The sequence below is a fragment of the Coregonus lavaretus genome, assembly GCF_964263955.1.
Source record: "Coregonus lavaretus genome assembly, chromosome: 4".
In the NCBI taxonomy this organism is placed as follows: domain Eukaryota; kingdom Metazoa; phylum Chordata; class Actinopteri; order Salmoniformes; family Salmonidae; genus Coregonus; species Coregonus lavaretus.
This window is the reverse complement of record NC_139991.1, coordinates 53,588,712-53,732,890: the sequence shown is the minus strand read 5'-3', so window position 1 is coordinate 53,732,890 and position 144,179 is coordinate 53,588,712. Positions and strand designations below refer to the sequence as shown.

The 144,179-nt window shown below is 43.2% G+C and overlaps 5 protein-coding genes and 1 pseudogene across 9 annotated transcripts; 3 read left to right on the top strand and 3 right to left on the bottom strand.

The window, feature by feature from the left end:
• Positions 1-27,187: 27,187 nt before the first annotated feature.
• LOC311127859 (sphingomyelin phosphodiesterase 4-like) lies at positions 27,188-42,561 on the top strand. 4 transcript variants are annotated; one of them, XM_084159752.1, is made up of 20 exons: positions 27,188-27,371; positions 29,318-29,403; positions 29,654-29,740; positions 30,383-30,519; positions 30,651-30,726; positions 30,826-30,934; positions 31,069-31,121; positions 31,232-31,383; positions 31,584-31,716; positions 31,819-31,890; positions 33,355-33,444; positions 34,194-34,342; positions 34,466-34,556; positions 34,718-34,815; positions 34,974-35,137; positions 35,267-35,472; positions 40,686-40,916; positions 41,068-41,199; positions 41,314-41,442; positions 41,674-42,561. In XM_084159752.1, the coding sequence occupies exons 2-20, from the start codon at positions 29,365-29,367 to the stop codon at positions 41,989-41,991; spliced, it is 2,466 nt and encodes an 821-aa protein (XP_084015878.1). In that variant the 5' UTR covers positions 27,188-27,371; positions 29,318-29,364; the 3' UTR covers positions 41,992-42,561. The 4 variants fall into 4 exon arrangements, with proteins under 4 accessions (XP_084015878.1, XP_084015881.1, XP_084015879.1 ...); XM_084159753.1 differs by lacking the exon at positions 27,188-27,371 and adding an exon at positions 28,979-29,062; XM_084159755.1 differs by lacking the exon at positions 33,355-33,444.
• Positions 42,562-47,263: 4,702 nt separating this feature from the next.
• On the top strand, positions 47,264-49,571 carry ccdc74b (coiled-coil domain containing 74B; the record flags this gene model as incomplete). Its single annotated transcript, XM_084159308.1, has 7 exons — positions 47,264-47,393; positions 48,091-48,138; positions 48,345-48,462; positions 48,546-48,762; positions 49,079-49,179; positions 49,291-49,347; positions 49,436-49,571. Exons 1-7 carry the CDS (start codon positions 47,279-47,281, stop codon positions 49,569-49,571), a joined length of 792 nt encoding a protein of 263 aa, XP_084015434.1. The 5' UTR covers positions 47,264-47,278.
• A 274-nt stretch (positions 49,572-49,845) lies between these two features.
• Positions 49,846-91,145, bottom strand: LOC311128712 (mediator of RNA polymerase II transcription subunit 15-like). The gene is made up of 18 exons (XM_084160951.1): positions 91,061-91,145; positions 89,101-89,188; positions 88,902-88,953; positions 88,764-88,790; positions 88,484-88,639; positions 62,086-62,402; positions 61,580-61,891; positions 61,207-61,326; positions 54,851-54,961; positions 53,092-53,216; positions 52,828-52,958; positions 52,413-52,547; positions 52,253-52,316; positions 52,087-52,153; positions 51,387-51,547; positions 50,973-51,139; positions 50,542-50,640; positions 49,846-50,286 (listed from the first exon to the last, which is right to left on the bottom strand). Exons 1-18 carry the CDS (start codon positions 91,126-91,128, stop codon positions 50,150-50,152), a joined length of 2,337 nt encoding a protein of 778 aa, XP_084017077.1. The 5' UTR covers positions 91,129-91,145; the 3' UTR covers positions 49,846-50,149.
• Positions 91,146-103,505: 12,360 nt separating this feature from the next.
• LOC311128510 (crk-like protein) lies at positions 103,506-115,658 on the top strand. The gene is made up of 3 exons (XM_084160703.1): positions 103,506-104,630; positions 106,910-107,378; positions 113,581-115,658. Exons 1-3 carry the CDS (start codon positions 104,320-104,322, stop codon positions 113,713-113,715), a joined length of 915 nt encoding a protein of 304 aa, XP_084016829.1. The 5' UTR covers positions 103,506-104,319; the 3' UTR covers positions 113,716-115,658.
• A 5,817-nt stretch (positions 115,659-121,475) lies between these two features.
• LOC311127713 (T-box-containing protein TBX6L-like) lies at positions 121,476-124,729 on the bottom strand (annotated as a pseudogene). Its single transcript has 8 exons — positions 124,599-124,729; positions 124,187-124,289; positions 123,354-123,518; positions 123,077-123,223; positions 122,887-122,963; positions 122,692-122,771; positions 122,349-122,571; positions 121,476-121,943 (listed from the first exon to the last, which is right to left on the bottom strand). The product of its transcript is annotated as a T-box-containing protein TBX6L-like (transcript).
• Positions 124,730-136,999: 12,270 nt separating this feature from the next.
• Positions 137,000-140,341, bottom strand: LOC311127787 (phosphoglycerate mutase 2-like; the record flags this gene model as incomplete). Its single annotated transcript, XM_084159667.1, has 3 exons — positions 137,000-137,534; positions 139,158-139,338; positions 139,925-140,341. The coding sequence occupies 3 exons, from the start codon at positions 140,339-140,341 to the stop codon at positions 137,365-137,367; spliced, it is 768 nt and encodes a 255-aa protein (XP_084015793.1). The 3' UTR covers positions 137,000-137,364.
• Between the last annotated feature and the right edge of the window lie 3,838 nt (positions 140,342-144,179).

The following is a 144,179-nucleotide window of genomic DNA, read 5'->3' as shown; positions in this document are numbered from 1 at the left end:
ATTTTTGGTTCCAAATGCCGTGTCTTTGTGAGATGCAGAGTAGGTGAACGGATGATCTCCACATGTGTGGTTCCCACCGTGAAGCATGGAAGAGGAGGTGTGATGGTGTGGGGGTGCTTTGCTGTTGACACTGTCAGTGATCTTTTTAGAATTCAAGGCACACTTAACCAGCATGGCTAACACAGCATTCAGCAGCGATACGCCATCCCATCTGGTTTGCACTTAGTAGGACTATAATTTGTTTTTCAACAGGACAATGACCCAACACACGTCCAGGCTGTGTAAGGGCTATTTGACCAAGAAGGAGAGTAATGAAATGCTGCATCAGATGACCTGGCCTCCACAATCACCCGACCTCAACCCAATTGAGATGGTTTGGGATGAGCAGATTGAAGGAAAAGCAGCCAACAAGTGCTCAGCATATGTGGGAACTCCTTCAAGACTGTTGGAAAAGTATTCCTCATGAAGCTGGTTCAAAGAATGCCAAGAGTGTGCAAAGCAGTCATCAAGTTAAAGGGTGGCTACTTAAAATAATCTAAATGATGCTTTAGCAGTATGATTAGGGTCATTGTCCTGCTGGAAGGTGAACCTCAGGCCTAGTCTCAAATCTCTGGAAGACTGAAACAGGTTTCCCTCAAGAATTTCCCTGTATTTAGCGCCATCCATCATTCCTTCAATTCTGACCAGTTTCCCAGTCCCTGCCGATGAAAAACATGGTTGGTGTTCTCTGGGTGATGAGAGGTGTTGGGTTTGCGCCAGACATAGCGTTTTCCTTGATGGCCAAAAAGCTCAATTTTAGTCTCATCTGACCAGAGTACCTTCTTCCATATGTTTGGGGAGTCTCCCACATGCCTTTTGGTGGACGGCCCTCTCTTGGCAGGTTTGTAGTGGTGCCATATTCTTTCTATTTTTTAATTATGGATTTAATGGTGCTTCGTGGAATGTTCAAAGTTTCTGATATTTTTTTTATAACCCAACCCTGATCTGTACTTCTCCACAACTTTGTCCCTGACCTGTTTGGAGAGCTCCTTGGTCTTCATGGTGCCGCTTGCTTGGTTGTGCCCCTGCTTAGTGGTGTTGCAGACTCTGGGGCCTTTCAGAACAGGTGTATATATACTGAGATCATGTTACACTTAGATTGCACACAGGTGGACTTTATTTAACTAATTATGTGACTTCTGAATGTAATTGGTTGCACCATATCTTATTTAGGGGCTTCATAGCAAAGGGGGTGAATACATACAGTTGAAGTCGGAAGTTTACACTTTGGAGTCATTTTCAACTCATTTTTCAACCACTCCACAAATTTCTTGTTAACAAACTATAGTTTTGGCAAGTCGGTTAGGACATCTACTTTGTGCATGACACAAGTCATTTTTCCAACAATTGTTTACAGACAGATTATTTCATTTATAATTCACTGTATCACAATTCCAGTGGGTCAGAACACCTTGGAAAATTCCAGAAAATGATGTCATGGCTTTAGAAACTTCTGATAGGCTAATTGACATCATTTGAGTCAATTGGAGGTGTACCTGTGGATGTATTTCAAGGCCTACCTTCAAACTCAGTGCCTCTTTGCTTGACAACATGGGAAAATCAAAAGAAATCAGCCAAGACCTCAGAAAAATTTTTGTAGACCTCCACAAGTCTGGTTCATCCTTGGGAGCAATTTCCAAACGCCTGAAGGTACCACGTTCATCTGTACAAACAATAGTACGCAAGTATAAACACCATGGGACCACGCAGCCGTCATACCGCTCAGGAAGGAGACGCGTTCTGTCTCCTAGAGATGAACGTACTTTGGAGCGAAAAGCACAGGGGTGGCAGCATCATGCTGTGGGGGTGCTTTGCTGCAGAAGGGACTGGTGCACTTCACACAATAGATGGCATCATGAGGAAGGAAAATTATGTGAATATATTGAAACAACATCTCAAGACATCAGTCAGGAAGTTAAAGCTTGGTCGCAAATGGGTCTTCTAAATGGACAATGACCCCAAGCCTACTTCCAAAGTTGTGGCAAAATGGCTTAAGGACAACAAAGTCAAGGTATTGGAGTGGCCATCACAAAGCCCTGACCTCAATCCTACAGAAAATGTGTGGGCAGAACTGAAAAAGCGTGTGCGAGCAAGGAGGCCTACAAACCTGACTCAGTTACACCAGCTCTGTCAGGAGGAATGGGCCAAAATTCACCCAACGTATTGTGGGAAGCTTGTGGAAGGGTACCCGAAACGTTTGACCCAAGTGAAACAATTTAAAGGCAATGCTACCAAATACTAATTGAGTGTATGTAAACTTCTGACCCACCGGGAAAATAAATCATTTTCTCTACTATTATTCTGACATTTCACATTCTTAAAATAAAGTGGTGAGCCTAACTGACCTAAAATAGCGAATTTGAACTAGGATTAAATGTCAGGAATTGTGAAAAACTGAGTTTAAATGTATTTGGCTAAGGTGTATGTAAATTTTCGACCTCAACTGTATGCATGCACCACTTTTCCGTTACTTATTTTTTCATAATTTTTTGAAAAAAGTTATTTTTTTCATTTCACTTCACAAATTTGGACTATTTTGTGTATGTCCGTTACATGAAATCCAAATAAAAATCCATTTAAATTACAGGTTGTAATGCAACAAAATAGGAAAGGCAAGGCACTGTATGTTATTTCATAGTTTTGATGTCTTCACTATTATTATACAATGTAGAAAATAGTAAAAGTAAAGAAAACCCCTTGAATGAGTTGGTGTGTCCAAACTTTTGACTGGTACTGTACTTAAGTATCAAAAGTAAATGTAAATGCTAAAATATACTTTAACATCAAAAGTAAAAGTAAAAGTATGAATCATTTCACATTCCTTATATTAAGCAAACCTGACGGCACAAATTATGATATATACATATTTTTTTTACAGATAGCCATGGGCACACTCTAACACTCAGACATCATTTACAAATGAAGCTTCACAAGTGCTGTAATAATTACATTTACATTTACATTTTAGTCATTTAGCAGACGCTCTTATCCAGAGCGACCTACAGTTAGTGAGTGCATACATTTTTTTTTTTCATACCCTCCCGTGGGAATCTGCGCAGAATCACGAACAGCATTGAAAATACATTAATCTGTTGTCTAAATAAACAATATTTCTGACATTGTATTCCCATTTTAACTTTATTGTGCTTTTAAATGGTTGAAAGTGCAGTGACAGACACTTGGGTGACAATTAAACCAAAAATCAGACATAGTTTTTCCATTGGAATTTGGTTGTGCTTTTAGATGTTTGAAAGTGATAACACATTGGAAATTCAACTAACTGGCAGTTTCTTTGAGTGGATGAATATAGGTTGTACTCACTGATCAACGTCTCAACCAAATATTAACCAATTATCCACGTTGAAATTAAGTGGTGTGCCGAGTGGGATATGCCATAGCATTGCATTACCATGTCATTAAAACATTTCCATTGTAGTCTATAATACCAGCCTATCCCTGAGGAGCTTATTGTAATGTTAATCTGAAATCCAGCCTGGCCTATACCACTTGAGTCTGGCTGTAGTGTTTACAGAGACCACTTCCCTCACACTATGAGCTCATCCTTTACATGTTTACATGCACCCACAACCTTATCACCATGACAAATACGAGGCGCAATCCACCGCTTTGTTCAACCGCCCTGTCGGTAACACCTAATGACACCAGTGTGTGTGGATGAGTGTATCTTACGATTAATTTAGCTCTAGAGGATTCTGGTCATTAAGAGTCTAATTCATTATGAGGTGCATCCCTCTTAATGACAAGTGGAGGCCCTTAGGGAGCAGAACAAAATGGAGTCCTTAAAAATGGAGCGAACATGGCCATTATCAGGTATTTTAATCTCTGCTCCAATCCTGTTGGACGTTATAGTAAATGTCATTTTTGTTTATCCTTTGATGCATGTAAAATTGGGGGAGGACGGATTCAATAAATGAATAAATACATAAAATCCCAGCCTATAGACCATCTGCTCAAAAACAGTCCACAAATAGCTCTACCCATAGTCATTCAATATCAATACCACTGACTTTGGTCTCTCAAACCATTTCTCATGATAGGTACAGTTGAAGTCGGAAGTTTACATACACTTAGGTTGGAGTCATACAACTTGTTTTTCAACCACTCCACACATTTCTTGTTAACAAACTATAGTTTTGGCAAGTCGGTTAGGACATCTACCTTGTGCATGACACAAGTATTTTTTCCAACAATTGTTTACAGACAGATTATTTCACTTACAATTCACTGTATCACAATTGCAGTGGGTCAGAAGTTTACATACACTAAGTTGAGTGTGCCTTTAAACAGCTTGGAAAATTCCAGAAAATGATGTCATGGCTTTAGAAGCTTCTGATAGGCTAATTGACATCATTTGAGTCAATTGGAGGTGTACCTGTGGATGTATTTCAAGGCCTACCTTCAAACTCAGTGCCTCTTTGCTTGACATCATGGGAAAATCAAAAGAAATCAGCCAAGATCTCAGAAAAACTATTGTAGACCTCCACAAGTCTGGTTCATCCTTGGGAGTAATTTCCAAATGCCTGAAGGTACCATGTTAATCTGTACAAACAATAGTATGCAAGTATAAACATCATGGGACCACTCAGCTGTCATACCGCTTCATCTCCTAGAGATGAACGTACTTTGGTGCGAAAAGTGCAAATCAATCCCAGAACAACAGCAAAAGATCTTGTGAAGATGCTGGAGGAAATAGGTACAAAAGTATCTATATCCACAGTAAAACGAGTCCTATATCGACATAACCTGAAAGGCCGCTCAGCAAGGAAGAAGCCACTGCTCCAAAACCACCATAAAAAAGCCAGACTACGGTTTGCAACTGCATATGGGGACAAATATGGTACTTTTTGGAGAAATGTCCTCTGGTCTGATGAAACAAAAATAGAACGGTTTGGCCATAATGATCATCGTTATGTTTGGAGGGAAAAGGGGAACGCTTGCAAGCCGAAGAACACCATCCCAACCGTGAAGCACGGGGGTGGCAGCATCATGCTGTGGGGGTGCTTTGCTGCAGGAGGGACTGGTGCACTTCACAAAATAGATGGCATCATGAGGAAGGAAAATTATGTGGATATATTGAAGCAACATCTCAAGACATAAGTCAGGAAGTTAAAGCTTGGTCGCAAATGGGTCTTCCAAATGGACAATGGCTCCAAGCATACTTCCAAAGTTGTGGCAAAATGGCTTAAGGACAACAAAGTCAAGGTATTGGAGTGGCCATTACAAAGCCCTGACATCAATCCTATAGAACATTTGTGGGCAGAACTGAAAAAGCGTGTGCGAGCAAGGAGGCCTACAAAACCTGACTCAGTTACACCAGCTCTGTCAGGAGGAATGGGCCAAAATTCACCCCATTTATTGTGGGAAGCTTGTGGAAGGCTACCCGAAACGTTTGACCCAAGTTAAACAATTTAAAGGCAATGCTACCAAATACTAATTGAGTGTATGTAAACTTCTGATTCACTGGGAATGTGTTGAAAGAAAGAAAAGCTGAAATAAATAATTCTCTCTACAATTATTCTGACATTTCACATTCTTAAAATAAAGTGGTGATCCTAACTGACCTAAGACAGGGAATATTTACTAGGATTAAATGTCAGGAATTGTGAAAAACAGAGTTTAAATGTATTTGGCTAAGGTGTATGTAACTTCAGACTTCAACTGTATATCTCAAAATGCAAGGACGTACTGTGTGCATCCTGCATATGAACATATGGCAGTAATGTACAGTGGGGAAAAAAAGTATTTAGTCAGCCACCAATTGTGCAAGTTCTCCCACTTAAAAAGATGAGAGAGGCTTGTAATTTTCATCATAGGTACACGTCAACTATGATAGACAAATTGAGAAATGAAAATCCAGAACATCACATTGTAGGATTTTTAATGAATTTATTTGCAAATTATGGTGGAAAATAAGTATTTGGTCACCTACAAACAAGCAAGATTTCTGGCTCTCACAGACCTGTAACTTCTTCTATAAGAGGCTCCTCTGTCCTCCACTCGTTACCTGTATTAATGGCACCTGTTTGAACTTGTTATCAGTATAAAAGACACCTGTCCACAACCTCAAACAGTCACACTCCAAACTCCACTATGGCCAAGACCAAAGAGCTGTCAAAGGACACCAGAAACAAAATTCTAGACCTGCACCAGGCTGGGTATACTGAATCTGCAATAGGTAAGCAGCTTGGTTTGAAGAAATCAACTGTTGGAGCAATTATTAGGAAATGGAAGACATACAAGACCACTGATAATCTCCCTCGATCTGGGGCTCCACGCAAGATCTCACCCCGTGGGGTCAAAATGATCACAAGAACGGTGAGCAAAAATCCCAGAACCACACGGGGGGACCTAGTGAATGACCTGCAGAGAGCTGGGACCAAAGTAACAAAGCCTACCATCAGTAACACACTACACCGCCAGGGACTAAAATCCTGCAGTGCCAGACGTGTCCCCCTGCTTAAGCCAGTACATGTCCAGGCCCGTCTGAAGTTTGCTAGAGTGCATTTGGATGATCCAGAAGAGGATTGGGAGAATGTCATATGGTCAGATGAAACCAAAATATAACTTTTTGGGAAAAACTCAACTCGTCGTGTTTGGAGGACAAAGAATGCTGAGTTGCATCCAAAGAACACCATACCTACTGTGAAGCATGGGGGTGGAAACATCATGCTTTGGGGCTGTTTTTCTGCAAAGGGACCAGGACGACTGATCCATGTAAAGGAAAGAATGAATGGGGCCATGTATCGTGAGATTTTGAGTGAAAACCTCCTTCCATCAGCAAGGGCATTGAAGATGAAACGTGGCTGGGTCTTTCAGCATGACAATGATCCCAAACACACCGCCCGGGCAACGAAGGAGTGGCTTCGTAAGAAGAATTTCAAGGTCCTGGAGTGGCCTAGCCAGTCTCCAGATCTCAACCCCATAGAAAATCTTCGGAGGGAGTTGAAAGTCCGTGTTGCCCAGCGACAGCCCCAAAACATCACTGCTCTAGAGGAGATCTGCATGGAGGAATGGGCCAAAATACCAGCAACAGTGTGTGAAAACCTTGCGAAGACTTACAGAAAACGTTTGACCTGTGTCATTGCAAACAAAGGGTATATAACAAAGTATTGAGAAACTTTTGTTATTGACCAAATACTTATTTTCCACCATAATTTGCAAATAAATTCATAAAAAATCCTACAATGTGATTTTCTGGATTTTATTTTCTAATTTTGTCTGTCATAGTTGACGTGTACCTATGATGAAAATTACAGGCCTCTCTCATCTTTTTAAGTGGGAGAACTTGCACAATTGGTGGCTGACTAAATACTTTTTTCCCCCACTGTATATAGCCAAATAATATTCAAGAAAGACACTCTCAAGTGTTAATGTAAGTGCTGTTTGATCAAAGGGTTTGTGTTTCTATATCAGACAGAGGGTTTCCTGGCGTTTCCTGGTGACTCCTCGCTGAGAGGGGTCCTGGAAGACAGACTGTTCCGCTCTGCCGTACCGCTGACAGTATTTTTACTGAAATTAATTCCTGTCATCTCCTATGATTTTCTATGGAGTGCCAAGCGTCTCCAGTCATGAATGTTTAATGGACAAGACCCCACTTCCCCCATCCCCACCTGCTGAGTGGAATTCTGGGTAATCAACAGAGTAAGTATTATGTATGATTCATTGTCTATGTAACTCTCCAATGAGCTGAATAGGGGTTCTGGGATAAACATTTTTTTTTTTTTTTTTACAGATTGGTAGAAAGCTCTGAGTTCATGAAGAGCTCAGGAGTTGAAAAGTTGACAGCTGAAGTTGATCAGAGTTGAAAACATAGTGTTAAATTTGACTTTGATCGGAATCAATAAAACTGATGTGCCATTAAGAGCATTTTGCAGTGTATACATTTCAGCTTTTGGTTTTCTAATTCTCATGAAAAACTGCTACTGATATAAATCAATAATGTTTGTCTACGACATGCGATTGACAAAAACTTTAAACATACAGAATTTAAAATAAATAAAATGATACTGTTTTCTCCCAAGGTACTGAGACGGACCCTGACAAACACCACCAAATGTAAAAGGGAAAAATAGGCCTGTGAGTAAAATGAACCCAATTCATCAGGCTGGACAAAAAACAACAACGTTGTATCCCTTGACAACACTGTATGTCTGAGCTTCATTATGTTTTGAAGTTGAGCTTGAATAACCCTCTCTGTGAGAATAAAAATATCTTACTGTATGTCGCTGCTCACGACACTGTTGTTGACGAAGAATCTGAAAATAAATTGAACAGAATGAATGAAAGCACCTGAATGCATGTTGCTAACCATGGACGGCTCTTCTTTAATGAAATACAATTGGCTCTGCAGTCTGCTTTGAGCACTCCCTCCATTGTCAGAGCTGTGTGTCTGAAATGGCACCCTATACCCTATTTCGTGCATTACTTTTCACAGAGCCCTATAGGAATAGGGTGCCTTTTGGGACACAGTATCTGTTCGTTTCTACTGGAGAGAGTTTGAGGGTGACATTAAGGAGACTCTGGGAGTGAGACAGGATTGGAGTGATAGGAGAAGTCAGTGATGCTGATAACAGACAGCCATCCCAGCAAGCCTTAATTCCATTTGTCCATCCTGTCTTTCAAAGAGCTGTGAGGGGGAAAGTCTTAAGAACTGGGATTGGGCATAAAAAGAGTCTGGATCAGCGTAAACTGGCTGATAGTCACTGTTGGAGTGGAGTTATCCGCACATCCTATCCTCAGACTGAGAGAAAGGAAAAGCTAGCAGGGGTCAAAAAGTGACTAGGCCAAGCCACAGCTTATATCAGACTTAATGGATAATCTCTCTGTTTTTCAGAAGCCCCAACCTTGGAGTAGACCCACCACAACAGCCGTTCCTCCTACAACAGCAAACACCAACAATAATATTGCCAAGCCATCTCCCACAGCTGTTGGATGCCTTCTCTACCATCTCTGGACCATCATCACCCACCCCACCTCTCTCCCCATTCCCTCCTCCACAACCCCCTGCCTTGGCCTGGACAGCCAGGGGCGTCATGCACCCCAAAATTCTGAGGGGGCACAAAGTACTTGAGGATGGCTGGGGGGGGGTGAAGATGAACAATTTTGCATTTTTCAAACACCTGAAACAGCTTTTTCCTGCAATCTAGAGGCATAATCATTATGACAAAATGTGTTTATTTTTCTGTATATCTAAGCATACCTCTTGAGCTGTCTGTATCCTCCTGACTGGTGGTTCTTTTTTTTAAAGAAACTAAATATACTTCTCTGCATCTCTGCTAAAATCTGGGTAAAAGATTGAAAGGCATGTGAGTCTTATTCAGTACATTTAGTTATTGCTTGCTTTTCTACAGCAGGCATGCCAGCTAAGATAGTTAGACAAGCTAGCTACTCTAACTTGATTGATAGCCTGAAATGGCTTCTTGGTAGCTAGTTATGAGGTAGCTAGTTATTAATTTCATAAAATTGCTATGTGGCTAGCAGTATCACAAAGAAACAACAACAAAATGTTCTACCATTTATTATTATTGACATTTTTTTAAACAGGACAAATCTGAGGGGGCAAGTGCCCGTGAGCCCCCTATGGGCATGACGCCTCAGTTTACAGCTGCCATGGCTGGGCTGGAGCCATGAGATCCATCATCCCACTCCATCCCCGCCACTCCGGCTGTCTGATCAATGATAGCGCTAATAATAACCTCCACACTGTCACCTCCATCTCGCCGGCCCAACCGACACAGCCAGAGGCAGCTCTCTGCAGATTGCTTCCTCCGATTATGACCCCATTAGAGAGGGTTTTTCCCACACTCTCCCCTAGGGGCTGTCACGCTTTGTTTGCCCATCAAAAGACCCCGTGGAGACCAAGGTGACCTTTTGGTCAAGTTGGAAATTAATGTTATTTATGTATTGGTTAAATTGTCTGACAATTTAACCAATACAATTTTCATTGGCTGAGGCGATGCATTTTTGAATAGCACCTTGGGTGATGTTATATCACACAAGTTTTGAACTGTTTCTCTGTGCAGCCAACTTTTTACTATTTATGAATGCTTAAGCATCATGCATGTGTATACCCCTCCATAGTTCCACATTCTGAAAGGTTAAGCAAGGATACAGGCCACTCATCCCCTGTTCCCTCCATCACTATTGTATTCTAGGCCACATTTCACTGAGCTGTGGTGGACACTGTTTAAAGTTGTATTAGTCGTATGTACAGGATATGGTATACACCGTCCAACAAAAAGCTTACTTCCAGGTTCCTTCTTGACAATGTAACAACAATAAGAAATAATAAAAGATAAGAATACAAACATAAATGGTTCAGTAGAATAAACATTTTAGCATGGCATATAGAAGCAAACCGGATGGACATCATGAAAATGATCGGAGAGGTTGAGAGTAGAAGAAGTTCAGGAGCAAAAACAAATAAAATAGAATTATTGTAAAATTGACTGTGTCCATAAAATGTAGATAGTAAGTATAAGCTGGAAGTAGAGGCCTAAGCATTGTTGTTCACTAACTTACCCCAAGTAGGGAAAGGATGGCGGGGTTGAAAAGTAATAAAAGGGGAGTATATATATAAAAAACATGGGGGATTGGAAGTGATGCAGACAATTACATTGATGGAAGTTACAATCTATCTGCAATATTAAGCTGATCTACCCCCCCCCCCCCCCCCCCCCAAAAAAAAAATAACATTTTAGCATAAGTTATAATATAGGAAGGCACAATTTATAGTCCAATACTTAACATGTGTTTTTGGGAAGGGGGATTGGGGGTCAAGTATTTCAATTGTGCAGTACTTAGCAATCAAAATAAAAGTCTGGTAGCAGCAGTTGTGATGCGTGTGTAGCATAAATGTGTGTGTGTGTGTGTGCGCACACTAAGGTGCAGAGAATCAGCGCAGGTGGACAGTCCAGTTCAAGTGTTCAGCATTCTGATGGCTTGTGGATAGAAACTGTCTCTGAGCCTGTTGGTATCAGACCTCATGCACCGATACCGTCTGCCCGATGGTAAGGGAGTGAACAGCTCGTGGCTGGGGTGTGTGGGGTCCTTGATGATGCTGCCTGCCTTCCTCAGGCACCATTTTGAGTAGATGTCCTAGATGGCTGGGAGCACCACCCGCTGGAGGGCCTTGCGGTCATGGACCGAGCATTTCCCGTACTGGACAATAATACTTCCTGTACTGGACAGTAATACTCAGTTTGTGGGTGATTGGAGCAGAGGGACGCCCAGCCTTTGTGCTCCTCTGTAGCCTTTAGCCTGTCTCTATGCCCTGGTGATGGGCAAAGGCCCCGTAAATCATTGGCCCTAGCACCCAACTCCATTACAGCACTCAGTTAAAACAATCATTAGAGAAAGAAGACATACAGTCTTGTCTATCCCTGCCCCAAGCCCTGCCATTAGAGCTCTGGGTATCAATCACTCGCTTCGCAAGAGGAAGAACAGAAAAGAACAAAGATCTTATTTTCCTTCAAAATAAGAGGAGGTGATTCACTGAGTTTCCCCAAGGGTAACAAATTATAATCCAACCTTTATGGAACATGTTTAACCAAGGACTTATAACACATGCAGAACATCATGGATGTCAGGCATTGTTGCCAAATATAGAGTTTACTGAAAGGGGACACTAGGGGCAAGGCAAGCACTACTAATGTAATTTCATAACAGAGATGGGAAAAAGCGTATTATACGATAAATACTAATGCTCTACCGTGATAATGTAACCTCCACTGCCATACATAACCAACTTGGCACCCTAAAGTGTTTCTCATTTTCAATGCCACTCTGCCCTTCCTGTGCAGCGAGAGAGAAACTACTGGAGTGAATCTCAGTCCATTATCAGGCAGGACTCTCTCCAGGTAATTTTTCTGGCAACCAAGTAATCCCGATAGACAGAATGGAAAAGAAAAATGTAATATTTCCTCTTCACTTCTTAATTCATGGGTCTTCTCCCTTATCAGCTCACTGGAGTCCTGACCTGTTTAACTTCCTGCAGGCGTTCATTGTGCGTGGGAGTGTCACACATACAGAGATACAGTATCAGGATAGGGGACATGGCTTCCCAAATTGCTTTCTTAAATTTGATTAGCATTTCACCGCCTCCACTCATCTCTGAGCATTAAGGGGGCAGGCCACAGCCTCGTTGTTCTCTGCTGTGTTCTACGTACAGTATGTCTGGGTTGTTTTATGCTGGGGTGGGATAAGGTGGGGACTTGAATTTGCACCGATACAGGTTAAATGCCAACACACGTGCAATCTATACTTTGAGTGTGATCACTGCATCTAGATAAATTTGTAATGTACATTCTCATTTCCATCACTCTGTTATGGAATGTAAAATCAAATAAGACACAGTATCTGATTAGATGTGACTGGACTAATCAAATAGCAGTGGGTTAATTGCACTGTTATTGAATGTAATGCAATCAAAGCAGAGTAGTTAAAACATAATTAAGATGAGGATTGGATTGTGGATGGGCTTTTGGTCGGGACCATAACTCAGGGAATTGATCAGTGGAGATGTGAGGAAGGAAGCTGCCAGGCAACGATGCCAATGAATGATAGATAATTAATCAGAGGGATCAGGTTGAATCAATGTCATACTGTACATGTATGCATTTCTGTGATCAAGACTTGTCAAAAAATATATAAAAATATCATATCCCCATAGAGTCTATTGACATGCCGGTGTGTCAATCTAATTGGTATAATAAAAAAATCCCCATCAAAATCTGTCTGTTTAAGCTAGAGATACAGTGAGCTCCAAAAGTCTTGGGACAGTGACACAGTTTTTGTTGTTTTGGCTCTGTACTCCAGCACAGGATTTGAAATAATACATTGACTATGAGGTTAAAGTGCAAACTGTCAGCTTTAATTTGAGGGTATTTTCATCCATATTGGGTGAACCATTTAGATATTACAGCACTTTTTGTCCATTGTTCCACCATTTTATTGGACCAAAAGTATTGGGACAAATTCACTTATATCTGTATTAACAAAGTCAAAAGTTTAGTATTTGGTCCCATATTCCTAGCACGCAACAATTACATCAAGCCTGTGACTCGACAAACTTGTTGGATGCATTTGCTGTTTGTTTTGGTTGTGTTTCAGATGATTTTGTGCCCAATAGAAATACATTTTGGAGTCACTTTTATTGTAAACAAGAATATAATATGTTTCTAAACACTTTTACATTAATGTGGATGCTACCATGATTACTTGTAGTCCTGAATGAATCATGGATAATGATGAGTGAAAAAGTTGCAAAGGCATAAATACAGTGCATTCGGAAAATATTCAGACCCCTTGACTTTTTCCACATTTTGTTACGTTACAGCCTTATTCTAAAATTGATTAAATAGTGTTTTCCCCTCATCAATCTACGCACTAATGACAAAGGAAAAACAGGTTTTTAGAAATTTTTGCAAATGTTTAAAAAATAAAATACTGAATTCAGACCCTTTACTCAATACTTTGTTGAAGTACCTTTGGCAGAGATTACAGCCTCGAGTCTTCTTGGGTATGACGCTACAAGCTTGGCACATCTGTATTTGGAGAGTTTCTCCCATTCTTCTCTGCAGATCCACTCAAGCTCTGTCAGGTTGGATGGGGAGCGTTGCTGCACAGCTATTTTCAGGTCTCTCCAAGTCCAGGCTCTGGCTGGGCCACTCAACGACATTCAGAGAGTTGGCCCGAAGCCACTCCTGCGTTGTCTTGACTGTGTGCTTAGGGTCGTTGTCCTGTTGGAAGGTGAACCTTTGTCCGAGTCTGAGGTCCTGAGCTCTCTCGAGCAGGTTTTCATCAAGGATCTCTCTGTACTTTGCTCGGTTCAACTTTGCCTCGATCCTGACTAGTCTCCCAGTCCCTGCAGCTGAAAAACATCCCCACATCATGATGCTGCCACCACCATGCTCCACCGTAGGGATGGTGCCAGGTTTCCTCCAGATGTGACGCTTGGCATTAAGCCAAAAGAGTTCAATCTTGATTTCATCAGACCAGAGAATCTTGTTTCTCATTGTCTAAGAGTCTTTAGGTGCCTTTTGGCAAACTCCAAGCGGGCTGTCATGTGCCTTTTACTGAGGAGTGGCTTCCGTCTGGCCACTCTACAATAAAGGCCTTTTGGTGGAGTGCTGCAGAGATGGTTGTCCTTCTGGAAGGTTCTCCCATCTCCACAGAGGAACTCTAGAGCTCTGTCAGAGTGACCATCAGGTTATTGGTCACCTCCCTGACCAAGGCCCTTCTCCCCCGATTGCTCAGTTTGGCCGGGCGGCCAGCTCAAGGAAGAGTCTTGGTGCTTCCAAACTCCTTCCATTTAAGAATGATGGAGGCCATTGTGTTCTTGGGGACCTTCAATGCTGCAGAAATGTTTTGGTACCCTTCCCCAGATCTGTGCCTCGACACAATCCTGTCTCGGAACTCTACGGACAATTCCTTCGACCTCATGGCTTGGTTTTTGCTCTGACATGCACTGTCAACTGTGGGACCTTGTATAGACAGGTGTGTGCCTTTCCAAATCATGTCCAATCAAAATAATTTACCACAGGTGGACTCCAATCAAGTTGTAGAAACATCTGAAGTTAACCCAGTACAGGTTTAAAAAATGAATGGAAGCATGGAAGTAGTTTTGTGCCAAAAAAGGGGTTAATTATGGGTACTATCTTATATCTCTCAGATATAGGACAATCACTTCAAAACATACTTCCTTTTGATTAATTTTTTGACTATCTGTTTTGCCATGTATGAATTTGTTATTCAATGCATTTCTATGGACTAATAACAGTAAGGCCAAATTCAATGTTTCATCAACTAATTGTGATACCTACAGGGGTCATAAAATTCAAAGTCAAACAGCAAAATGATCCTTGGTATGACCATCTTAAAACAATTCCATATGTTAGCTTAGTAGAAACCCAGCCCCGGGCCCTTCGACTTTTCCGTTTCTGTTTATGAGTATTTTATTAAAGAATGTGAAACAGTGTTGTGTCTATTTGCTGCTTTTCATTTAATAATGTAGCTGTTCTTTAGGCTATGGCCTAAAATAAAATCATTCATACGGTCAGAATATTATACTTTGTAGCATAGGCTACTGGATTTATGAAAATAAACAGTTCTAAAATATTTTGATCTGGTAAAAGGCCAACATTTGGTTGTTTCAATAAAAACATGACAATAGAAATGGAAACATTGTGATTTCAGAGACACAAGTTAACAATAGCCTCTATGATTAAAGGGAGCGGAGTCCATCTATTACCATCATCATTATCAAGCCCACTAGGCTACTAACTTGTTGTCATTAAATGTCCTGAATAATAGAAAGAAAAATACCTTTTGGGGGATCGTACAATAGCCTAGGCTATCCTACACAAGTGCGCATAGTAGCCTTCCTCAGTGTCCAATCCGATGCACAGAAACATATGAAAACATTACCTCATTGCCTTGATGCTTTCTCTGTTAAATCTTTTAGACACTACTGTACATTTGTAGACAATAGCAGATAATCAACATAAATGTAGGGATATTGGAGTGGATCTAACGTGGATCAAAACTGTCTTCACTGGCGCAACAAAAAATACATTAACATATTCTGGACATTCTTTCTGGACACTGTTTTCCAGACTGGATGCTTTTGCATCAAGTGCTATATCACAACAGCTGTTTGTTACTTGACTGTAATTCAGAAAGATATTTCCTGGATCAGCTGATAATGGTTGACAATATCACTAGGCCTAACTAACAGCTGGATATGTCCATCCAACAAGTAGGTCTATTAGCCTACACATAGCCTATTGAAGACCAACGCAAGTTAGGAGACTTTCGGTTAGCTAGCAGCATTAGATTTTGCAAGCGCATACATCATTTTGGATTTGTGTTCCCATGAAATCTGTTTTCACAGCGTAGCCTAAAATATCAATATGAACATTTGATAAATCGGTGCTGCCGGTAATAGCACTCCATCTCATAGACACAGCAAGACTTGTTCCGCAGATGGGCCAAAAGGGGTTGATGGGTTTCGTATTCAGATGATTAAGCTTTCAGAACATTCACACCTACCTAGCCTACTGGTCAATCAGCTCACAGTCGTCTGGACAGTTTCCTATGTGCAGTGCAGGTCAGTAATATTTCCGACTCCTTTTCACAGTGGTGTAAAGTCCTTCAGTAAAAATACTTTAAGTACTACTTAAGTAGTTTTTGGGGGTATCTGTACTTGACTTTATTATTTATATTTTTGACAACTTTAACATTTACTTCACTACATTCCTAAAGAAAATAATTTACTTTTTACTCCATTCATTTTTCCTGACACCCAAAAGTACTCCTTACATTTTGAATGCTTAGCAGGACAGGAAAAGGGTCCAATTTACAAAATGATCAAGAGAACTGCCTCTGATCTGGCGGACTCACTAAACACACATGCTTCAATTGTAAATGTTTGTCTAAATGTCTGAGTGTTGTAGTGTGCCCCTGGCTTTCCGTAAATTAAAAAAACAAGAAATTGGCGCCATCTGGTTTGCTTAATATGAGGAATTTGAAATGATTTGTACTTTTACTTTTACTTTTGATACTTAAGTATATTTTAGAAATTATATTTACTTTTGATACTTAAGTATATTTAAAACCAAATACATTTAGACTTTTACTCAAGTAGTATTTTACTGGGTGACTTTCACTTTTACTTGAGTCCTTTTCTATTAAGGTTATCTTTACTTTTACTCAAGTCTGACAACTGGGTACATTTTCCACCACTGCCTTTTCATATCGAAAAAATGCAACTGGTAGCATACTGATATGACTTTACTGTCACGATCGTCTTCAAAAGGAGTAGTAGACCAAGGCGCAGCGTGTGAAAGAAACATGACTTTATTTAATTAAAGTATCTAAATACAAACAAAACACGATACGTAAAGTCCAACGGTACACTGACCGACTAAGGAACAAAAACCCACAAACACAAGGTGAAGACACACAGTTTAAATATGGCTCCCAATCAGAGATAACGAGCCGACAGCTGACACTCGTTACCTCCGATTGGGAGTCACTCAATACAAACATAGACATCGACAACCTAGACACCCAACATAGAACATGAACACATAGAATGCACACACCCTGGCTCAACATAATGAGTCCCAGAGCCAGGGTGTGACAGTACCCCCCCCCCCTAAAGGCGCGGACTGCGACCGCGCCTCAACTAAACAAAACAGGGGAGGGCTGGGCGGGCATACCTCCTCGGCGGCGGTTCTGGCTCCGGCCTTGACCACCACCCTCCGATACACCCCCCAAAGTACCCCTGGTCCTGTCTAGCCCCGCTGGCCGGAGCCGGACTGACGACACGCGCCCCTGGCTTGGTGCGTGGAACAGGAATGGACCGGAATGGGCTGGCGACGCGCACCACAGACCTGGTGCGGAGAGCAGGAACGAGCCGGACAGGGCTGACGACGCACCCCGTAGGCCTGGTGCGTGGAGGAGGAACGGGCCTTACCAGGCTGACGACTCGCACCCCTGGCTTTGTGCGTGGAGGAGGAACAGGCCTTACCAGGCTGACTTCTCGCACCCCTGGCTTAGTGCGAGTGGCAGGAACAGGCCGGACCGGGCTGGCGACGCGCACCGTAGGTTTGGTGCGAGTGGCAGGAACAGGCCGGGTCGGGCTGGCGACACGCACCGTAGACTTGGTGTGGGTGGCAGGAACAGGCCGGACCGGGCTGGCGACGCGCACCGTAGGTTTGGTGCGAGTGGCAGGAACAGGCCGGGTCGGGCTGGCGACGCGCACCGTAGACTTGGTGCGGGTGGCAGGAACAGGCCGGACCGGGCTGGCGACGCGCACCGTAGACTTGGTGCGGGTGGCAGGAACAGGCCGGGTCGGGCTGGCGACGCGCACCGTAGACTTGGTGCGGGTGGCAGGAACAGGCCGGACCGGGCTGGCGACGCGCACCGTAGACTTGGTGCGGGTGGCAGGAACAGGCCGGACCGGGCTGGCGACGCGCACCGTAGGCTTGGTGCGGGTGGCAGGAACAGGCCGGGTCGGGCTGGCGACGCGCACCATAGACTTGGTGCGGGTGGCAGGAACAGGCCGGACCGGGTTGGCGACGCGCACCGTAGACTTGGTGCGGGTGGCAGGAACAGGCCGGACCGGGCTGGCGACGCGCACCGTAGGCTTCGTGCGGGTGGCAGGAACAGGCCGGACCGGGCTGTGGAGACGGATAGGAGGCCTGGAGTGAACAGCGGCCACCACCCGTCCTGGCTGAATGCCTACCCTCACACACTCTGTGTGAGGCATCCGCACAGGACGTACAGGGCGGTGTACCCCTGGCCTGGTGGCCTCCTGGATACTCCCCCTTTTCTCCTCCGTCAGCCCCGTCGTCCATGCCGTGTGCCCCCCCCTAAAAATTTTCTGGGGTTGACTCACGACCGTCCGACGACGACCCTGATCACGCCGTAGCTCCTCTCTACGGCGCGCCTCCACCGTCTCACTCCATGGCCGGCGATCCATCCCGGCCAGGATTTCCTCCCAGGTCCAGGACCCCTGCCCGTCCAAGATCTGCTCCCACGTCCAGGCTGCCTGCTCCTGGACACGCTGCTTGGTCTTGGTATGGTGGGTTTTTCTGTCACGATCGTCTTCAAAAGGAGTAGTAGACCAAGGCGCAGCGTGTGAAAGAAACATGACTTTATTTAATTAAAGTATCTAAATACAAACAAAACACGATACGTAAAGTCCAACGGTACACTGACCGACTAAGGAACAAAAACCCACAAACACAAGGTGAAGACACACAGTTTAAATATGGCTCCCAATCAGAGATAACGAGCCGACAGCTGACACTCGTTACCTCCGATTGGGAGTCACTCAATACAAACATAGACATCGACAACCTAGACACCCAACATAGAACATGAACACATAGAATGCACACACCCTGGCTCAACATAATGAGTCCCAGAGCCAGGGTGTGACATTTACATAGGCTGTTGGTGCCGATCACTATAGCCTAATACTCCAATCGATGGAAAGATTTAGTGTGCTGCTGACAAACAGCGGTGCAGAATCTCTAATAATTAACCTATCCTAAAAACACTCATCATAATGTGCTGAAAATGAATGAATCGGCACTCCTTGCTAAAGACAATTATGATGTTTGAGTAGGCTATAGGCCTATTCAAGTATATCATAGGCCTAGTTTTATTATATTGATAATTAGATTCTATAGAGCAAATTGAAAGAACATGTATTATAACAGGGTTGAAATGTGAATACTGTTTTTCAAGATATTCGCCCAAGCCTGTTTTATTTATTCTGTCCAAAAGGAAGGCAACGAATGTTCGGCCCATTTTAACAAATGTATATACAATATTCTGCCCATATAAACAATCTTATTTTAGGGCATAAGTGAACCAATATATGAGAGCCTTCAGACAGGTTTCCCCACCAAGCCACCATCCAGCCGTCTTTCCCCAGCCAACCACGCACACACAGGCGCGTGTGCGGACAAGAGTCGCAGACAAAGGAGTTCGCTTCTGCTGCAGCCTTCACTGTAAAATGTAACGCATTGCGGCGGTGCTTCGCTTTTGACCTATGGGCAAATCGATCATCACGTCAATTGAGATCATACTGGAGACCATCATTTCCACATCTACAGTTATTGGACATGCTCTAATTTTATGAAGGAAAAACATTTAAGCACAAATATATTGCTAAAGATAGCTAAGAACATATAGCAGAGTACAATTCAGGTCAAGCATTAGAGGACCTTCATTAATAAACAGACAGTTAATTAAGGACTAGGGTGGTATTGTTGATGATACAGAGTTCATTTATGGTCTTCCTTTTTTCATTGATTGACAAAAGAAAATAAATGTAGAGAGAGAGAGACTAACCAATGGTTTGGCCCCTCTCCAGGTTATCTAGTCTGGTGTGGGACAAAAGCAGCTCTAGCAGGAAAGCATCACCATTTTGTAGGAAAGATATCACGTGTGACTAACACATTTCAGTGAATTACTATAGCTCCCGCCTTGGGCCATTCAGTGTGATTTTGTAAATGCTGGATTTCTATGGCAAAGAAGCATAATTCATTTCGTCAAAATCGGGCCAGTGCTGTCTGAGATATCGCGTGTGACTAAGGTATGTACGAACGGACAGAAACAGATCCACAGTCCCCTCCCTGATTTCATCTTGGGGTACAATATGGAGCTAGAGAGAAAAATAGAGGAAGGGGGAGAGGGGAGGGGGCGTAATCCACACTAACCGATGGTTTGGCTCCTCTCCAGGTGATCCTGGTCACAGAGGGGTCAAGGAGGTGACATCCATCAATGGGAACAGAAAAAAACACCCCTAACCGCTTTACTACTCCCCTCGCAGCAGCAGCAGCAGCAGAGTGATGACAGCCTTGTCTCAAATAAGGGCCGATCCATTGGTCTGATTTGTGGCCGGCGGAGCAATTTCAATACCCGTCTTTGCACTGATAGATGAGGCCCCGTTAGATAAAGGGTCGATTTGCCACAGGGGCAATAGGGATGGAATTGCAGCGGTCACCTTTATTTTGTCCGCCCCTCAATCCCAAGTAAAACAGGTTTGAAAAAAACAATGCGTAGACCCAAGCAGGTAGAGTAAGAGGAGGTTTTAATTGCAATATAGCTCTCTTATTATCTGTGCCAGAGATAAAGCCCCCCCCCCCATCCATTTACATTTTACATTTTAGTCATTTAGCAGACGCTCTTATCCAGAGCGACTTACAGACCAAACCCCAGGTTACAAACCCCAGGTTTGTTGTCTCTTCTTATGACTTTAAAGTAACTGTCCAGTGTTTCCAGATTTCTATGAAATATGACCTATGATTATTTTCAATATGAGTGAAAACGTTTCCTTACAAAAAAATTGTATTTAAGTATATGTTAAAAATCTGCTTTTCTGTGTTGAAATGGTGTGGGTGTAACCCAACAACAGAATTGTGTGGGCGTATAATGGTCATTAAATATATTAATGCGAGTAGACCGATAATTGGCCAACTCATCCTCATCAGGATGATGACATCATCCTCTATGAGGAAATAGCAAGCATTTTTGAAACAGTCTGTTTGGGCAGCTGGGAGAGCAGTGTGAGGAGGGAGTAAGATGGCGGAAGTGGATGCTGAGTTTGAATCAAGCAGCGCGTCGAGCAAAGTTGGTGAAGATGAATGTCCTGAATGGACAACAGTAGTGTCGAAAACTGGAACAAAAAGGAAATTGTCTAAAATTGGAGTGGAGGATACAAGTGTATGAGTCATAATGAATAGCTTCTTGTTGGGATGCATTTGTTGAGTAAGGATGCATATGTGGGAGACCCGTTTGAGGTGTCAAAAATGGTGAAGTGTGCGCTGGGAAAAGTGGAGTCTGTCGAAGTGACCAGGAGTGGCCTTATTTTGATTAACTGTATTTCTGAAGAACAGAGGAAGATTGCATTGGGCCTCAAAAGAATCCGGACAACAGAGGTTTCTGCTTTGAACTTCGGCGTAGAGCACCCGTCAAAGGAGTCATCTCAGGGGTGATGATGGATATTCAGGTTGAATATCTGAAGATATTTCTGGTGTGGTTGGTGCCTGGCATCTGATCCGCTTGGTGAATGTAGAAAAATAACAAAATGTTAGTCCTGTTGTTTTTTGATAAAGAGCACCTAGCTACGCATGTGAAGCTTGGTTATGTAAGATAGGCTGTAAGAGCTTTCATCCCCAAACCACTGCAGTGTACAGACGGACGGAGTATACTGAAGAACGGTGTGTAGAAGGACAATGGTGTTGCAATTGTGGTGGGGATCATGATCCCGAATTCCTGGAGTGACCTGTAAGGGTGAAGGAGATTGAGGTGACAAAAGTTAGATCTATCAATCAAATCTCCTATGCGAAGGCGATTAAAATAATTGAGAAAACATGTGATGCTAGTGAAGATATGGTAGTGGATGCACCACAGCCTGTAGTAAATGTTTGCTGCCAGTCAAAAGATACCCTGTGTGTTAAAAAGGTGGATTTTGTGGCGTTCATTGCCACAGTTATAAACTGTACGGCTCAAGTCTCAAAGAAGTCTAAGAAACTGAACATTTTTGGGGATGCGGCAGAAAAGTTTTTGGGACATAAGGATTTTACATATGAAGACTTGCTAAGGGGTACTGGCGCCAGAAGACGGCCCGCCCCCTTGAGCCTGTGTAGGGATCAGATCTGTAAAAAACATTTAACAGAAAAGTTGTTTGATTCAGTTGATTTTTTTCCATCCCGCACAGTAGGTGGCGGGATGCACATTAAATTGTGTGATCACCAATACACCATAGAAGAAGAAGAACAGTCTTTAAGATTCAAGTTTGAGGTGAGGGTTTTTCTCAAATTTAGGATGAGTCAACAACATTATTTGGGTATGAGTTAACAAAATATGGATAAGATTTTCACTTGACAGTTACTTTAACAAAAGAAGAGGGGGAAAACTGGACGATTTTGTTATTGGATTATAATTTGACAGGTGAGTTAATTTCACAGTCAACACAAACGTATGTTCTTCTATCAATCCTAATGAGGTTACTGTAAGATGCGGTCTAGGCATAGTCTGGGTACCAGACAGTTTAACTATCATTCCACTCCTTGCCCCTCCTGTCATGCTAAACATCTTTGTCATATGACAGAGAGTACAAGGAGTGGAATGTTAGCTAAACAGACTGGTACTTAGGCTAGCCTAGATGCTAGATTTTTCACATGACACTGGAATAACTTTTTTTGCAGGGCTAGTAGAAGGCTAGGCCTATTTGTTATCGTGTGCTGTTGCATCCCACTGGGCACACACTGGTTGAATCAAGGTTGTTTCCACGTTATTTTAATGAAATGACGTTGACCCAGCCTGGAATAGATGTTGAATCAACGTCTATGCCCAGTGGGGTGTAATTGCCTATTTATTCATGTTTAGATTAGAGCTCAGCATGTGTTAGAAATGGTGTTTTTTTACATTCATGCTTAGACCATGTCATTACGTTGCTTATTTTGCTAAAAATTACCTGTTTCTTTGTAACATTTCTACCGCTACTCACTATCTTGAGAGTCTTATATTGGGTGTTCTTCTGGGGAGCGCACTAGCACACCTGTCTCATCCACTACTTTCCTGTGTAGTGCGCACATAGTTTGGGATAATCCATTCTGAAATGTCAGTGACACAATATTACGTTTTGTGCTAATCAAAATGCATTACACTATTTCCACATTATATTTGTTGATGTAAAATACATTTTTATTGTGTCTTGTTTTGGGATATATTTTTGTTTCATGTGTGGATCCACCTGTCGTTCGTATAGGCCTATCCTATATAAGAAAGACCATTTCCTTTTTCAGCCATTTGCTTTTTCTTGTTAGTCATCATTTGCACTGTGGGCCTACAAAACTGGAAATTATTATTATTATTATTACAAATATATTTCTGATAACACTGCTCCGTCTTTCACCTGCTGTCCAACTGTGTGCTACAAAACCCAACTAACTAGGCTGCTGGGTCTTCTATCTTAACAATTACATACACAACATGAACTGCAGTGTGGTGTGTGTCTAAAAACAACATTGAAATAAGCAGGTTAGTATTCATATGCAGAATAGAATTATGCCATATTTGCAATGTCTCAGTGAAAATCACTGTCTTTGTGTCTCCTCCTTGATTCTCATTACAAAAAACATTTTTCAAACCTATCAAATTTGATTTGTCACATACACATGTTTAGCAGATGCTTGTGTTTCTAGCTCCAACAGTGCTGTATATCTAACAATTCACAACAATATACACAACCTAAAAGTAAAAGAATGGAATTAAGGAATATAGAAGTATTAGAAATATTAGAAATAGTAGGATGAGCAATGTCGGAGTGGCATAGACTAAAATACAGTAGAATATAATACAGTATATACATGCAACCAAACCTATGCAATCAAAGTGCACAGACGTGGTTCAGCATATTCATGAATACCATGCATACATACACCTTTATTCATCTGCTTTCATTTCACATTCAAGTGGTGCCTGGCATGAGGCTAATTAGCATTTCTGTCATAGAGGAAGCAGAGAGGGACCAGGGCAAGTTATTTGTTTCTCAACACTGTTGCTAAGAAACCTGTTTAAAAACATGTATTGAAAAGGTGACAAGGTATTGCTCACAATTCCAGACAGGGTCTTTGTAGCCTAAAATTGTTCTCTCCGGGTTGCCATAGGTTAATGGGGACTTGGTCCCACATTAGTGGTCATTGCTAGAAGGGATACAGCTTTTGTCAAATTAACATAAAAAGTTAAATTTATTTTGCATTTTAGCTAACCCTAATCCTTTTCCTAACATTAACCTAATTATCCTAACATGCTACGTTAATTCTCCTAACCTGCTGCGTAAATTCCAACTGCTACAAAAAGTCAAATCTGACAAAAGCTGTATGCCATCCAGTAAAAACCCACATAAATGGTATTATGTAATGGGGTGGAGGGGGGTTTGGATCTGAGGGAAATTAATCTGATTATTATTATATTTATGTGCTTGCCCTCCACTGCCATATGTATTATCACTGATCATGGGCCTTTTCTTTTCCTAATCGGGTTTTACAGTAATAGATTATTAAAATATGCTCCAAAAGGACACGTCTTGGTTTACAGAGAGTCATTGGACCATGAGATGCATACAGTACCTCATTCAACTTTTTGTGAGCATAAATACATAAATAAGATCTATTTTTAGGGTATATTTGGTGCTTAAATGTTGTATTATCCTGAGAAATCTGGTTATTGTCCTGTAATCCTGTTTGTTTTTGCATTATCCTTATGAACAAATATAGTCATTAAATGTAAAGAGTCCCTTTAATCAGAGGTATTATCAGATCAGATAAGCCCATATCGGCCTCCACAGAGAAAGACAGGAGTTTATTGAACACTTGGACGGGGATGCGCATGCAATAACGCTCTGCAGTTTAAAGTGATGAAATTAAAATTATGAATCAGCCATTGATTAATCATTTTGACACATTGCCTAATTTCCCGGCAGAACAGGAGACTCCAGACGGTATTTGTGAGGGATGCATGCACTTAAATCAAAACAGGATGTAATACGTTTTATAAGGCTGTTCCGCTGGGATTTAATACTCCATTAACACAGGGGCATGTCATTGTTAAAACACACATACACTCAAAGATATACACAAACCAATAGTTATCCCACTGTGATGAAGGAGTCAGGTGCAGGAGGGTAAATCACAGAATAACAGGCTTTAATCCGCAAAATACAGGTTTACGCAGAAATGCTTCAAACACACTCCGGGGCACAAAACAGGCGCACTGGAAAATACAAGGCATATGGGAAAAATACTCCCGTCGATACACGATACACGATACACGATACACGATACACGATACACGATACACGATACACGATACACGATACACGATACACGATACACGATACACGATACACGATACACGATACACGATACACGATACACGATACACGAGCTCCACGGAGCTTCACTAACCTCCACAAATAAACAATCACCCACAAGGACAAGGGGGCAGAGGGAACACTTATACACAGACTAATTAGGGGAATAGAACCAGGTGTGTGTGATTGACAAGACAATTGTGATGATGATTGGGGCGGCAGTGGTTAGTACTCCGGTGACGACGAACGCCGAAGCCTGCCCGAACAAGGAGGGGAGGCAGCCTCGGCGGAAGTCGTGACATCCACATACTAGGCTACACTAAGCACACAACTTTGCACTTGCAAAAAGCATACTTTGCACCTATCTTGATTTAAATTAGTTTATTTCCGTCAAGGGGTTTGAAAGCATCATGATAATTGATTCACCTGATAAATAAATAAAATAATTGGTCATTTAGCAGACGCTCTTATCCAGAGCGACTTACAGGAGCAATTAAGGTTAAGTGCCTTGCTCAAGGGCACAGACAGATTTTTCACCTAGTCGGCTCGGGGATTAGAACCAGCGACCTTTCGGTTACTGGCACAACGCTCTTAACCACTAAGATACCTGCCGCCCATAGATAGATTGATTGAATGTTGATATACTTAGAAAGTTTATGTAAATGTAACAATATTTAACAGTAAGTCAGGGCTGGACTACAGCATTTGGGGCCCAGGGGCATCAACCTTTTTTAGCTAACTTCCTGCATTTCAACACATTTTGTGTAGAAAAAATGTGCCGTTTTATAAGGCTATTCTACACATTTTGTCATGAGGGTATGAGATAATGTTGCAATTTTAAAGCTAATTTCCTGCCATTCTACACTTTTTGCCATGGGTCATAGAGAAAATGTTGCTGTTTTATAGCTCATCTCATGCTACTGTTCACATTTTGCCATGAGGCTGAGAGAATTTGTTTTAGTTTTAAAGCAAATTTCCTGCCATTCTACACATTTTGCCATGAGGCTGAGATAGAATTTTGCAGTTTTAAAGCTCATTTCCTGCAATTCTACACATTTTGCTATCATATGCTATCTGGGGGGCCCCCAACCTCCAAGGGGCTCACAACCATTCGGTAAACCCACCCTGCATTAAGTAATATTGCTTTATCACAATTCCATGTAGCCTATGAGCCAGCTATCATCCTAGACCTAGGCCATAGTGCAGGGGTAGGCAACCCTGTTCCTGGAGTGCCGCAGGTACTGCAGGATTTTGTCCCAACTAGACACCACACCAGACCAACTGAGCTAATTGATCAGTTCAGTGATTGCATAAATTCAACACACCTGGTCTTCCAGGTTGGTTAAATCCAAAACATGAAGTGACAGCAGCACTCCAGGACCAGGGTTGCCTACCCCTGACATAGAGAAGGATAGAGGCCTCCAGTGGCCAAAAGGCTGTATTAGCATGGGCCGCACCATTGAGGGCTTCTAATGTAGTCAACTGGGTGGGACTTCCAACTTCATTGGCTGATCCCTCTGGATCAGCCTATTGTGAAGAAGAAAATGTACTACTTTAAAATGGAGATAGCCTCAATGGCGCTGCCCTATGTTGTCACAGACGCTATAATGCCACAGATACAAAGATGAGTCCTCTCTCTATCTCTATGGCCTAGCTCTACAAAAACTTTTTTGGGGTGGCACACTGCCATCCACCTACAAAATTGTACCTGGATCTTCCTTCATCTACGATCCACACGGGAGCGCTGTGTTCACAAGAAGTGTGGCGTTTGCCTGCCACATCATTTTCGCTTCACGTTGCTGTTTCTGATGGAAACGCGGTAGATTGGAAGTGGAACTCACAGATAGAACAAGGAAGGAGCTATAACTATATTTGATGACCTGGCAAGTCTGACCATTTTTAGTCGAGGGAGGTAAGGCACATTTTAAATTATCCCAGTGCATGTTGCAGTTGAGATTAGGCTATTTTGAAAACAAATTGCTTTGTCAGCCCGTAGCATTGTTAGTTGCTGCCTGCCACACTGTCAACTGGGAGGCATGGTGGTCCGGACTTAAATTGAGGGTCGAAATATGGCGGAAGCGGACGAGAAAGTGTATTCTGAATGTAATGGTGGTAGAATAAAGGAGAATTTGAGGTAAAGTTCAAGAAGGGAAAACAGAGTTAAGTAGAATGAGCTCCCGAGTGGCGCAGCGGTCTAAGGTGCTTGAGGCGTGATTGGGAGTCCCATAGGGCGGCGCACAATTGGCCCAGCGTCGTGCGGGTTTGGCCGGTGTAGGCCTTCATTGTAAATAAGAATTTGTTCTTAACTGACTTGCCTAGTTAAATAAATAAAAAAATAGAATGTATCTTGTAGGAGTATCGTTTGTTAATGAGGAGCAGCTGATCGATGTACCAATCTGGAGGAATCCATTTGAGATATCAACTGGTGAAGAGAGTGCTTGGTAGAGTGAAGGCTGTGAGGGTCACGAGAGACGGGCTTTTTTTTGTGCTTCTGCGGATCAGAAGGATCGTGTGTTGCGTATCACCCGATTTGATATGTTTGAAATGTTGTGTGTCTCTTCGCAACAGTGCACCCCTCAAGGGGGTAATATCTGGCGTCTCGTGGGAAGTCTGTGTTGAAGAGATTAAAAATATTCCTGTTGTGATTAATGCACGTAGGATGAATCGTGTGGTGAATGAAGAGAAAGTGAGGAGTCTATCTGTTCTTTTGTTTTTTGATATGGAGTCTCTCCCTACTCAAGTGCAGTTTGGGTTATCAACTATAGAGTCAGAGCATTTATCCCAAGACCAATGATCATTGTAAAGTGTGATCATTGTAAAGCTTTTGGTCACGTTTCAAGAAGGGATAAGCCGAGATGTCCAAGTTGTGGAAAATATAATGTCATATGTTATAAGAGTGATCAAAATGTGTCATGTTGCAATTGTGATGGGAACCATGAAGCCAAGTCTTTTGAATGCCCCACGAGGGCGAAAGAGAATGAGGTGGCCAAAGTAAGAGCTGTCCAGAGCATTTAATATGTAGCAGCCGTTAAAAGGGTTGAGGGTTTCAGTGGTACACATGAAGAGTCCATGGTGGTGGATAGGCCTTCACTACAGGCTGCAGGGGTTGCCTTTCACCAAGAGGACCCTGATATTTTAAAGGTTAAAAGGGTGGCCTTTATTACGATTGTGATTAATTGCACTGCCAAGGTGGGGGAAAAAAAGATCTAGGAAGATATAAATGATTGTGGTTGCAGCAGAGCGGTTCCTGGGGCTGAACGATTTCTCGGCGAAAGAATGGAATATTGTCAAAAGCCGTTCCACCAACTCAGGCCCTAGTGCCTGAGACGGGAGATATGGAGACTTAAAAGAAGGAAGAAGTGGGAGTTGTGTTTTGTCAATGCACAATTTTATTTGGGTGGATAAAGTTAGTTTCCCTATTATGTATGGATTTTCTTTGTACCTGGTTTTGGTTTGAACCCGTCCAGTTGGTGGCGACAATACATATTTTTTTGGGTTGTAGTCCGCCATAAAACCCACAGAAGAAGAAGAACTGTCAACTGGGTTAGCCACTTAGCTAGCAAGCTGATGGCGGTACAGAAAGCTAGCTAGCAAACGTCTTAGGTAACGTTAGTTAGTTATCCAACGCCAAGCTATGTAATTACTGGTGGTTAAAGTTTCAGCCACGTTGAAATTTGATTGGATTATTGGCTATCTTGCTTCTGGTGTTTAAACGTTTTGTTGCCACATATGTACCCCTCGCTAACTAGGTAGCTAGCCAGCTAACTGTAATTAGTTATGCTTCTAATTTGTTTGGTAGAGATAATCACAATGTCAACAAAGCCCCTCTGAACCATTTCTGCTTTGTTGTCTATCCAGGTGTCAATTGGATTCTGAATCGTGACCTCGTCTAACTGGAATTTTCTATGGCTGCCCCTGTCTTGCAACAGCCCAGTTTCCTTCTGGTTAGTTGTAACTGCTATATTGTGTTGCTGTTCATCATGAGCAACGTGGGAACTTCTTGTTGCCTACTTGAACTTGTCATGAGCCAAGTCAATGTCACATAATAGCTAGCCTAGTACTTTGGCAGCATTAACTGTTGTCAGCAGTAATGATGTTGTCTGAGAAAGGCACTTAACCCTAATTGCTCCTGTAAGTCGCTCTGGAGAAGAGTCTGCTAAATGACAAAAAATGTAAAATGTCTTCTCTTTACAGGCCAACCTGAAAGTTGACTCGACCACCAAGCCTTTTCTCCAGCGTTGCCAGGAAATGGTCAAGGTCATTGATGACTACCCTGTGAAGGTACAATTTGTCTGTATAAACCAGTGTTGTCAGTGGTCTATCTAGCATGTGTTGGATTGTTGTGAGTTGTTAGATATACTGCACTGTTGGAGCTAGAAACACAAGCATTTTGCTTCACCTGCAATACCATCTGCTAAACATGTGTATGTGACAAATACAATTTGATTTGATTGAATTGTGCATGCTTAGGATCAAAACTATTTAGAATTTGAAGTATGTTGTCATGTGTGGATAAGACTGTCATTCTCAGTTGCTTGGAGGTGCATGATTTGCATAGAACACTTACTAGTGTTTATGTTATGTTTTGGAATGGTTGGGGCAGACTCATAAGTTTGATGCTTCATGTCTATGAGGGATGTGTTCAGGCAGCTGTTACTGTGGGGTATGGTGGGATCAGAGGGAATGTCAGGCCAGGGTGACACATCGTCTGGAAAACAGGGTCTCAGGAACAACTGCTACACTGCAGACCCCTCTCGCTGGGGTGCAGGCAGGCAGAGGAAGAGCACTTTTCTGTCAATAGGTCAGCTCATCAATATCCAACTATGTCAATGTTTAGTCAGTCAGCTTTGTGCCTGAACTCAGTTCAACTCAACCATGTTAACCAATCACATTAATCCTCTCAGTTAATATCTCTATCTGCAGGAGCTGCACCTGATCTTCCCATGGCTGGTAGAGAGTGTTTTTGGCAGTCTGGATGGTGTCATCGTGGGCTGGAACCTGCGATTTCTGCAGGCATGCAGCAATGAGTACAACATCGTCATGGACTTTCTCAATCCTAGGTAGTCTGTCATCCTATGTCTGTCTTTGTGTTCCTGTGTCTTTGTCTGTCCTTCACTGTCTGCCTTTATGATGCTGAATTTTAGAAAAGCAGTAATGTACTGACTTAATTATGATCTCATGTGATTTTCAGTGGTCCAATGATGAAGCTTGTGTACAAGCTTCAAGCAGAGGAGTACAAATATGAAATACCAGTCAGCTTTCTCCCTGTAAGTCGCATCTCTTTTTAAGCGTGACTTTTTCTCTCTCAATTTGACACACAGCAAGGACAGTGGTTGGTGTAAAGCTTGGTTGTTTTTCTCTTGCAGGGTCCTGTAAAGGTGTCCATACAGGAAGGCGTCCTCCCAGATTGCCCACTTTTTCACAACAAGCTGCATTTTCCTCTGCCTGGTCTGCAGACACTCAGCCTGGCGCTCAGTATCCTTGATGCTCAAACTCACACTCGGACCTCGCTTTCTCAAAAACATACACACAATGTTAACAATGACAATGTTTGCTTACATGATTTAGACTATTTTATAGTCTGGTGGTATGTCCTTAACCCTCTTCAGATCCCTTTGAATATTACATGTTCATGTTTGCCTCCAGTCTCATCACACCAAAGGTAACAATGCTCAACTGTCATTATAACAATATATTTTTTGATAGTTTGTGATAATTTAACCAGACTATATATTATTTGACATCACACGTGTTTTGATGCGTTCTTCTCAGAACTACCCTCTAGGCCAGCATGTGAGCAGCTTGGACAGTGCATACTTTGTGCTGGTGGACACCTACCTCAAGTATTTCCTCCCTACAGAGGGCAGTGTTCCCCCCTCTCCATTCACAGTTAACAGAGGCTCTGTGTCTCCACCTGCTCCCAGGTACTCTACAGTGGGGATAGAACTCCATAGTCCGGTGTGAATGTGAGAGCGCTAACAGGGTTGTGAGAACATTTGAAAGATGCTACCTGAACTTGTCCAATAAGAGCACATACTTTCTTATTTCTTTGCCTCCTTTTAGTTTCTCTTTCCTTCCTAATGCTAGGAAACTCAGTGCTCACTGTCATGTCTTTGGTGTCCAGGGCTCCCAGCGTGCCTTTTGCAGGTTATGGTATCCACAGCACCAGCCTCCTCAAGCGCCACATATCCCATCAGCCCTCAGTCACTGCTGACCCTGCAGCCCAGGAGATCTGGAGGTCAGAGGCATTACTACAGGTGAGTCTCCTTCATCCTTTGTCAGTCATGAATGGATTTGGTGTGACTGATGTCAGTCAGGTGTTTAGGGAATCTGGAATAAGACGTGTGTGTTACCTCCAGGTGTTTGTGGAGATGTGGCTGCATCACTACTCCCTGGAGATGTACCAGAAGCTGCAGTCCCCCCAGGTGAAGGTAAGAGCATGTCACACGTGGCCCCTTCCACCACCAGGCTCACCCCCTTCCACCACCAGGCTCACCCCCTTCCACCACCAGGCTCACCCCCTTCCCCTCACTCCTGCACTGCAGCACCGAACGGCTGACTGGCTGATCACTACCGCCCCTCGCCCACCCCTTAGGAGCTTTCACTTGAACCACAGCGGGGCTCACCCTACCGAGTACCATGATTAGCCTTACCCCCGCACACACACGCAGACATTGGCCCCACATGGTGATCTGCGTCAAATCAACCTGTCCCCAGGCTTTCACAACTGGGACACAAAACGTGTCACATTGTCCTCTTTTTAACTAGAGGGGAATATTTATATCTGAATAAAATGTGCACTCTCACACCTGGGCTATAGAAATGTCATTTGTATCTATCTCATTTTCACTGCATAGGTATACTGTATATGAGTTTTAGTTTTTTTTATTCAATTTCTTATACATCTTTGAGGGTAACTGGAAAATAAGGCTGAAGGAGGTCTGGCTTTAGTTTGTCTTGAGACTCTCCTTATTTTCATAGATTATGCAACATGAATACTATCAAAAGTTCAATGTCAAACCAATCAAAAAAGGGCACGGAATCAGGCAATGTCTAATTTTATCTGAAAGGATGGCTTATTTTTTGGAGGATTTTCTTTATTTTGTTGATGAATTATTGGCATATGGGCAACTGCAGAGCAAATTAACTGCACTGATTTGGCATGTGTATCTGGTAGTAGTGCTTTTTCTTCTCTCAGACCTGTGCATGCTGTCTGTGGCTCCATTCACTGTTTCAGTACCCTTCTGTTTATTAAGCTCTTTGTTGTTGGGCTGCTCGGCGGGTTGCCATCTCTACATCAGTTCAATATAATCTAGCCAACATGATGTTTCATTATCCATGCATCCCTCAAATCCCCAAAGGAGTACAAGCCATATTCTTCCCATCCCTGCTATCCCCTAGTAGCCTAGTACATACACCATCTTCTGTTAGATTGTATAATTAAAGTATGTGGTTCTCCATAGAGTAAGAGATGCACTTCCCCCCTAAAAAAAACTACCTGTCATGGCCATTGGACTGAAACAATCCTTTTACCTGTGGACCGTTCTTCCCAAAAATCTCAAACAAATCTGTTATTAACCATGTGTTGTGTTTTCTGTGTCCCTCGTTGATGAAGATATTAACAGTTGAATCCCTCCTGTCTTGGGTGTGGAAAGGGCTACTGCATCACCCTAGCTGTCATAGCATTGTGTTCATGTGGTCAATATATTTCTGTTTTTATCCTTTTTTGTTTCTACTTGTTTTCTCTTTTGGTCTTCATTCCTTTTTCCTTTGTGGACTCTATCCTTTTCTTCTCCTTTCTATTCCCATGTTCACCTCCCTCTCTCTCCTCTTTCCCCGACTGTGTTGTTGTCGTTTCCCTCCTCTTCCTCCCCTGGTTGTGACGGGTCGTACAGCTGGCGCTGCTGCAGTATCGCCTCAGTATGTCCAGCATGCCGTGCCAACCCCTGACCCCTTCTGGCTCTGGGACCTTCGACACGTACCAAGTACTTTCCCTTTTTCATTCAATCCCACTGGGCTTGCTGGAGGTAAAACTAGGCCCTGAGGACAGAGTAGCGTTAAGGTTAGGACAGGATGTTCAAGGGTACTTCTCTTCAAGAAAGCATTTTAATGCTGTTACAGTGCATTCTATAAAACCAACTGCCTGGACGCAACAAGTCAAAGACCTATCCTTGGATGGAGCCCATTTTGACAGCACAACATTTTGACATAATGTCAGACAAACCTCTTACAGTAGAATCTGGACTAGAGAAGTATCCTTGAAAGGAGACTGTGCATTTTTAGAATTAGAAGAGATTGACGTTTTAATTTGTGTTTGTGCACGCACCCTTTTTTATTTTGGTCTTGCTGATGTTGTGGCTCACTTATGTGGTTAATGTGTGTACCATTTTTGTCTTTCTCATTTCACATTTTTCCATTATGTGCAAACAATACTACAGTATACAAAACATGAATAACCAAATTGCCCTAAATCAATGAATTCTTCATCAAATTGTCTAACTCATCATTCTAAGAATAATGGACCTGAATATCAATTTAAAGTGTGCCTGTTTCTGAGCTAGACACATTGAATGCCTTTTCCAGTAGGCATTTTCAACAGCAGGGTCATTTGAAACAGTACTAGGAATAGGGGAATGTTCCAAGCCCACTGTGTGATTGGTTATTGTTGTCCGAGGAGCTTCATGTGATTGACTGCTGTCCCAGTGGATCTGTGTATGACTGGCTGCTGTTTCAGGAGCCCTTCACCCCGACAGAGGAGCATGTTCTGGTGGTTCGTCTCCTGGTGAAGCACCTCCATGCCTTCTCCTGCAGCCTGAAGCCTGAGCAGGTCTCCTCCTCGCCCTCTGCTCACTCCCACCCCAGCCCCCTGGAGGAGTTGAAGAGGTGAGCTGAGCAGTGAGCACCACCAGGGTCCACATTCTATCTAAAACTTTACTGTAACTTTAAACCGTCTAGATCTAGTTTGGCTTCTAATTCATTATGGCCCCGTCATTGGTCTGTCTCTAGGGTGGTTGTCCAGCGTTTTGTCCAGCAGAAGCTATATGTGTTCCTCCAGCACTGCTTTGGTCACTGGCCTTTAGATGCCTCCTTCAGAGTGGTAGGTATCACACCTCATTCCTCAACCTTCTCGGGTTGGGTGTTGGTGTCAATCCCAACTTTCTCTCATTGGGTCCAACCAATACAACTTGCCACATCTATAATGGAGATCAATTTTTGTGTGCTCTTCTCTCTAAAGCACCACTGTCTCTCTGTGTTTAGGTGTTAGAGATGTGGCTTAGCTACATCCAGCCATGGAGGTACACAGGGGAGAAGACCAATCCTCAGACACACCAGAACAAAGGTGTACCTGAGAAATGGTGAGTTGTCTGTTGGATCACCAGATAGGTCAGGCTAAATAAATGTTAGCAGTGCTTCCTTCAAGTCTTTAATTCTGAGATACTGACTAGTATTTGTCTTATTGCTTCCTCCAATTTTTATATCCATCTTCCTGACAGTTTTTCTCAACAAATTTCAGGAGCTCGTTTGTTCAGGAGAACCTACTCATGTACACCAAGCTCTTTCAGGGCTTCCTAAACAGGGTGGTACGCACAGACCTGGTCAATGTAAAAAATGCACTAATGGTCTTCAGGGTGGCTAAAGTCTTCGCTCAGCCAAACCTATCAGAGATGATTCAGAAAGGTAAGGACAAACAGTCACCCAGCCTTATGATACTTGTGTGACGCATATGCACTAATAGTAATGTAATGGTCCAGCTACAGCAGTCTGAGCTGTCACTGCCCTGTCCCTCCCCTTCCTGTCCCTCCCCAGGAGAGCAGCTGTTTCTGGAGCCGGAGCACGTCCTCCACCACCGGCAGCACCGGGGCTTCCTCACGCCGGGCCACGGTGGCAGCTTTCTATCTGCACGGCAGCCTGTGGTGACAGACTGGGTGTTCAAGGTGAAGAGCCACGTGTACGGCCTGGAGGGACCGGACTGTCAGTACAAACAGATGTTTGGCACGGAGCTGAGGGGCGCGGTGAGTGGAGCTGAGGGGACCATAGTAGCGATCGAGTTCATTTCAATTCCAGATAGTTTGTAATTCCCTGTTCTGAAATTGAACATAACTTTGGGAGAAAATATCTGAGATTTCTAAGCGTGCCACTGAGGGCTAATAGTGAGCTAGTATTAGCCACCAGCTATCAGCACAATCTGTGTGGATTTGATTGAATTAGCTTGGCTTACTGTTAGTGCTGAGCGGAGAGAAGAAGAAAAAAAATTTAGAAAAAAAAAAGTTTTGTTTTTAAACAGCTAATTGACCAATGTCGGTTCAATTATTAGAATTCCTTTTCTTTTTTTGTGAGCTCAATGCGCACATTGCACAGTTTCTCTAGAGCTCAATCAGATCTGAGCTGTGCAATGTAGTAGGGAGTTGTACTTTCCAACAGGCCAATTTTCTACATAGTTTAGCGCATAAAACGTGGTAATTAACTACAATGACAATAATCCATTGCGCATCTACTTCTCCAGTCTGTTTCTTTTACGCCTGCTACGGAAGAGACAGAAGAATGCGCGATCATGAGGGGATATAGAGTGCAGCTGTTGCTTCGTGAGGTATCTACCTGAAAATACATGATCTAAGTGATTGATAGTTGATATTCAGCAGTCATCAAAATAGTGATTTTGTCAGACAGCATAGGCAGCAGCTCTATAGAGATGAGATTACTTGGAATTAAATATAAAGTCATCAAATAAAACAAATGTAATATACTCAACTGAAATATTTTAGTAAAGTAATGTGAGTAAATTATGGTTAATAAGTGATAAGCAATAATGGGCAGTCACTACCATCATGGGACTTTTATTAATTGTTGTGTTCTGTGTTACAGCGTTCAACTCAAATAATCGAAAAACTTGATTTTTATATTTTTATAATGTAACTGAAACCGAACCTCCTCAAAAAGCACTAATCACTCAGCACTACTTACTGTTCACTAATTGTATCACTCATTAGTTAACTGTAGTCTCAGTTGGGTAAAATGTAAAAATGGGGGGGGGACAATAAAATACAGTATCAAAATATTATTTTTGACTAAAGGTATCGATTGTCATAAAAATTTGAATTTGTAGTTAACATTGGCTAGCGCTAGTTGGCTGTACCTGCACCAAAACTTCGGTATATCAAATTGTATTTCTCGCATTCAACATGTGGAGACCTTACTGTGAAATGCTTACTTACAAGCCCTTAACCAACAATGCAGTTTTAAGAAAAATAAGAGTTTAAAATATTTACTAAATAAATTTAAGAGTAACAATAACGAGGCTATATACAGGGGTTACCGGTACCGAGTCAATCTGCGGGGGTACAGGTTAGTCGAGGTCATTGAGGTAATATGTACAGTTGAAGTCGGAAGTTTACATACACTTAGGTTGGAGTCTTTTTTTAAACTTGTTTTTCAACCATCGGTACCCCCTTTATATAGCCTCGCTACTGCTCTTTAATTATTTGTTTTAATTTTTTACTCAATTTATTACTTAACACTTTTTTCTTAACTGCATTGTTGGTTAAGGGCTTGTAAGTATTTCACTGTAAGGTCTACTCCTGTTGTATTCGGCACATGTGACAAATACAATTTGATTGGAGTCAACATGGGCCAGCATCCCTGTGGAACGGTTTTGACACCTTGTAGAGTCCATGCCTCAACGAATTGACAAAAGTAGGTGCAACACAATATTAGGAAGGTGTTCCTAATGTTTTGTATACTCAGTATAGTGAGCAATATATTTGCCGTATCGAATCGCAATACATATAGAATCATGATAACTCGTGATACATAGTGGCTTGCGAAAGTGTTCACCCCCCGGCATTTTTCCTATTTTGTTGCCTTACAACCTGGAATCATTTGATTTACACAACACGGATACCACTTTGAAGATGAAAAATCAACAAGAATTAAGACAAAAAAACTGAACTTGAGCTTGCATAACTATTCACCCCCCCCTAAAGTCAATACTTTGTAGAGCCACCTTTTGCAGCAATTACAGCTGCAAGTTTCTTGGTATGTCTCTATAAGCTTGGCACATCTATCCACTGGGATTTTTGCCCATTCTTCAAGGAAAAACTGCTCCAGCTCCTTCAAGTTGGATGGGTTCTGCTGATGTACAGCAATCTTTAAGTCATACCACAGATTCTCAAATGATTAAGGTCTTGGCTTTGACTAGGCCATTCCAAGACATCTAAATGTTTCCCCTTAAACCTTTACAGTGAGGGGGAAAAAGTATTTGATCCCCTCTCAATCAGAAAGATTTCTGGCTCCCAGGTGTCTTTTTTTTATACAGGTAAAGAGCTGAGATTAGGAGCACAGTCTTAAAGGGAGTGCTCCTAATCTCAGCATGTTAACTGTATAAAAGACACCTGTCCACAGAAGCAATCAATCAATCAGATTCCAAACTCTCCACCATGGCCAAGACCAAAGAGCTCGCCAAGGATGTCAGGGACAAGATTGTAGACCTACACAAGGCTTGAATTGGCTACAAGACCATCGCCAAGCAGCTTGGTGAGAAGGTGACAACAGTTGGTGCGATTATTCGCAAATGGAAGAAACCCAAAAGACCTGTCAATCTCCCTCGGCCTGGGGCTCCATGCAAGATCTCACCTCGTGGAGTTGCAATGATCATGAGAATGGTGAGGAATCATCCCAGAACTACACGGGAGGATCTTGTCAATGATCTCAAGGCAGCTGGGACCATAGTCACCAAGAAAACAATTGGTAACACACTATGCCGTGAAGGACTGAAATCCTGCAGCGCCCGCAAGGTCCCCCAGCTCAAGAAAGCACATATACAGGCCCGTCTGAAGTTTGCCAATGAACATCTGAATGATTCAGAGGAGAACTGGGTGAAAGTGTTGTGGTCAGATGAGACCAAAATCGAGCTCTTTTGGCATCAACTCAACTCGCTGTGTTTGGAGGAGGAGGAATGCTGCCTATGACCCCAAGAACACCATCCCCACCGTCAAACATGGAGGTGGAAACATTATGCTTTGGGGGTGTTTTTCTGCTAAGGGGACAGGACAACTTCACCGCATCAAAGGGACGATGGACGGGGCCATGTACCGTCAAATCTTGGGTGAGAACCTCCTTCCCTCAGCCAGGGCATTGAAAATGGGTCGTGGATGGGTATTCCAGCATGACAATGACCCAAAACACAAGGCCAAGGCAACAAAGGAGTGGCTCAAGAAGAAGCACATTAAGGTCCTGGAGTGGCCTAGCCAGTCTCCAGACCGTAATCCCATAGAAAATCTGTGGAGGGAGTTGAAGTTTCGAGTTGCCAAACGTCAGCCTCAACCTTAATGACTTGGAGAAGATCTGCAAAGAGGAGTGGGACAAAATCTCTCCTGAGATGTGTGCAAACCTGGTGGCCAACTACAAGAAATGTCTGACCTCTGATTGCCAACAATGGTTTTGCCACTAAGTTATGTTTTACAAAGGGGTCAAATACTTATTTCCCTCATTTAAAATGCAAATCAATTTATAACATTTTTGACATGCGTTTTCCTGGATTTTGTTGTTCTGTCTCTCACTGTTCAAATAAACCTACCATTAAAATTATAGACTGATCATTTCTTTGTCAGTGGGCAAATGTACAAAATCAGCAGGGGATCAAATACTTTTTTCCCTCACTGTAGCAGTATGCTTAGGGTCACTGTCCTGCTGGAAGGTGAACCTCCATCCCAGTCTCAAATCTCTGGAAGACTGAAACAGGTTTCCCTCAATTTTCCTGTATTTAGCACCATCCATCATTCCTTCAATTCTGACCAGTTTCCCAGTCCCTGCCGATGGAAAAACATCCCCACAGCATGATTCTGCCACCACCATACTTCACTGTGGGGATGGTGTTCTCGGGGTGATGAGAGGTGTTGGGTTTGCGCCAGACATAGCGTTTTCCTTGATGGCCAAAAAGCTCAATTTTAGTCTCATCTGACCAGAGTACCTTCTTCCATATGTTTGGGGAGTCTCCCACATGCATTTTGGCAAACACCAAACGGTTTATTATTTGTTCTTTAAGCAATGGCATTTTTCTGGCCACTCTTCTGTAAAGCCCAGCTCTGTGGAGTGTACAGCTTAAAGTGGTCCTGTGGACAGATACTCCAATCTCTGCTGTGGAGCTTTGCAGCTCCTTCAGGGTTATCTTTGGTGTCTTTGTCTCTCTGATTAATGCCCTCCTTGCCTGGTCTGAGAGTTTTGGTGGGCGGCCCTCTCTTGCCAGGTTTGTTGTGGTGCCATATTCTTTCCATTTTTTAAATAATGGATTTAATGGTGCTCCGTGGGATGTTCAATTTATTTTTATTTTTTAATAACCCAACCCTGATCTGTACTTCTCCACAACTTTGTCCCTGACCTGTTTGGAGAGCTCCTTGGTCTTCATTGTGCCGCTTGCTTGGTGGTGCCCCTTGCTTAGTGGTGTTGCAGACTCTGGGGCCTTTCAGAACGTATGTATGTATACTGAGATCATGTGACACTTAGATTGCACACAGGTGGACTTTATTTAACTAATTATGTGACTTCTGAAGGTAATTGGTTGCACCAGATCTTATTTAGGGGCTTCATCCCAAAGGAGGTGAATACATATGCAGGCACCACTTTTCCGTTATTGATTTTGTATAATTCTTTTTTGAAACAAGTTATTTCTTTCACTTCACCAATTTGGTCTATTTTGTGTATGTCCATTACATGAAATCCAAATAAAAACCCATTTAGATTACAGGTTGTAATGCAACAAAATAGGAAAAACGCCAAGGGGGGTGAATACTTTTGCAAGGCACTGTATAGAATCAGGTCCCCTGTAGCTCAGTTGGTAGAGCATGGCGCTTGCAACGCCAGGGTTGTTTCTCCCACGGGGGGCCAGTATGAAAATGTATGCACTCACTAAGTGCGTTTGCTAAATGACTAAAATGTAATATCGTATCGGCACCTAAGTATCGTGATAATATCGAATCGTGAGGTCCCTGGCAATTCCCAGTGTTAGTAAAATGAGCTAGCTACATTCTGCAAGATTAGATCTCTCTGAACTGTCTTCTGTGTTGCTTGCTGACTGTCTTGGGAAGACTACATTCTTCTTGCTTCTCACAACAGACCCAACTGCCCAGGCCTGCCCTTCGTCTTAGATGGACCAATCAGCAACTACTCCTTTTGTCTGTTTTTTTTTATGCTGCATATAAACGTGGTCAGTTGTCATCCTCCTTTGGTCTAGGTCTTAAAGCTTATTCAGATCATCGCCCAGGCAAGGCAGACCGCTGAGAGGATATCAGATCAGTCAGCTGAGGTGGCGGCCAGCAACTCCTTCATGTCCTGGTTTGGAATGGGCTCCCCCGACCTCAACTATACCTTCAATGGAGGAGAGGTAGATGACACCGGGGAGTGTGTCAAGAAGACCCACGAGTTTCTGGAGAGGTCACTGGACTACCTCTGTCAGATATTTCGGGTAGGTTTACACATCACTTTTCCTGAACATTTAGCATGAGCTAATGCTTAAAGTTGAGCACTGCTGCAATTGATATTTACTCAAACTTAATTCCTCAACTCATCTAATCAGTTTTGGTGAAAAATGTCATGCTATGCTTTGTCGTCTACAGCTGAATGCAGGACAGCTGTCTCAGCTGATGGCTACCCTGGGCTCTGGTCAGGACGATGGGAACTCCAAGCAGCTACCAGACTCTGTTCAAGGGGAGAATGGACTCATCCTCACAGACCTGGGCCGGATGCAGGTCAGACTACTTATTCAACTCTAGTAACCTAACCCCAACAACACCTATATCATAAGGGATGGATCTATCGCTACATATCTCACACACACTGTTAAATATGTTATGTTTTTGCAGGTCATCAATGGACTGCGTAGATTTGAGATAGAGTACCAAGGGGACCCGGAGCTTCAGCCCATCAGGAGCTATGAGAACGCCATCCTGGTCAGACTGTTCTTCAAGATCTCATCTCTGGTGAATGAGAGGGTATGTGACATGGCAATTCTTTGTGATTTGCAAAACTGATACCCTAAACCTGTCAATCATCTCTTTGCCTGTGAGACCTCAGCAGTGCTGTTAACTATCATTATCTATTATGAAATATGTACATCAGTTGTATACACCCAAAAGATGGTGAACTGAGAGAATATGGGTTTTCATAGTCAGAGTTCTGTCTGTATTGGCCTGTCATAATGGTTGCCCCTCTCCCATCCACAGTTCGGAGGTCACATGGATGCTCTGTGCTCGCAGCCGGACTTCCTGGGCCAATTGGGACGTTACTACCTGGCCAGCTCCGAGGCCATGGCGGATGGCAGGAGCCCGGAGACGCGACGAACAGCGGCGAGGAACCGACGGCCGCGGCTAAGCCTGCGCACGCTGGCGAGCTACAGAACTCTGCTGATGCTTCTACTGCTCTACCTGTTTGGGGCACTGTTCTCATTCGGCCCAATGTCCAGCACACTGCTCATCCTTACAGGAGGCTTTCTCTACGGACTCTTCATTGCCTTGTTTGGAGATAAACTCAAGTCCCAGTAGCAGGGGAATTAAATGGCTTTTTTTGCCACTTGCCTTCATGCTTGGCCACCTATTGTGATAAATGTTCCTTTTTTAATCTTGTAAATAAATGCAAGTGCCTTGCTGTTCGGATGACGTTATGCTAAATATATATTTTTTTATCAGTTTTACTGATTGACAGATGTAAAGGATTGTTTGATAAATTCTAACAAGATATTGACTGTTTTTCATTTAACAATGAAAGGATGGTGGTGATTATCCTTTAAACTACAAGATTTGCAGTGTAATACCCAAATGTATTTATTCATGAGATGGCCATAAACAATTAATTACTGGTAATGTTGCATAGTTTTAGAAAGGTCTGGAACTTACCTTTCTGGTAAAGAATTTTTTTTGTTATAAATTGCTGAGGTGTACTCACTTGAGGACACAAGCTCAAGGACAAATAATTTAATTGTTTTTCCTGTTGGGCAAATGGGGCTTGAAATAACTAAAATGCTTTATACGCTGAACAAAAATATAAACGCAACATGTGAAGTGTTGGTGTCATGATCTGAAATAAAAGATCCCAGAAATGTTCCATATGCACAATAACTTATTTCTCTCTCATGTTGTGTCCAAATTTGTTTATATCCCTGTTAGTGTGCATTTCTCCTTTGCCAAGATAATCCATCCACGTGACGTGTAGCATATCAAGAAGCTGATTAAACAGCATGATCATTACACAGGTGCACCTTGTGCTGGGGACAAAAGGCCACTAAAATGTTCAGTTTTGTCACAACGCAATGTCACAGATGTCTCAAGTTTTGAGGGAGAGTGCAATTGGCATGCTGACTACAGGAATGTCCACCAGAACTGTTGCCAGAGAATTTACTGTTAATTTCTCTACCATAAGCTGCCTCAAACATCATTTTAGAGAATTTGGCAGTACGTCCAACCGGCCTCACAACCGCAGACCATGTGTATGGCGTCGTATGGGCGAGCGGTTTGCTGATGTCAACGTTGTGAACCGAGTGCCCCATGGTGGCGATGGGGTTATGGTATGGGCAGACATAAGCTACGGACAACGAACACAATTGCATTTTATCGATGGCAATTTGAATGTACAGAGATAATGTGACGAGATCATGAGGCCCATTGTCGTGCCATTTATCCGCCGACATCACCTCATGTTTCAGCATGATAATGCACAGCCCCATGTCGCAAGGATCTGTACACAATTCCTGGAAGCTGAAAATATCCCAGTTCTTCCATGGCCTGCATACTCACCAGACATGTCACCCATTGAGCAAGTTTGGGATGCTCTGGATCTAAGTGTACGATAGCGTGTTCTAGTTCCTGCCAATATCCAGAAACGTCGCACAGCCATTGAAGAGGAGTGGGATAACATTCCACAGGCCACAGCCTGATCAACTCTTTGCGAAGGAGATGTGGCGTGCTGCATGAGGCAAATGGTGGTCACACCAGATACTGACAGTTTGTTTTATCCACGACCCTACCTTTTTTTAAGGTATCTATGACCAACAGATGCATATCTGTATTCCCAGTCATGTGAAATCCAAAGATTAGGGCCTAATGAATTTATTTCAATGTACTGATTTTCTTATATGAATTGTAACTCAGTCAAATATTTTAAATTGTTGCATGTTGCATTTATATTATTGTTCAGTGTAGTAGAAAACGTGAAGGAGGCCTGTGAAAAATGTTCACTGGGCCAGCTCGTCTTTGTCTGATATTATTGTATTGCCTACACAGCACCTGGGTGCTCATTCTATACTAAAAAAACAACCCTACATCCACACTATAGCTAAATAACATAGCAATATTTTATTATGTTTTTCCAGCAAGATTGATCTGTTAGAATATTACATTTTACATTTACATTTTAGTCATTTAGCAGACGCTCTTATCCAGAGCGACTTACAGGAGCAATTAGGGTTAAGTGCCTTGCTCAAGGGCACATTAACGTCATCTAGCGGACGCTCTTAGCCAGAGCGACTCACAAATTGGTGCGTTCACCCTATAGCCAGTGGGATAACCACTTTACAATTTTGGGGGGGGGGGGGGTAGAAGGATTACCTTATCCTATCCCAGGTATTCCTTAAAGAGGTGGGGTTTCAAATGTCTCCGGAAGGTGGTGAGTGACTCCGCTGTCCTGGCGTCGTGAGGGAGCTTGTTCCACCATTGGGGTGCCAGAGCAGCGAACAGTTTTGACTGGGCTGAGCGGGAACTATGCTTCCGCAGAGGAAGGGGAGCCAGCAGGCCAGAGGTGGATGAACGCAATGCCCTCGTTTGGGTGTAGGGACTGATCAGAGCCCGAAGGTACAGAGGTGCCGTTCCCCTCACTGCTCCATAGGCAAGCACCATGGTCTTGTAGCGGATGCGAGCTTCAACTGGAAGCCAGTGGAGTGTGCGGAGGAGGGGTGTGACGTAAGAGAACTTGGGAAGGTTGAACACCAGACGGGCTGCGGCATTCTGGATGAGTTGTAGGGGTTTAATGGCACAGGCAGGGAGGCCAGCCAACAGCGAGTTGCAGTAGTCCAGACGGGAGATGACAAGTGCCTGGATTAGGACCTGTGCCGCTTCCTGTGTAAGGCAGGGTCGTACTCTCCGAATGTTGTAGAGCATGAATCTGCAGGAGCGGGTCACCGCCTTGATGTTGGCGGAGAACGACAGGGTGTTGTCCAGGGTCACGCCTAGGCTCTTCGCACTCTGGGAGGAGGACACAGCGGAGTTGTCAACCGTGATGGCGAGATCATGGAACGGGCAGTCCTTCCCCGGGAGGAAGAGCAGCTCCGTCTTGCCAGGGTTCAGCTTGAGGTGGTGATCCGTCATCCATACTGATATGTCTGCCAGACATGCAGAGATGCGATTCGCCACCTGGTTATCAGAAGGGGGAAAGGAGAAGATTAGTTGTGTATCGTCAGCGTAGCAATGGTAGGAGAGGCCATGTGAGGATATGACAGAGCCAAGTGACTTGGTGTATAGGGAGAAAAGGAGAGGGCCTAGAACTGAGCCCTGGGGGACACCAGTGGTGAGAGCACGTGGTGCGGAGACAGCTTCTCGCCACGCCACTTGGTAGGAGCGACCGGTCAGGTAGGACGCAATCCAGGAGTGAGCCGCGCCGGAGATGCCCAGCTCGGAGAGGGTGGAGAGGAGGATCTGATGGTTCACAGTATCAAAGGCAGCAGACAGGTCTAGAAGGACAAGAGCAGAGGAGAGAGAGTTAGCTTTGGCAGTGCGGAGAGCCTCCGTGACACAGAGAAGAGCAGTCTCAGTTGAATGACCAGTCCTGAAACCTGACTGGTTTGGATCAAGAAGGTCATTCTGAGAGAGATAGCAAGAGAGTTGGCTAAAGACGGCACGCTCAATAGTTTTGGAAAGAAAAGAAAGAAGGGATACTGGTCTGTAGTTGTTGACATCAGTGGGATCGAGTGTTGGTTTTTTGAGAAGGGGAGCAACTCTCGCTCTCTTGAAGACGGAAGGGACATGGCCAGCGGTCAAGGATGAGTTGATCAGCGAGGTGAGGTAGGGGAGAAGGTCACCGGAGATGGTCTGGAGAAGAGAGGAGGGGATGGGGTCAAGCGGGCAGGTTGTTGGGCGGCCTGCAGTCACAAGTCGCAGGATTTTATCTGGAGAGAGAGGGGAGAAAGAAGTCAAAGCATAGGGTAGGGCAGTGTGAGTAGGACCAGCAGTGTCATTAGACTTAACAAACGAGGATCGAATATCGTCAACCTTCTTTTCAAAGTGGTTGACGAAGTCATCCACAGAGAGAGAGGGGGGGGGGGGATTCAGCAGGGAGGAAAATGTGGCAAAGAGCTTCCTAGTGTTAGAGGCAGATGCTTGGAATTTAGAGTGGTAGTAAGTGGCCTTAGCAGCAGAAACAGATGAAGAAAATGTAGAGAGGAGGGAGTGAAAAGATGCCAGGTCGGCAGGGAGTTTAGTTTTCTTCCATTTCCGCTCCGCTGCCCGGAGCTCTGTTCTGTGAGCTCGCAATGAGTCATCAAGCCACGGAGCTGGAGGGGAGGACCGAGCCGGCCGGGAGGATAGGGGACACAGAGAGTCAAAGGATGCAGAAAGGCACTTATCAAGAGAACATCCCCGGTCTACTGCCTGTGATGTGGCGCTCACTAAACACAAATGCTTTGTTTGTAAATTGTGTCTGAGTGTCTGGTGTACCCCTGGCTATCCGCAAAAAAAAAAAAAAAATATGCCATCTGGTTTGCCTAATATAAGGAATTTGATAAGATGTATACTTTTACTTTTGATACTTAAGTATATTTAAAACCAAATACTTTAAAACTTTTACTCAAATAGTATTTTACTGGGTGACTGTCACTTTTACTTGAGTCACTTTCTATTAGGGTATCTTTACTTACACCAAAGTATGACAATTGGGTACTGTTTCCACCACCGTGTAAATGCAACAAGTCCTGATACTGTATCATGTAATAGCACTCAGCTTTCCGAGAAACGTGGCCGGAAGTCTCGCGATGTTGATCCTCTTGGGTTTAGAAACTCTGCTACACACAGGTCAATTCGGCATTCACAGAGTGCTTTGTACACCATGTCAGTTGGAACCGGGCCAGAACCGCTCAAAGTCCCCCATATGGGTCACTTAACATCTAAGAAATAAAGTCCTGAAAATTGAATTGAAGATGACATTATTTGCCTTAATCTTTTCTGTATGCTTGTCTATATGTGATCTTGCAAAGACGAGACAGACATTTACAGTGATACATTCGAATGGTAGAATGTTCAGATATGTTTTTATTTCCAGCCACCAGAACCAGACAGTCTGGTTGTCATGGCAACGTTGTATGCGTGTAGTGCATGTCCACCAAGACCAAGCACAAGGACAGTGAAAAGGGAAATAAATCGTTGTCAGTAGTGGCTGTGGGTAATCGCTGTATTTACCTTTTCTAGCTATCTCGTTAAATTGTTTCGAAACTTTGCATATTGTGGAGGTGAACAATCCATGCACCCGGGAACGTTTACGGTAAGGGGTTCTGGCTGCACGATTATTCATGCGGATAGGATGACCTGTTGTTGCTTGCTAGTCTAGCTAGCTACTGTAGCTAAGTTAGTTAGCCAGTTAAAACACTGTCGTGTTGCTAGCTAACCATATAGCTTAGATATGTCAGGCAACAGTCTTCCGCCTCTGCGAAATCTACCCCACTGGTCCCGCGTTGGATGTCTTGACAAGGCTTGCTTTCCACAACCACGGCCTTGCCCGGTCAACCACCTTGAACCGCTGTCCGATTCACCCCGTGGGGACAGAGGGGGAGAGGTCTCATCTCACCGCGATATGGATACTCGCGTTGCATCGCTTCAGAGGAATATTCAGTTCCTGCAACTACAGCACAAGGACACTCTTCAGAAGCTACACGGTGAAATAGAAGACCTCAGACGGGAAAATAAAGGTGAGTCAAACCTGTCCTCGTGTCTTTGCTGATGTTTTTGATTTCCAAAAGCGTCATCATAGGCAGCAGATTTGATTCTTGTCATCTTTGTACAGTAACGTTACTGAGTTAGAATAGCATATACAATGTATAGCCTTTCCCCCTTAACTATACCAATGCCACCATTTAAGCTACTGCCTTTCTTTCCCTACAGACTAACAGGCCTACACATTGGGTAGCCACTAGCCAGCAATAATTTGTATATGATCAAGTTTTCTTTAGTGGAAATCTGTATCTGTAATACATGTCTAATGTTTGCACGCTTTTTAGCATGATAATCACACAGATATCTGAGGATGAGGCACTGCTGACAGAGGTGACACACTATATCCTAGCACTAGTGTTTGAATGAGGAAAATGAAAGGATGGTTAGTATCTCACCGTGGGAGGCGGTGGAGTGCAGTATCACTTTACAGAACAGACAAGCTTCTCTATATCGCCTCTGCATCCTACCCCCCACAGAGATTTTTCAATCCATTTAAAAATAATCACATGGGTCCTCTGTCTTCACTCTGTCAGAGCAGCGAGACACATTGTGCCAAGGTTGCTCAAAGGACTTGTTACAAGAGCTTATAAACAGCATGGCAGTTGAGGTATGCTGTTGCTGCCACCTGTCATATGTCTTCTACATGACCTCCCTTTGACTTTGATGTTACAGAGCTGCAGTATAAGCTGATCATGGAACCTTCAAAGTCTTGCAGAAAAGGTAGGCTTCAATCATCTTTGACAACCTCTACGCTGAAAGGCTAGCTAAGTAGGCAAGGTCTATAATCCTCTTGGGACCAAGAAAGCATTGGATCTTGGACTTTCAGATCAGTGGTTGTGTTGTGGTTAGATATTACTTTTCGCAACATCACTTTAAGTTTCCTGTGTGGCGCATATGCCTACCTATTGGGGAAGGTATTTCTTTAGGATCAAGCCGCAGGAGCACAAGGCCACCAACACAGGGGAGTGAGGCCCAGATACAGAGAGGGATCTACCTGGAGCAACCTTTACAAGACACACGCCCATCTCAAGACCTAGGGCTCAGGTAAGCATCCATACCTCTACCCCCTAGTCCATCTCCTCCAATTGTCTTGTCTAAAAACACTTGTTTGACCCCCACGGAAGCAGTATAGCGGGGGACGGTTGTGTGGCTCACACCTACACTGAGACCGCTGGAGTGGCAAGGCAAGAACACGAGTCAGAGCTGAGGGGAGGCCTCATCACCTCTCTGCAGCCCCTCCGGATCCACAGCAGCCCATCCCATCCCCCCCGACCCCCCACCCTGCAGGAATGTGAGGTCATCATACGGCAGCTCTACAACGCCAACAGCCTGCAGTCTCAGGAGGTCAGATATCCTCAGACACATTGGTGCTATTGCACAGTCCCTTAGTATTGGCCAGCATAGCTACGGTTTAGAACAATTCTACTAAAACCGGTCATTTCGTGCAGCAGACAAATTAGATTCTCACATTGTAAAACCATAAACTACATAAACATTTCTTACATTTACAAGGGCATGCATGATTTCAGTCATTTGCCCAATAGCTAGTTGTTTTCTGGCCATGTTCTCCATAACTCAATGTAAAGTTTACATGGAGGACTGACTGTGTCAGTGTTTTTTCAGTGAGGTATCGCTGTCCCTGATGGTTTGTTTCATATAGATTATACGTGTGAAGGCTGTCCTCCGAGACATCGTGTTCAACAAGAAAATCACTCCTGAGAACTACATCATGACAAAGGCCTACCTTGCTGATGGCACCAGGTAAACAGCAGTTTAGTAGGCATCTTTTTTTACCTGATTCAGTCATTTAAAAATATATATATAAATAAAAAATACAGGTAAATTGAACAATACATTTGACTTCCCTCTCAGCAAGGCAGATGTAGAGAGGTTTCCTCAACTAGCACTTCAACCACTTCCCAAGAGAATGTAAGTGAATCTTTCCTAATCTCTTATTTCATAAACATTAACATTGGTAGTGGAACAGCTATCCTCTATGTCCCTGTACCCTTTCCAGGTCTGGGAACCAGGCAGGGGTGACAGAGAGGGTGATCCTCCCAGCCCTCAAACAGCACCTGAGCTCCAGCATCGCAGAGAGGCAGAAGAGGACCCAGACTGTACAGAGGAGCAGGCTGAGGAGAACAGTGCATTGAGAAGGACAAACAGTACAGCAGCCCCAGCCAGCACTGCCGAACCAAAGCCTCTTTAACTAAGATCAGGACCGGCTCCTATTATGGCCATTGAAGGACTTCAATTACCACTGACTGAATGTTAACTTATATAAAGTTTATATTTCAATGTACATACATTTATAATTTTCCCTATTAAACTTATTTTGGTGTGTCGTTGTTGGTAGGTTGGTCAAGTTAGTTGAATTTCATCTTACGGGAAAGGATGATGGTGATGGATCTGGTTAATGAAAACAGGTGAACAGAAAATTATTTATTCTTGATAACAAAAAAACAAATTCCCTTACCAGTACATAAACACACTTCAAAGCTTTACACAGCAAAGTGGTCAGTTATTGGTTATACATTTTCTCACCTCAGAATTCTTTACAGAACACACCCCAAATGGGGTGTTGAAACCTCAGCAGCACACCCTAGTGGTGGTAGGGGAGAGCTGGCATTCCAAGGAGAGGTAGCCCACTCCTTTCAGTTTGCACAGTCTTTGTGATAAGTTATATTGTCTCCAGCAGAGGTTTGATGGAGAGGTGAGGTGAGCCTCTTGTCTACGCTGCAGAAAGACAGGCTTGTCTGACACTCTGGGCCCAGGTATTGAGCAGTGCAGTCACTGAGTGCTTGTCTGGGAGCTGTAGGAGTTTGGAGGTCATGTTTCTGTGAACGTTCTTTAGGAAGGGGTTGGCACCTGGAGAGGAAGACAAAGTGATGCATTAATCAATTAGAAAATGCATGAAACCTGAAAAACTGGCTACTGTCATGGCAGTATGGTAAAAAATATATATATGATTGTTATTTTGCTTGACATTTAATTTGTAACACATTTTAAACTGTAGGTAATATTGGACAACATTCCATTACAACCAAAGTTAAAGTAGAGTCAATTTGACTAAAACAGGCTCCATAGTTGAGTATGGGTACAGAGAGAGCCAGTGTGTCTTACCATACACTTGCCCATCGTCTGCCCACTGAGGGCTTTGGTCTGGGTAGTCTGCAGGGATGCTGAGCTGGAGAGGTGGCACACTTGGCAGGTTCTTGTCGTCTGGCGGAGAGAAGCAGAGAATGGCATCAGACATCAATTTATTTTATCTTTGAGGGAGGATAATGTGATTTCCCCCAGCCTTCATCTCTCAATGCCCTAAACCAGGGGTCGGCAACAGTAGGCCCATGGGCCAAAATCTGCCCGTGAGTGATGTTTTTGCCCCCCTAAACATTTTAGTAAGGATTTTCATTTTTGGTCAATGTACGATCAGAAATTCAGCTAGAAATGAGTTTAATTTAGAAAATCTGTTCCCACAAATGAAGAGGGAGACGTGATCGTGTCTCAATGTAACCGCGGCTGAATCTAGTTGCCTACCCCTGCCCTATACTCACCTAGTTTACAGATTAGATGCACAGTGCCGTTGTTACTGCAGAATGAGGGGTCCAGGTTGACCAGGAACTTGGCGTTGAGGCGGGCCACCTCCCCCTGCAGGATGTTGGGGATGGTCTGGCGGTCATCCTCCTCGTGTTTCCTCTTCCGGGCCACGATGGTGGGGCCCCTGTGGAGTGGAGAGGGGGAGATAATAGAGATGGGTGTCAGATGACGGCCTGATTCCACTTCTACTGTAGTCTTTCACACACTTTCTAAATGCACTGTAGGAAATGAGGATGGTCTTGTATCAATGACAGAAGTGGGCAGATCTAAAGCAGGGTCGCTCCAAAATGCCAGCCGAAAATGAGTTGTCGGGGGGGGCGGGGGGGGGGACATGGTTTCTGGACATGAAGGAGTGATTAGGGTAAACTCACGTGATGGGCGGCCCGTGGATGGCTGTCATGGCTGGGGCGAAGGTACGGTACAGGGAATGGTTGAAGACAGGCGAGCGGATGTTTGCCATGACGGCATCCAAGAGGGGCTGGCACAGGTACTGCTGCTTGGTGCAGGGCACAGGTGGAGGGGGTGGCGTCGGCTACAACAGGTTTAGGAAAAAGTCTTATTAATAAGCTAAATAGGGAAACATTTTGTTAAATAGTTGCTGGGGTTTTAGGTTCTTTACAACTAATAATTCACTTTCTTTTCCCCAATTTTGTCATATCCAATGACGATCTTGTCTCATCGCTGCAACTCCCCAACAGGAGAGGCGAATGTCGAGTCATGCGTCCTCCGAAACGCGACCTGCCAAACCGCGCTCCTTAACACCCGCCCACTTAACCCGGAAGCCAGCCGCACCAATGTGTCAGAGGAAACACCATTCAACTGCTGCCGACGTCAGCCTGCAGGCGCCCGGCCCGCCACAAGGGGCAGCGATGAAAAAATAATAATAATAATAATATGCCATTTAGCAGACGCTTTTATCCAAAGCGACTTACAGTCATGCGTGCATACATTTTTTTTTTTTTTTTTGAGACAACATCGTAATTGGATCGCAATTGGATATCACGAAATTGGGGAGAAAAGAGGGGTAAAAAAGCGATAAAAATAAAATGAAAAACGCGGTTTCAAGCTTACCACAGCCATATCATTCTTCAGTTTCTCCAGTGCTATCTCACACTTCTGTAAGGTCCTGAGAGGACACCTGCAAGTCAGGGAGAGGAGATACATTCAATAACCATTGTTAAGACCATCCTGGATGGGCACTGACACATACATAAGCAACACACTTGTATTATTTTACCTTGTGCTCGGGTCAGTGAGAATGTTCAGCAGGCTCTTCATCTTACTCAGGTCCTTTTTCCTATCTGTTGGGACACAAACTCCCTTTAGTGAGTGGGAATAGCCAAGAGTGGACATAGTAAGTCTTAGTAAGTAAGAAAGAGCATGGCATTAGTGCATACCTTCGTTTTTGTCTATCTTGTTGATCATCCTGCGTAGTGGCTCAATGTATTTGGAAAGCTGTTTGAGTTTCTCCATGTACTGTTGGTCCTCCAGTTGAGAGGCCCCGACTGGACTTATCACTGAACTGGGGTTCCCTACACATCACCAGACAACCACATGGGACAACAATCAGAATACTCATGTACATTCAATATGTGTACACATATACAGGTGGCACTGAGAATGGGCTTGATTGGGCTTCCAATATTTGGCATAACAGGCAAATGGGAAACTAAAGATGTTCCATAGAAATCAACATCTTACATAAAGCCAATTAAGAATGTAAACTTTAGTAAAGAAAACAATCATAGGTGAAGTATGAGGCTTAGGAGCTTAGACCCCCACCTCTGTTCCAGTGAGGAGCTGGGACAGTACCTGGGGTGTTGAGCGGTCCTGGGGAAGGGACACCATAGTTCTGGGGGGTGCGTGCGGTGGCTGGGCTATGTGAGGGCTGGGGGGATGGGCTAGGCTGGAAGCCTCCCGGCGACGGTGTGGGACCAGAACTGCTGTGAAGAAACACAATACAGGGTCACAGTTGACACCAGAGAATTTCATTCCATTTCAAGACTAGACCTGAAATAAAACTTTAGAATGCCATATTCAAGTCAATAAGAGAGTGAGCATGCCAACTTTGCTCACCTGACTGAGTTTGGCTGGGAGGATGGGGGCTGTGGCGATGGCTGTGGCTGGGGAGGGGGGGGCATGGACTGGGGTGTCAGCACCTGTACCGGCGAGGGCGATGACATCATCTGGTGCTGCTGAACCTATGGAGGAGGTGAAAAGAAAAGAGGGAGCTCACACAAGAGGAACCAATCACTGGACACCCCAGCAACTCTTCAACTGGTTGGAGGCTGCATCACATTACCATCCAACCTTAATAGCAGGGAGGAAAACCTGCTTCATGACATCACAAGCCATTAGCCGACCAGGGCCTGAGTGCCTACTGAGGAAGATGGAAAGAAAATATATTTGAGTGTCTTATTGGTACTTACCAAACACAACGATGAATACTGGCCAGATGCCCAAATACTTAGCAAAATAATACACTACATTTCCAACAAAATCTATAGGCCTACTAGAGCTGGGCGATATGGACAAAAATCCATATTGCGATAAATTGACCAGTTGTTTGCGATATTGATAAATCAGCGATAAATTACGATAAATTATTTTGTGGGGAGGTGCTAGAGTTGGGCGATATGTACAAAAAGTAATTGTGATAAATGTAACTATTTTGCTGGATAACAATAAATACAACTATAAAAAAATATCTACTGGACAATTACTTTACATTAGTGGCAGGGCTCTAGACACATTTTTCCCAGACACAAGTAAGACAACTGAGATGGTAGCTTATGATTAAAAAAGTAAGCTATTTCATCTAACATATCCAGGGAATGTATGATTGTTATTTTGATGTGCACCCTGTCAAAATAGGATCCAGAATTAGCCTATTAGATAAAAACATTTGCCTCTTTGTGCATATCGGACTATAGGCTAAATATGATATTGTTGCTATATAGCCATGTAGACTAATTAATTAATATATCAGTAAATGTAGGCTAATGTCCTAAACATTTTTTTACAGCGCTAGGCCTAGGCTACTTGATGTAGGCCTATTCACTGCAAATGGCGCACTCCGCTCTGCGTCGAAACCATACTAGGCTTACAGCCTACTCCGGTTATAAAGTGGTGACATGAACTCAATATTAAGGGGTGAGAAATAAATGATATACTCACAGAAAGCTGTGACACTCCTCTCTGTAACTGGAACAGTAGTTGCTTTGAAAACTTTATTTTTCCCGCAATTGCATTTTGAGAAACGGTCAAATACTTGTGCTTCTCAGAACGCATCTCTCCCTCCTCCGTGCGCACAGTGGGGAGATGGAGTGGCTCGCTCGCACAGCAGCCGACAGGAAAACAGGGACAGGCAGATACTTTCACAGCAGGAATCCACATAATGCATATGTTATTACTGTGGGAAAAAATTGTTTCAGAACAATCTACAGGAATGTTGTGTAGCAAAATCACAACAAATTACAGACGTACGCAAAATGCTTCGGTAAGAGGAAGGCAATGTCGGTGTCGGTAATTTTCGGTTTATCGTCCCAGCTCTAAGGCCTACCCTTCATGGATTCCAAATCGGAACCTGCTTGTAGAAGCTACAACTCTCTTTCCATGAATCAACTATATACTGAGCATGAGAACAGACGTTCACTATCAGATCTAATTCCACTGGTCTGTGTAAGGAGCAGAAGAGGAGGTTTGGGAGGAGATTTGAGGGCTGCACTGAGGGGTAAGGGTTGGCATAAGGAAGCACACCAGAGGGACATGGTTTTAGGAGAGGTGGTGGTCAGAGTATAAAGACTGCCTGGTCACTCTACCCTGGCGTAAATACCTGTGGCAATTGCTGTCCTCCCACGGCAGCAGAGTTTGGAGGTATGGTGGGGTTCGGGGCAGCGCGGGGTAACCTGGGTGGAATTTGCATCCCAGGGCGGGGCATCATCATCTTGGAGGACAACAGAGGGGACAACAGACATGTCACAAGCAAAACAAGAAATGCAGTGCATCAGCGGAGATGAGGCGCATGCATGCACAACAGCACATATGCAAGCATGCTCCCAGGAACAAGACTTGTAAGGTACATTACACAAGCAGACATGTACAAACATATGCACGCACACTCACTGACAAAAATCACACAGTAACAGTCTTTAACCCTGGTGTGAGAAACACAGCCAGGCAGTGTTGCCATGACAACAGTGATGAGGCCTGCCGCAGCCAGTGGGAACATGCTCCCTCTCCTCTTTATTCACAAGGCCAAACCATGCATTGTGTATGACACAATTATTTAAATAGATTAGCTAAGTACAGAACGTAAACATCTGTCAACTGACTAGAAATAACAGATCATAATTTTTGGTTATCTAGCTTTAAGTATTTTGAATGGCCACCAATAGTGGAACCCCATTGTTCCCCCAAGTAAGAGGCTTGGCAGTGATTTCCCAACCCTGTCTATTGGTCAGTTGGATGAGAGGGTGGGGGTCCTTCAATGATTGATGATGCCATGTCTTTGCATCTAAGAGTAATGCTAGTAGATGTAGCAGCTGAGTTAAAGGATATATTTGGTTTGCAGGACAGAGTAGGCATGCAGTTGCAGCATTCATTGCATGAACACCACACATGCATGGAGGGGGAACAAGACATTCTAAAGTAGGTCTGAGGTATGATAAAGAGACATCCTCTGGGAGAGAAACGTTCATTTCTCTCAGCAGCCCACCTGTGGGTTTCATTCTGAGAAATCTTCAATAGGGAGGAGAATTAGCATTGGGGTGAAGAGGTCTGGATTAATTCTAGTTTGGTATAGCTACTGTTTACAGGCCTCCTGGGCCGAATACAGTGTTCCTCACTGAGTTCCCTGAATTCCTATCGGACCTTGTAGTCATGGCAGATAATATTCTAATTTTTGGTGACTTTAATATTCACATGGAAAAGTCCACAGACACACTCCAAAAGGATTTCGGCACCATCATCGACTCAGTGGGTTTTGTCCAACATGTCTCCGGACCTACTCATTGCCACAGTCATACCCTGGATCTAGTTTTGTCCTGTGGAATAAATATTGTGGATCTAAATGTTTTTCCTCATAATCCTGGACTATCGGACCACCATTCTATTACATTTGCAATCGCAACAAATAATCTGCTCAGACCCCAACCAAGGATCATCAAAAGCCGTGCTATAAATTCTCGGACAACCCAAAGATTTCTAGATGTCCTTCCAGACTCCCTAAACCTACGCAAGGACCTCAGAGTACAAATATCGGTTAACCACCTTACTGAGGATTTTAATTTAACCTTGCGTAATACTCTAGATGCAGTCGCACCCCTAAAAACGAAAAACATTTTTAACAATAAATTTGCTCCCTGGTATACAGAGAATACCCGAGCCCTGAAGCAAGCTTCCAGAAAATTCTGACTAGCTTGGAAAGACAGTACCGTGCAATATCGAAGAGCCCTTACGGCTGCTCGTTCATCCTATTTTTCCAACCTAATTGATGAGAATAAGAACAACCAAAAATTTATTTTAGATACTGTCGCAAAGCTAACTAAAAAGCAGCATTCAACAAGAGAGGATAGCCTTCACTTCAGCAGTGATGAATTCATGAATTTCTTCGATGAAAAGATCATGATCATTAGAAAGCAAATTACGGAATCTGCGTATTTCTCCAAAGCTCAGTTGTCCTGAGTCTGCACAGAACTGCCAGGACCTAGGATCAATGGAAACACTCAAGTGTTTTAATCCTATATCTCGACACATTCTTGACCTGGAAAATGTATTATTATTTTTTTTTACTATCGGCCTATATCGAATCTCCCATTCCTTTGTAAATTTTAAGGAAAAGCTGTTGCGCAGCAACTCACTGCCTTCCTGAAGACAAATAATGTATACGTCTGGTTTCAGACCCCATCATAGCACTGAGACTGCACTCGTGAAGGTGGTAAATGACCTTTTAATGGCGTCAGACCAAGGCTCTGCATCTGTCCTCGTGCTCTTAGATCTTAGTGCTGCTTTTGACACCATCGATCACCAAATTTTTTTGGCAAGATTAGAAACCCTAATTGGTCTACACGGACAAGTTCTTGCCTGGTTTGGATCTTATCTGTCGGAAAGATTTCAGTTCGTCTCTGTGGATGGTTTGTCCTCTGACAAATGAATTGTACGTTTCGGCGTTCCTCAAGGTTCTGTTTTAGGACCACTATTGTTTTCACTATATATTCTACCTCTTGGTGATGTCATTCGGAAACACAATGTAAACTTTCACTGCTATGCGGATGACACACAGCTGTACATTTCGATGAAACATGGTGAAGCCCCAAAATTGCCTTACCTGGAAGCCTGTGTTTCAGACATAAGGAAGTGGATGGCGGCACATTTTTTACTTTTAAACTCGGACAAAACAGAGATGCTAGTTCTAGGTCCCAAGAAACAAAGAGATCTGCTGTTAGATCTGACAATTAATCTTGATGGCTGTCTCAAATAAAACTGTGAATGACCTCGGCATTACTCTGGACCCTGATTTCTCTTTTGACGAACATATCAAGAATATTTCAAGGACAGCTTTTTTCCATCTTCGTAACATTGCAAAAATCAGAAACGTGTTGTCCAAAAATGATGCCGCGAAGCTAATCCATGCTTTAGTCACTTCTAGATTAGAATACTGCAATGCTCTACTCTCCGGCTACCCGGATAAAGCACTAAATAAACTTCAGTTAGTGCTAAACACGGCTGCTAGAATCCTGACTAGAACCAAAACATTTGATCATATTACTCCAGTGCTAGCCTCTCTACATTGGCTTCCTGTTAAGGATAGGGCTGATTTCAAGGTTTTACTGCTAACCTACAAAGCATTACATGGGCTTGCTCCTACTTATCTGGTCCAGCCGTACATACCTACACGTACGCTACGGTCACAAGACACAGGCCTCCTTATTGTATCTAGAACTTCTAAGCAAACAGCTGTAGGCAGGACTTTCTCCTATAGAGCTCAATGTTTATGGAATGGTCTGCCTATCCATGTGAGAGACGCAGGCTCGGTCTCGACCTTTAAGTCCTTACTGAAGACTCATCTCTTCAGTAGGTCCTATAATTGAGTGTAGTCTGGCCCAGGGGTGCGAAGGTGAACGGCAAGGCACTGGAGCGACGAACCGCCCTTGCTGTCTCTGCCTGGCCGGCTTCCCTCTCTCCACTGGAGAGCTGGTGTAACTGAGTCAGGTTTGTAGGCCTCCTTGCTCTTTTTCAGTTCTGCCCACACATTTTCTATTGAGGTCAGGGCTTTGTGATGGCCACTCCAATACCTTGACTTTGTTGTGCTTAAGCCATTTTGCCACAACTTTGGAAGTATGCTTGGGGTCATTGTCCATTTGGAAGACCCATTTGCGACCAAGCTTTAACTTCATGACTGAGGTCTTGAGATGTTGCTTTAATATATCCACATCATTTTCCTTCCTCATGATGCCATCTATTTTGTGAAGTGCACCAGTCCCTCCTGCAGCAAAGCACCCCAACAGCATGATGCTGCCACCCCGTGCTTCACGGTTGGGATGGTGTTCTTTGGCTTGCAAGACCCCCTTTTTACTCCAAACATAACGATGGTCATTATGGCAAACAGTTCTATTTTTGTTTCATCAGACCAGAGGACATTTCTCCAAAAAGTACAGTCTTTGTCCCCATGTGCAGTTGCAAACCATAGTCTGGCTTTTTTATGGCGGTTTTGGAGCAGTGGCTTCTTCTTTGCTGAATGACCTTTCAGGTTATGTCGATATAGGACTCGTTTTACTGTGGATATTGATACTTCTGTACCTGTTTCCTCCAGCATCTTCACAAGGTCCTTTGCTGTTGTTCTGGGATTGATTTGCACTTTTCGCACCAAAGTACGTTCATCTCTAGGAGATAGAACGCGTCTCCTTCCTGAGCGGTATGATGGCTGCGTGGTCCCATGGTGCTTATACTTGCGTACTATTGTTTGTACAGATGAACGTGGTACTTTCAGGCGTTTGGAATTTGCTCCCAAGGATGAACCAGACTTGTGGAGGTCTACAATTTTATTTCTGAGGTCTTGGCTGATTTCTTTTGATTTTCCCATGATGTCAAGCAAAGAGGCACTGAGTTTGAAGGTAGGCCTTGAAATACATCCACAGGTACACCTCCAATTGACTCAAATGATGTCAATTAGCCTATCAGAAGCTTCTAAAGCCATGACATCATTTTCTGGAATTTTCCAAGCTTGTTTAAAGGCACAGTCAACTTAGTTTATGTAAACTTCTGACCACTGGAATTGTGATACAGTGAATTATAAGTGAATTAATCTGTGTGTAAACAATTGTTGGAAAAATTACTTGTGTCATGCACAAAGTAGATGTCCTAACTGACTTGCCAAAACTATAGTTTGTTAACAAGAAATTTGTGGAGTGGTTGAAAAATTAGTTTTATTGACTCCAACCTAAGTTTATGTAAACTTCCGACTTCAACTGTACTCTTATAATCTCCACCCGGCACAGCCAGAAGAGGACTGGCCACCCCTCAGAGCCTGGTTCCTCTCTAGGTTTCTTCCTTCCTAGGTTCCTGCCTTTCTAGGGAGTTTTTCTTAGCCACCGTGCTTCTACATCTGCATTGCTTGCTGTTTGGGTTTTTTAGGCTGGGTTTCTGTATAGCCCTTTGTGACATCTGCTGATGTAAAAAGGGCTTTATAAATAAATGTCATTGATTGATTGAAGTGTCTTGTGGAAATGAATCCTAGCTCTATCACTCTTTTGCTGGGAAGCGATGAGTACCAAGCATATCAGCGAATTCTCAAAAAGCACCATACAGTGCCTTCAGTATTCATGCCCCTTATTCCACATTTGTTGTGTTACAGCCTGAATTCCAAATGGATTAAATAGATTTCTCACCCATCTACACACAATACCCCATTATGACAAAGTGAAAACATGTTTAGACATTTTAGCAAATGTATTGAAAATGAAATACAGAAATATCTCATTTACTTAAATAAGTATTCACACCCGAGTCAATACTTTGTAGAAGCACCTTTGGCAGAGATGACAGCTGTGAGTCTTTCTGGGTAAGTCTCTAAGAGGTTTCCACACCTGGATTGTGCAACATTTACCCATTATTATTTTCTAAATTCTTCAAGCTCTGTCAAATTGGTTGTTGACCATTGCTAGATAACCATTTTCAGGTCTTGCCATAGATTTTCATGTAGATTTAAGTGAAAACTGTAACTCGGACACTTAGGAACATTGAAACACCAAAGTGTAATGAATAACTTCACCATGCTCAAAGGGATATTCAATGTCTGCTTTATTTATTTTTACCCATCTACCAATAGGTGCCCTTCTTTGTGAGGCATTGGAAAACCTCCCTGGTCTTTGTGGTTGAATCTGTGTTTGAAATTCACTGCTTGACTGAGGGACCTTTACGGATAATTGTATGTGTGGTGTACAGAGATTAGGTAGTCATTCAAAAATCATGCTAAACACTATTATTGCACACAGAGTGAGTCCATGCAACTTATTATATGTCTTGTTAAGCAAATTATCACTCTTGAACTTTAGGCTTGCCATAACAAAGGGTTTGAATACTTATTGACTCAAGACATTTCAGCTTTTCATTTTGTATTAATTCATTAAAATGTAAATAAACATAATTCCACTTTGACATTATGGGGTATTGCGTGTAGGCCAGTTACAAAAATATAAATGTATTCAATTTAAAATTCAGGCTGTTCCAAAACATAATGTGGAAAAAGACAAGGGGTGTGAATACTTTGAAGGCACTGTATATGCAAATGACAACAAACTAAATTGATTCCCTGGGTTACGTAGGAGATTCATCATTCTGTTCAAACCAAAGAACCTCTGAGCCATTAAGCAGCAACGTTGCCTTTATATGAATCGATGCAAACTTAAGTCTCGCTAGCTAATGCTAAGTGATAAAACAACCACTACTACCTCCTGGCTATGGCAGTAGCTTTAGTATGGCAACAGGCAACACAGAAAACTAAATATGGTCAATTATCCTTATTCTTCCTCAAGTCAGGTGACGCCAACAGTAGAGCTTGCGACCCAAAATTCAATCAACGCTGTCGTCAATCCAAACAGGTAAATCTGAAAGCATGGACTCACTCCAGGCCAGGCTCAGTGACCAGTGGCAGTCAATCAGTCCCACCACACCAGCTTGCAGTGCTCTTACCTGGCCAGGTACTGCTGCCGCTAGCTGGGCCTGAGCTGCCGCCTGCTGGGCTTGCTGCGCTGCCTGCTGGGCTTGCTGGACTTGCTGCTGCTGCTGTTGCTGCTGCTGCAACGCTCTAGCCTGGCCACACACAAACACACAAAGCGCACACACACACACACACATACATACAAAGAACACACAGCACATACACACACATAGGGAAGCAAGCAAGCAAGCAGAGGGGTGCGTAAACGAGTTACTGGAATAAGTGTGTTATCCCAGAGACGATAGATTATGAATTTAGAGTGGACAACAAAAGGTCACCACTATTCTACAGATGTTGATCTAAACTTTTAATTAATTTTTTTCAATAACACCACCTCTGCTTTACCTGCAAGGCTTGGATCTTGAGCTGCTGCTGCTGCTGTTGCTGCTGCTGCTGACTGAGTGAGCTGATGGGTACATGCTGTGTGGGGGCCATCTGCCCAGCAAGAGACTGGGGCACCATGCCCTGCTGCTGGGAGTGGGGGGGCAGCTGGGTCGGCTGGGGCTGAGACTGAACCTGTTGCTGCTGCTGTTGCTGCTGCTGCTGGACCATGTGCTGGATGGACTGTGCCTGGGCCTGTGCTTGGGCCTGTGCATGCTGCTGTTGGAGTTGTAACTGAACTATCTGCTGTTGTTGCTGGTGCCTTGATGGGTGCATCTGAAGACAGATGGGGAGGGTGTGTAAATACTTAAGATACAGATTATTTGAAGCCTCAAAATATGCTCATTTTATTCTCATGTCATATTTGTTTACCAAAAGATAAACCAATTCAACTGCCTTCTTGCATGTCTCCGTTAGCTTTTTAATGTACATCTAGGCAGGCTATCATGGCGGGGCTTTGAAGCTTATACCTGGTTCTGTTGTTGCTGGTTTTGGGCCTGCTGCTGCTGCTGGTTTTGGTGCTGCTGTTGGAGCTGTTGGTTCTGATGGTGTTGCTGCTGTAATTGTTGCAGCTTCAGCTGCTGCTGGACCTGAAACTGCTGCTGCTGTATGGCCGTCTGTTGTTGTTGCATTGCTGTCTGCTGCTGCTGCTGCATGGCCGTCTGTTGTTGTTGTTGCATGGCTGTCTGTTGCTGCTGTGCCTGGAACTGCTGGAACTGGATGGACTGCTGCTGCTGGGCCTGCTGCTGGGCGATCTGCTGCATCTGCATCTGCCCTGGACCTCCTACTACAGGGAGGATGTGGACAAAACAGACACACATCCTCCAGCTGAGAACTTGGGGAAAGCCCTGGAGGAAAAGCCCTACACCTGAGCCTCACTGAGCACACATAAATAAGAGTCTGGAGCAGTGCATGTAAGCCGAGTTGAGCAGTTGGACACCCTGCTCATCTCACAGAGCGCTCCACATCCTTTCCCTCGCTCCAGTCAAATTGTGCCCGTGCAGCTCCCACTCATCTCCACCCACATGCTCTGAGCCTCACTGAGGACACAGAAATATGAGTTTGGAGGTCCCTGATACAAAATCAAATGTAATGAACGGTAGGCTACTCATCCAATTGTTTCTGTGGGCTAACAGACAGAATTCAAATAAGTAAGGGATCATCAACGAGGGGCTACGCGTTCTATGGAAAATAATGAATGACGTGGACGGTGTGTTCCATGAAGCGCTAGCGGAGTGGAACTACAGTGGTTCCTCATTTAAAAGTTGCATCATACTGCAGCACAGCTTGCAGGATGCTGCCATATGGTACAGTATGTTACAGTGCATGACGTCATAGTATTTTATTGTCAGCCATTGTTGCCGTTAATGTCCTTAATGCTTGTTGAAACCACCAGAGGGCATCTTTGAGGGAGTCTTTCTGAAGCCTGTTGGGGTTTGCTTACTTTCCCAAATAATCCTACAGAGGTCCATGCAGGCCAGACGTTTTGATTGCTATACCCTATCTGAAAGACCATAACAAGTTAATTAATTTAGTTGACATGAAGCAACCATAGCCTCAGCTACTATAGCACAGATAAATACATCTTAAAACATGCTATTCTGTTCTTTTGAAATAAACTGTCTTAGTGTCATGTTTTTTTGATGACCTTCAACAAAATATGAATGGATTTCTTTGTGATTGTGTATATTACATTGATTTATTAGACTGGCGGCTATTCGTAGGCTACTCGTTGAGTCCAGGCTATTCTACTGTTAATATGCATACTTCACAGCAGACCTTCATGGCACTTTGAGGATGAAATGCTCAGTAAGTTTTTGTCTTTTATGATATTTATCTTAATGTAGGCCTACTGCCAGAGTGTAAAATACACATATTTCGGTAAATTCAGGGACAGGTGGGTTCAAGGTTTTATTGAAATGAAGCTATTGAAATGACATGGAGCTGTAGGCCTAAGAGTCCTGTTTACTGCAGCTGTTTTAGCATAACTTACTTATTGGCATAAAGGCTTACTTCAATATACAGTATATCAATCAATCATTAATTTGTGCATGTCATCACACAGCATCCAAGTCATCCATGTCTTTAAATACATTTACATTTTAGTCATTTAGCAGACGCTCTTATCCAGAGCGACTTACAGTTAGTGAGTGCATACATTTTCATACTGAAAATCAAGCATTTTTGTTATAAAACGAAATAACAAAGCCATCCTTGAATATTTAAACAATGAATAAACCGCAACATGTAGGCTAAAGCGATTGAATTCACGAATGCATTTGACTGTTTTTTTATATTGGCTGTACTAGAAACTTTAAAACCTTTTTTTGTTAGAACAGACTATATGGGATTGATTATAATTTGTTTGTAAAGTATTATTGTATTTGTTGTGCTGTTTATACTGTTAGAAATTTAGGTTAATTAAATTGATTAATATTATGGTGTTTCTATTCCAAGAAAAACGAAAATGCATTTTACAGTAGCCTATGTAGGCCTCAGGGTTTCTGTTAGGGTTAAGATGGCATTGTACAACGTGACCGGTCGGGAGTAGTCCTAGGCTACTAAGCGACAGCGAGTGAAGAGCAAAATAATCCTAACATTTCCACAGCCTAATTGTAGGCTAACTAATATCCAAATGGAGATTAAGTGAAAATACAAATCTGATTGATTTATCAAGACCAGTCCCCATGCTTGTCTAAAAGCAGCGCGAAACGGTGCTGAAATAGTTGACCACACGTGGGTAGGCTATTGCTTCAAATCCTATTATAACAATTGGATAACTTTGGGTGTTTCAGTAAGCAACAATGTTGCCTTCAATTGCATTAGCCTACTTTATTCTAATATTTCTGTCATTCAGTGATCTTTATTCCCATAGTAATTCGTTATGGATCCATCCAGATGTGGTTAGAAAACAGTGCATGTGGTGGGCTATGCAAAGAGATGGGTGAAGTGACATGCCTCGCAAACACCCATTAATACCTTTAAAGTCCCTAAAACTTGGCAAGAGTCTATTGTCCTGCTGATAGCCCATCAAGGGTGGATGGCTTCTTTTGTATTCCAATTACACCTGGCCCACAGCGTTCTTGCGTACTTACAGCACAGTGCACTTTCATTCCATTCTCCACCTGACTCTCTACCAATGCCACCAGATTATTATTTATATTGTTGTTATCTATTCGGTAACATTCCACAAGTAAATGTAATAAATAAAACACCTACATTAAATAGCGCAGGTCTTGAAATATATGAAACCTAAAGCTGAGGCTTTATGGCTTCGCCTTCAACTTGTTAATTTAGCAGACATCACTTGCATATATTCAGTCAACACATATTTTAAGAATAAAATGGAATATAACAGACCATTTTTGTTTCTCTAAAAATAAAAACCGTACAGTGTAACAACAGTTTTAGTAAGTAATAAGCTACGGTCCAGTTACAGCTTCTTCTGACAAAGTAGAAACAAAAAAAGTGTGCGCGCGGGACAAAGGAATAGCAATTCTTACACTATTGTTCTAAATTCAATCACCCTCCTCTTCTTCATCCTCATCATTCAGTTCATTCAAATTCAATTGTAATACATTTTGTCACTCCCATTAAACAACTCCAAATCGCGTTTGCATGTGCTCCAAAGGGATAACTTGAAATAACATTATATAGTTTTAACTAAATAATCGAAAGGAAAAATGTGATTATTTATTAGCCTAGTGGATATACAGTACCAGTCAAAAGTTTGGACACACCTACTAATTCAAGGTGTTTTCTTTATTTTTACTATTTTCTACACCGTAGAATAATAGTGAAGACATCAAAACTATGAAATAACACATATGGAACCATGTAGTAACCAAAACAAAGTGTTAAACAGATCAAAGTAGCCACCATTTGACTTGACAGCTTTGCACACTCTTGGCATTCTCTCAACCAGCTTCATGAGGAATGCTTTTCCAACAGTCTTGAAGGAGTTCCCACATATGCTGAGCACTTGTTGGCTGCTTTTCCTTCACTCTGCGGTCCAACTCATCCCAAACCATCTCAATTGGGTTGAGGTCGGGTGATTGTGGAGGCCAGGTCATCTGATGCAGCACTCCATCACTCTCCTTGGCCTTTACACAGCCCGTAGGTGTGTTTTGGGTCATTGTCCTGTTGAAAAACAAATTATAGTCCCAATAAGCGCAAACCAGATGGGATGGCGTATTGCTGCAGAATGCTGTGGTAGTCATGCTGGTTAAGTGTGCCTTGAATTCTAAATAAATCACAGACAGCGTCACCAGCAAAGCACCCCCACACCATCACACCTCCTCCTCCATGCTTCACGGTGGGAACCACACATGCGGAGATTATCCGTTTACCTACTCTGCGTCTCACAAAAACACGGCGGTTGGAACCAAAAATCTCAAATTTGGACTCATCAGACCAAAGGACAGATTTCCACCGGTCTAATGTCCATTGCTCATGTTTCTTGTCCCAAGCAAGTTTCTTCTTATTATTGGTGTCCTTTAGTAGTGGTTTCTTTGCAGCAATTCGACCATGAAGGCCTGATTCACGCAGTCTCCTCTGAACAGTTGATGTTGAGATGTATCTGTGACTTAAACTCTGTGAAGCATTTATTAATGAACTTATTCTATGCAGCAGAGGCAACTCTGGGTCTTCCTTTCCTGTGGCGGTCCTCATGAGAGCCAGTTTCATCATAGCGCTTGATGGTTTTTGCGACTGCACTTGAAGAAACTTTCAAAGTTCTTTAACTTTTCCGTATTGACTGACCTTCATGTCTTAAAGTAATGATGGACTGTCATTTCGCTTTGCTTATTTGAGCTGTTCTTGCCATAATATGGACTTGGTCTTTTACCAAATGGGGCTATCTTCTGTATACCAACCCTACCTTGTCACAACACAACTGATTGGATCAAACGCATTAAGGAGGAAAGAAATTCCACAAATTAACTTTTAACTAGGCACTCCTGTTAATTTAAATGCATTCCAGGTGACTACCTCATGAAGCTGGTTGAGAGAATGCCAAGAGTGTGCAAAGCTGTCATCAAAGCAAAGGGTGGCTACTTTGAAGAATCTCAAATAGAAAATATATTTTGATTTGTTTAACACTTTTTTGGTTACTACATGATTCCATATGTATTATTTCATAGTTTTGATGTCTTCACTATTATTCTACAATGTAGAAAATAGTAAAAATAAAGAAAAATCCTTGAATGAGTAGGTGTGTCCAAACTTTTGACTGGTAGAGCGTCTGCTAAATGACTAAAATGTAAATGTAAAATGTACTGTAAGTATTTTAGGTATATCATGTGAATTAGGCCTCATGTAAAATCATTGTCAAAAGCGCAAGAGACACTGTTGCATGACAAACAGGTGCTGTTAGATTACAATATAATGTATCTGCCAGTTTGGAACAGTGTAAACAATACTAAATAAATTATAAGTAATAGCAGTCTGTTCTAATGAGAGAGAAAAAAAGTAAAGCCCTTAATATAGCATAGCAAAGTTTTAAAACAGCCGGATTTGTGAAATTGCTTTATCTGACATTTTGCGGTTGCATGAGGCTTGGTGATCACAGAATCAGTAGGATATTAAACAAACACTTAAATAGGCAACAGAAGCAGGAACAGAAGCATAGGACTAAGTGACTCACTCATGTGGCTTTCGTTCAAAATAAGTTATATTATAATGCAGGGTTAAAGAAACATTATTTCTGATTGTATTTAGCTTGCAGTCTCTCTCCTCTCGCTATAACTAATTTCGTTTGAATTATGTGGATTATAATAAATGAATATATTTGTAGGGGTTGATGCATTTTTCGTTAGAGCAAATCTGGTTTGTGATATTTAGATAGAAATGTAAAACTTTAAGAGTACTTAAGCCTCAATACATTACAAGTTTTCCATTTTTTGGCCATTAGGCTACACTTTACAATAGGACTCAACACTGATTGACCACAGCATCTATCGTTAGTCTAAACTGCGTCACAAATTGGGAGATTTTTCACACCTAGCCAAGCTATTAGACTACCCTTTCGTAAATTAATGGAGGTTTAAATGTTTCAGTCAGTCTCTCGCCTATCGCACTAGAGTCTTGCATCAGGCAACAACAACAAAAAATAAACTGCCGGGTTGTCCCGGAATTGAGAGAGAACTTGGATAAATATAATGGCGCAATTACACTTGACATGTGGACTGATGATTACATAAACGAAGAGTGGATGTTATCCACCACGGGGTCAATGCAAACAGTCCGGGTGGCCATTTGATTAATTGTTCAGCAGTCTTATGGCTTGGGAGTAGAAGCTGTTATGGAGCCTTTTGGACCTAGACTTGGCGCTCCGGTACCACTTGCCTTGCAGAAGCAGAGAGAACAGTCTATGACTTGGGTGACTGGAGTCTTTGATACTTTTTTGGGCCTTCCTCTGACACCACCTAGTATATACAGTGGGGAGAACAAGTATTTGATACACTGCCGATTTTGCAGGTTTTCCTACTTACAAATGTAGAGGTCTGTAATTTTTATCATAGGTACACTTCAACTGTGAGAGACGGAATGTAAAACAAAAATCCAGAAAATCACATTGTATGATTTTTAAGTAATTAATTTGCATGACATAAGTATTTGATACATCAGAAAAGCAGAACTTAATATTTGGTACAGAAACCTTTGTTTGCAATTACAGAGATCATACGTTTCCTGTAGGTCTTGACCAGGTTTGCACACACTGCAGCAGGGATTTTGGCCCACTCCTCCATACAGACCTTCGCCAGATCCTTCAGGTTTCGGGGCTGTCGCTGGGCAATACGGACTTTCAGCTCCCTCCAAAGATTTTCTATTGGGTTCAGGTCTGGAGACTGGCTAGGCCACTCCAGGACCTTGAGATGCTTCTTACGGAGCCACTCCTTAGTTGCCCTGGCTGTGTGTTTCGGGTCGTTGTCATGCTGGAAGACCCAGCCACGACCCATCTTCAATGCTCTTACTGAGGGAAGGAGGTTGTTGGCCAAGATCTCGCGATACATGGCCCCATCCATCCTCCCCTCAATACGGTGCAGTCGTCCTGTCCCCTTTGCAGAAAAGCATCCCCAAAGAATGATGTTTCCACCTCCATGCTTCACGGTTGGGATGGTGTTCTTGGGGTTGTACTCATCCTTCTTCTTCCTCCAAACACGGCGAGTGGAGTTTAGACCAAAAAGCTATATTTTTGTCTCATCAGACCACATGACCTTCTCCCATTCCTCCTCTGGATCATCCATATGGTCATTGGCAAACTTCAGACGGGTCTGGACATGCGCTGGCTTGAGCAGGGAGACCTTGCGTGCGCTGCAGGATTTTAATCCAGGACAGCGTAGTGTGTTACTAATGATTATCTTTGAGACTGAGGTCCCAGCTCTCTTCAGGTAATTGACCAGGTCCTGCCGTGTAGTTCTGGCCTTATCCCGCACCTTCCTCATGATCATTGATGCCCCACGAGGTGAGATCTTGCATGGAGCCCCAGACCGAGGGTGATTGACCGTCATCTTGAACTTCTTCCATTTTCTAATAATTGCGCCAACAGTTGTTGCCTTCTCACCAAGCTGCTTGCCTATTGTCCTGCAGCCCATCCCAGCCTCATGCAGGTCTACAATTGTATCCCTGATGTCCTTACACAGCTCTCTGGTCTTGGCCATTGTGGAGAGGTTGTAGTCTGTTTGATTGAGTGTGTGGACAGGTATCTTTTATACAGATAACGAGTTCAAACAGGTGCAGTTAATACAGGTAATGAGTGGAGAACAGGAGGGCTTCTTAAAGAAAAACTAACAGGTCTGTGAGAGCCAGAATTCTTATTGGTTGGTAGGTGATCAAATACTTATGTCATGCAATAAAATGCAAATTAATTACTTAAAAATCATACAATGTGATTTTCTGGATTTTTGTTTTAGATTCCGTCTCTCACAGTTGAAGTGTACCTATGATAAAAATTACAGACCTCTACATGCTTTGTAAGTAGGACAACCTGCAAAATCGGCAGTGTATCAAATACACTTGTTCTCCCCACTGTAGGTCCTGGATGGCAGGAAGCTTGCCCCCAGTGATCAAATCAAATCAAATTTGATTTGTCACATGCGCCGAATACAACAGGTATAGATCTTACAGTGAAATGCGTACTTACAAGCCCTTAACCAACAATGCAGTTTTAAGAAAGAATACAACAAAATAAAATAAAAAATAAAAATAATTATAATAATACAACGAATACATTTAAATTAAACAATACAACAACAAAAATACTATATAAAATAATACAAAATAAAAGTAACAAATAATTAAAGAGCAGCAGTAAAAAAAACAAGTGAGGCTATATACAGGGGGTACCGGTACCGAGTCAATGTGCGGTGGCACCGTTTAGTTGAGATAATTGGGGTAATATGTACATGTAAGTAGAGTTATTAAAGTGACTTGCATATATAATAAACAGAGTAGCAGCAGCGTAAAAGAGGGGTGGGGGGGACAATGAAAATAGTCTGGGTAGCCATTTGATTAGATTTTCAGGAATCTTATGGCTTGGGGGTAGAAGCTGTTATGGAGCCTCTAGGACCTAACTTTGAGCTCCGGTACCGCTTGCCGTGCGGTTGCAGAGAGAACAGTCTATGACTAGGGTGGCTGGAGTCTTTGACAATTTTTAGGGCCTTTCTCTGACACCGCCTGGTATAGAGGTCCTGGATGGCAGGAAGCTTGGCCCCAGTAATGTACTGGGCCGTACGCACTACCCTTTGTAGTGCCTTGAGGTCGGAGGCTGAGCAGTTGCCATACCAGGCAGTGATGCAACCAGTCACGATGCTCTCGATGATGCAGCTGTAGAACCTTTTGAGGATCTGAGGACCCATGCCAAATCTTTTCAGTCTCCTTAGGGGAAATAGGTTTTGTCGTGCCCTCTTCACGACTGTCTTGGTGTGCTTGGACCATGTTAGTTTGTTGGTGATGTGGACACCAAGGAACTTGAAGCTCTCAACCTGCTCCACTACAGCCCCGTCGATGAGATTGGGGGCGTGCTCGGTCCTCTTCTTTTTCCTGTAGTCCACAATCATCTCCTTTGTCTTGATCAAGTTGAGGGAGAGGTTGTTGTCCTGGCACCACACAGCCAAGTCTCTGACGACCTCCCTATAGGCTGTCTCGTCGTTGTCGGTGATCAGGCCTACCACTGTTGTGTCATCGGCAAACTTAATGGTGGTGTTGGAGTCGTGCCTGGCCATGCAGTCATGAGTGAACAGGGAGTACAAGAGGGGACTGAGCACGCACCCCTGAGGGGCCCCCGTGTTGAGGATCAGCGTGGCGGATGTGTTGTTACCTACCCTTACCACCTGGGGGCGACCCGTCAGGAAGTCCAGGAACCAGTTGCAGAGGGAGGTGTTTAGTCCCAGGGTCCTTAGCTTAGTGATGAGCTTTGAGGGCACTATGGTGTTGAATGCTGAGCTGTAGTCAATGAATAGCATTCTCACATAGGTGTTCCTTTTGTCCAGGTGTGAAAGGGCAGTGTGGAGCGCAATAGAGATTGCATCATCTGTGGAACTGTTGGGGCGATATGCAAATTGGAGTGGGTCTAGGGTTTCTGGAATAATGGTGTTGATGTGAGCCATGACCAGCCTTTCAAAGCACTTCATGGCTACCTACGTGAGTGCTACGGGTGGTAGTCATTTAGGCAGGTTACCTTTGCTTTCTTGGGCACAGGGACTATGGTGGTTTGCTTGAAACATATAGGAATTACAGACTCGGTCATGGAGAGGTTGAAAATGTCAGTGAAGACACTTGCCAGTTGGTCAGCGCATTCTCAGAGTACACATCCTGGTAATCCGTCTGGCCCCGCGGCCTTGTGAATGTTGACCTGTTTAAAGGTCTTGCTCACATCGGCTACGGAGAGCGTGATCACACAGTCGTCCGGAACAGCTGGAGCTCTCATGCATGCTTCAGTATTGCTTGCCTCGAAGCGAGCATAAAAGGAATTTAGGCCGTCTGGTAGGCTCGCATCACTGGGCAGCTCGCGGCTGGGTTTCTCTTTGTAGACCGTAATAGTTTGCAAGCCCTGCCACATCCGACAAGCATCAGAGCCGGTGTGGTAGGATTCAATCTTAGTCCTGTATTGACGCTTTGCCGGTTTGATGGGTCGTCTGATGGCATAGCAGGATTTCTTATAAGTGTCCGGATTAGTGTCCAGGGGCAGGATTCACAAAACCTTCTTAAGAAGAAATGTCTTCTTAACTGCCATTTTTCCTTAACTATAGACTTAAGAAGAAAGTTAAGCAAAGTTGCTATTCCTCAAAGTTTTTGGAAATGTTCTTAAGTTTTTTCCCTAAGAAAAAAGTTAAGAAATGGGATTCTTGAAAATAATGCTTTAGGAAATGTACTTAACTTTAGGACAGCTAAACCAATGTCTTGTGCAGACTGGGCCCAGGAGGTGAGCATTTTAAAAATATATATATTATAACTAAAAACATAAATGTAAACCTTAATTTGAAAAGCTTTTAATGACATATTTGACTTAATAATGAATATTATAATAATAATTGTTGAAATGGTCATAAAATCAAATGATGCCAAAGCAAAATGTATTCATTAGAAAAGTTATTAAAATAACAATAGTCAAACACAGAATAATTAAACAGGAATATTTAGTGATTCAAAGCTTACTATGATCCTGTACATTAAAGGATGGAAGTTATTCTGCTAGAGAGAGGGAGAACCCACAGAAGCCCCTCAGAGATCGGATGGAGCCTCTACATGTCCCTGACCATGTTCTACTGAGGCAATATCGACTACCGCGACACTCTATCATGTACTTACCTGACCTTCTAAATGAAAACTTAAAGAGAAAGACCATGAGATCATGCCCTCTTCCAATCATCCTACAAATCATGATAGCTCTGAGATTCCTAGCATCGGGATCCTTTCAAGCCTTGCTTGCAGGGACAGTGGGAGTTAGTCAGTCCTCTGTGAGTCAGGTGGTTAGTGCAGTGTGTGATGCACTGTGTTGTCATGTGCAAAGACTCATCAAGTTCCCATCAACTGCAGCTGAACAAATAAGCACCAAACAAACTTTTTTTGAGGTGGCTAACTTCCCCAATGTCCTTGGTGCTGTGGATGGGACCCATGTGGCAATAAAGGTCAGTGACGATGACAAGCTTCTGTCAAAACATGTCTACATAAGTAGAGTTTGCACCCCACCAAAATGTATTATTTCAGTAGGCCTTATTAGTAACTGATGTAGTCTCACCATTTCTCCTGATATGGTCCACGTGATGAGGAAATGTATGTTAATCGAAATAACTTCCACTCTATCAATGTGCAAGTAGTCTGCAATGCCACACTAGCCTTCACTAATGTTGTTGCCAAATGGCCCGGGAGCACACATGACTCCTTCATTGTATCAAATTCAGCCCTGGGAATCAAGTTTGAGGAAGGTCACATTCCTGATGGATGGCTATTAGGTAAAAAAAATCAGAAATCACTAACCCTTTCTTTCTTTACCTGATACCGGTTACCTGTGTAATTGTTTTGTGGTCCACAGCACACTTAAAATAGTGTTGCTTCTTTTATATATATATAACTACTTTGTATGTTTGGGGTTTTAGGTAATAGTGGCTATGGACAAAAAACATGGCTCATGACACCAATCCTACACACTAACAACGATGCAGAAGAGAAATACAACCATGCTCAGATGAAAACGAGGAGTTTAGTAGAGAGTCCTAAAATCCATATTCAGATGCATTGACCGCTCGGGGGGAGTTATTTTATACAGCCCAGATCATAACCTCAGCATGTATCTTGCACAACATCGGCATACAAAACACGATGCCACATCCCAATATACCTGACATTCCACCAGCCGTACCTGATCAGGATGCTGCCGCTGACCACAATGCTGCTGGTAGATGCAATGCTGGCCTACAAGCAAGAAATTACCTTATAAAGGAGGAGATTCACATGACAAAAAATAAGGTTTGTATGATATCGAAACAGATTTATTTTAGAACATTATCTCTTCAAGTCTTCTTTGCTTCTACATGGCAAACTTCTCCTTCTCCGGGCTAGCTTCTCCTTCTCCAGGGCTAATCTCTCGCCTTCCACTTTCAGCAGCTCCTCCTGCACCCTGCGCAGGGCCGTGACCTCCCCCAGCAGCATCCTCTGGACAGCCACCATCTCCTCCACACCAGCAAGCCTCCTTGCCCGGGGTGGTACTGGCTCGTACATTGGGGTGTCATGATGGATAAGGATCTGAGACAGGCGCATCTCCTCTGTGTCTTCAGTGATGATCTGTTGAGAAAATACAATGAATATGTTATGGGAATGATATGTGTTGTAGGCTTATTATAGAATAATAATAAACGTATTAAATGAGAAATCAAACAAACACCTTCCTCTGCTTGTTCTACTTTCATATGATCATGATGGCTCCCACATCCGGGCACGGGCATTTGGATGAGGTCCAGTGTATTTCTGGAAGGTCAAACACATCGTGACAGCATGACAACATTTCAAGAGCTGTAGGCTCGATATGATGAGAGAAGTAAACAAGTGTAACGTTAGCTGCACGACTGGATACTTTTGTAACCATTAATGTTTTCTTGCGCCACAGCCACAGACGGCTACCGGACATTTAAATACATAAAGAAAACTAATTAAACGTACATTATCTAGCTAGCTAGTAATTAACCATATATTACAATATTCTAGAACTGTTATATAGCTAGAGTTAGCTAGTCAATTTGCAAAGAAGAACGTTAACGTCGTTAGCTATGTTGGCTAATTAGCTAATGTTGTTACGCGTTAGCTAGCTAGCCAACTTACCGGTCGCGCAGTCCGAGTTGATGCCCGACCGCAGTCCCTCTACCACCATTATCATGGACAATACCTTCCCCTCCAGCTGGTCCACATGAATGGTCGATCCCCCCCCCCCCCCTCCAGTTTTCTCTCAGCTCCTTCTTAACAGCCGACTTGATGTCGGACCACTTCTTTTTTATGGCGTCACTGTCCGTTGCCATACCCCCGACAGCAGAGACAGACTCGGCCACTCTTGCCCATCCTCTCTTTTTGGTCTCTGCAGTGACCCAGCAGTTATCAAGTCTCCCCAACCTTTTCCTGGCTGCTATTTCCTCCACCATCACTTCAAGCTCTTGTTTGCTGAAGTTTTTATTGCACTTTCCTTGGATATCCATTTTTTGTTTTGATATAGCTAGTCTGATAGCTATAATGTGTGAAAAATAAAGTGTTTTTTGTGTGTGTATACAGGGTTCGCGAGCCAACTAAAATGTTTTATTCTCGAGACATAAAGCAAAAAAAAAAGTAATAAAATTGAAATATCTACACTTTATTATAGTGGGCCAAATCCTATCATCCCTGTCACATAGGCTTATTTATTGGTTTCAAGCACGTCACTAATGTCAATGCCACATAAGAAGCCACATGTTCTTAAGAAAGATAATTACGAAGTTCCTAAGAAAACTATGAATTCCTAAGAACATTTTAAGGAATTGCATTTACGAACTATCTTAAGAACTTTTTATTTAATTTTTTTCCTTAAGAAACTTCTTAAGTTTTTTGTAAGTAGTGTTTTGTGAATCCGGCCCCAGCTCCTTGAAAGCGGCAGCACTAGCCTTTAGCTCGGTGCGGATGTTGCCTGTAATCCATGGCTTCTGGTTGGGATATATACATACGGTCACTGTGGGGATGACGTCATCGATGCACTTAATGATGAACCCGGTGACTGAGGGGGTATAACTCCTCAATGCCACTGCATGAATCCCGGAACATATTCCAGTCTGTGCTAGCAAAACAGTCCTGTAGCGTAGCATCCGCGTCATCTGACCACTTCCGTATTGAGTGAGTCACTGGTACTTCCTGCTTTAGTTTTTGCTTGTAAACAGGAATCAGGAGGATATAATTATGGTCAGATTTGCCAAATGGAGGTCGAGGGAGAGATTTGTACGTGTCTGTGTGTGGAGCAAAGGTGGTCTAGAGTTTTTTTTCCTCTGGTTGCACATGTGACATGCTGGTAGAAATGATGTAAAACGGATTTAAGTTTGCCTGCATTAAAGTCCCCGGCCACTAGGAGCGCCACTTCTGGATGAGCATTTTCTTGTTTGCTTATGGTCTTATACAGCTTGTTGAGTGCAGTCTTTTTTTCTTCTTTTTTTTTTGTACTTTCACCCCTTTTTCTCCCCAATTTCGTGATATCCAATTGGTAGTTACAGTCTTGTCCCATCGCTGCAACTCCCCTACGGACTTGGGAGAGGCGAAGGTCGAGAGCCATGCGTCCTCCGAAACACGACCCTGCCAAGCCACACTGCATCTTGACACACTGCTCGCTTAACCCGGAAGCCAGCCGCACCAATGTGTCGGAGGAAACACTGTCCAGCTGGTGCCCGGCCCACCACAAGGAATTCGCTAGAGCGCGATGGTACAAGGAAATCCCGGCCGGCCAAACCCTCCCCTAACCCGGACGACGCTGGGCCAATTGTGTGCCGCCTTATGGGCCTCCCGGTCACGGCCGGCTGTGACGCAGCCTGGGATCGAACCCGGGTCTGTAGTGACGCCTCAAGCACTGCGATGCAGTGCCTTAGACCGCTGCGCCATTCGGGAGTGAGTGTGGTCTTAGTGCCAGCGTCGGTTTGTGGTGATAACAGCTACGAAAAATATAGATGAAAACTCTCTTGGAAGATACTGTGGTCTACAGCTTATCATGAGGTACTCTACCTCAGGAGAGCAATACCTCGAGACTACCTTAATATTAGACATCACGCACCAGCTGTTATTGACAAATAGACACACACCCCCACCCCTCGTCTTACCGGACGTAGCTGTTCTGTCCTGCCGATGCACGGAAAACCCAGCCAACTTGGGGAGACTTGATGTTGTTGTTCAACCACGACTCGGTGAAACATTACAGTTTTTAATGTCCTGTTGGTAGGATAGTCTCGAACGGAACTCATCCAGTTTATTCTACAGTGATTGCACGTTGGCCAGTTCGAGGTGAGTAATCGCTGTTCTGATATCCAGAAGCTCTTTTCGGTCTTAAGAGACGGTAGCATCAACATTATGTACAAAATAAGTTACAAACAATACGAAAAAACACACAAAATAGCACAATTGGTTAGGCAGCCATCCCCCTCCGGCACCATTCTTCTGGGATATAAGGGTGCAGTGAGATACCCTATAGGTTGGACGATACTTTTCTCGTCAATCATCTTGAAAAAACGTATACTTAAACTGAAAATCAACCAAAGTCAGCCTTGAAATGCTTTATCTAAATGTTGAAAGTGCGTAGGCGACGGAGAGAAACAAAATGGTGCAGTTTGAGGCCATGTGGCAGAGAGTGATGCGGGAGATGGGGGTGTGAGCAAGTGGGTATGGGCAAGTGTGATGTAGTTGTCGCTATATGACTGTGCCATCAACTTATTTCTTTAGCAGACATCACTTGCTGTTTATATTCAGTCAACACATATTTTAAGAATATCATGGAATATAACAACATTTGTTTCACTTAGAATAAACATTAGTGTAACAACAGTTTTAGTAAGTAATATGCTACAGTCAAGTTACAGCTTCTTCTGACAAAGTAGAGACAAAAAAATAAGTGTATTTTTTCGGGTGTGCGTGCGGGACAGAGGAATAGCAATTCTTACACTATTGTTCTAAATTCAATCACCCTCTTCTTCTTCTTCATCCTCATCATTCAGTTAATTCAAATTCAGTTTTGAAGTCGTGCACAATTATCAGTTTCTATTTGGTTCATATCGCCCATTCAGTGACAGCATTCATTCAGGTAGAGACACATTAGTGCCTTGGGACCCAAAAGCATAATCAGCGCTCTAACTCCCCCTTGCGGTGGTCTGGAGCAATGAAGCAGTGGAGCAGGGTAACGTACTAAACCACAAATTACCTCTATGTCCCGTGGCATAATCTCAAAACGTTTAATTGAGGAACCACTGTAACCTTCCACAGGGTTGCATTATTTTCCAGAGAACACATAGAGCCCCGAGTTGATTATACCATGGCTATAATTTAAAAGTGGAACTGACAGCGTTTTAGCAACATGAAATCGTATTAAAATCTGTTCATATACACCCCCGGGAAGAATATTACACTTTTTTTTTTTACATTTTCAGACAAGCGAAAACTTAGATATGGTCATTTTCACGTTTTCATAAATTCATAGAATGCTTGGGAACGACGTATAGTAAGGCATTTGTGAAAATTCTATAGCAATATAGAGTGGTAAAGCTGCCGTGCGTTTGGGCAATTAATAGGCACTGCAGTGAATAAAACCTAATAAAAACATCTGTCTTGTTCAAGACCGGAGTCTACGCAGACTGGTGCGCCATTGCCAATCAGAGCTACAGTAGGCCTATATGCAAATAAGTCATTTGCCACACGGACCCACCCTCTTTCAATTTGAAATGGACTGTGTTTACTGGCAGTAGCAACAGCGCGACATTAGATCATTAGAACGCATTCGCCAAAAGCCACAAAATACACCTGAATGGATTTCTACAGATATGTAAGTACCACGGGAGTCCTCTTACATTTGGGAAATTCACAGTCCCATTGATCAAACAACCATTAAAAGGTAGGCTCTCAGTTGCCTATGCATATCAACAAGATCAACAACTAATGCTAGCCAGAGCGAGATGAGCTAAAATCTAACGAGGGAACATTAGATAAACCCTCTCAAACTCTTTCTGCTAGTCGGCTTTCAAAATTGCACTGATAAACGATGGGGAATAGTAGCCTGCTCGTCCTTCTGCAGCTTGCCTGCCAATGCACGCTTGTCCCAACCCACGTTTTGACAACTGAATGGGAACTTGCCTGCCCACCCATTTGATCGACGCCAAATACATTTGACAACTAAGAGATATGCTAACTGTGGAGAAGTCGTTCAATTTCAGCATAACTAGATAGCTAGCAAAGCGATTCACATTTCTTGCTAGCTAACCAAATGACACCTGCATCTCAAGCTGTAGCCACCCAAAAACAAATAGAGGGAAAAATCAGTCAATCACCCACTCCTCCAATAACATGACATCCTCCTAGCAGCTAGTTAGCTAGCTAAAGTTAGGCTTTGTGTTTTTAGTTTCCTAAATAAATAGCTACGCTAGCCCAGGAGTGTCAAACTCCATCAGCGCAAGGACCATATTGAAAAAACACAACAAATTTGCGGGCCGTAATAATTTTTACATGTGCAACTGCAACCCAAACGGGCCATGTTTTATTAGAAAAAAATATGGCCCTTTATAATGTCCACTTATGTACATATGATGCTGTATATAGCATTTTGACTTATTAAAACAAAAATAGATAAATAATATTTGTCCAGCCTTTGCTGCTATGCTTGTAGATGTGCATAATAGTCTGCGACCCTAATCAAAAAGTATTTAATAACTTCAAATAACATACAGTGGGGAAAAAAAGTATTTAGTCAGCCACCAATTGTGCAAGTTCTCCCACTTAAAAAGATGAGAGAGGCCTGTAATTTTCATCATAGGTACATGTCAACTATGACAGACAAAATCAGAAAAAAATATCCAGAAAATCACATTGTAGGATTTTTTATGAATTTATTTGCAAAGTATGGTGGAAAATAAGTATTTGGTCAATAACAAAAGTTTCTCAATACTTTGTTATATACCCTTTGTTGGCAATGACACAGGTCAAACGTTTTCTGTAAGTCTTCACAAGGTTTTCACACACTGTTGCTGGTATTTTGGCCCATTCCTCCATGCAGATCTCCTCTAGAGCAGATGTTTTGGGGCTGTGGCTGGGCAACACTGACTTTCAACTCCCTCCAAAGATTTCCTATGGGGTTGAGATCTGGAGACTGGCTAGGCCACTCCAGGACCTTGAAATGCTTCTTACGAAGCCATTCCTTCGTTGCCCGGGCGGTGTGTTTGGGATCATTGTCATGCTGAAAGATCCAGCCACGTTTCATCTTCAATGCCCTTGCTGATGGAAGGAGGTTTTCACTCAAAATCTCACGATACATGGCCCCATTCATTATTTTCTTTACACGGATCAGTCGTCCTGGTCCCTTTGCAGAAAAACAGCCCCAAAGCATGATGTTTCCACCCCCATGCTTCACAGTAGGTATTGTGTTCTTTGGATGCAATTCAGCATTCTTTGTCCTCCAAACACGACGAGTTGAGTTTTTACCAAAAAGTTATATTTTGGTTTCATCTGACCATATGACATTCTCCCAATCCTCTTCTGGATCATCCAAATGCACTCTAGCAAACTTCAGACGGGCCTGGACATGTACTGGCTTAAGCAGGGGGACACGTCTAGCACTGCAGGATTTGAGTCCCTGGCGGCGTAGTGTGTTACTGATGGTAGGCTTTGTTACTTTGGTCCCAGCTCTCTGCAGGTCATTCACTAGGTCCCCCGTGTGGTTCTGGGATTTTTGCTCACCGTTCTTGTGATCATTTTGACCCCACGGGGTGAGATCTTGTGTGGAGCCCCAGATCGAGGGAGATTATCAGTGGTCTTGTATGTCTTCCATTTCCTAATAATTGCTCCCACAGTTGATTTCTTCAAACCAAGCTGCTTACCTATTGCAGATTCAGTCTTCCCAGCCTGGTGTAGGTCTACAATTTTGTTTCTGGTGTCCTTTGACAGCTCTTTGGTCTTGGCCATAGTGGAGTTTGGAGTGTGACTGTTTGAGGTTGTGGACAGGTGTCTTTTATACTGATAACAAGTTCAAACAGTTGCCATTAATACAGGTAACGAGTGGAGGACAGAGGAGCCTCTTAAAGAAGAAGTTACAGGTCTGTGAGAGCCAGAAATCTTGCTTGTTTGTAGGTGACCAAATACTTATTTTCCACCATAATTTGCAAATAAATTCATTAAAAATCCTACAATGTGATTTTCTGGAATTTTATTCTCTCAATTTGTCTGTCACTCAATTTGTCTGAAATCCATTCAGGTGTATTTTGTTTTTTCCCCACTGTATCTATATATCAGAGCATATGAGCGGAGTGGAGCGGTGAGAATCTCAGCTCCTCGCTCACGGAGCTGTTCACCCCTCCGCTCCCCCCGCTCAAAGCCACATCAGGCCAGTCCGCTCATTATCGCTCAGCGCTCAACGCAGTTTGTATCGCGCTCCACTCAAATCGCCCTCTCGCTCGCTCCAAAAAAGGAAAAAAATCTGCATGTATTTCACTTTTAGCTTAAACCACAGCCTTACCTCCCAAAGAACTAAAGAGCAACGACAACATTTTCCAAATAGAAATGCTTTATTTCAAATTACAAATTAGGCCTAGCCTATGTAAGAAGGAATATACACAAAAAGTCCTGTAAAATTAAACGAATCAATGGGCCTAATTATATAAATAAAAATATACAGGCTATACAAAGTTTTAAAAGTAAATTAACTATTAGGCCAAAATTCTGATAACTGAACTTTTGCGCAGCTTGCACGTGGATTAAAATTAAAATTGTCTTATATCCATTGTCAAACTTTAAAATAAAAAAATTTAAAAAATGAATTGCTTTCCTTATCTACAGTTCTTTTGAGTTCACCTTCAAGAACACAAGTTTGGCCAATGTCTGAGGCTTCAGACTCATGCGGTGGTTTCTTGACAGCAGGCCAGCAGCGGAGAAAACCCTCTCTGCGCTCGCAGACCCGCTTGGGATGCTGAACACAATGCGAGCTACTTTAGCCAGGCGGGGAAAAGACGTGGAGTTTTCTTTCCAAAATCGAATAACATCTGCGTCTGGGTTCTGTCTCGGGGATGAGAGGTAATTTTCGACTTCACCTTTGGCGTCTCCGGTTATGCGTAGCTGCTCGCTGAAGTATGACCCGAACAGGCGAGCTCTTTTTGGTTCAGGCTCGGGATTCAGGTCAGCGGCGGGTGGGGTGTCTGTCTCGTGTGTCCCGCTGGGAGCATTCATTTCCTCAACTTCTTTTATGAGGAGGTCGCGGATCTCCCCGAGTCTGTTGCATACAGACTCATCTCGGATTATCCATTCTGTCTTGAAACGGGGATCTAACACTGATGCTAAAATGAGATGTTTATCAGTATAGTATATTCCATAGCGAATTGACATGTTGTTTGCCAATGTTTCTGCAAAAGCAGCGATGCCCATTGAAAGTGCAGCGTGAGTGTCATCGGTGAGCAGGGATTTGATTTCTGTGACAGCAGGGAGGATCATCCCCAGGTTCCCCAGCTCCTTCTGCATTTTGTCTGTGAGGTCTGCCAGTGGTGTCAGCACACTGACAAGGTGCGTCAGCTGCCGTACTTGATTCAGGGTGATGTTAGCAACATTAGACTTGAGTTTGTTTTGCCATTACGGGTCTTTTTGGAACAACCGGATTAACGACTGAATCATCCGCAGCTGGCTGCTCCATCGAGTGGCGCAGGCATTTGTGGGGCGGACACCTAATTGGTCGGTTTCCTCTGTGTTCAGGGTGCTCTTGCGTACACTTTTCACCAGGTGCCCGACTTTCACTAACAGCCTATTAATGTTGTCGTGCTCGTTAATGGCGTCTTTGATCGCCAGCTGAAGCATGTGAATGGGGCATCTCAGATGTAAATTTGACACAGTAAAGTACTGATTTATCATAGTTTCTACATTAGAGGTTATCACTTCCACATGGACTTGCGAGGGCGCAGGTGGTCCCTCATCCTCCTCTTCATGTTCTGCACTGCTGCTGGCATCCGCGGTCACTTCACCCTCCTCCTCCTCTTCAGTGCCAGGGAGGAGGTTAAATGCCTTGATCATGTTGCTGGCACTGTCAGTGACGACCCGAATCACACGTCGTTGCACGTTCCAATATTTCAGTACACTTTCATACTTTTGGTAAATACGATCTGCGGTATGGTGCCCCTGTATGTGCTCACAGCCCAACAAAACCGTGTGCCCCCGGAACGTCCCATCAATGAAACTGGCCACGATGCCAAGGAAGCTGTGCCCTCTTCTACTGGTCCAAATGTCCGCAGACAGAACGAGCCCATCACCATTTTGCAGTAGGTCTTGCAGTTTGGCTTCCATCTCTTCCAGGGCATGTGGCATGAGTGTGTCCCGTACGGTGTTGTAGCATGGGGGGGTGTAGCCCGGTTGAGCTGCGCTGGCGAAGTGTTGCATCCCTTCGCGTTCTCCTTTACTCAGCGGTTCATAGTCCATGTAAATCATTTTAAAAAATGCTACATCCAGCTCTCTTTTTCTCTCCCTTGTTATGGTTGGGCCTTTGCGTGCAGTGAAGAAACTTTTGAATTCCTCAACCCCTTTCTCTTGTTGCTGCTGCTGCTCCTCTTGCTCTATAAAATACAAATTCATGGACGACACAAATTAAATTAAACAAACCATATATTAGGCCTACTTTGAATGACAAAACAAATTTGTTTGAATATTAGGCTATATTTACTTTACACTTTTGTTACAAGTTACCCTATTCAACTTGCTAACCTTTTGCTTTCTTCCCAGCGTGTTCACGTAGCACACTTTCGTGTTTGAGAGATGTGTCTTTTTAGATTCCAAAATGAATCTTTACTGACTGAAACGATGTCACCACATTCTTTTTCTTGAACCACATTATCATTGTTAGTTAGTTTTATATTAATAGTACACCTGTATGACTTCTCATTTTCCTTTTTGAAGTACTTGGTGACCTCCATTATTGAGCCGAGTTTTGACTGAAAATAGTCTACTGTTGATGACTGTGCAAGACACAGATGGATTCTGGGTCAGGCTTGAGCATGCTTCAGACTCGTGGTGTGAGCAGAGCGAAATTGGAGCGGGACATAGGGCGACGCTCTGTCCTTTTAAAAATGCCGCTCTGCGCTCTGTCCAAAATCCGTCCGCTCGCGCTCCCCGCTCGCTCCCGCTCCACTCCGCTCACATGCTCTGATCTATATGTTGTTGTAACATTTCAACCTAAAACATGGTTTTCATTTATTTTTTTTACTGCATGCGGCACGGTTGAATGCAGCATTGCTGTATGGTGCCAGACTGCAACATTTTAGTAACCTAGCTTGGCCTGTGTCTGTCTGTACACTTTCCCTTCGCTGCGCACTCTAAACGGGACACACACGAAAGCAGCGCAGTTGAAGTTCAATTCAATGATGCAAGCACATCAGACTGTAATTTCATGAAGTAGATGACTCAACTGATGACTCCTTTATACTGGCTTGTGTCCCCTATTCGGCCCAGGGGCTTTGTGTTTGACACATGTGCGCTAGTCTATTAGCCACGTTATGACAGGCTTGTGATCATTGCCCTAGCTAGTTTGATTGAAACTGAAATGGTGCATCCCGAATGGGTGGAGGCAGCAAACAATGTACCAGGCCATCTGTGATTTACAACCTGACAGCAATATTTTTTGAACTACCAAGTATTGGTGAATTATATTAATCATGCATTGAACTGCATCCATCTATTCTGCCAACAATATCTATTTATTATGGCCATCGAAATGTTAGCTATTAAAATCAGATCCAACAATAATATCAAGGGATTAGAAATCCAGGGTTTAAAAACAAAAGGTGTCATTGTATGCTGATGATTCATGTTTTCTTTTAAATCCACAATTTACAATCTGTAGAAACAATGAGAATAGAAGGGTTCAGAACTTTTGTGAAACATTCCATTTGAAAAAGATATGGCAAATAGAAATCCAATATGGATGGTGTTAAGAGATAGATGGGAGGTGTTGAATGGAGCTAGGATGGGACTAATAACAACAAGATAACTAATGTAAAGCATACTGTGTCCATAATAAGTATATAGATTATAGGTTGACAGCTTTTGTGAAAGAGCACAGTTAAAAATATATGGCATATTGAAGCAAACCAGATGGACATCATGAAAATGATAGGAGAGGTTGAGGGTAGAGGAAGTTCAGGAGTAAAAACAAACAAAATAGAATTATTGTAAAATTGACTGTGTCCATAAAATGTATATAGTATGTATAAGCTGGAAGTAGAGGCCTAAGCGTTGTTGTTCATTAGTTTACTCTAATTAGGGGAGGGGTGGTGGGGTTGTAAAGTTTTTTTTAAAGGATATGCATGTATGTATGTATATGTACACATATATACACTGCTCAAAAAAATAAAGGGAACACTAAAATAACATCCTAGATCTGAATGAATGAAATAATCTTATTAAAAACTTTTTTCTTTACATAGTTGAATGTGCTGACAACAACATCACACAAAAATGATCAATGGAAATCAAATGTATCAACCCATGGAGGTCTGGATTTGGAGTCACCCTCAAAATTAAAGTGGAAAACCACACTACAGGCTGATCCAACTTTGATGTAATGTCCTTAAAACAAGTCAAAATGAGGCTCAGTAGTGTGTGTGGCCTCCACGTGCCTGTATGACCTCCCTACAACGCCTGGGCATGCTCCTGATGAGGTGGCGGATGGTCTCCTGAGGGATCTCCTCCCAGACCTGGACTAAAGCATCCGGCAACTCCTGGACAGTCTGTGGTGCAACGTGGCGTTGGTGGATGGAGCGAGACATGATGTCCCAGATGTGCTCAATTGGATTCAGGTCTGGGGAACGGGCGGGCCAGTCCATAGCATCGATGCCTTCCTCTTGCAGGAACTGCTGACACACTCCAGCCACATGAGGTCTAGCATTGTCTTGCATTAGGAGGAACCCAGGGCCAACCGCACCAGCATATGGTCTCACAAGGGGTCTGAGGATCTCATCTCGGTAACTAATGGCAGTCAGGCTACCTCTGGCGAGCACATGGAGGGCTGTGCGGCCCCCCGAAGAAATGCCACCCCACACCATGACTGACAACCGCCAAACCGGTCATGCTGGAGGATGTTGCAGGCAGCAGAACGTTCTCCACGGCGTCTCCAGACTCTGTCACGTCTGTCACATGTGCTCAGTGTGAACCTGCTTTCATCTGTGAAGAGCACAGGGCGCCAGTGGCGAATTTGCCAATCTTGGTGTTCTCTGGCAAATGCCAAACGTCCTGCACGGTGTTGGGCTGTAAGCACAACCCCCACCTGTGGACGTCGGGCCCTCATACCACCCTCATGGAGTCTGTTTCTGACCGTTTGAGCAGACACATGCACATTTGTGGCCTGCTGGAGGTCATTTTGCAGGGCTCTGGCAGTGCTCCTCCTTGCACAAAGGCTGAGGTAGCAGTCCTGCTGCTGGGATGTTGCCCTCCTACGGCCTCCTCCACGTCTCCTGATGTACTGGCCTGTCTCCTGGTAGCGCCTCCATGCTCTGGACACTACGCTGACAGACACAGCAAACCTTCTTGCCACAGCTCGCATTGATGTGCCATCCTGGATGAGCTGCACTACCTGAGCCACTTGTGTGGGTTGTAGACTCCGTCTCATGCTACCACTAGAGTGAAAGCACTGCCAGCATTCAAAAGTGACCAAAACATCAGCCAGGAAGCATAGGAACTGAGAAGTGGTCTGTTGTCACCACCTGCAAAACCAGTCCTTTATTGGGGGTGTCTTGCTAATTGCCTATAATTTCCACCTGTTGTCTATTCCATTTTCACAACAGCATGTGAAATGTATTGTCAATCAGTGTTGCTTCCTAAGTGGACAGTTTGATTTCACAGAAGTGTGATTGACTTGGAGTTACATTGTGTTGTTTAAGTGTTCCCTTGATTTTTTTGAGCAGTGTGTATATATATATATATATATATATATATATATATATATATATATATATATTGCAGGGGGGAAAAAACATATGAGGGATTGGAAGTGATGCAGACAATTACATTGATGGAAGTTACAATCTATCTGCAATATTAAAGCTGATCTACCCCCCCCCCCAAAAATAAAAAAATAAAAAAATAAAATAACTATACAATAACAAAATTATAATAAAAAATTATAATAACAATGCCTTACTGTACGTCATGGAATTTTTTGTGAAATAGAACCTATTTTTAAAACCTCTTATGAAGTTGGTTTTGAAGCATAAACTGGGAATGTTATATGTTTTACTGATATTATGATTGTCTGTTTGTTTCATATCTGCAAAGTAGTTAAAACGCTGTCAGAAATGTGTTCATTTGCAGGTAGATGTGTGTTCATTTACATGTAGAAATGTGTTCAACATCCACTGAAGTAGCTAGCAAGTTTACTAGATAGCTACAGTAGTTGCCTTGCTAACCAAACAAACAGACTTGCTAGTTTAGCTAACCAAACCATCAGTCCTAGCTTGCTATTATGCAAATTGAATTCAATTCAATTCCAATAATTCAATTCCAATAATGTTTTTAAATCAAATTTTCAAAAGCAGCTCAAAACATAGAACATGTAAGAATGAACTATAGCCATTGAATTCTACCGTGCTGATATACTGTGCGTTATAGGGAAATAATGCAGACTCTAGAACAGTGCCGATTTTTTTTTCATGAGCATGGCCTTATTTCTATTACAGCATATTGGATGACTCTCATTCATATTCCATTCACCCAGTTCAATGTAACAGCGATAGGTTTAAGCTACTACATGATACTTGAATTTTCCCTACACCCATCATGAGGTTGATACAACCTAGCCTATTAATGAAAGTTTACAACGTAGGTGCACACAGGTCAAGACAAATTTGAGGTGACAGACAGTGACATTGAATAAAGCCTTGCACACTCTTGCCTGCACCTAGCTGATATAGGGTGTAATCATTAGTCCAACAGTTGCAAATGAGAGTTTCTATTGGACAAATTCAGGTATGTTTATCCCCATTTTGTTCCGTTTGCTTCTGTTTTAGAAATGTTTTTCAACAGAATCGGCTGAATGAATACACCCCTGATCACGCGTAAACAGAGTTCACGCTCATAACAGCCACATTGTATTCCTTATCTTCCCTTCGCTTGTGGACTTCAATGCACAACACATCAGTTGTATGTGACCAGGCGAAAAAACCGTTCCAAGCCAAACCGCTACACACAGCCTACATTGTTGTCACCATATAAGCTAAAGTAACGTCATAGTCAGCATAGCTAATAGAACTAATGTGTTAGTAAACCCGCTACAATCATGCAGTAACGTTAGTGTAGTCAGTAAGCAGTTACACCGGCGGGCCCTGGTGGCAATAAATTAGTAATACCAAAAGCTTACCTTGACTTGGAAGAGTTCCAGTGTTGTGTTGGAAAGTCATAGTCAGCTAGCTAAAATAGCATCCCTCTAAGCAGGGTGTTTCAGTAGGCTAAACTAGTTAGCTGCATTTGCTAGCTAAGTAAGTGAAACTGAAAAAACTCTCTCTCTCTTGCTTCTCCTTCATTTTGGAAGAAATTAATTTGTTTAACTATTCAACTATTGTCTTTCTCTCTCTTTGAGTCAACTACTCACCACATGTTATACACTGCAGTGCTAGCTAGCTGTAGCTTATGCCTTCAGTACTTGATTAATTATCTGATCCTTTGATTGGGTGGACAACATGTCAGTTCATGCTGCAAGAGCTCTGATAGGCTGGAGGACGTCCTCTGGAAGTTGTCATAATTACTGTGTAAATCTATGGAAGGGGGTGAGAACCATGAGCCTCCTAGGTTTTGTATTGAAGTCAATGTACCCAGAGGAGGACGGAAGTTAGCTGTCCTCCGGCTACACCATGGTGCTACCCTACTGAGTGCTGTTGAGGCTACTGTAGACCTTCTTTGCAAAATAGTGTGTTTTAATCAGTTATTTGGTGACGTGATTATATTTAGTTTAGTTTTATCTAAAAGGGATAGCTTTTTAAATGTTTTACCATTTTTATTTTTATGAAATTCACTGAGGTTGTCCTTCCCTTCCTCCTCTGAGGAGCCTACACTGCTCTAGAATGCCCTTCAAGCCAATCAGAAACGAGTATTCAACAATGCCATGGTATAACCATGAAATGAAGTGAGAAAGTTAAATAGCTTCAGAGATACACTCACTTGATTGAGGATTTCCAGCCACTCCTGCCATGGCATGCTGACCCATTTGCATCTGCCCCATGCCACCCATGGGCGCACCAGGTGGCCGAGGCCCCATACCGATGCCCCCTGGAACCCCTGGAACACCTGTGAGATTTGTCAGGGCATTCATGGGATCTGGAAGAGGGGAGGCAATATGTACATTTACACCTGGGCAGTGGCATGTGTAGCAATGTAGATATTCTTCTGAATGTATTTTAGTAATGGAGAACATGTTTTGCATAATAACAACACAACTCACCTGGACCTCCTCCTTGCGCCTTTTTATCTGCAAAACAAAACATAGTCCATTACATAACTCGACAGAATAGCTGTCTTGAAAAATATGAACGTGAGCTAGACATACATAGCAGATAGAAAAAGTATGTGGGGTACTTACGAATGTCTCTGAAGTGAATGATCAACCTGGCTACCAGGGACAAGTATTCTTCCTGTTCAGAAGTAAACAACAATACCCTTATTAGATGAGAAATGGCCATTATAGTAATTACAGTTACTCATATACAATGTTACAGAGTGTTGTCTGATGATCCATGATGAGGTTACTAGGTGTGTGTAAATTAAAAACATTCACTCACTCTAGATTTGGCTTTGACATAAACATGGTTCTCCATATCATTGCTGGACTTTGTGTGTGCAGTCCCAGCCTTTCTTATCGCCTCCTCACTGAAAAAGAGGAAGCGATTCAGATAGATTTTGCCAGCTGTATTTCGCTAGCAACACATGCCAATGATATTAGCTACATTCCTGGCAGATGAAGTGCATTTTATTCCAAGTGAGGCCAAGCAGGAATGTCACCGGGGTTTGTGTTGTAGCTAGCATCTCGCTAACTAACATTAACTAAAGTTAGCTAACTACATAGCAGGGGCGGATCCAGGAACACAGATTCTATGGGGACAGTCGAGTGGAAAAAGGCTACAGAGACAAGCGGGAACAACAGGAACTTCTGTTATGAGTGTGGGGATTCACTGCCGCTACCTAAGCTGCAGAAGACAGTCTTCTGTTTTGAGCTATGAGGAATGGAAGAGGAAAAAGAGGAAGAAGGCGTTGAAGAGAATGAGGAAAGCAGAGGTTGAATTTGATGAAGATGCCGATAGAAAGGGAGATGGGGGGTGAAGAAGACTGATGTCAAGTACAAACAGAGTGAGCAGTACGCTAAGTCGAGTGCTGGAGGTGAAATGGAAGTGAGTGATGGCGAGTGAAGTGAAGTGGAAGGTGTGGTGAAGAGGTCGGAGCCCGCACCTGGCATCGATGGACATGATAAAGAAGAATCTGGTCCAGTAGGAGTGAGATTTTGCCTTTTGGTGGATCCATTTGTGGTTTCAGGGTGGGTGGAAAAGGAGTTGAGTCAGTGAAGGTAACACGTAGTGGGCTTGTGATATTTGTGTGTGTTTCTTCCAACCAGAAGGAGCAGGCGCTCCGTGTCACGCAACTACTTTGTTACAGGTGTCAAGCTTATAGGCATGTGGCAGCAGTGTGTAGGAGGGAAGTTCCTAGGTGGGAGAAGTGTGCAGAAAATCATGAGACTGTGTAGTATTGGGGAAATAAGCAGTATGTGCTAATTGTAGGGGTGGACATTGTGCTGGAGATCAGAAGTGTCCGGTTGAGAGGCGGGTTGAGGTGGCCAGAGTCAGAGTACGGGCAGAGGGTGTCGTATGCTGAGGCAGTGAAAAAAGTAGAGGAAGATGGATCAAGGGTGAGGGATCCTGAGAGAATCCCTGTGAATAGTAGATCTGTGCCAGCACAGAGGGATAGGTCAATGAGTGATATATGCTTCAGTAAGGTTTGATTCTAAGCGTTCATAGCTATGGTTACCAACTGTACAGCAGAGATGGAACGTAAGTCACATAAAATAGATTTGGTGGCAGTGGCAGAGAAGTATTTGGGGGTACGAGATTTGACTTCAGAAGAGTTACAGGGCATGTTGAGTGGTGGTGTCCTGTCCTCGCAGGCCGTTGTCCTGGGGTAGGGCCAGATAGGGTTAAATAGTGGAATAGGGTGGTGGGTTTTAATTAGTGTTGGTTATTTCATTTTGTGGATCAAATTATAACGGTTTATATCCCAGTCTTGTTGGTGGCGGTAATGCAACATCAATTGGATGCCAACCGCCGTTAAACCTCTCCGAAGAAGTTACATAGCAAGCAAAGCAAAGACAGCGAAGGCTAGCTGGCTAGTTTAACTAACCTTTAGCTGAAAGCCCAATTAGCTAAACGTCTCAAAACGTATCGAAAAAACTGTAATTAGCTAAGTCTTTATGGCAAATACGGACACATGTAGCTAACTGCATCAACCCCGATGACGCTTGGCTTACGGCCTCATATCAAGCATGTTTCATAGCTAGCTGGCTAGTAACCTGAGCAGCCGCTTATGGGCTGATCCATCATGCCCACTAGCGGCTGCCCAGGCTAGCTGGCTAGCTGCTAACTTGTTAGCTTTTAGCGCTGACTGAAGTTGTGGTGAGCTAGCTAGCCACTGTAGTGATAATAGCGGAGTAACTAAAATATTACAAACAATGTTAATAAAACAAAATTGTCTCACATTTGTGCAACAACTTTCTGTCGGAATGCAGGGCTTCTCCAGTCGCTATCTGGTCCTGGGACCTCCATTGCGGACGTCTTCTTCTTCGTGTGAATTTTCGGCACACTAGACGCTGTGTTGCGTATTGCTGCCTTTGGCAGGTCGGAGTGCGGATTGCACATTCTGGTCACAAGAAAATGGGAATGGGGAAATCTTAAATTACACTACCATCTAACCCTGCACCTATACACTATCCCCCCAAAACCACCACCCATCCCAATACTTGGCCCTAAATGATCCTACACCAGGCTGTCGACCTGGGAGGATGAAACCCCTTCTCTCAACTTCCTGTACATCTTCTGCACTAAAACCTCTTACACCCAAAATATTTATCTGCTGCTGCAACCTTGGACAGGAAAAGGCGCAACGCTCGCTCACCATAAAAATACGTAGTTTTATTAGACACGTTTAAAAGATTGACGTTTCGGCCCTCAATGGCCTACTTCAGAATAATCACAAAGGGAATGGACAAGTTCATATAGGGCATGGGGAAGAATATTAGGGAGAAAACTCTGCTGCTAAAACTACCACATCTATCTCCTGTGATTCCCACTCCATCAGTACAGTGCAGTTGAACACCATGGCTATAAATGCAAGAAATACAACCTTACTAAAACTCTCTCTTCAGGCCTACTCACTGTGGGGCTCCCAGTCGAATCACTCACGCTTGGGCTATCCACTACTCTCTTCGCTGCCTCAGCATTGGAAACTTTCTGCCACACTCAAACTCTGGCAATCTCAACCTGTCTCTCTCTCACAGGGCACTTCAGATCCCCAGCTGCATGGGTGCACCCACAGTTGACACAAAGTGCTTTCTCTGTCCCAACTGTACACTCCCTCTGACTATGTCCTCCTGCACATTTCTCACATCTTGGGATCTCCCTTCTACACACTGCTGCAACATGTCCTAATCCTTGGCACCTAAAGCACTGTAGAGGATTCGGAACAGAATAGCAACTACAACCTAACCTGACCTCATCAGATAGAAAGTCTGTGTCAAAGCTCAACAAGACAGACAGTTTATTCTCAGTCTCGCCATTGCCACTGAAATTGCTTTTCTTTCAAAAACAAGGCCTTTTCTAAGTGACCCCAAACTTTTGAACGGTAGTGTAAATACCACGGAAGCCCACTTACATTTGGGGAATACACAGTCCTATTGATCAAACAAGCATGAAAAGTTAGGCTCTCTCCCTCAGTTGCCTATGCACATCAACAACATCAACAACTAATGCTAGCCAGAGCGAGATGAGCTAAAATCTAACGAGGGAACATTAGATAAACCCTCTCAAACTCTTTCTGCTAGTCGGCTTTCAAAATTGCACTGATAAACGATGGGGAATAGTAGCGGGGAATAGTAGCCTGCTCGTCCTTCTGCAGCTTGCCTGCCAATGCATGCTTGTCCCAACCCACATTTTGACAACTGAATAGGAACTTGCCTGCCCACCCATTTGATCGATGCCAAATACATTTGATTGACAACTAAGAGATGTGCTAACTGTGGATAAGTCGTTCAGCATAAGTTCAGCATAACTAGCTAGCTAGCGAAGCGATTCACATTTCTTGCTAGCTAACCAAATGGCACCTGCATCTCTAGCTGTAGACACCCAAAAACGATATGAGGGTTAAAAGTCGGTCCCTCCCCACTCCTCCATTGACATGACATACTCCTAGCAGCTAGCTAGCTAACGTTAGGCTTCGTGTTTTAGCTTGCTAAATAAATAGCTAGCTACATAAATAGATACGCCAGACCAGGGGTGTCAAACTCCATCAGCACACGGACCATATTGAAAAAACACAACGATTTGGCGGGCCAAACATATCCTCTTTGTTTTTACAAAAAAACGTTCAACTGCGACCCAAACTGGCCATGTTTTATTAGAAAAAATATGGCCCTTTATAATGTCCACTTATGTACATAGGATGCTGTTGTGGGGATCTATTTTCTTATAACTAGATGTGATGCCTAGCTTAGAAAGAATACATTAATGATTAAACTTAATAGGTTTGTGCTGTACTGATATAGATTGTTTAACATAACAAGCTGTGATTAATGTGAGGAACCGTTAGGGGGTAGGCTGAGACAGACTTGTGATTCACACACACACACTGCCTCTATGTTAAACCGCTCAAGGACATGTGTTCTGCTACAAAGAAGAACAAACTATGTCTGAGGTTGCTGACTCGAGACAAGTTGTAAAGATAACAACTAATGCCCGGCAACAGTGAAGCGCCAAGGGGCTGGGACCAGCCTGTGGGCCATCGATAGGTTGGGTAAGTTTAAACCACACCCAGCCTCTACTCTGACAGGCCCAGCAGGGAGCGGGAACTATCTCTGTCAGAGTATTTAAAGAAGAACTTATAACAAAAGCTCAGTTCTCTGTCTGCCCTGCGTGGTTTTTCAGTGGGCCCGTATATACGAACATCATATTTACCATTCAAGTGTTTGCATTAATTAAAATACTAGTCTATTTTAGAAGACGTGTATTGACCTCTTTTTGTTCCTATACCAGATTTGAATTGACGCAACTTGACACTGTATATAGCATTTTGACTTATTAAAACAAAAGAGATAAATAATATTTGTCCAGTCTTTGCTGCTCTGCTTGCTGATGTGCATAATATGCTGCGACTGAAATCAAAAAGTATTTAATTACTCCAAATAACAAAAACATATCTATAGGTTGTTGTAACATTTAAACGTAAAACATGTTTTTCATTTTTTTTGTACTGCATGCATCACCGGTGCAGTTGAATGCAGCAATGCTGAATGGTGCACTCAAAATGAATTGTAGTCGAGTAGCCAGGCTACTGCTTAAATGTAGCTGTAATAGGCCTACATGTTTCTCCTTTGCATGGTGTTTTGCTGCAGGTTTAGTTTTTGGGTCATTAATTGTCAAGCTTTAAAAACCGAAGCCAGACTGCAACATTTTAGTAGCCTAGCTAGGACTGTGGCATGTGTCTGTCTGTACACTTTCCCTTCGCTGCGCGCTCTAAACCGGACATACGAAAGCAGCGCAGTTGTAGTTGAATTCAACAATGCGAGCGCATCAGGCTGTAATTTGTTAAAGTAGATTACTCAACTGTTGCCTCCTTTATACTCGCTTGTGTGCCCTATTCGGCCCACGGGCTTTGTGTTTGACACGTGTGCTAGCCTATTAGCCACGTTATGACAGACTTGTGATCATTGCCCTTGCTAGTTTGAGTGTTATGACATTCGTCCGTTTTTGTTCAAAATATTGAGTCATTGAAACTGAAACGATGATTCCCGAATGGGTGGAGGCAGCAAACAATGTACCAGGCCAGCTGGTACCTGATAACAATATTGTTTGGACTACCAAGTATTGGTTAATTATTTTAATCATGTATTGAACTGCATCCATCTATTCTGCCAACAATGCCTTACTCTACGTCATGGCATTTTTTGTCAACTAGAACCTATTTTTAAAACCTCTAATGAAGTTGGTTTTGAAGCATAAACTGGGAATGTTATATTTGTTACTGATATTATGATTGTCTGTTTGTTTCATATCTGCAAAGTAGTTAAAACGCTGTCAGAAATGTGTTCATTTGCAGGTAGATATGTGTTCATTTACATGTAGAAATGTGTTCAACATCCACTGAAGTAGCTAGCAAGTTTACTAGATAGCTACAGTAGTTGCCTTGCTAACCAAACAAACAGACTTGTTAGTTTAGCTAACCAAACCATCAGTCCTAGTTTGCTATTATGCAAATTAAATTCAATAATGCTTTTAAATTCAACTTTTGCTTTCAAAAGCAGCTCAAACACAGAACATGTAAGAATGAACTATAGCCATTGAATTCTACCTTGCTGATATACCGTGCGTTATAGGGAAATAATGCAGGCTCTAGAATGCCTTTCAAGCCAATCAGGAAGGAGTAGTCAACAATGCCATGATGTTACATGTGACATGTTTTTCTTTTTCCCAATCTTCCTTTGTGGTGTGTGTGTGTGGTTCAGAGTGGTTGTTCTGTTTGTGGGTTCTGGTCATTACATGTGTGCTGAGTTGCGGCTGACGATGGTGGTCGTGGCTTCGGTCCGGAGTCCTGGCAGCTGTGGCTGATTGACTAGAGTATAAACTGTTTGCTGTTTGATTTGGTTATTGGTTGTTTTAATTTATTTTTGTTTGTGTTCCAGCCTGTCCTCCTGCTGTATTCCACCCTACCTGGGTCCTGGAGAAGGGAAAGGTAGTTCTGCCCATGGGTGTACATTCACACGTAGATAACCCACTGTTTTACACACTAGGTTAGCCAGGCGGGTGTCACCCCTGTATTTGTGGTAACAGGTAGGAGAGCTGGTTAAGGATTAGAGTGTGATAGGAAGGATTAGGTGTGTAGAAGAGAAGGGACCTTTTGTTTATTTTCATTACTTGGACCCCGATCCCAAACATTCCCTTCTCTTACCTTCCCTGGTTTGTTTGATTGGTTTTTGTTTTATTTACTGTTGCTTTATGGGTGTTGTTTAATTACTTTACTAAACGTCCCCGAGGGCTAACATTGAGTTCTGGTTGTTGTCTGGTTATTTTAGTTCATTACACCCCACATTTCTTCCCCATCCATCTAGTTTACATTGTGTGTGCAGGCACGGGCATTTACGTCTCCTCCTCAGACGAACTACACCCGAGGGGAGAACGTAACACATGGTATAAAGTGAGAAGGTTAAATAGCTTCAGATATACAGTCACTCGATTGAGGATTTCCAGCCACTCCTGCCATGGCATGCCGGATCATTTGCATCTGCCAGGTGGCCAAGGCCCCATACCGATGCCCCCTGGAACACCTGTGAGATTTGTCAGGGCATTCATGGGATGTAGCTATTTTTCTGAATGTATTTTAGTAATGGATAACATGTTTTGCATAATAACAACACAACTCACCTGGACCTCCTCCTTGCGCCTTTTTATCTGCAAAACAAAACATAGTCCATTACGTAACTCGACAGAATAGCTGTCTTGAAAAATATGAACTTGAGCTAGACTTACATAGCAGATGGAAAAAGTATGTGAGCTAGACCCACATAGCAGATGGAAAAAGTATGTGGGCTACATACGAATGTCTCTGAAGTGAATGATCAACCTTGCTACCAAGAACAAGTATTCTTCCTGTTCAGAAGTAATCAATAACACCCTTATTATATGAGAGATGGTAATTATTTACCAATACTTCTAGTTACTCATAGACAATGTTACAGAGTGTTGTCTGATGATCCATGATGAGGTTACTAGGTGTGTGTAAATTAAAACATTCACTTACTCTAGATTTGGCTTTGACATAAACGTGGTTCTAAATATCATTGCTGGACTTCGTGTGTGCAGTCCCAGCCTTTCTAATTGCCTCCTCACTGATAAAAAGAAAGCGATTCAGATAGATTTTGCCTGCTGTATTTTGCTAGCAACATATGCCAATGATATTAGCTACATTCCTGGCAGATGAAGTGCATTTTATTCCAAGTGAGGCCAAGCAGGAATGTCACCGGGGTCTGTGTTGTAGCTAGCATCTCGCTAACTAACATTAACTAACATTAGCTAACTACATAGCAGGGGCGGATCCAGGAACATGGATTTTATGGGGACAGTCGAGTGGAAAAAGGCTACAGAGACAAGCGGGAACAACAGGAACTTCTGTTATGAGTGTGGGGATTTACTGCCGCTACCTAAGCTGCAGAAGACAGTCTTCTGTTTTGAGCTGTGAGGAATGGAAGAGGAAAAAGAGGAAGAAGGTGTCGAAGAGAATGAGGAAAGCAGAGGTTGAATTTGATGAAGATGCCGATAGAAAGGGAGATGGGAGGTGAAGAAGACTGATGTCAAGTACAAACAGAGTGAGCAGTACGCTAAGTCGAGTGCTGGAGGTGATGGCGAGTGAAGTGAAGTGGAAGGTGTGGTGAATAGGTCGGAGCCCGGACCTGGCATCAATGGACATAAAAAAGAATCTGGTCCAGTAGGAGTGAGATTTTTGGAGAAAGTGGATCCTTGCCTTTTGGCGGATCCATTTGTGGTTTCAGGATGGGTGGAAAAGGAGTTGAGTCAGTGAAGGTAACACGTAGTGGGCTTGTGATATTTGTATGTGTTTCTTCCAACCAGAGGGAGCAGGTGCTCTGTGTCACGCAACTCGGGGCAAGATCGGTTTCTTGCTTTGCGCTTAGGAACAGGGCGCCATTGAAAGGAGTGATTATTGGGGTAGCGGTAAATGTGAATTTGGACCAGCTGAAGGGGAAGATTCCCGGTGTTTGTAATGCTCATTTGGTGCGACGTAGGCAGGGTGGCATGTGTGGTGAGACAGAAGAGTCATTGTCTGTTCTTTTGAGTTTTGATGTTGTCTTTGACCGACAAAGTGATGTTGGGATATTTCAGTTATCCAGTTTTTGTGCCAAACCCATTACGTTGTTACAGGTGTGAAGCTTATGGGCATGTGGTGGCAGTGTGTATGAGGGAAGTTCCTAGGTGTGAGAAGTGTTCAGAAAAGCATGAGACAAATGAATGTTTATTATTGAGGGTGGACATGGTACTGGAGATCTGAAGTGTCCGGTGTGAGAGAAGCAGGTTGAGGTGGCCAGAGTCAGAGTAGTGCAGAAGGTGCCGTATGCTGAGGCAGTGAAGAAAGTAGAGGAGGATGGGTCAAGGGGAGGGATCCTGAGAGGATCCCTGTGAGTAGTAGATCTGTGCCAGCACAGAGGGATAGGCCAACGAGTGATATATGCTTCAGTAAGGTTGGCTTCTTAGCGTTCATAGCAATGGTTATCAACTGTACCGCAGAAATGGAAAGTAAATCACAGACAATAGATGTTGTGTTGGCAGCTGCAGAGAAGTACTTGGGTATACGAGATTTGACTTCAGAAGAGTTACAGTGTGTGTTGAGTGGTGGTGTCCTGTCCTCCCAGGCCGTTGGCATGGTGTAGGAGCAGATAGGGTCAAAGTAGTGGAATGGGGTAGTGGGTTTTTAATGAGTGTAGGGTTAGTTGGAATGGTATAATTGATTTATACTATAGTCCAGTTAGGGGCGGTAATGCAACATATTTGATGCCAACTACCATTAAACTCCACCGAAGAAGAATAGACTTACTTCCTGTTTAAGTTTTCCGTCAATTCAATAGCTGCTACTGTTGAAGTGGGAAGTTTACATACACTTAGGTTGGAGTCATTAAAACTTGTTTTTCAACCACTCCACAAATTTCTTTTTAACAAACTATAGTTTTGGCAAGTCGGATAGGACATCTACTTGTGCATGACACAATTGCTTACAGACAGATTATTTCACTTATAATTCACTGTATCACACAATTCCAGTGGGTCAGAAGTTTACATACACTAAATTGACTCTGCCTTTAAACAGCTTGGAAAATTCCAGAAAATGATGCCATGGCTTTAGAAGCTTCTGATAGGCTAATTGACATCATTTGAGTGAATTGGAGGTGTACCTGTGGATGTATTTCAAGGCCTACCTTCAAACTCTGTGCCTCTTTGCTTGACATCATGGGAAAATCAAAAGAAATCAGCCAAGACCTCAGAAAAAAAATTGGTTCATCCTTGGGAGCAATTTCCAAACGCCTGAAGGTACCACGTTCATCTGTACAAACAATAGTACGCAAGTATAAACACCCTGGGACCACGCAGCCGTCATACCGCTCAGGAAGGAGTCGTGTTCTGTGTCCTAGAGATGAACGTACTTTGGTGCGAAAAGTGCAAATCAATCCCAGAACAACAGCAAAGGACTTTGTGAAGATGCTGGAGGAAATAGGTACAAAAGTATCTATATCCACAGTAAAACGAGTCCTATATCGATATAACCTGAAAGGCCGCTCAGCAAGGAAGAAGCCACTGCTCCAAAACCGCAATAAAAAAGCCAGACTACGGTTTGCAACTGCACATGAGGACAAAGATCTGATGAAACAAAAATAGAACTGTTTGGCCATAATGACCATCGTTATGTTTGGAGGAAAGAGGTGGTGGCTTGTAAGCCGAAGAACACCATCCCAACCGGGAAACACAGGGGTGGCAGCATCATGCTGTGGGGGTGCTTTGCTGCAGGAGGGACTGGTGCACTTCACAAAATAGATGGCATCATGAGGAAGGAAAATTATGTGGATATATTGAAGCAACATCTCAAGACATCAGTCAGGAAGTTAAAGCTTGGTCGCAAATGGGTCTTCCAAATGGACAATGACCCCAAGCCTACTTCCAAAGTTGCGGCAAAATGGCTTAAGGACAACAAAGTCAAGGTATTGGAGTGGCCATCACAAAGCCCTGACCTCAATCCTATAGAACATTTGTGGGCAGAACTGAAAAGTGTGTGCGAGCAAGGAGGCCTACAAACCTGACTCAGTTACACCAGCTCTGTCAGCAGGAATGGGCCAAAATTCACCCAACTTATTGTGGGAAGATTGTGGAAGGCTACCCGAAATGTTTGACACAAGTTAAACAATTTAAAGGCAATGCTACCAAATACTAATTCAGTGTATGTAAACTTCTGATCCACTGGGAATGTGATGAAAGACCATTCTTGGTACACACTGGAAACTGTTGAGCATGAAAAACCCAGCAGCAGTGCAGTTTTTGACATACTCAAAACTTTGCGCCTGGCAGCTACTACCATACCCCGTTCAAAGGCACTTAAATATTTTGTCTTGCCCATTCACCCTCTGAGTGTCACACATACACAATCCATTTCCCAAGGCTTAAAAATCCTTATTTAACCTGTCTCCTCCCCTTCATCTACACTGATTGAAGTGGATTTAACAAGTGACATAAATAAGGGATCATAGCTTTCACCTGGATTCACCTGGTCAGTCTGTCATGGAAAGAGCAGGTGTTCCTAATGTTTTGTACAATCAGTGTGTGTGTATATATATAATAAAGAAAACACGAGGAATAAGAAATGAGAGGAATCTATATACAGGGTTAATGTGATATATGATTGAAATGTTCACCCATGTTAATATTCACCCATGTTCATCCAAGTCTCTCCTCCTGGGATCTCAGTCTATTCAGAATCTATTTCAGGATCCTGTGACCTCACTGTGGAAATAATGAAAGTTCTAAGTACAGGTTCATGGTGTTTTCCATTACCCACTAGAGGGTATTGAAATCGAGGAAACCAGGTGTCCTGCATTCCAGCAGAGTCACACAAATAGAAAGATTGCATCCCCCAAATAGCCTAAATGCATACATTTTGGCATTACCGTTTTTAACATTAATTACACAGTATATTGAATGGGTGATTTTTTTATTTGGAAAGGGGAAGTGTATTTCAAAGGGACAAAGAAACAGGTCTGACTCTAATATGCATTTAAACCTTTATTTAAGTAGGCAAGTCAGTTAAGAACAAATTCATATTTACAATGACGGCCTACCCCAGCCAAACCCTCCCCTAACCCTGGCCCAATTGTGTGCCACACTATGGGACTCCCAATCACAGCCGGTTGTGACCCGGATCGAACCCGGGTCTGCAGGGACACCTCTAGCACTTCTATGCAGTGCCTTAGACCGCTTCGCCACTCGGTCCCCTAATGCAAAGGTCTACAGTATATCCATCTTTGTCTGTCCTTACCAACACTTATGACTGCCATGGTAGTTGTTTTTTGTGTGTGTGTTTTATTATTTTTATAGAATCGTCAGTCATTCCTGCATTAAAAAAAATTAAAATCTAGGGAGTCAATGCTGAGACCAAGGTCTCTTTTCCAGATGAGCCCTGTTTAGCACAACAATATACATCAAAATACAATATACACATTAAACTACACATCCATATACACATTAAAATACACATTATTATACACAACAATACATGAAAAGCAAAACACAATCGTAAAAAACTGACACATTCTTCAGTTAAAAGTTCCCCTAACAGCTGTCTGAAATGCCCTAGGCACCAATTCCTCAAATTGTATTGCATTGGAGATCCTTCCACACTTATAAAGTGCAAACAAAATAAAAGCAGATCTATCCAACTCATGAGTGGAGATCAAAGGGATGAGGCATTTGTGTTTTTTTTTTATTTGTGTTTTTTTTTTTCTCTCACTTGAACCTACTTTTGACTGAGCTGGTGCTGCCTCCCGTGGGAGTCATAATTTGGGTCATTCTGACCCATTTAACCTCCATGACCAATGCCCTTTATTGCAATAGAAGGCTCTACCAATCACCATCATGCACCCCTTCTGGTAGGTTCCTCAAGTGGAAATTAAAATGAAGCAAATTACTTAAAGGCATTTTTCGGGGAACCATAATGTAGAAATTATACATAAAAACACTAGAAATAAATCAGTAGGTTCGCAGAAATTCTGTAAATCTTTCTATATGGTATTTTCCATCTTGGTCAGTGAAGAGAACAAATGCAATGTGCAATTTGTATAAAGTAGCCTAGGCCTATACCTGTAATCCAGAGAAGGCTGGTGGGAGGAGCTATAGGAGGAGCTATAGGAGGATGGGCTCATTATAATGGCTGGAATGGAATAAATGGAATGGTACCAAACACATCAAACACATGAAAACAATGTGTTTGACTCCGTTCCATCTATATCATTCCAGCCATTAAAATGAGCATGTCCTCCTATAGCTCCTCCCACCAGCCGCCTCTGACGAAATCAGCATATATTATACATTCACATAAAAAACTCCTGATTGTTTTCATCCAATTTGTTGCACCAGTGAGCCTTTGGAGAATGTGGGAATTGGCCGGCATTAGCAAGAACCAGTGGGTGCAAATCTATTAACATTCAGACTGTGTTGTAGTGATGAGACCAGACCAGCTGCAGTCTCAAGAGGTATGGACCCTGTAAACTCTTCTATTTCCAAATTAAGAGAGGAAGATAGAAACTCAGTGTGGCCCAATGTTATACTTTTTGCTCTGTCCTATGTGGTTGCCTCACAAAGTCTACAAAACAACATCTCATGCTAATATTAGTACTAATGCCATGGATGTACTCATTTGCATTATGGTTTTTGGGGGGGTCTTGGGTGGCAATGTTTCCTGCATTCAAATGCAGCCTGTCCCTTTCTAGAATGTGGGGAGGCCCAAGTTGATGTGTCATGGTTCTGTGCCAGATGACACTTCAGAGGAGCTTGAATGGAGGGGAAGTTGAGGATCAACAGGAATTGAAAATAGGGAAATATACTGCTGGGGACATCTATTCATGTGTAGACTGAATAGTGAATAGCATACACTAGGCTAATAATCTACTGTCAACTAAACAGTTGCCTGCGCTGAAGATGTCTATATCGGTCCACTAATACAGGACTAGTAAAGGGCCAATGCACTACTTTTGTACACATTTTTGTACTAAATGTATTTCAGTGTTTAACAGCAGTTGTAACTTGAGTCTGATCATTATCTGTACAAAACAGTTAATCTGATAATACTTGTGGAATATAAAAATACTTGCTTGATATATGTTTTCCAGTTTCTTTAAATACTTTGCAAATGTAACTTATTTCTATGTGGAAACTGAAACGGTCTATTCATTCCTTTTCCATTTTAGTATATGCTCTTATCCAGAGCAACTTACTAGTGAGTGCATAGCTTTTCATACTGATCCCACGTGGGAATCAAACTGACAAACATAGTATTGTGCATAGTTTTCAATTACTGTATTGTGCATCGTTTTTCTTCATGGTGATGGAAAGTCTACAGGTTCAAACCTAGATGTCCAGCCTATGTACGATACTGTAATGTACATTTACATTAAGTGGTTTGTAAGGATGGTAAATTAATACTGCACAAAAAGTGTTTTTTTTCCATGTTATTTGAAAAAAAATTATATCTAATTTGATGTGGATGTTTTCTGTCTTTGCCCATAACTTTGAACCGTTTGATGTAAATGTTTGAGGACAGGGTTTTGTTCTTTCTGGATGCCATTAGAATGACAATGGCAGAGAAAGGGACAACTATTGAATCAAGATACTGTTCTTTATTATACAACTACCTTTTTTGCCCAAGCTACAGACATCTATAGAGGCCCGCTAATACAAGTAAAGGCCCAGTGTACTACTTTTGTGAACATTTTTTTGGGCAAATAATACTTTTTTAAATATTTTTTTTATTATTATTAGGATTTTTCAGAGGGTGCCACAGCACCCTCATCACCCCTACTTCCCGCGGCTAAGGCTAAGAACCTGTAGTTACCTCCACTCATCATCAGTGGGGGTTTTCAAGCAATTAGATAGGCCAACTAATAATACAATCCAATATGTCGTTTCAGATAGACATCTATTTCATATAGGCAGCTATAGTGATTTTTTTTATTCTCAGAAACCCACAATGTTGTTTTTTTCCCATCACTGATACGGGTGTTGACCGCAACAACAAGCGGGCGGGGTGTTAGAGCAGCGCTCACTCGAGGAGTCAGTGACGTACAGACTGGGAGCGCGCAGACCCGCCCTCTAGCCGCCATTTTTCTGTCTCGGACTCAATCAAGCTGGAGGTGTGGAGCCGAGTATAAACAAGGGAAAGAAAAATACGAGCGAGACCCTGTTATTTAAAAAAAATCAGAGGACAGAAATATACTCAATAAATTCTACCGTTTTGGGACTCTATATGCATGCATGGGAGCCGAGACACTCTTGTGAATTCGTTTTGTGTGGAGACGCGTTGCAGGCCGCCATTTTTGTTACTGCCTCAAAAGTCTGTCGGGACTCAAGAAAAGGATAAAATATATATATATTCGTGCCTTACAGTTCGACCAAGAAGATACAAAGTAACAATTTGGGCTCCGGCGCACAGTTATTTGCAACATTGTATGGACATGGAGACTCGTTTAATCAAGTAGTGAGGCGACCTTTTCCGTTCTCATTTACTGACAGTGACTGGAGATAAAGTATATTGTTTCATGAGATAGATACATGTTTGCTTTTTTCGGAAGAGGGAACGAAAAGAGGAACCTTGATTGATCATTGTTACAGTCAGGCATTCTAGATGTGTATAACTTCTCGTAGTTTTAGACATTGAGAACTGGCATTTGTCATTGACAATAAACGAAGAACCGTTATGCTTCAAAGTTGTCTCAAGCTATTCGCAGCCTGTCTCTGAAACGTCAGGTTACGTTTGTATTGGATTTAACTAACTGAAGCCTGCAGCCTTCAATTTGAGTGCTTTAGGGCGACTGATTACCCTGCCCTGGATCTTCAAAATCAAGTTGTCAAAATCGTTATCTAGCTTACTAATATATTAGTTATTTATATTTTGTTGTTTACATAAGTTAATTTTTATCAAATATGTCATCTGCGCGGTTCGATTCATCGGACCGGTCCAGTTGGTATTTTGGGCCGGTGTCGAGACAGGAGGCCCAGAATAGATTACAAGGACAGAGGCATGGCATGTTTTTGGTTCGGGATTCCTCAACCTGCCCTGGCGACTATGTGCTGTCAGTATCTGAAAATTCCAAAGTGTCCCACTATATCATTAACTCCTTGCCAAGCATGAGGTTCAAAATCGGGGACCAAGAATTCGAGCACCTCCCAGCGCTTTTGGAGTTCTACAAAATCCACTACCTGGATACGACTACACTGATAGAACCTGCCCCCAGGTAAGGAACTGCCACAGGCTTGGCCTGCGGCCACATACCACTCAAAGGAATGCAGTTAAAAGCTCTTAGTTAGGCCTTAGGTTTTCAAGATCTTTAGAATTCCAATTTCCTGCTATGTGATGGACCTCTCAGAAACAGATTCTGAGGGTTGTATCCATGTAAATCATAAACTTTACCAGTCTTCTACTTATTGAGTAGTGACCGCACGTAATGGCACGTTTAACAATGACTTGCATAGTTCCTGTCCGGCTAGGGCTACTGTCTTCCACCAGTTTGAGTTATTTATGCGTTTCATAACAATTTAAACCTTGACTGGTGTGGTATGTTCACAAAGGGGGTGTGACACAAAACAGTAGTGACATTTGGGGAGAGGAATGTATATACTTTGATCTAGTCCAGCGTTTCCCAAACTCTGGCCTGCAGACCACAAGGGGTGCACGTTTTGGTTTTTGCCCTAACACTACCAGCTGATTCAAATAATCAAAGCTTAATGATGAGTTTATTATTTTAATCAGCTGTGTAGTGCTAAGGCAAAAGCTAAAATACTGGGAAATACTGATTTAGTCAGATATGATGATTTCAGTAGTTCAGCAGTAAAACTTTTGTTCATATTGTATTGAAACAGTCGTGTGATAATCAATACTGAACAAAAATACACTACATGACCAAAAGTATGTGGACACCTGCTCGTCGAACATCTCATTCCAAAATCATGGGTATTAATATGGAGTTGGTCCCCCCCTTTGCTGCTATAACAGCCTCCACTCTTCTGGGAAGGCTTTCCACTAGATGTTGGAAAATTGCTGCTGGAACTTGCTTCCATTCAGCCACGAGCATTAGTGAGGTCGGGCACTGATGTTGGGCGATTAGGCCTGGCTCGCAGTCGGATTCCAATTTTCATTCCAAAGGTGTTAGATGGGGTTGAGGTCAGGGCTCTGTGCAGGCCAGTCAAGTTCTTACACACCGATCTCGACGAACCATTTCTGTATGGACCTCGCTTTGTGCACGGGGGCAATGTTACGCTGAAACAGGAAATGGCCTTCCCCAAACTATTGCCACAAAGTTTGGGGAAGGCCAAGCAGGTAGCTTAGTGGGTAAGAGCGTTGTGCCAGTAACCGAAAGGTCGCTGGTTCTAATCCCCGAGCCGACTAGGTGAAAAATATGTCGATGTGCCCTTAAGCAAGGCACTTAACCCTAATTGCTCCTGTAAGTCACTCTGGATAAGAACGTCTGCTAAATGACTAAAATTGAAAGTTGGAAGCACAGAATTGTCTAGAATGTAATTGTATGCTGTAGCGTTAAGATTTCCCTTCACTGGAACTAAGGGGCCTAGCCCGAACAGCCCCAGACCATTATTCCTCCTCCACCAAACTTTACAGTTGGCACTATGTATTCGGATAGGTAGGGTTCTCCTGGCATCCACCAAACCCAGATTCATCTGTCGGTGAAGCGTGAGTCATCACTCCAGAGAAGGCGTTTCCACTGCTCCAGAGTCCAATGGCAGTGAGCTTTACACCACTCCAGCCGACGCTTGGCATTACGCATTGTGCGGCTGCTCGGCCATGGAAACCCATTTCATGAAGCTCACGACGAACAGTTCTTGTTCTGACGTTGCTTCCAGAGGCAGTTTGGAACTCGGTAGTGAGTGTTGCAACCGAGCGGTCCTGTTCTGTGAGCTTGTGTGGCCTACCACTTCGCGACTGAGCCGTTGTTGCTCCTAGCGATTCCACTTTACTATAATAGCACTTACAGTTGACCGGGGCAGCTCTAGCAGGGCAGAAATTTGACGAGCTGACTTGTTGGAAAGGTGGCATCCTATGGGACTCCCAATCAGAGCCAGTTGTGATACAGCCTGGAATCGAACCAGGGGGTCTGTAGTGACGCCTCAAGCACTGAGAGGCAGTGCCTTAGACCGCTGCGCTGGCGGCGGGTGAATGGCACGACAATGGGCCTCAGAATCTCGTCACGGTATCTCTGTGCATTCAAATTGCCATTGATCAAATGCAACTGTGTTCGTTGTCCGTAGCTTATGTCTGCCCATACCATAACCCCACTGCCACAATGGGGCACTCTGTTCACAACGTTGACATCAGCATCTTGGCAAAGGAGAAATTTGTGCACATAATTTGAGAGAAATTACCTTTTTGTGTGTATGGAACATTTCGGGGATCTTTTATTTCAGCTCATGAAACATTTACATGTTGTGTTTATATTTTTGTTCAGTGTACATGTTAATCTGTATTTTATGCTCCCCCTCCTCTGGCCCTCTTCCTCCCCAGGTACCCTAACACAGCTATAGGCACCAGCCCCATTCAGGCGATGGGCGGCCCAGAGGACAACCTGGAGTATGTGCGGACTCTGTACGACTTCACGGGCAGCGATGCTGAGGACCTGCCCTTTAAGAAGGGGGAGATCCTGATCATCCTGGAGAAGCCTGAGGAGCAGTGGTGGAGTGCCAAGAGCAAGGAGGGCCGCATGGGCATGATCCCTGTGCCCTATGTGGAGAAGCTGGTGCGACCGTCCCCTCACCCTGGCCAGCCCCCTCACAGCTCCCGCAACTCCAACAGCTATGGCATCCCCGAGCCGGCCCATGCTTACGCTCAGCCTCAGACCCCCTCGCCCCTTCCCCCTGGCACCCCCGGAGTGGTCAACACCCCCCTGCCCTCCATGCAGAACGGTCCAGTCATGGCTAAGGCCATCCAGAAACGAGTGCCCTGTGCCTATGACAAGACGGCCCTGGCTCTAGAGGTAGGAGTCCCTCACATTCTGTCCCAGCATGGTTTTGTGAAGGGAGGCCTCAAGACCTAAATGCTCCTAGTTGTCCTCTATGCTCATTGTTCACTAGGTTGTGTAAATTTCATTAGATTTAACTTAAGCCTGCAGCCACTCTACGCACAATAATAAGCCTGGCTACGCTAGGCCCAATAATGGACCAAAGGAACCTAATGTAGCTCAGTTGGTAGAGCATGGCGTTTGCAACGCCAGGGTTGTGGGTTCGATTCCCACGGGGGGCCAGTATGAAAAAAAAATATATATATATATTGTCTGCACTAACTAACTGTAAGTCGCTCTGGATAAGAGTGTCTGCTAAATGACTAAAATCTAAATGTAAAATGTAATGTTACTTATAGTCCAAGGACCTTACATGTTCTGTTTAAAGGCAAATTGCTCTGGATGCCAAAACAGCCAAATACTCCCATCTAAACGTGAATCGATTCTTAATTGTGGTATGGTTCTAGAAACATAAATCCCTGTACTTTCATATCACATCAAAATAGTTTCACGAATGCAAAATACACACTAATTAACCGGTTTAAACACCGTTGCAGCCAACAGTATTTTTCAGTGACAACACGTTTATGGCATCCATCTTCCATTTACACACATGTGTTCTGAGACGCCGATAGCTAATTGGCACAGGTAGTCCACTCTGACTCCCGTCTGTTTTACTCAAACAAGCGCTGTAACATGGTAATATGGGAACCCTAACCCTATAAAGGTGTGTAGTAATTTAACCTTTTTTTTCTGATATGAAAGATACATTCCTTATGTTTCCAAAACCGTACCGCAAGCGATGCGTGTTAATGTTTAAAGCAAGCGTCGGGGCTCTTAACAAAACTCCCCACATCAGAAGATACTATCATCAATAGGCGCTAAAGCAGTTAGCGTCAATGAATGCGGTAAGTCTACACAGGCAGCCCAATTCTGATATTTATTCCACTAATTGGTCTTTTGACGAATCACATCAGATCTTTTCACATCAAATCTTTTTCAGAGCTGATCTGAAAAGACCAATTAGAGGAAAAAATTCAGAATTGGGCTGCCTGTGTAAACGCAGCCATTGTGCCAAATATTATGGATCAAGTCATTTAAAGACAGTTGAGATCACTGAGGTTATTTTTAATGAGTGCATTTTGCAAGTGGCTAGTTTGCATCAACTACCTTAACTAAAACCACTGCAAAGGTTTTGCCTGCAAACTTTGGTTTTGAATCGCGACGTTCTGGCATGTCTGCCTCGTGATTTTTTCCCCTTATCAACGTAGGCAGTGACGTAGTTCTTCCATGCCAAAAGAGTCCATAATTGAAACCAGTCACTGTGTTGCCTAGGGTCGGGTTTTCGAGACTAGAGAGCGGGTGTGAGAGAGAGAGAAATCCTGAGATTATTCATTAATCAGAGGGGACGTGTTTTGTGCATCACATCAGTTTGTTCTCATCATGTATCCACCAGAGCAGACGGCAGCTTAGTGCTTCAGATTTCCATCTGTCAGAAATAGAGTCCGGGGTTGTGTGAATAACACCACCTCTTTCACAAACTAGAGCAAGGCTGACTAATGCCTTGGATTACCAGCCTACCCCAGAATACAGCCACATTTTTGTCAGTTAAAAGTGTAGCCTTCACCACCTTGGTTTAAGTCAAATCTGACTTAATCATGGAAGGGGGGGGGGCTGTATTATTCAGCAGCGTCAGAGTCCTAGACCCCCACACTAAAGTAAACCGTCTCTCATTTAAGCCTTGTTCACATTGGCAGTTTGAAGTGACTCAAAAAAAAGAATCCATATTTGATTCGAATTTGTTCTTTTTCCTGCAGTCTGAACAGCCAAAAAGCACATTGTTTCAGATATTTCAAGCCACATTTCAAACCACCTTTAGGTGGTTGAAAGTCGGATACAAATCTGATTCCTGGCCATGTGACTTGTGTCTGAATGGTCAAATCTGATTTATTTGCCCACAAGTTGTTTTTAGACTGTTATTTGGCATATGTTTTTGCTTGCTAGCTACTCAGTTTTGACTAGAACATGTGGTAGCTAACTAGCTTGTTAATTGTTAACAAACAAATTAGTGAATGTGCTAGAAAGCTAAACGGCTAGCTAGTTGACTGCTGTGGTTAGTCAAAAAGGACTTGTTTTGAAAGTTGGATCATTTTATCCTTTGAGGCTTTAAAAGTGTTCTTACACTATGATTTTGAACATTCAAAGCAACTGGGAAACGTCCATGGCTGGCATTGTTGTCACCTTAGTTTGCTTTCTGAGTGATGGGAAGCACAGGCACCACCACCATCAGCCTACATCACTGCGCACACACCCGTCATTACTATGACAACTAGCATAGCCATGTCAGCAAATAACTGCCGTCTGAACACACACAAATCCTAGTTGGTTACTTGTAACTTGCTGTTTGGTCAGTCAGTATTCCAAAACGGATTTGAAAAACAAAGCCGATTTGAGCATTAAGGCCTGCAGTGTGAACAAGGCTTCAGTTAGACATTCTAGTCATGGTGCATCTGTGTTTCTACAGCAGGTTACAAGTCTGTTAGGGACTTCCCCCTGCTGTTGCTGCAAAGTTACACCCACTCTTCATACACCCACTCTTCAAGCCTGACTAAGCATTGAGAAGAAGTAGCCCTCTAGATGTAGTCATGTGCTCCTTCATGGTCATTCACCTACTCACTTAAAAGCTTTGTAGACATGGACATGTAGGCCACCTATTAGTCTAGCAGAGACTTGCCTTTAACCAAGGCTAATTGCACTGCTAGCAAAATATTTCTGACACATTTTCATGGAGTTGCTGGTACTCTATCAAAAGTTGTTCTTAGAAGGTCTGATTTATATGAACTGTCGTGGTGTCCCAGAAGTTTGACCTTTTGACCCACAGAGACTAGAGAGTTCAGCGGCTGATCCACTGCTTAAATTATAGCCCATTAGAGTCCTCTCTCCTCTGTGACCTGGAAACCGAGAAGTGACCAAGTGGTGGTGGTGTGTCGATTCGTTAGTAGGCAAATGAAGATGGTCCTCCCCTCCTCGATAGCATCATTTTGGCCAGGTGTATCCTACTGTGGAAAAGTTTTGATATCTTCAACACCCCCTTTGAATCAGCTGTTGTATTGTCGGAGGAGAAAACCATGCACACTTTTAAAAACAATAGAATGAATGAAATTAATGAATTAAATTGTATTTTTGTGTCAAATCGCCAGTTGGCAACCCCATCCCTTATAGGATTAATTGACACATAAACAAACATTACAATCATTCACTGTGATAATTCTGTGATAATTCTTCTTCCGGTGTTCTCTGCAAAAGAGTCCAAAATAAAAATAACTAATAAATAAAAATCAATACGTAATAAATAATAAATAAGGTTATCCAAACAATATTTATAAATACAGAATAATGAAACAGAAGGCATTTGAACCCAGGCTGGCTCAAATAGAAGATACATGTGGGAGACAGGCCTACACACAATATATATACAATATGCTACTTATTGTTTTATCTATAAAATGTCTTGCACAACTAACTTAATTTATTTTTATCACTTGATACATTTATTTTGGGATCCACCCCTGTAAACGTAATTTGCCTGATGATGCGTGAGTGGAGAAGGAGGGTCTCATTTCATACAAGCGGATTTTCGTCCATGTTCCCTTTCCTCGCCGCCGCTCCTTGATTACCTTTGACCTTTTTCAAAAGTAGGTGAGAGAGGGTGGAGGAGAGAGGACACAGGAGGTGAGCAAATGTAATTGAGAAAAAGGTGTCGAACTGTGTCAAACTATTTTGTATTTTATTTTTAAAAGTTTAACAACAATTATCTCAATGCGTAAACTGATTTTTTTTTCATATTCACATATGTTTTCGCACACTATTTCACATAATCTGAGGTTTTTGTGTTGTGCTTGCCATCAGTTGAGACATGACATGCTCTTGAATACAGGGTGGGTGTAATTTCAATCATAGAAATGCAATTCATAGAATGGACGTATCCCTTCATACCACTGCAATTTAGCTGGTACACCATTTAAGTTTTAACTTCTAATTACTACCACAAAGATGGCCGCCGGTCCACCCACCGTCGAATGTCAACTGAAATGGTCATGTCTATTCTATTATCTATATTTCTATGATGTCAATAGGTTTCCTATGGAGGATTGATAGTATAATTTAAAACAACAGATATTCCCATTCAAGTCAACATTCTCTGATGTGTGGGCTCCAACCATCTTTGTGGTACCTTTTGAGAGTTTAATTATTGAATTTTTCCCCCTTTTTAGTACTCAGACAAAACATGACACCCACCCTGTGTTCAAGAGTATGCTGTGTCTCAACCAATGACGGGCAAACACAACCTTCGATGATGTAAAATAGGATCTAAACTACAACATATAATAATATGAAAAAAAATCTGGGTTTAAGCGTTTTTAGATCATTGACGTTAAAGAAAAAAATTATAATCCAGAAATGTTACAATAATTTGACAACCCTGTTTGTAAGCGTTCAAATTATATCAATCTCAACCGTTGTTATATTTTCCAGTGAAGAAGACATTAATGTCTCATGGTATGGTGGGGTATGCAAAATGGGTCAACTTTGAGCACATTTATCTCTTGAATTTTTGTGTCATTCAGGTCCAAAAAGTCACTTTCTGAGCACTTCTACAGTGGGCAAATATGTATGGAAGGTTTTGTTCAAATCAAAAGGGGTGCTGTCAAAAAGTGATTGAATTAAAATGGATTTACCCTAATGCTATCTCTGTCACTCAGAGTAGGTCATGGCCAACAGCAGAAACCTACAATTTAGCAGCAGGCTATTTTGGGATAATCTGTTTCAAGAAATGGAACCTCGGTCATTATACAAAATTTCATCTGAAAGGAGGAATATACCCTGTGATATACTGCCCCACCCACTTCCTTCATAACAGAGACGGATACTGAAATCTAGTTATTACCAGCCTAATGTTTGATTATTGAAAATATATGAACATTTGCAAGGACCGTTCTCAAGATGTTCAGTTTAGAATATTGTATCACCACACAACAGGATAATTTCTTATATAAAGAAAGTGCAAGTAGCCTGAGTGTACAAAACATTAGGAACACCTTCCTAATATTGAGTTGCACCCCATTTTGCCCTCAGAACAGCCTCAATTCGTCGGGGCATGGACTCTACAAGGTGTCGAAAGCGTTCCACAGGGATGCTGGCCCACGTTGACTCCAATGCTTCCCACAGTTGTGTCAAGTTGGCTGGATGACCTTTGGGTGGTGGACCATTCTTGATAAACAAGGGAAGCTGTTGAGCATAAAAAACCCAGCAGCATTGCAGTGACACACTCAAACCGGTGCGCCTGGCACCTACTACCATACCCTGTTCAAAGGTACTTAAATATTTTGTCTTGCCCATTCACCCTCTGAATGGCAAACATACACAATCCATGCCTCAATTGTCTCAAGGCTTTAAAATCCTTCTTTAACCTGTCTCCTCCCCTTCGTGATTAAAGTGGATTTAACAAGTGACCTCAATAAGGGATCATAGCTTTCACCTGGTCAGTCTATGTCATGGAAAGAGCAGGTGTTCCTAATGTTTTGTACACTCAGTGTACATTGGATTCTACCCAGAGGTTATTCAGGACCCCATTCACCCATCACTTTGTAATCTTTTCAAAGTAGTAATCTTTTCAAAGTAGTCCTATTTAGTTCTATTAAATGTTGAGTACATCAATGTTCTTTCACTATGCAAGGCGAGCTACAATTTACAGTATTAAAAGTTGAGGATTATGATTATGGATGGCATGTCTATATGACTTCAATGTCCTTGAAGCCTCATTCTGATCCAATCATTCTGCTACAACATCTAGAGCTTGCCCTCCACTTTCAGGTTTGAATCTTCCTCTTAACAATGCCAACTTCCCACATTTAATCCTGAGTGAATAGCATATGGTCTGTGCAGATTGGGGTCACGTACAGTGTCACAAAGCACCAGAGTTATTGCTTTCTACTCAAGCTGTCACAACCATATTACAGTGTCAAATACATGGAGGGTTGGCAAGATCAATGAGTCTCAGTCAGTACTTTGTTAACGTGTGATGGATGCTCTTAGCACTTATCTTAAATTGTCCACCTCATTTGTCTGTGGAATTAAGGAAAACTCTTAACTCAATCTGTCCTTCATTTCTCCTCAGGTGGGTGATATAGTCAAAGTGACGAGGATGAACATCAGCGGTCAGTGGGAGGGAGAGGTGAACGGCCGGAGGGGTCTCTTCCCCTTCACCCATGTCAAAATAATGGACCCCCAGAATCCGGATGAGAGTGAATGACCTGGACCCCAACCAACCCTCCCTCCCCACAGTGACACTCAAACCTGCTGGCTGTATCCACCCCGCCCGCCAGTGTCACCACGGTTACGTGCTTGCCTGCTTGCGGCTGTGCCACAGTGCTCTCTGTTATCGTCACGCCAACCATTGTGCGGCTTTCTGACTGTTTACAGCTCTAGACTCAACTAAACTCCCCCATCCCCTACCTGGTTACAGGCTGGTCAGTGGTTTGTGCGTTTATGTCCTTTCATTTCCAGACCATCGGTTGGTTATGTGTGTTGCCATGGCTCCCATGAGGCCATGTCTTACCTGGTCATTTTTTATTTGATCTTTTGTTACATTTGAATACTTTGGGATTTTTTGAGAGCTTGCTTGGACTGTGTGTTTTGTGTTGTGGATGGGAGGAGGTTAATGTGAAAAAGAAGAGCGAGAGGTGACTAAACATCACATGGACTGACTGAGGAGAGCAAAGTCATAAAGGGCTCCAGGTGGGGCCTGAGGATAGAACCAGACAGTTAACTGTGTCTCTCTCCAAACAATCATTCACTGTTGGTACCTTAATCACAGCCACACATACACACACACACAGATTGACCATTCCTTGTTGAGGGCGACTGCTGTGTGTGTGTGTTTGTGGATCAGAGTCTCTTGACTGACATAAGCTGAGCTGACTGGGACAGGAGAACGAGGCAGAGGCTGACAGAGGAGGACAAGCCCACATGGATTCTGCCTTGTGGAATAGCCCATAGCCTCAGTGACACAGACCTAGTTGACAGAGTTCCCTTATTTATGTTTTCCCCAGACCGACATGTGAAGTGGCTATATTTGTGCCATAAATTCAGGAGTGCTGAGCGAGGCGTTTGTCGTAGTATAAGTGCATGGCTGTGACCAGGCTATAGCCAATGTAAGGGATTTTCTATGAGACTGATGCCTCCTGCATCCAATGATATGGGTCACAGGAGGTGGGCAAGGGTTGCAGCCAGCCAATGACACCCCATCAATGCCTTTCACCGAAAATGCAACTTTAGTACAAGCAATCCTTCCCTGTTTTCTCCCCAGGTTCCCTAAAGTGGTGATTGGTTACAACCCTGACCCTCATCTCTATGACCCTCATCTCTAGCCAGTGTTGACTGTCGAGCACAGGACCTGAGGAGAAAACTTGGTTGTCTTTGGTTATGTCTGACTGACATTGTGATGCCAGAGCTGTCCTGCTCTTTGGTCTTGGTGTGTGTGTGCTGATAAAGTGCTCCGTTAGAGCTCTGCTGTAAAGAAGACTTACCCTTGCTGTTGTCTCTCCCCTAGTGCTTTCCCTCAACCCTCCTGAGCTTTTTCATTGGGTAGAGTAATACCATTGTACAACTATCAATCGTGTCCTGACTGTAATTTTTTTTTGTTAGCCAACTGTTGAATTGAGCGTTTAATATTTGTTTAAATAACCTTGTAAACAATTAGACTGAAGGTGACTATTTTTAAAGGGAAAAACATGCCTGCTGGTGGCCTCTGTGCATGACCTCTTGGCCTTGAGGTTTCTCTTCTAGGTCAAATGCTGCTTTGTGTCATTTAAAATGTCCTCATTATAATATGAATTAGACTTGTTTTTTTTATGGCATCTGTGGAATCAATCCATTCAAATGTAGTTTAGTTTTCCTTGTCCAACCTCCATATTAAACCCTCTGATTAAGCAATACACCAATTTTAATGAACGTTTTAGTTAGGTAAACAGGTTTTTATCAACGTGCTTTGTAAAGGCATTAACAGTATTACTGTGCTTTTTCCCCTCATGTTTTAGAGAGCCTCCATGTTGTCTTCTTAATTCAAAATAAAAAATTGTGCCTTTTTATTTTCTTATAACATTTACATGTGTTAATATTTCCCATGGTTAACACCCGTGCTGGTATGGCCCTTTATGTACAGAACAAGTAAATAAAATGTATGTCTACTTCTTTAAGTTGCTCTGACCTCTTTACTATGAGGGGAATGAGTGCCCCAAATAAGTATCTTCTTCTGCTCAGAACAGATACGGGGAAATGTGTTCGGTAAAGGGGAGTTGGTGGATGGGATGTTTTGCAGCAGGACTGACTGTATCTGGAGCAGGGGACAGTTGCTCTCCATCTCCGCTTCATTTCTATAAGTTCCAGTTTTGATTGTGGCTGCGCCCAGGAGAAAGGAAGCAATTAATGAATGTTAATGAAGAGCTAATAAAAGAAAGCTGACCTAGAGAGAGCCAGAGAGAAACTTTTCAAGGGCAAGGTTTAGTCTAAATCTCTTCTCACATGATGAGGTAAAGTCTTTTTGATGAATGTGACTCGTTTCAAGAAACTAGGCGTATATTTAATATGTGCATGCAGGTCTACTACATAAAATGTAACCATCTAAGATTTCAGTTGAATAGGGTACACTTTGGGAAAGTAATGCTCAGTTGATTTAATACCAGTTTAGTTTTGCAATCTCCAAACTATCTTGACAGGTATTTGTAAGGTCTTGGTGACAAAGAAGAGAGTGGTCTGTGCTGGAGGAGGGAAAGGAGATGGGACAGAGGGCAGTGCTTGAGTTCTCTGGCCTGTTGGTATGCAAACCAGATGGCACCCAGCCTCGACTAGGCTATTTGGGAAGAATGTTCAACAAGCCACATGATAAAGTAACATGCCATCCAAATTGTATAACTGCCTTAATTTTGCTGGACCCCAGGAAGAGTAGCTGCTGCCTTGGCAGCAGCTCATGGGGATCCTTAATAAATACAAACACAAATAGTATGGTTTTTGGAGATTACATTATAAAACTGGAGGTGATATCTGTACAGCACATCTGCGTCTATATCTACTCTTCCGGTATCTCTCCCTATCTGTGGCTGACTCCTTGAACTAGTAAACCATATTACATTGAAGAGCCTCTGCTTCTAGCAGCCTAGGTGGTATATTCTACTCTTTGAGCTAGGCGTATGTCATCTCCAGCCACAGCAGACTTGGAGGCTACAGTGACTTGCAATGATACACAAGAACAGGTGCATACGAGCGCTCGACTGCGGCCAACTCTGGGGTTACCACTGCCGCCGGTTGTCTCGCGGACACCGCACTGGCGGCGATATAAATAAGGCCATTACGTGACTGTCTCTGGGCCCATATGCTTCTGAAACAAATGGTACAGTAGCCTGTTCTAGATTTAACAACTGCATACACATACCTCACGATCACAGGAAAAGTGATTACCCACAAGAGGGCGTTGTTTTGCGCCAAATTCGAAGCAGTGCTGTGCCTCTCCCCCAGCCTCCGCAATTGCACCTTCCTTTTACAGGTATGGGCCCCCATTTAATTGCATGGGTCTCTACCCGCTGGCCTTCCCCAGCCAAGGAGGTACATGTAGACTACTCCACATTCTGGCCCTTGCCACCAAGAAGCTGAAACAGTCCACTGCAGTCTACGCCAACATGCATCATTGTCCTGTACAGCATCAATGATCATGTCTACATGCACACCAATATCTCGTTATTATTTGGAATTCTCAAGTAATCTGTTTTTGAGTTGACGCATATAAACATCATATCCCGTTTACAATAACATGAAAAAGCTTGTATCCCGGTTATGAGAAACCCGGATAAGATGCCTGGGATATGCTGATTTTAGATGGGACATTGTGGCATGTCAACATCTTATCCCGTTTACTTTTTTTGTTGTTGCGGTCTGCACATGCTCAGTTTCGCATATCATGGGTGTTAAGTGATAATGTTTTCATCTGATTGTCAAACCAGTCACTTAAAAAAGTAGGCTATACCTACGCAGTTCAGTCCACCATAATAATTCCACAATCATTTATTTTGCTGTACTGGACCGTAAAGCCTACCGGTTTAGGCTATTTTCACTCCTAATTTAGATATGTTTCTGTTTATAATTTTCGACATTTGGTAAGCCATATTATAATTTTCGTAGGCCATTTGCTTGTCAACTATAGTTTAATACATGCAGCTTCTCATAACCTGTTGCCCCAGAAGACTAAATAAAGTAGTGCTTACTAGAATAATGTCTTACATCGATAGAATGGATGCATTAGTAATCTAGTTAACACCTGTAAAGTTGTCTGTTTTATTTAGGGACCGGGAGAAAACACAATAACTCCAAAACAGTGGAAAGATTGTTCCTGTGCAAAATGTCCAAATGTCATCAGTTTCCCCGGTTTTAAGGAAATTAAAAAGCTGAGAAAACAATGAAACACGTTTCTGATAAGACTTCAGTTTGTCTTGGGTGCATATTTTATGTGGTTGAAATACTGTCTGCTTGTATAACAGTGTCAAAGATAACATGTTACACGCACATTCACATTTTCTCAAGAGATGCTGAAAGAAATAAATCATATTTCTTTGCTCCTGTTCCCGAGACAAAATTAAAATGTGTTATATAATTTTGCTTCAAGAAATGCACAATTCTGCAGGAGTTCATATTATATTAGGCTACACGTGAGAGGTTATAGGCCTACAGTCAGTGTCCAGATTTCACTTACTATTCCACTCCTGCATTGTCTTGGCTGTGTGCTTAGGGTCATTGTCCTGTTGGAAGGTGAACCTTCACCTCAGTCTGAGGTCCTGAGCGCTCTCGAGCAGGTTTTCATCAAGGATCTCTCTGTACTTTGCTCCGTTAATCTTTCCCTCGCTCCTGACTAGTCTCCCAGTCCCTGCCGCTGAAAAACATCCCCACAGTATGATGCTGTCACCACCATGCTTCACTGTAGGGATGGTGCCAGGTTTCCTCCAGATGTGACGCTTGGCATTCAGGCCAAAGAGTTCAATGTTGTTTCTCATGGACTGAGAGTCCTTTAGGTGCCTTTTGGCAAACTCTAAGCGGGCTGTCATGTGCCTTTTACTGAGGAGTGGCTTCTGTCTGGCCACTTTACCATAAAGGCCTGATTGGTGGAGTGCTGCAGAGATGGTTGTCCTTCTGTGCAAACATTTCTAAAAACCTGTTTTCGCTTTGTCAATATGGGGTATTGTTTGTAGATTGATGAGGATTTTTATTTATTTAATCCATTTTAGAATAAGGCTGTAATGTAACAAAATGTGGAAAGGTCAAGGGGTCTCAATACTTTCTGAATGCACTGTATACAGGGGTGATAGCAGGGTCTTAGGGGCTGTTGCGCCTTCTTCACCACACTGTCTGTGTGGGTGGACCATTTTAGATTGTCAGTGATGTGTACGCCGAGGAACTTGAAGCTTTTCACCTTCTCCACTGCGGTCCCATCAATGTGGATGGGGGCGTGCTCCCTCTGCTGTCTCCTGAAGTCCACGATCAGCTCCTTCATTTTGTTGATGTTGAGGAAGAGGTTATTTTCCACTCCACCAGGGCCCTCACCTCCTCCCTGTAGGCTGTCTCGTCATTGTTGGTAATCAGGCCTACCACTGTTGTGTCGTCTGCAAATTTGATGATTGTTTGGAGGCATGGCTACGCAGTCATGGGTGAACAGGGAGTACAGCAGGGGGCTGAGCACGCACCCTTGTGGGGCCCCAGTGTTGAGGATCAGCGTAGTGGAGGTGTTGTTTCCTACCTTCACCACCTGGGGGCAGCCCGTCAAGAAGTCAAGGACCCAGTTGCACAGGGTGGGGTTCAGACCCAGGGCCCCAAGCTAAATTATGAACTTGAAGGGTACTATGATGTTGAAGGCTGAGCTGTAGTCAATGAACAGAATTCTTACATAGGTATTCCTCTTGTCCAGATGGGATAGGGCAGTGTGCAGTTGGATGGTGATTGCATCGTCTGTGGATCTATTGGGGCGGTATGCAAATTGAAGTGGGTCTAGGGTGTCAGGTAAGGTGGAGGTGATTTGATCCTTAACTAGCCTCTCAAAGCACTTCATGATGACAGAAGTGAGTGCTACAGGGCGATAGTCATTTAGTTCAGTTACCTTTGCTTTCTTGGGCACAGGAACAATGGTGGACATCTTGAAGCCAGTGGGGACAGCAGTCGCCTCATCTCCCCTCTGGTCCATCCATTTGTCCTGTCCGGGCAGAGGAATCCAATTTTCTCCTTGGTTGACTTGATAAAATGCAGCAGAAAGCACAGAAGGAATGATGGGTCTATTTTTAGACAGTTTTGATTAGGCACGGTGAGCTGAACTGCTCAGGCTCTTGTCAGGCTAGGTACAGCTAAAACACAATGAGACCTGGAAATGGTCCTGGGCTATCACAACCAATGTCTGTAATCAGGCAGCTGTCACTCACAGTTCTCGCATGGGCTTCAGTCCAATAATACTTTTCTACCCAGTTTATCTTCTGTGAATACGTTTTCAGGGCTTTTGTGCAATTTAGCTTAGGCTAATATAAATACAATAATTTCCAAATGGTTCATGAATATTTAATTTAAATGTTTGGATAGAAATACCTTGTATTCATTGCATTGCAGCTCTTTACATTACAAAATAGGTTTGACCACCTTTTGAGAGTTGGGACCAATTTCCATAAACTCCATGTCCACTTTGATTTCCTGAATGAACTAACACTATCTAACTCATCTGCTCTCAGGTTACAATTGCAACCATCTCCACCGTATATTTTGGAGGACGAGGAGACGTGGAGCTTTGTGATAGGCCCACTGACCCTGGCTTTGTGTAGAGCGTGCTCCCAGAAGCCATATGGCCTAGTTGCATGCGGTCTCTCTCTCTCTGTTAAATATTTACAGCACAGACAATTTCTGCCATGAAAACCAAGCCAGCCTTATGATCATCTCTCTCTCTATATCTCTCTCCCCCTCTCTCTCTTTTGTCAGGGCTAGGTTTTACAGAGGTAAAGACTAATCTTGGTGCCCTTCTATGTCCGTCTGTACCCTGCGTTGCCAACCGTCCTATGACAATGACAGACTTACATGTGTCCCTGTGCTGTCCTTCTGTGGGAGTGAAGGACTCACCTCTCCTTCCTGCAATGTCTCCTGGGAAACATTGACTTCCCTTGGATCACTTATGGATTGTGTGAAAATAGTTGTAATATTCACAACATTTATGATAAAGATAAATATTTCTATATGGGAATACGAGTTGATTCTGAATTATATTTATTTTGGAATATCATGAAATCCTTTCCCACTGGGCAAAAACTGGTTGAATCAACGTTGTTCCCACATCATTTCAACCAAAAATGAAATGTGATGATGTTGAATCAATGTGGAAAACAGATTGGAATTGGGGGAAAGTCATCAACGTAAGGGAATTTCCTATCTTTAACCTAAATCCAGTGACATGGTGAAATAGTTTGTTTATTTCACATTTAATTCACTTTCGTTGACAACTCAACCAAATGTAAATCAAAACTAGACATTGAACTGACGTCTGTACCCAGTGGGTTTGGTTATATTCTGATCTCAGTAATCATAACTTTTAATGAGTAAACACACAAACAGACACACATTACATATGTCATACAAGCATGGACGCTCACAAACATTTGAAGGCAGTTCAAATGGAGCACCAGCACAGTAGGAGAGCAGGCTCAGTCCATTAAGTCCAGTATATAGCATGACATAGCCTTCTGCTCTTTCAGCTGAATATGACTGCAGGCCTGAATAGACTGGGAACCACAAATGGCACACACTCCTCTTGACACACAGAGAACAAGTTCAAAGAACACACTTTAAGATATCTTTGTTTGGACATCATGCACAAAGATCATAGACTTTTCACCTCTGAAACTTTTCTGAACTATCACAAGTATCTTTGTTCACAGTGTAAAAGCCCGCTCCTTCGCTTTATGAGTCTGAGTCAGCTATTCTGATCTGATTGCCAGATCAGCCTCATTGTCCAAACTCAAGTTCTGGCTCCACTCTGCCGTTATGTTGCCATGGTGATAAACACTGCGTTGGGGGGTGCCCTGGTCTGCGGTCAGCGTTTGACTGGTGAGGAAGGGTAGGTGGTGAGGAAAGTACGGTCCAGAGTACTGTCCTGTACCACCCTCAGCCCACTGACCCATGCCCTGGTCAGTGGAGTAGTGGCTATAGAGGGGGTAACTGTAACCCAGGTGCCCAGGGTAGGTTTTGGAGGACATGGGCAGATGGACCGGGGACACTCTGTAGTCCTGGGGCATGGCTGGAGCCAAGGTGTGGTGGTGGTGAGGGTGACCCATGTCCCTAACAGGGACAGGTCTGGTAGTCTCGTGCCCAGGGACAGTGGCTACATCTGGAACATGAGACTCATAGCTGCGCCTGCCTTCGCCATCCTCCACTATAGTGGAGGGAGAGGGAAGTCTGCCATACTCAACCGATCTGGAGAGAATGAGAAATATGGAGCGGTTACTGATATGAACTGTTAGTTGTTGTTGCCATCATGACATCAACCCACATATGAAATCAGTCACTCTCTGACTCCACTTTTTCATGCACAGTATGGAGGTGTACACTTCTTGTATCATAGATACACTTCTTGTATCATAGATGGCCTGTTAAGTATAGCCCTGAGTCACTGAGTTTTCTATTGGCATAATGGGTGCTGTTTCTGCATATGTTAGTTCTCGTGTGGGTGTGCAGGCTGTTAGAGTGACTCTCTAAATGGGGATTCACCAGTCTGTGTGGTGTGTCAGCCTTGGGTTTCCTCTAAAAAAAGGGAAGTCAAGGTGTGATTTACAACGTGTGAGTGTGTGCCCGTGTGTGTCCTTGGTGGTTGTACAGTACCTGTATGGTTGGTAGGACATAGATGCAGGTCCAGGCACCATCTGCTCCTCAGTGCTGTAGTCCTGTCTGTGGTCGTGGAGCTCCAGTAGTTCAGTGTGCAGGCTGTGGCTCTGGGACGGGTCCTGTTTCAAGGCCCAGGGGGACAAGAGATCCTCCTTATCCGAAACCACGATCTCTATCCTCTGTTCCTCTGGCTCACAGTCTAATTTTGCCCTCTGGAGGTCTGTAAGGGAAAAGGTTTTACATCAATGAGACTGCCAATAGGCCTATGGGCTGGCAACCATTTACATTATAACAATGTCATATATTGTTGAGAAATAAATATGTTTCTATTGATTGGGACCTGGGGGACTTTTGTTTCCTGGGTCTTTGTCTTGTTTGGCTTTCTTTGTAGCATTCCCAAGACTCTTGTTGGATCGACACCTATGGGGAAAACATTATATGTAAAAAATAAATAAAAATAAAAAATAAAAAAAAGAAGAAGAAGAAAAAAGAAATCCTCACACGCACAAAGTGTTATAGTTTTAATAATACCTACCTCTTGCTATGAGTACGGGTATTCTCCCCTTTGAATCCCTTAGCAAAGGGATTGTGGTCAATCTTCAGTTTAGCGATCTGAAAGCAGGAGTAGAGATGAAGAAATCAGATTAGGTTACACTCATTACCGAAAAGTGAATTATATGGGTGTGCCGTTTGTATGTTCTTAATACGTGAGTTTGTAGACGGACCTTAGTGTTCTGGTAGGCGGTGACTGCAGTGAAGGAGGTCTCAGGGAAGGAGAAGGAATGGAAGTGTCCCCAGCGCACACTGTACAGACTGTCAGCCTGGACCACAGAGAAGCGTGGGATGTAGCGATGCATAGAGTGCAGGATGATCTGGGGACAGAACAGATACAACACAGGTTGAGTCAACTAACAGCATTGTTTATAGACAGTACTGTATACTCTCAGACTGTGAGGCGTTGAGGGCTGGGGATCCAGTAGAGAAGGAGATGGGTTTACTTACATGGCCGTGCTGGTCCAGAGTATTGTTGGTGAGTTTGAGCTTGAGGAAGGACACAGATTGCTTCATCCAGTAGGAGCCCAGAGCGGGGGAGTCTGGATGCACGTATGTCCGACAAGGGAGCTGGGGCTCGGCTTTCCCAGCCATGTCCCACTGGCCCTTATTCCACTACAGAGACAGAGAGCAGGGGGGAGGGTATGGGGTTTACCCAGGTGTGAAACAAACTCCAAGACAAGACTCAACATGTAGACACTCCACAAAAACTCACATATCCTCAGTCTCTACAGTGAGATATGTAAGGAATCTGTGGTGCATATTACTGCATGTTTGAGTAGTATCATGTAGGTATGTACATAATTGCATATAATCGACCAACATATATACATTAACTGATACAACAAAGGGAAAACTCTCTCTCGATGGAGCCATTTGGTCAAAAGCAACAGTGTACTGAGGGGAGGGCCAGTGGATGCACGGAGGGGTGATTGCTCCCCATTCACTTTGATTGGCGCGGGGGGAGGTGGAGGTGGGGTGCTAAATGGGGGTAGAAAAACAGGAAGTAGTAATGGTCTTTGATATGCAGTGTGTGTGGTGATTGGCTGGGTGTGGGCGGGTCACCATCTGGACTGTGTGCAGATTGACTGCTGGGGTTGCATACACAAGCATGTCTTCTACTTAATCTCCTTACGTTTCCTTTTAAAACAATGCCTGACTATATTCCAAACTGTGATACGTTTGGGTTATCAATAGGACCTTTCCCAATATTCATGTATTGGAATGTGTATATAAGACATGATATATGAGGCATTATAGAAGGATGGTGGACATGTTCTTACCCTGTATCTGAAGTTGTCCACAGGAACCATATCCACCATGAGGACATAGTTGGCATAGGGTTGGAGTCCAGATAGACTGATGTTGCAGTGGGGAAACATCCTCCTGATACACACAATCCCACACAAATGGTATTATCCTGACCACAACCCTATGCTCTCTCATTCTTACACGAGACAAAAAAGAATACTAGCAGCATAGACAGTTTCACTGCATTGCTAAAGCTACAGTATTGCATGAAATGTGGGTGACAAGTACTCCTCAGTGCACACACGTCCATTGTGTTTTGTAGATTTACATATGAGAAATGAATGGGATATGGGAGACATGGGATGTGCTCAGTCAATGACTTGTTTGGAGATGGCACCAGCCATGATGATAATGATTGATTTGACAACAACAACAGTATCTTACCGGCCATGTTTGGTGATGATCATCTCAGTCGCTAGGTTGTGGAAGGACTTCCAGAGGTCAGACTTCTCCAGGGTCATCCTGACGTTTCCCTGGTGGTAGGGGTCAGCTGTAGGGGGGGACGGGGTCATCATGTTGCTGTTGCTCTCTTGCCAGAACACTGACTCACTAATCTAGTAAAGGTTGAAAAAGTGATGCTTACCAGATACATGCTGCATTGCCTGCAGAGTCCACTACAATGGTCAAAGAGAATATCAAGATCAAATTCCTTATCCAAATCTGTGTGTTGTTCTCGCTAGAATCTAACCCACATCACTGTGAGAATACTATGAGAGGGGCTGTGGACTTAGTGGTGGCCCTTGGATTATGGAAAGTTTAGTATCAATCTCTTCTTCTTCTTCTTCTTCTTCTTCTTCTTCTTCTTCTTCTTCTTCTTCTTCTTCTTCTTCTTCTTCTTCTTCTTCTTCTTCTTCTTCTTCTTCTTAGTAGTATTGATCTCAAAACTTTCCTATCTGTATCCTCAGCTTGTGGAGTAAGAATGACTGACCTCTGGAGTTCATTAGTGAGCCCAGAAGGGGAAGGGCCTGTGAGAATAAAGTAGGTGTGGTTACAACAGAGTGGTGTGGGGGGCCTTTGCCTGATTTCTAATCTTTAAAGTGTCCCATCAGGCGAGGGGGTGGGCATACTGTGGTGTTGTGCAGAGATAGCTGCCTGAACATGACCTTTTGTTTTCAAACTGTAAATGCATCCAACAAGTTTGTAGAGTCACAAGCTTGATGTAGTCATTGCATGCTAAGAATATTGGACTAAATACTACACTTTTGACAATTTGTTCAAATACTTATGACTTCTTCAAATGGGGGGACTAGATACATTAAGTACTTTCATTTCTGAATGGTAAAACATATAAAACTCAGCAAAAAAAGAAACGTCCTCTCACTGTTAACTGCGTTTATTTTCAGGTTCTTGCTGTGAGATGTTACCCCACTCTTCCACCAAGGCACCTGCAAGTTCCCGGACATTTCTGGGGGGAATGGCCCTAGCCCTCACCCTCTGATCCAACAGGTCCCAGACCTGCTCAATGGGATTGAGATCCGGGCACTTCGCTGGCCATGGCAGAACACTGACATTCCTATCTTGCAGGAAATCACGCACAGAACGAGCAGTATGGCTGATGGCATTGTCATGCTGGAGGGTCATGTCAGGATGAGCCTACAGGAAGGGTACCACATGAGGGAGGAGGAGGTCTTCCCTGTAACGCACAGCGTTGAGATGGCATGCAATGACAACAAGCTCAATCCGATGATGCTGTGACACACCGCCCCAGACCATGACGGACCCTCCACCTCCAAATCGATCCCGCTCCAGAATACAGGCAATGTAATGCTCATTCCTTCGACGATAAACACGAATCTGACCATCATCCCTGGTGAGACAAAACCGTGACTTGTCAGTGAAGAGCACTTTTTGCCAGTCCTGTCTGGTCCAGCGACGGTGGGTTTGTGCCCATAGGCGACGTTGTTGCCGGTGATGTCTGGTGAGGACCTGCCTTACAACAGGCCTACAAGCCCTCAGTCCAGCCTCTCTCAGCCTATTGCGGACAGTCTGAGCACTGATGGAGGTATTGTGCATTCCTGGTGTAACTCGGGCAGTTGTTGTTGCCATCCTGTACCTGTCCCGCAGGTGTGATGTTCGGATGTACCGATCCTGTGCAGGTGTTGTTACACATGGTATGCCACTGCGAGGATGATCAGCTGTCCATCCTGTCTCCCTGTAGTGCTGTCTTATGCGTCTCACAGTACGAACATTGCAATTTATTGCCCTGGCCACATCTGCAGTCCTCATGCCTCCTTGCAGCATGCCTAAGGCACGTTCACGCAGATGAGCAGGGACCCTGGGCATCTTTCTTTTGGTGTTTTTCAGAGTCAGTAGAAAGGCCTCTTTAGTGTCCTAAGTTTTCATAACTGTGACCTTTATTGCCTACCGTCTGTAAGCTGTTAGTGTCTTAATGAGACCAGCTTGAAAGACTGGTCATGGCTCACATCAACAGCATAATCCCAGAAACCCTAGACCCACTCCAATTTGCATACCGCCCCAACAGATCCACAGATGATGCAATCTCTATCGCACTCCACACTGCCCTTTCCCACCTGGACAAGAGGAACACCTACGTGAGAATGCTATTCATTGACTACAGCTCAGCATTCAACACCATAGTGCCCTCAAAGCTCATCACTAAGCTAAGGATCCTGGGACTAAACACCTCCCTCTGCAACTGGATCCTGGACTTCCTGACGGGCCGCCCCCAGGTGGTAAGGGTAGGTAACAACACATCTGCCACACTGATCCTCAACACGGGGGCCCCTCAGGGGTGCGTGCTCAGTCCCCTCCTGTACTCTCTGTTCACCCATGACTGCATGGCCAGGCACGACTCCAACACCATCATTAAGTTTGCCGATGACACAACAGTGGTAGGCCTGATCACCGACAACGATGAGACAGCCTATAGGGAGGAGGTCAGAGATCTGGCCGTGTGGTGCCAGGACAACAACCTCTCCCTCAACGTGACCAAGACAAAGGAGATGATTGTGGACTACAGGAAAAAAAAGAGGACTGAGCACGCCCCCATTCTCATCGACGGGGCTGTAGTGGAACAGGTTGAGAGCTTCAAGTTCCTTGGTGTCCACATCACCAACGAACTATCATGGTCCAAACACACCAAGACAGTCGTGAAGAGGGCACGACAAAGCCTATTCCCCCTCAGGAGACTAAAAAGATTTGGCATGGGTCCTCAGATCCTCAAAAAATTCTACAGCTGCACCATCGAGAGCATCCTGACTGGTTGCATCACCGCCTGGTATGGCAACTGCTTGGCCTCTGACCGCAAGGCACTACAGAGGGTAGTGCGTACGGCCCAGTACATCACAGGGGCAAAGCTCCCTGCCATCCAGGACCTCTATACCAGGCGGTGTCAGAGGAAGGCCCTCAAAATTGTCAAAGACTCCAGTCACCCTAGTCATAGACTGTTCTCTCTGCTACCGCACGGCAAGCGGTACCGGAGTGCCAAGTCTAGGTCCAAAAGACTTCTCAACAGCTTCTACCCCCAAGCCATAAGACTCCTGAACAGCTAATCATGGCTACCCGGACTATTTGCACTGCCCCCCCACCCCATACTTTTTACGCTGCTGCTACTCTGTTAAGTATTTATGCATAGTCACTTTAACTCTACCCACATGTACATATTACCTCAACTACCTCAACTAGCCGGTGCCCCCGCACATTGACTATGCAACGGTACCCCCCTGTATATATAGCCTCCCTACTGTCACTTTATTCTATTGTATATATAGCCTCCCTACTGTCACTTTATTTTTACTTCTGCTCTTTTTTTCTCAACACTTTTTTGTTGTTGTTTTATTCTTACTTTTTTGTTTAAAATAAATGCACTGTTGGTTAAGGGCTGTAAGTAAGCATTTCACTGTAATGTCTGCACCTGTTGTATTCGGCGCATGTGACCAATAAAATTTGATTTGATTTGATTTGATTTTAATGACCGTTCCACAGATGCTTAATTGTTTATGGTTCATTGAACAAGCATGGGAAACCCTTTACAATTAAGATCTGTGAAGTTATTTGGATTTTACTAATTATCTTTGAAAGACAGGTCCTGAAAAAGGGACGTTTCTTTTTTTGCTTACTTTTGGTCATGTAGTGTATATATATATATATATATATATATATATATATATATATATATATATATATATATATATATACAGTGAGGGGAAAAAGTATTTGATCCCCTGCTGATTTTGTACGTTTGCCCACTGACAAAGAAATGATCAGTCTATAATTTTAATGGTAGGTTTATTTGAACAGTGAGAGACAGAATAACAACAACAAAATCCAGAAAAACGCATGTAAAAAATGTTATAAATTGATTTGCATTTTAATGAGGGAAATAAGTATTTGACCCCCTCTCAATCAGAAAGATTTCTGGCTCCCAGGTGTCTTTTATACAGGTAACGAGCTGAGATTAGGAGCACACTCTTAAAGGGAGTGCTCCTAATCTCAGTTTGTTACCTATATAAAAGACACCTGTCCACAGAAGCAATCAATCAATCAGATTCCAAACTCTCCACCATGGCCAAGACCAAAGAGCTCTCCAACGATGTCAGGGACAAGATTGTAGACCTACACAAGGCTGGAATGGGCTACAAGACCATCGCCAAGCAGCTTGGTGAGAAGGTGACAACAGTTGGTGCGATTATTCGCAAGAACTGTCAACCTCCCTCGGCCTAGGGCTCCATGCAAGATCTCACCTCGTGGAGTTGCAATGATCATGAGAACGGATAGGAATCAGCCCAGAACTACACAGGAGGATCTTGTCAATGATCTCAAGGCAGCTGGGACCATAGTCAAGCAGAATACAATTGGTAACACACTATGCCTTGAAGGACTGAAATCCTGCAGCGCCCGCAAGGTCCCCCTGCTCAAGAAAGCACATATACAGGCCCGTCTGAAGTTTGCCAATGAACATCTGAATGATTCAGAGAAGAACTGGGTGAAAGTGTTGTGGTCAGATGAGACCAAAATCAAGCTCTTTGGCATCAACTCAACTCGCCGTGTTTGGAGGAGGAGGAATGCTGCCTATGACCCCAAGAACACCATCCCCACCGTCAAACATGGAGGTGGAAACATCATGCTTTGGGGGTGTTTTTCTGCTAAGGGGACAGGACAACTTCACCGCATCAAAGGGACGATGGACGGGGCCATGTACCGTCAAATCTTGGGTGAGAACCTCCTTCCCTCAGCCAGGGCATTGAAAATGAGTCGTGGATGGGTATTCCAGCATGACAATGACCCAAAACACACGGCCAAGACAACAAAGGAGTGGCTCAAGAAGAAGCACATTAAGGTCCTGGAGTGGCCTAGCCACTCTCCAGACCTTAATCCCATAGAAAATCTGTGGAGGGAGCTGAAGGTTCGAGTTGCCAAGCGTCAGCCTCGAAACCTTAATGACTTGGAGAAGATCTGCAAAGAGGAGTGGGACAAAATTCCTCCTGAGATGTGTGCAAATCTGGTGGCTAACTACAAGAAATGTCTGACCTGCCAACAAGGGTTTTGCCACCAAGTACTAAGTCATGTTTTGCAGAGGGGTCAAATACTTATTTCCCTCATTAAGATGCAAATCAATTTTTGACATGCGTTTTTCAGGATTTTTTTGTTGTTGTTCTGTCTCTCACTGTTCAAATAAACCTACCATTAAAATTATAGACTGATCATGTCTTTGTCAGTGGGCAAATGTACAAAATCAGCAGGGGATCAAATACTTTTTTCCCTCACTGTATATACACTACATGACCAAAAGTATGTTGTCGAACATCTCATTCCAAAATCATGGGCATTAATATGGAGTTCGTCCCCCTTTTGCTGCTATAACAGCCTCCGCTCTTCTGTGAAGGATTTCCACTAGATATTGGAACATTGCTGTGGGGACTTGCTTCCATTCAGCCACAAGAGCATTAGTGAGGTCGGGCACTGATGTGCGATTAGGCCTGGCTCGCAGTCGGCGTTCCAATTCATCCCAAAGGTGTTCGATGGGGCTGAGGTCAGGGCTCTGTGCAGGCCAGTCAAGTCCTTCCACCCCAATCTTGACAAACCATTTCCATATGGACCATATGTGGGCATCGTCATCCTGAAACAGGAAATGGCCTTCCCCAAATTGTTGCCACAAAGTTGGAAGTACAGAATCGCCTAGAATGTCATTGTATGCTGTAGCGTTAAGATTTCCCTTCAATGGAACTAAGGGGCCTAGCCCGAACCATGAACAACAGCCCCAGACTATTATTCCTCCTCCACCAAACTTTATGGAGGCGAGCTTTACACCACTCCAGCCGAAGTTTGGCATTGCGCATGGTGATCTTAGACTTGTGTGCGGCTGCTCAGCCATGGAAACACATTTCATGAAGCTCCCGACTAACAGTTATTGTGCTGACGTTGCTTCCAGAGGCAGTTTGTAACTTGGTAGTGAGTGTTGCAACCGAGGACAGAAGATTTTTACGCGCTACGCGCTTCAGCACTCGGTGGTCCCATTCTGTGAGCTTGTGTGGTCTACCACTTCGAGGCTGAGCTGTTGTTGCTCCTAGACTCCTCCACTTCACAATAACAGCACTTACAGTTGATCGGGGCAGCTCTAGCAGGGCAGAAATTAAATTTGATGAACTGACTTGTTGGAAAGGTGGCATCCTATGATAGTGCCACGTAGAAAGTCACTGAGCTCTTCAGTAAGGCCATTCTACTGCCAATGTTTGTGTATCGAGATTGCATGGCTGTGTGCTCGATTTTATACACCTGTCCGCAATGGATGTGGCTGAAATAGCCGAATCCACTAATTTGAAGGGGTGTCCACATACTTTTGTATATATAGTGTGTATATATATGAAAATACCCTGTAATAAAAGGTGACATTCTGTACTGTCGGCTCATATGAAACATTTCATCTAAAAAATTAAATAATTATGAAAACATGGGCTCTACTAGCTGACCTGTGTTCATGGATCTAAGAGCCCTGCTCGGTTTATATTCTTCAAACATATCAGACATGTACTCGGGTCCTAAACCATTCAAAGATTTATAAACTAAAAGCACCACTTTGAAATCAATTCTGTAACTGACTGGATGCCAATGTAAAGATTTAAGAACCGGAGTGATGTGCTCCGTTCTCTTGGTCCTGGTTAACATTCTAGCAGCTGCATTCTGTACTCGGGTTCTAAACCATTCAAAGATTTATAAACTAAAAGCACCACTTTGAAATCAATTCTGTAACTGACTGGATGCCAATGTAAAGATTTAAGAACCGGAGTGATGTGCTCCGTTCTCTTGGTCCTGGTTAACATTCTAGCAGCTGCATTCTGAATGTGCTGCAGCTGATTTACAGTCTTTTTCGGGAGTCCTGTTAAGAGGCCATTACAGTAGTCAACCCTACTAGAGATAAAAGCATGGATGAGCTTCTCTTGATCTTTCTGGGACACAAAGCCTTTGATTCTGGCTATATTTTTTAGATGATAGAATGCTGTTTTGGTGACCACTTTGATATCACTGTTAAATGTGAGGTCTGAGTCTATCAGAACACCAAGATTGCGCACTTGATCACTGGTTTTAATTCATTACATTTCACAGTGGACATGAGTTCTGATGGTATCTGCTTTATTGGGTTTGTAAGCTTGTCGACCATGACAAATAGAGTGCGGTTATTGTTGATATTCTTGTTGATCATTCCCGATAAATGTTGCTGTCTGGCCCTGCATAACTCATTGTTGAAGCTACCAAGGCTTTGTTTATAGTTTAGTTTTCCTCCACTTACGTTCCGCTTTCCTACATTCTCTTTTCAGGGCGCTTACCATCATGGTGGTTCTCCATGGTGTTTTCTGTTTGCTCATAGTTTTCTTTACCTTTACCGGTGCAACACGATCCATGACATTCAATATTTTGGCATTAAAATTATCCAGGAGTACATCAACTGACTCAGCACTTATTATTGGAGAGATAGCTATGGCTTCCATAAACTGAGCATTGGTACTCTCATTAATGTACCTTTTCTTAACAGAAACTGAGTTTACTGGAACATTCGGGGTGATAAGTGATTCAAAAAAGACACAGAAATGATCAGACAGGGCCATGTCTTTAACCATGACAGAAGAAATATCGAGACCTTTAGAGATAACCAGATCTAAAATGTGGCCTTGAGTGTGTGTGCGCTCTTTCACATTTTGAGTGAAGCATATGTAGCCTTGTACACCCAATATAACACGTTTTTGTTATTGTATGGTTTTTTATAGGATAAGTCCGGTGTACACTCACAATAGAGTAACTCATACAAGAATCAATAAACTTTCTTACTTGTACTCTCTCCCCTACCCAAGGTGGTGTAGAGTTAGAGGGCCCTATAATCCAGCCTCTGTCCCTTCCTTCCTGATGACTGATGTTGTGTATTAAATGGGGGGGGGGGGGGGGGGTTGGGGGGGTTGTGTCTGCCTTTGACAATGGCAGGCAGCTCTGGCTAATCCTATGTGGTCGTTGGCCCCCTCAGGCCAGGAGAGCGGCCCTATGGGGCCTAATGAGGCTGGCATTTAGCGGCCTGTTAGCCTGGATTGGCAGAGGGAGGGGATGGTGGGATGGAGGCTCCAGGGCTCTGATGTGTGATGCCCCCACCGAAGGCCCTCCATCCTGCCTGCTCTGATCGCATGCGGCCCCTGTCTCGGTCTGGAACACCCTCCTGATCCCCGGCTGAGGTCCATACACATGCTAAACACACACAGAGAGCAGTGATAGAGGGACGTTCACACAGCCCAGGCACATCCTCTCTGTCGTTTAGACACACTATCATTGAGGTTTGAGACCACTCCAGAAGTTGTTTCAGTCTCTGTTGTGTATATTCTATTTGTGTTCATTATTCTGTGATATAGTATTACTACACTGTTTTGGAGCACATGACATGGCCCGGGTTGGTAAGAAAGTGCTTTGAATAAACATTGTCTTTATTCTGAATAGGTTACTATGTCTGTGTATCACCATTGTATGTTACATTTTCATAGCAGAAGGGTAGAGGGTGAGGCCTCTGTATGTAGTAGCTTTGGTGGCTATTGTCTCAAGAGTTAGTTCAGGGAGGGATATAATTCAATACACACAGTGCTACATGGAACCTCTCATAGGGATACAACAGAGGGTGTAGAAGGAATGCATGACTCATGTCAGTGTGAAACTCATTGTTGCAGAAGGTTTAGTATCGCTGTTTCACTTAGCACCTCCAGTTTTAAGAATGTTCCAGATGGGAAAACCAGGATGACTCAGGCAGGCCTAAATACTCAGGTAAAACCAAGGTGTGTGTGCGTGTGCACGCGTGTGTGCATGTCTGTTATACAGTAGCCTATGAGAAGTTGAAGCATTGGAGTGTTCTGTCAGGCCCATCTGCCTTCCAGACAGGCATGTAGAGACACATCCCTACCACTTAAATCCACCTCAGGAAGGTGGAATCTGTATGTGCCTGAAGCAAAGGTTTTCCCCATGACCTTTGCAACTATGTTACAGTATGCATGGCAAAAATGGTTAGACTTATATACCTTTTGGGATGGGAGCATTTATTAATGTCAAAGAATTTAGACAGTCTACAGTGTTTCCACATGAATAGTATCTGCAACCAAACTAATAACAGCACTGTCTGACACTCTTAATAAGCAGACGATTTAAAATCAGCTCTATTAGATTTGATGAGATCTACACTGAGATCATTGGAGCATTAACAGACTGGTCTCTTCAGATGCCGTTTCTCTGCCGCAGTGAGCATCACCGTGGGAATAGCTCACACTGGTGGATTCTGGTTGCATGGCAACCTGTTGTGCTCAGCCATTGAATTAGGAATGAGTACTTTTATAGGATCTCTATGGGCTCAGCTGCCTCTGGGTCCCCACACAGGCATTTCTAATAATGTGGAAAATAAATAATCTGTTGAACCAAAACATGTGGAAACCAAAACAACATGGAAATCGTCATGGAAAAGGGTAAATTACAACTTGACTTACATCTGGTGCAACCGACCCCTGGTCTTTTGAAAATGTTTCTCTGTGGCGTAGCCGTCTGCAGGTTGTCCTTTATAAAAAAGATTGTGATACTGCACTGTGACTGCAATCTTAATTTCGTAAGTGGTTATAGTAAAATAGGCTACTTTGCCCTTTATTCACTGAAGCCTTTACCATCCGATCTAGGCTTATTCAATTAGATGAAGATCAGATGGTGGCTTGAACATAGGTCAAGAAAAAGGTCAGTGTGCAACATGCATATTGGTAAATGCCATCTCTATTGGATTGGGTTTAGAGACATTACGGTGAAATGTCATGAAATGGCAACACTTGTGTACTCTCCTTCTGTTGAGATGTAAGGTTGATTTATACCACTAGAGGGTACCCTCATCTCTCCTATAGATTATACATTGAATTTCTGTGGCAGAGGAGGCTGGTGGGAGGAGCTATAGGAAGATGGGCCCATTGTAATGGCTGAAATGGAATAAATGGAATGGTACACATGAAACATGAAACCACATGTTTCACTCTGTTGCATTAATTCCATTCCAGGTCCCACTACCAGCCTCCTCTGGTCTGTAGTATTTACTTCAATATAATAAGCCATTTAGCAGACGCTTTTATCCAAAGCCACTTACAGTCATGCGTGCATACATTTTTTTTTTGTGTGTATGGGTGGTCCCAGGGATCAAACCCACTACCTTGGCGTTACAAGCACCGTGCTCTACCAGCTGAGCTACAGAGGACCAGTTAGTGTAAAATATCTTTCTCTGTATTTGACTGTTAGTAGCACTTAGCTTATGCCTACTCAATAACACATTCAACATTATAATCTTGTTTTATCTTTGAAAATGTGAGAAAAGACAGTCCTGGGGCTTGATATATGAATATTGGAATGAATAATTTTCACTTTAAATTAAGCATTTTATTCTATGCAATTAGACTAGATATAAATACTTATTTTTGACGCAAGATAGATTGGAAAAGCTTCATTTAGACATGTAGATACCTTACAGTATAGACATTGAACATCTGAATGCCTTACAACACACTGTCTTAGAACCTCTTAAGGATCTGACCCTTTTTTTCAATTTTCGTCTAAAATGACATACCCAAATCTAACTGCCTGTAGCTCTGGACCTGAAGCAAGGATATGCATATTCTTGATACCATTTGAAAGGAAACACTTTGAAGGTTGTGGAAATGTGAAATTAATGTAGGAGAATATAACACATTAGATCTGGTAAAAGATAATACAAACAAAAAAACATGAGGTTTTATTTCTTTCTTTTTTTAAATCATCTTTGAAATGCAAGAGAAAGGCCACAATATAATATTGCAGTTTAGGTGCAATTTATATTTTGGCCACTAGAAGGAAGCAGTGCGTGCGCAAAGTTTCAGATTGATCCTGTGAAGCATTGCAATACTGGACTATTTTGTATCAAGTCTGCCCAAATGTGCCGAATTGGTCAATTGATACATTTTCAAGTACATAACTATAGAGAACATACAAAAATAATAAGGTAATACAAAATGTAAGTTTACACACTCCCAGGAATGTCATACATGATGGATCATTAGCTTATACACTAATTTTCACAGATCTAGATTGCCGGGTGGGGTGGGTGTGGAGCCAGAGACAGCAGGGGGTCAAACTGTAGAACCCAGTTCCTATATTTGAATATAAAAATGGATTTTATCAAACAAAACTGTTACATTTTATGTATAGGACCCGTAGGATGACAAATCAGAGCAAGATTACTGAATGTAAGTACATTATTTACATTCAGAGGTGAATGTATCAAACCAGTTGTATGTATCAAACCAGTTGTCGTGATACATTTTTTGTTGTTGTGCACTCTCCTCAAACAATAGCATGGTATTTTCTCACTGTAATAGCTACTGTAAATTGGACAGTGCAGTTAGATTAACAAGAATGTAGGCTTTCTACACATATAAGACATGTCTATGTCCTGGAAAGTTTGCTGTTACTTACAACAGTCATGCTAATCACATTAGCTCACGTTAGCTCAACTGTCCCGTATACGGGACACCGATCCCGTAGAGGTTAAAGAGATGGAAGTATAATTTGATTTAGCCACTTTAGACCAGCCTTGTGTTTGGGATCCAGACTAATTAGTGTAAAATGTTATTTTACTGCTGTCCCCACTCTTGGTTTGATGGAATTTGTGTTCAATCTAACCTAAATCAAATTCCTTTTAGTGCCCCCTTCTCTGACCCAGTCATCAAATCTAGGTGCAGGTGGTAGTTGATAGGTGATTTGTCCATTAATGTTGCTGATTACAATAAGGTCTGGGTTTAGTAATTGTTGATGGCCTAGAATTAGAACTATTGTACACACATAATGAAAGTGCCACACACACTGACTTGGTACCTCACCCCCTAAACCCCTTTACACAGACATGCCCATGCACATGAACCCACACACCCACACCCACACCCTCTCCCCTGCTAAAAGTGGCCCTGGCCCTGAGCCAGCGTACCCTGTCTGTACTGAGGAGAGGAGAGGGACAGAGTCAGATGAAGTGCTCCTGCAACATGGGAACACTGCCAAAACAAACTCAGTGACCCTCCTCTCCTCTCTCTCCTCCCCGCCACACTCCGCTCTGCTCCCTGGATAAGATTACACAGCATCGCCACTGCCGAGCTGATACCACTGAATTACCCATGGAGGGAGAGGAGGAAGAGCAGGTAACGGAGGAGGAGAAGAGAAAAGGGGAAGCGAGAGAGTAAGAGGAGGAAACACATCAAAACAGAGGGGGAGGAAGAGGTGAAGAAGAAAGAGATAAATGCAGAAACAGGCATACACAAAATATGGTTTCTTTATTTGTTGTGTCAGAGTGTGCTGCCCTTAACACAGGGCTTAACCAATCCTACAGTGGGACTGTGACACTCCACAATAGTCTGTGTGTTTGGGTGAGTGGACAAGACTTGTGCAGTACCAGTACAACCTGCATAGATCTATGGAACAATCACCACATATCTGGGTTTCGTGATGTTCCCTCTCAGATACAGGTGGCTACACAGGGCCTATTTCCACAACCAAAAATAGCATTTATCCCAGGATGGAATGGACAGCAGGTGAATGGGGAGATGGAGGGGTGGATGATAGTTAGGGATGGGGGGGAACAGTCACTTTCTCTCTCTCCTCTTGACACCTCCAGGCTAGCTTACTTCTTAGCCTTGCCCTGGGCAGCCACGGCCTCCATGGCCTTCTTTACGGTCTCGGCGTCTCCCAGGAAAGCCATGGGCTTGACGGGCTTCAGGTTCACGTCCAGCTCGTACACAATGGGGATACCTGTTGGCAGGTTCAACTCCATGATGGCAGCGTCGGACATGCCTGAGACAGACAGACAGACAGACAGAAATATGTGTTAGGAATGAACAGAGAATAGGTTGGGAAATCCAGACTGATCATTCATATTCAAGGAAATTAACATTACGCACTGTATTGGACGTGTATTCCTAGTGGAGGGGAAATCCTTTCTACGGATGTCAAGTACAGATCCTCGAAGGCTGGTATATTTCTTAGCTAGTACCCACTACCCAGCTCTCTTTACAAGAGCAACATTTGGTGCCCTTTGACAGGTGAGGTCATCCATACTCCTCTTTCAGGGGGGCACTAGGTAGCTTGTTCCCTCTGCTCTTGTGTCTCTCCCTCTGCAACCCTGTCTGAATCACCCTGGTCCCACCACTCCTAGAGAATGCAAAACCTTTCTGCAGAAAGGTCGTGCCCGTAACGGGACCGCACCCATGGCCTTTTCCACTGTGTCGGTCTGAGCTCCAGCAGGGAGAGAGCCACAGCTATTTATAGACTCCTGGTAATCTGGGAATGTGTTTGTGTACTCTATGTATGTGATTGGGTGCTTGTGGTGTACCATGCCTATGGGTCCAGCTGTTACATTCTCAGTGATCCACAAATAATGAACAAACAACAGCCTATTAGGAATTTACTGTGTACAGCCAGTCCCTACATCAGTGTAGGGGAGAGTGGGGTAAATTGAGCCATTTTTACATTCAGCATCACTAACATAGTATTATTTCTAACAAAGATATCTACATATATTTCAGGATGTTGTGTATAATCAGAATTCATGTAAACATAACAGTTTTGAAAACATAGCTTGTCCGGGGCATGGGGTAAGTTGAGGTTAGGGACAAGGTAAGTTGAGCCACCTTGGGGTAAGTGAGTGAAGGTGTCCTGTGACACTAGGTGATGGTGTTCTGTGACAGTGGGTGATGGTGCTGGTTGGTAAAAGTATGCCTATATTCAGATATAGATCTCTCTGTTCACTATCACTTACCCTTCCATTTCTTGACCAGTTATCTGGGACAGTGATATTGTTTCGATGTGCACATTTGTAGGCACGTTCTCTGCATTTGAGGCTACTAAGCCCATGAAACTGATCAGCAAGATTCTTGATATGTTTAGCAAGCGCAGTCAGACTCCATGTCATCAGATAAGACCTTGTGTGTCTCTGCTACTCTATCATAGCCTCTCTTTCACACAGGTGCATGTTCGTTTTCTTTTCTGTCAATGTACCTCTTCAGTGTCATTCAGTCTATTTCTTTTTCATCTCTTGCTGCTGCTCGAATGGAGTTCTTCCCTTCTCTCACTTCCTTGGCTGCTTTCTCAAGAACCTCAAGGGAGGCTAGACCCCTGCTTCAATCTGTGCAGTGGCTATGCATCTTTTAGATCTGTGTTGTGAGTCATGTGATGTTTGACTACATGCCATACTGGACATACCTTGTGAAACATGACCTCTAACCTTTTCCCGCAAGTGCTCTCTGTCATTTCCAAACTTTTCCATGTTCCCCCCTGCCTTGTATGACTGTCATCTCCTATGTTAGTTGTACCACTCTTTCTCCATGTCCTCTCCTCTGCTCTCTCTCTTTCCCTGTCCCCCCTCTTTCCCACCCTCTCTCTCTGTGTCCAGCTACCGCAGCAGCCCATTATACTCACCCTCTAAGTGCTTGACAATTCCACGGAGGCTGTTGCCGTGGGCAGCGATGATGACGTTCTTGCCGGCCTTGATCTCAGGTGCGATGACATCGTTCCAGTAGGGCAGGGCGCGGGCAATGGTGTCCTTCAGCGATTCACATGTGGGCAGCTCACCGGGCTTCAAGCCCTTGTAGCGCCTTGACTGGTGGGAGGACGGATCAGCATGTTGGGTTACACTGCTCAAATGTATCATCATGTTGGGTTACACTGCTCAAATGTATCATCATGTTGGGTTACACTGCTCAAATGTATCTTCACAACAGCAGGTGCTGACAAGTGTGATGTAACATACTAGAGGGCTGCAAAGTAAACCTGGCAGAGCTTACTTAGTAACTCAAGCGGTACATGTTGCAGTTGTACAGTCCATGTTTAGGCTCATACAAGTAGTCATACATGAGAAGTCATAGAATTTCATTCAATGCTGTTCCATTCATTCAATGCTGTTCCATTCATTCAATGCTGTTCCATTCATGCAATGCTGTTCCATTCATTCAATGGTGTTTTACTTCAACTGAGACCTGCAGGTCTTAGTCTTGCAGGATCTCCTGAGCAAGTCATAGATATCCTATCGTTGTCTGGTTTCCTTGTAAAACTAGGGGTATTTTACTTTTTAACTAATGTGTCAGGTGTTATTATTCTATATCAGCAATCACACGCCTAAAACTTGAATCACAGGTCTGTTTTGTGTAGTAATAGCACCACCAATACTCCAACACCACCCCTCTTACCTCACTGATGGTCTTGTGGAAGGCATGGTTGTGTTCCATGGGGGGAGGGGGGATGTCGAAGGAGCGACGCCAGATCTTGACCTGCTCCTCTCCGTGCTTCTCGGCTGTCTCTGCCTTGTTAAGACCTGTCAGGCCGCCGTAGTGGCGCTCGTTCAGGCGCCATGTGCGGTACACGGGCAGCCACATCTGGTCTGTGCCCTCCAGGATGATCCACAGGGTCTTGACGGCGCGCTTCAGCACGGAGGTGTGGCAGATGTCAAACTTCATGCCGGCCTCCTTGATGGCCATGGCACCACGCTTGGCCTCCTCCAGGCCCTTCTCGCTGAGGTCGGCATCAAACCAGCCACAGAATTTGTTGTACTGGTTCCACTCACTCTCACCATGACGGACGATCACCAATTTATGGGCGGTAGTCATGTTTGCAGTGTTGCTTTAAGTTCCTTCACCAAACACACGAGACACGGCCCTCCCTTATGGTACACACACACTCTGAGACCAACAGTGAGCCCCGAGCGACTCCAACCACACTTTTTATAGCACCCTGGAATGTGGGCCTGTGTAGCAGCCGGTCCTCCACTGCTCTCCACCAATGAGGGAACTTCACCTCCTGATTGACAGCCAGGCTCAGCCAATAAGACAGGGCCTCCCTTGGGCTAAAGGGACATGTCCCGGCTGGGAAGGGCAGAGGTCAGGGATTGAGCTAAAATAGCAACATGACTTTTAAACTGAGAGCTGTGGAATAAAAGTGTAAAGATCAGAGTAAGCTGCTGTGTCTGAGAGGAACAGCCACATCAGTGAAAGACAGTGGAAATAGTTATCTAACTCTGGCCATGCACTTTATATCTTAATCCAAAACCATTACTGATACAACTATACCATGCAATGAGGTAGTAGTGACTAGGGAAAAACAGACTAAAAGATTCTGCCTCAACATGGGGTGACATTGTGGGCAGCTACAGTGAGGGGAAAAAGTTTTTGTTCCCCTGCTGATTTTGTATGTTTGCCCACTGACAAAGACATGATCAGTCTATAATTTTAATGGTAGGTTTATTTGAACAGTGAGAGACAGAATAACAACAAGAAAATGCATGTTATAAATTGATTTGCATTTTAATGAGGGAAATAAGTATTTGACACCTCTGCAAAACATGACTTAGTACTTGGTGGCAAAACCCTTGTTGGCAATCACAAAGGTCAGATGTTTCTTGTAGTTGGCCACCAGGTTTGCACACATCTCAGGAGGGATTTTGTCCCACTCCTCTTTGCAGATCTTCTCCAAGTCATTAAGGTTTTGAGGCTGACGTTTGGCAACTCGAACCTTCAGCTCCCTCCATAGATTTTCTATGGGATTAAGGTCTGGAGACTGGCTAGGCCACTCCAGGACCTTAATGTGCTTCTTCTTGAGCCACTCCTTTGTTGCCTTGGCTGTGTGTTTGGGTCATTGTCATGCTGGAATACCCATCCATGACCCATTTTCAATGCCCTGGCTGAGGGAAGGAGGTTCTCACCCAAGATTTGACAGTACATGGCCCCGTCCATCGTCCCTTTGATGCAGTGAAGTTGTCCTGTCCCCTTAGCAGAAAAACACCCCCAAAGCATAATGTTTCCACCTCCATGTTTGACGGTGGGGATGGTGTTCTTGGGGTCATAGGCAGCATTCCTCCTCCTCCAAACACGGCGAGTTGAGTTGATGCCAAAGAGCTCCATTTTGGTCTCATCTGACCACAACACTTTCACCCAGTTCTCCTCTGAATCATTCAGATGTTCATTGGCAAACTTCAGACGGCCCTGTATATGTGCTTTCTTGAGCAGGGGGACCTTGCGGGCGCTGCAGGATTTCAGTCCTTCACGGCGTAGTGTGTTACCAATTGTTTTCTTGGTGACTATGGTCCCAGCTGCCTTGACATCATTGACAAGATCCTCCCGTGTAGTTCTGGGCTGATTGACAGTTCTTTTGTGTTTCTTCCATTTGCGACTAATCGCACCAACTGTTGTCACCTTCTCACCAAGCTACTTGGCGATGGTCTTGTAGCCCATTCCAGCCTTGTGTAGGTCTACAATCTTGTCCCTGACATCCTTGGAGAGCTATTTGGTCTTGGCCATGGTGGAGAGTTTGGAATCTGATTGATTGATTGCTTCTGTGGACAGGTGTCTTTTATACAGGTAACAAGCTGAGATTAGGAGCACTCCCTTTAAGAGTGTGCTCCTAATCTCAGCTCGTTACCTGTATAAAAGACACCTGGGAGCCAGACATCTTTCTGATTGAGAGGGGGTCAAATACTTATTTCCCTCATTAAAATGCAAATCAATTTATAACATTTTTGACATGCGTTTTTCTGGATTTTGTTGTTGCTATTCTGTCTCTCACTGTTCAAATAAACCTACCATTAAAATTATAGACTGATAATTTCTTTGTCAGTGGGCAAACGTACAAAATCAGCAGGGGATCAAATACCTTTTTCCCCTCACTGTAAGTATTCACCCCCATTTTATTGCATTACAAAGTGGGATTGAAATAGATTTAATTGTGAGTCATTGATCTACACAAAATACTACATAATGTCAAAGTAAAAAGAACATTTACAAATTAATAAAAATATAGTCGTTGCATAAGTATTCACCCCCTTTGTTTAGGCAAGCCTAAATTTGTTCAGAAGTAAAATGTGGCTTAACAAATCACATAATAGGTTATATCGTCCTTCTGAACTGAGCTGCAGGACAGGAAGAAACTGCTTGGGGATGTCACCATGAGGACATTGGTGATTTTAAAACAGCTATGGAGTTCAATGGCTGTGATGGGAGAAAACTGACAATGGATCAACAACATTATAGTGACAATCCAGGTGTGGAAAGCTTTTAGAGACTTACCCAAGAACACTCACAGCTGTAATCGCTGCCAAAAGTGTTCCTAACATGTATTGACTCAGAGGGGTGAATACTAAACTAATCATGGCATATTAGTGCTTTCTTTTTAAATAATCTTTAAATAATGTTGGAATGTTTCTTCTACTTTGACATTACAGAGTATTATGTGTAGATCGTTGATAAAACATTACAATTAAATCCATTTTAATCCCACTTTGTAACACAATAAAATGTAAAGAAATCCAATACGGGTGAATGCTTATGATACCCACTGTATGTAGATATATTTTGTTAAAAATAATACTATATACTAAATGTAAAAAATGGCTCAACATACCCCACTCTCCCCTATCAGGTGCTGTAATGCTAATGTTTATAAATGATGTCTGTGAAGATGTGTTTGTATTTTTGTTATGATAATGTATTGGTTTGTTTATTATACGGAATTGGTTATGTTCATTCAAATACATTTTCATGATCGCTTTTGCTGGAAGGGACACAGAGGGCTTTGAAGTTAGACATCATGTTAATTCCCTAACAAGAGAAACAGGTTCATCTATCAGCTGAAGAGTGAAGAGGGAACCAGTATGAGGATCTGGTCAAAGAGCAGGCTGATATGAGTCCATGTTTGGATGCAGTATACTGTGTATTCTGGCTGTACTTATTGAGATGAGTGTATGAATTTGAGTGTGTTTGTGTGTATTTTGCTGACAAGGCAACGACAATGTTTAGTGTAGGTGTGGAGTGCTGCCGCAAGCTGACTCATCAGTACAGTCGTGCTCACCCAGGACCCCCCATCCCCTCCACACCACCTCCTCTCCTCTTTCACCTCTTTCAACTACACAATTCTGCCCTGCTATATTCACCTGCTTTCTCGCTCACTCTCTCTCTCTCTCTCTCTCTCTCTCTCTCTCTCTCTCTCTCTCTCTCTCTCTCTCTCTCTCTCTCTCTCTCTCTCTCTCTCTCTCTCTCTCTCTCTCTCTCTCTCTCTCTCTCTCTTCTATCTCTCTCTCTCTCTCTCTCTCTCTCTCATTCTCTCTCTCTCTCGCTCACTGCAGCATCCTAAGTCTTTCTCTCTCTTTGTGATTCCTCTAGCTCTCTGTCCTTTTTTGTGATATATGATACACAGATTGGCTTCATGCCCAGAGTTCCATTAATTTTGTATTTGGTGATATTGTATTTCTCTCCTATCTCAATATGGCTCATATTTTTGATTGGTAGCAGTGGGCATTGATTTAGCCCTAAAGTTTGGGCTCAGGCCTGACTCTCTCAGTCATTTTAATGCATAATCAGTATTTTTACCTGTGCTGGCCCCAGAGTTTAAGTGGGTGGTAGGATCGGTTTGAAACCTTGCTGCATTTCTACTTGAATTGAATTTCAAACATCCCAA

Bases quoted from the DNA above. Each gene is read 5' to 3' on its own strand.
- LOC311128712 (XM_084160951.1), bottom strand. From the start codon at position 91,128: ATGGAGGTCCCAGGACCAGATAGCGACTGGAGAAGCCCTGCATTCCGA. The intron at 51,548-52,086 runs GTAAGCTTGAAA...AACCTGTTGTAG, and splicing joins TGAAGAATGATATGGCTGTG to CCGACGCCACCCCCTCCACC. The intron at 50,641-50,972 runs GTGAGTATAGGG...TCTCTCCGCCAG, and splicing joins GCATCTAATCTGTAAACTAG to ACGACAAGAACCTGCCAAGT.
- LOC311127859 (XM_084159752.1), top strand. From the start codon at position 29,365: ATGGCTGCCCCTGTCTTGCAACAGCCCAGTTTCCTTCTG. The intron at 29,404-29,653 runs GTTAGTTGTAAC...TTCTCTTTACAG, and splicing joins AACAGCCCAGTTTCCTTCTG to GCCAACCTGAAAGTTGACTC. The intron at 31,717-31,818 runs GTGAGTCTCCTT...TGTTACCTCCAG, and splicing joins GGTCAGAGGCATTACTACAG to GTGTTTGTGGAGATGTGGCT.
- LOC311128510 (XM_084160703.1), top strand. From the start codon at position 104,320: ATGTCATCTGCGCGGTTCGATTCATCGGACCGGTCCAGTTGGTATTTT. The intron at 104,631-106,909 runs GTAAGGAACTGC...CTTCCTCCCCAG, and splicing joins CTGATAGAACCTGCCCCCAG to GTACCCTAACACAGCTATAG. The intron at 107,379-113,580 runs GTAGGAGTCCCT...ATTTCTCCTCAG, and splicing joins AGACGGCCCTGGCTCTAGAG to GTGGGTGATATAGTCAAAGT.